Raw genomic sequence first — 144,179 nt, 5'->3', positions numbered from 1 at the left:
TAAATAGCACTCTGGCCTCAGAATCAGCCCTTAAGGCATTCGGATCTGGTTGAAGAGCCTATGAGAGTACTGTAAGCATGGGAAGCCAAGACACCCTGGAAAAAAAAAAGAAGACCTAAATGAAAGATCTCTGTGAGTGAGATCCCAGTCGAAAGAACAGGGCATTCAAAGAAGGAGGTACCTTTCTCTGAAGGGAGGAGAGAACTTCCCCTTTGACTATGACCCTATCGGAATAAGATCAAAGTCGGTGAACCCTAAAGTCTTCCATAGCCTTGGCAACTCATGACTAGAGCCTAGGGAGATTACTGACGCCATAAACAAGAGTGTTAAATTGTTAAGTCAACAACAGGAGTCACTGTGTACTTACATCCCATGTGGGATCTGTCCTTAATGTGTTGTCTAATGTGCAGTGATGCTATAACTAGTACTGAAACAGTATTTTTACACTTTGTGTTTCTGTGTGGGTGCAAACTGATGAAATCTTTACTGAGTATATACTGAATTGATCTTCTGTATATAAAGATAATTGAAAATGTAAAAAAAACTTGGTGTTAAATTGGAAATTGCATAGAAAATTAATTAATTTTTAAAAAATATCATGTAGGATCTCTGTCTTTAATGTGCTGTACACTGTGATTTAATGCTATAACTAGTACTCAAACAGTATTTTTCACTTTGTGTTGCTATGTGGGGGCAAACTGTTGAAATCTTTGCTTAATATACACTGAACTGATCTTCTGTATATAAAGAGAATTGAAAATGAATCTTGATGTGAATGGAAGGGGAGAGGGAGCGGGAAAGGGGAGGGTTGTGGGTGGGAGGGAAGTTATGGGGGGAAGCCATTGTAATCCATAACCTGTACTTTGGAAATTTATATTCATTAAATAAAAGTTTAAAAAAAAGTAAACTGCAAAAGAACTAAAGTTAGAGGGTTCTGTTCTTAAAAGGAGATCTAAGTTCTTGGAATTTGAACTTTTTTCTCTAATCACAAGCTATTTATTTTTATTGACATGCTAATATTCAAATATTTTCAAGATTAAAAATTTAATGTTTTATGCTATGAAAATTTTATAATTTTCAAAATATTTAAAACAACTTACCCTTAAATTTAAAATAACTCAAGGCCGGCGCAACGGCTCACTAGGCTAATCCTCCGCCTTGCGGCACTGGCACACCGGGTTCTAGTCCCGGTCGGGGTGCCGGTTCTGTCCTGGCTGCCCCTCTTCCAGGCCAGCTCTCTGCTGTGGCCAGGGAGTGCAGTGGAGGATGGCTCAAGTGCTTGGGCCCTGCACCCCATGGGAGACCAGGATAGGCACCTGGCTCCTTCCATCGGATCAGTGCGGTGTGCTGGCCGCAGCGCGCCAACTGCGGCGGACATTAGAGGGTGAACTAACGGCAAAAGGAAGACCTTTCTCTCTGTCTCTCTCTCTCTCACTGTCCACTCTGCCTGTCAAAAATTAAAAAATAAATAAATAAAATAAAATAACTCAAAGCAAAAAGAAACCATTCTTATTTAGAATAGTCTCAATGTTTTTCAAAACAAAATTTCACATTATGTGTATAGTAAGTGAACGTGATAAAATTACTCAAATAAGATAACAGTCAGATGGAATTCTAATTTAAATGCGGAATCCTGTAACTATAAATGTTATGTCTTCATTCTGTGAATTATAGCCTCATAAGACATATGAAATTGATTTTTACATCTGTAGCATCTACTGACTTCACTTGTGATTTTCTATGTTGCAAGGCTGAAAACAGAATTTTCCTTATTGTCATTGATCTCATCCTACAATATCTAACAACTCCCCTTTGGAGCACTCCTGGCCTCTGACAGAGCTGAGAAACACACACTGACCCAGCTGAGTCTCTGCAGGAAGCCCACAAAGGTGAGACGAATCTCCACCCATGTGGTTATAAGGAGATCTGCTATGAGCTCATCTCCCATCAGGCCCATGATTTTCTTGTTACCTGTGAAACAGGACAAGCTCTGGACTTGAGATTGGCACATGCAGGAGTCACCAGAGGGGAACATGGAAAAGCACAGGGCAAGAACATCTGAGCCTCACCTTCCCCACGTGTGAACACACCTTGTTATCCTACATCTGCCTGTGGGGACTGTGTGGTTACAGTCATTGTCAGCAACACAGGAGACTTGCAGTAGTTCCAACTTCAAAATGAGTCAGTGTCACAACACTGCCAATGGTTTCTGGCTTGTTCAGAACACTCTAGCAGCTTTCTCATGTATCACTAAGCTCTCAAAAATTCACATCTAGTCTAATTAGGGCCTTTATGGAAACGAGGAAATTTCCATTCCCAGCAGCACTATGGGGTTGGACACATTTTATCCTTCTAAAGAACATTATTTTGATTGGACTGTGTAGATTTTCATACTCCTAGACTCTCAGATTTCTTTGATACCTTGGTCATATGAGTAATTCTGGCTTTAATTATATACATTTTACCTTGCTTCCTGTAATTTTGTACAATGCTTACAACTTTATTTTCCAATCTGTGGTCATGCAGATATACCTCTATATTTAATTTTAATAGCTTTCAACTTTTAAGTCCTATAATTAGGTTTATTGTGTCTTTTTCCTTTTTGTTAATGAAAAAATTTACCACAAAAATTTTTCTTTAAGATATTTAAGTGAATACTACACATTAAACTGTAGATACTATGTAAAATAGATTTCTATAATTTACTTATTTTGCATAACTAAATTTAAACCCATTGAAAAATCTTAACTTCAGTAGCAGAATATATTTAATCATTCTACAATGTATGTTTATAACATTATTAACATTATGTAGTACATTATAAAAGCATAAAGTACACACATCAGTTATTTTTTTACAAAATGATTTCTTTTGTACTCAGAGGCTGTGAGAGAGGACATAAGCAATGTTATCTTTTATTTAAGGAGTACAAACTTCATGCATTTCATGAGTACAACTTTAGCAATGTAATGATTCTTCCCACTATACCCACATTCCCACCCCCCTCCTCCTCCTTCTCTCATTCCCAGTCCCATCTCCACTAAGATTAATTTTCAATTAACTTTATACAAAGAAGACCAACTCTATACTGAGTAGATTTCAACAATTTGCACATATACACAAAAAAACTGTTCCTCAACCATCGAGACGAGCGCTGTTCATATCTTCACTTAATACACTAAAATGAAATAAATATTTGAGAAAAATTTACAGATGTTATTTCTTAAGACTGCCCACATGACCATCACTGGAATCCTGTACTGAGAAATGCTTAGCTCGGCATTTCCTCTAAAGCTTCAATGTGCACATAAATCATTTGGGATTTAGTGCCACACTCTAAGACAGTGTGGTTCTGAAGGTTTGAATGGGCCTCATGTATTGGCTTCTCTAAGAAGTCCCCTGTTAGCTGATCTTCCTCCTCCTAGAATCAATATTTTTATCACTGAGCCAGAGAATCAAGCTCAGTTCATGCTTTCTCATACCCATGTATTCCATGGGATACCAGTGAAAATCGTGAATCACCATCCTGAAACACAGTTTCCCTATTGTCCCTTTAAAGGTCTGAGAAGGTAATGGAATATGAATAAGTTTGTGTTTTAGAAAACAACGTGTTTTTTTAGAAAACAATGCTTCCTGATCATGGGTTATATAATTATAAATGTTTAATGGAGCCCTGTGCTGGGAAACTTGAACATATTATGTTAGTAGTTTTCCATAATCCACTGTTAATGAACTACTAAAGGTCAATGATTGACTTGAAAATTTAGAGTTAGGAAGGATGCACATTTCTATTCCTTAGGTTTAATTATCAATGACTTTAAAACACAGAGGGCTGGCGCCACAGCTCAATAGACTAATCCTCCGCCTGTAGCGCTGGCACACAGGGTTCTAGTCCTGGTTGGGGTGCCAGATTCTGTCCGGGTTGCTCCTCTTCCTGTCCAGCTCTCTGCTGTGGCCCAGGAGTGCAGTGGAGGATGGCCCAAGTGCTTGGGCGCTGCACCCACATGGAGACCAGGAGAAGCACCTGGCTCCTGGCTTCGGATCAGCACGGTGCGTCGGCCACAGCCATTGGAGGGTGAACCAATGGTAAAGGAAGACCTTTCTCTCTGTCTCTCTCTCTCTCACTGCCCACTCTGCCTTTAAAAAAAAAGCACAGAGAATAAAAGCCAAGTAACCTGAATAAGGAGGACACAGAAGGAAAGGGTGAAATAGTCATTTAGGAGTATGTTTAGGGGGGCGGAGCCAAGATGGCGGATAGTGAGGACGTGTGCCTTAGTTTGGGAAAATAAACTTTCATAAAAGTGGAATTACTGCAGCCTCAGGAAAAGACTCAAGAAAAAAACTGCAGAGGAAACGCATCCGGATCTCGTGGATGAGACACAGAGGACTTACAGGGAACCCACTGCGTGGAAAACCAACCGAGACGAGCCGAGTGGCAGCGGCGGGAGAGGAGCCAGAGCCTCAGAATCTCGCCAGCGCGGGAACGGAGGAGGAGGGTAAGACAAAGACCTGAGAAGTCCGAGACATTGGGGGGAGGGGGAACAGAGGCCTCTCCCTTCACTCACCAAGCAAAACAAAGAGCACCGCGATTTTACATATGTAAAGCTCAGCCAAACTCAGTATCTTTAGCGAAACTGGAGAACACATTGAGGGCTGCATAATCTCTGTGTATGGTCCCAGGGGTAGATCAAATGAATACTCACAAAGGCCAGATTTCAACTACACTCAACTCCACTCCCAACTGAGTCAAAAAAAAAAAAAGAGAGAGAGAGAGAGAGCGAGCCAGCAAGGAGCAAGTGAGTGAGAAATCTGGGAGAGTTGCTCTTTACACAGCCTTAAACCTGAAGAAACAAGCATAGCTCTCTGGCCACACCCATCACAGCCCCTAAGGCTCCAACAAAGCAGACAGCTCACTTAGAGGCATAGTATAACCAGAGAAAAAAACAAAAACAAAAACACCACAAATTATCTCTAACATGCCAAGCAAGAAACATAGAAGCGGAGGTTCCAAGAACAGGGAAGGCACTGTGACGCCCCCAAGTGAACAAGACACGCCAATGCATATTATGAAGATTATGAGATAGAAGAAATGAAAGATACAGATTTCAAAAAATTTATGATAAGAACATTAAGAAGTTCTCAAAAACAAATTCTTGAACTACAGAAATCCTTAATGGACAAGATAGAAAATCTCTCCCGTGAAAATGAAATATTAAGGAGGAATCAAAATGAAATGAAAAAACTAGTGGAACAGGAAACTGCGATAGTGACAAAAAACCTCAATGAAATGAAGAACTCAATAGATCAAATGGCAAACACATTAGAGAGCCTTAAAAACAGAATGGGTGAAGCAGAAGAGAGAATATCGGAATTAGAAGACAGAGAACAGGAAAGGAAACAGTCAAATCAAAGAAAAGAAGAAGAAATCAGAAATCTAAAAAATACTGTCAGGAACCTACAGGATACTATTAAAAAACCTAACATTCGGGTTCTAGGAGTTCCTGAAGGCATGGAAAGGGAGAAAGGATTAGAAGGCCTTTTTAGTGAGATACTAGCAGAAAATTTCCCAAGTTTGGAGAAGGACAGAGACATCCTAGTACAGGAAGCTCAGAGAACCCCTAATAAACACGATCAAAAGAGATCCTCACCACGACACATCGTAATCAAACTCACCACAGTGAAACACAAAGAAAAGATCCTAAAATGTGCAAGAGAGAAACGCCAGATTACTCTCAGAGGATCTCCAATTAGACTCACAGCAGACTTCTCATCAGAAACCCTACAAGCCAGGAGAGAATGGCGAGATATAGCCCAGGTACTAAGAGAGAAAAACTGCCAGCCCAGAATATTATATCCTGCAAAGCTCTCATTTGTGAATGAAGGTGAAATTAAGACCTTTCACAGCAAACAGAAATTGAAAGAATTTGTCGCCACTCGTCCAGCCCTGCAAAAGATGCTTAAAGATGTGTTACATACAGAAACACAGAAACACGGTCACCAATATGAAAGAAGTTAAAGGAAGGAAACCTCACAGCAAAAGATCACAGGAATCTCAAACCAGATATTAGAAAACATCTTTGGCAAATGGCAGGGCAAAGTTACTCCTTCTCAATAGTCACATTGAATGTTAATGGCTTGAACTGTCCAGTTAAAAGACACCGATTGGCTGACTGGGTTAAGGAACAAAGACCATCCTTTTGCTGCTTACAAGAAACCCATCTATCCAACAATGATCCATACAAGCTGAGAGTGAAAGGCTGGAAAAAGATATACCACGCCAACAGAAATGAAAAGAGAGCGGGCGTAGCCATCTTAATATCGGACAACATAAACTTTACCACAAAAACTGTTAGGAGAGACAAAGAGGGGCACTATATAATGATTAAGGGATCCATTCAACAGGAAGATATAATGATTATCAACATATATGCACCTAATCATAGGGCACCAGCTTATTTAAAAGACTTGTTAAGGGACTTAAAGGGAGACTTAGACCCCAATACAATAGTACTGGGGGACTTCAATACTCCACTCTCAGAGATAGACAGATCAACAGGACAGAAGATCAACAAGGAGACAGTAGATTTAAATGACACTATAGCCCAAATGGATCTAACAGATATCTACAGAACATTTCATCCGACATCTAAGGACTTTACATTCTTCTCAGCAGTACATGGAACCCTCTCTAGGATTGACCACATACTAGGCCATAAAGCAAGTCTAAGCAAATTCAAAAGAATTAGAATCATACCATGCAGCTTCTCAGACCACAAAGGAATGAAATTGGAAATTGGCAACTCAGGAATCCCTAGAGCACGTGCAAACACATGGAGATTGAACAACATGCTCCTGAATGAACAATGGGTCATAGAAGAAATTAAAAGAGAAATCAAAAATTTTCTGGAAGTAAATGAAGATAACAGCACAACATACCAAAACCTATGGGATACAACAAAAGCAGTGTTAAGAGGAAAGTTTATATCAATAGGTGCCTACATCAAGAAATTGGAAAGGCACCAAATAGATGAGCTTTCAAGTCATCTCAAGGATCTAGAAAATCTGCAGCAAACCAAACCCAAACCCAGTAGGAGAAGAGAAATAATTAAAATCAGAGAAGAAATCAACAGGATTGAATCCAAAAAAACATTACAAAAAATCAGCCAAACGAGGAGCTGGTTTTTTGAAAAAATAAACAAAATTGACACCCCATTGGCCCAACTAACTAAAAAAAGAAGAGAAAAGACCCAAATCAATAGGATCAGAGATGAAATGGGAAACGTAACAACAGACGCCACAGAAATAAAAAGAATCATCAGAAATTACTACAAGGACTTGTATGCCAGCAAACAGGGAAATCTATCAGAAATGGACAGATTCTTGGACACATACAACCTCCCTAAATTGAGCCAGGAAGACATAGAAAACCTAAACAGACCAATAACTGACACAGAAATTGAAACAGTAATAAAGGCCCTCCCAACAAAGAAAAGCCCAGGGCCAGATGGATTCACTGCTGAGTTCTACCAGATATTTAGAGAAGAACTAACTCCAATCCTTCTCAAACTATTCAGAGCAATCGAAAAAGAGGGAATCCTCCCAAATTCTTTCTATGAAGCCACCATCACCTTAATTCCTAAGCCAGAAAGAGACGCAACATTGAAAGAGAATTACAGACCAATATCCCTGATGAACATAGATGCAAAAATCCTCAATAAAATTCTGGCCAATAGAATGCAACAACACATCAGAAAGATCATCCACCCAGACCAAGTGGGATTCATCCCCGGTATGCAGGGATGGTTCAACATTCGCAAAACAATCAACGTAATACACTACATTAACAGACTGCAGAAGAAAAACCATATGATTCTCTCAATAGATGCAGAGAAAGCATTTGATAAAATACAACACCCTTTCATGATGAAAACTCTAAGCAAACTGGGTATGGAAGGAACATTCCTTAATACAATCAAAGCAATATATGAAAAACCCACGGCCAACATCCTATTGAATGGGGAAAAGTTGGAAGCATTTCCACTGAAATCTGGTACCAGACAGGGATGCCCTCTCTCACCACTGCTATTCAATATAGTTCTGGAAGTTTTGGCCAGAGCTATTAGGCAAGAAAAAGAAATTAAAGGGATACAAATCGGGACGGACGAACTCAAACTATCCCTCTTTGCAGATGATATGATTCTTTATTTAGGGGACCCAAGGAACTCGACTAAGAGACTGCTGGAACTCATCGAAGAGTTTGGCAAAGTAGCAGGATATAAAATCAATGCACAAAAATCAACAGCCTTTGTATACACAGGCAATGCTTCGGCTGAGGAAGAACTTCTAAAATCAATCCCATTCACAATAGCTACAAAAACAATCAAATACCTTGGAATAAACTTAACCAAAGACGTTAAGGATCTCTACGATGAAAACTACAAAACCTTAAAGAAAGAAATAGAAGAGGATACCAAAAAATGGAGAAATCTTCCATGCTCATGGATTGGAAGAATCAATATCATCAAAATGTCTATTCTCCCAAAAGCAATTTATACATTCAATGCAATACCCATTAAGATCCCGAAGACCTTCTTCTCAGATCTAGAAAAAACGATGCTGAAATTCATATGGAGACACAGAAGACCTCGAATAGCCAAAGCAATCCTGTACAACAAAAACAAAGCCGGAGGCATCACAATACCTGATTTTAGGACATACTACAGGGCAGTTGTTATCAAAACAGCATGGTACTGGTACAGAAACAGATGGATAGACCAATGGAACAGAATAGAAACACCAGAAATCAATCCAAACATCTACAGCCAACTTATATTTGACCAAAGATCCAAATCTAATCCCTGGAATAAGGACAGTCTATTCAATAAATGGTGCTGGGAAAATTGGATTTCCACGTGCAGAAGCTTGAAGCAAGACCCATACCTATCACCTTACACAAAAATCCACTCAACATGGATTAAAGACTTAAATCTACGACCCGAAACCATCAAATTATTAGAGAGCATTGGAGAAACCCTGCAAGATATAGGCACAAGCAAAGACTTCCTGGAAAATACTCCAACAGCACAGGCAGTCAAAACCAAAATTAACATTTGGGATTGCATCAAATTGAGAAGTTTCTGTACTTCAAAAGAAACAGTCAGGAAAGTGAAGAGGCAACCAACAGAATGGGAAAAAATATTTGCAAACTATACTACAGATAAAGGATTGATAACCAGAATCTACAAAGAAATCAAGAAAATCCACAACAACAAAACAAACAACCCACTAAAGAGATGGGCCAAAGACCTCAATAGACATTTTTCGAAAGAGGAAATACAAATGGCCAACAGACACATGAAAAAATGTTCAAGATCACTAGCAATCAGAGAAATGCAAATCAAAACCACAATGAGGTTCCATCTCACCCCGGTGAGAATGGCTCACATTCAGAAATCTACCAACAACAGATGCTGGAGAGGATGTGGGGAAAAAGGGACACTAACCCACTGTTGGTGGGAATGCAAACTGGTTAAGCCACTATGGAAGTCTGTCTGGAGATTCCTCAGAAACCTGAACATAACCCTACCATACAACCCAGCCATCCCACTCCTTGGAATTTACCCAAAGGAAATTAATTTGGCTAATAAAAAAGCCATCTGCACGTTAATGTTTATTGCAGCTCAATTCACAATAGCTAAGACCTGGAACCAACCCAAATGCCCATCAACAGTAGACTGGATAAAGAAATTATGGGACATGTACTCCATAGAATACTATACAGCAGTAAGAAACAACGAAACCCAGTCATTTGCAACAAGATGGAGCAATCTGGAAAACATCATGCTGAGTGAATTAAGCCAGACCCAAAGAGAAAAATATCATTTGTTTTCCCTGATCGGTGACAACTGAGCACCAAAGGGGAAACCTGTTAAGTGAAATGGACACTATAAGCAACAATGAACTGATCAGCTCCTGTCCTGACTTTAGATGTACAATGTAATACTTTATCCATTTTAGTATTTGTTGTTATTGTTGTTGTTCTAGTACTATTGGTTGAACTCAGTAATTAACACACAATTATTCTTAGGTGTTTAAATTTTAACTGAAAAGTGATCCCTGTTAAATCTAAGAGTGGAAAAAGAGAGGGAGGAGATGAACAATTTGGAACATGCTCAATCGGTCTGGCCGCAAATGGTGGAGTTAGAAACGTGCCAGGGGATTCCAACACAATTCCATCAAGATGGCATGTACCAATGCCATCGCACTAGTCCAAGTGACCAATTTCAGCTCACAATTGATAGCTCTGATAGGTCTAAGACTCAAAGAGATCACACAAACAAGACAAGTATCTGCTAATACTAACTGATAGAATCAAAAAGGGAGAGAAAGATCCAACATGGGAAGTGGGATACACAGCAGACTCATAGGATGGCAGATGTCCTAAACAACACTCTGGCCTCAGAATCAGCCCTCAGGGCATTCGGATCTGGCTGAAGAGCCCATGGGAGTATAGCAGGCATGGAAAGCCAAGATATCATGGAAAAAAAAAAGACCTAAATGAATGATCTCTGTGAGTGAGATCCCAGTGGAAAGAACGGGGCCATCAAAGAAGGAGGTACCCTTCTCCGAAGGGAGGAGAGAACCTCCACTTTGACTATGACCCTATCGGAATAAGATCAAAGTCAGTGAACTCTAAAGGCTTCCATAGCCCTGGCAACTCATGACTAGAGCCTAGGGAGATTACTGACGCCATAAACAGGAGTGTCAAATTGTTAAATCAGCAACAGGAGTCACTGTGTACTTACACCCCATGAGGGATCTGTCCCTAATGTGTCGTCTAAAGCCAAGTGATGCTATGACTGGTACTGAAACGGTATTTTTATACTTTGCGTTTCTGTGTGGGCGCAGACTGATGAGGTCTTTGCTAATTATATACTGAAGTGATCTTCTGTATATAATGAGAATTGGAAATGAAAAAAAAATAACCTGGTGTTAAAATGGAAATGGCATAGAAAATTAATTAATTTGAAAAAAAAAATTCTGTTGGATCTCTGTCTTTAATGTGCTGTACATTGCTATTTAATGCTATAATTAGTAATCCAATGGTAGTTTTTTCACTTGATGTTGCTATATGGGCAAAAAGTTGAAATCTTTACCTAATATATACTAAACTGATCTTCTGTATACAAAGAGAATTGAAAATGAATCTTTACATGAATGGAAGGGGAAAGGGAGCGGGAAAGGGGAGGGTAGCGGGCGGGAGGGAAGTTATGGGAGGGGGGAAGCCATTGTAACCCATAAGCTATACTTTGGAAATTTATATTCATTAAATAAAAGTTTAATAAAAAAAAAAGGAGTATGTTTAGTTCCTGAGTTTACATTTAATTCTTTGTGATATATGAGCAGCTATTCAACTCCCACAAATGACAAACAAGGTAATGAGAGAAATGTTTTAGAAGCCAAGTTTTAATGACAAAGGCAGAATTAAGGCACCAAAAAATACTTTTGCAAAATTTTTCTGCTTTTGAACTTGTGGAAAATGTGGGCAGCAGCTCTGAAGAGGTGGGGAGCTGCCCCTGGGACTCTGATCTCTTTGCTCTGAGGGGAGATCCCATGGCAGGACAAGACTGAGGCAAGCTTCAGCAACGGGAAGAACTGAGCAGCGCCAGTACTGATGAGAGCCCTCAGCTTCTGATGACCATGTGGCTGGGATATTCCTGGCTACATCTTTCCTAAGCCTGCCTTACAGAAATTTGACTAGCATTTTATGATTTTAATTGTTTCAGTCATGTTACTATCTATTTAACAATAAAAATAACAGTAATTTATGTAAACCCTTAGAATTATTTGGAACAATTCTATTAAAAAGCTAAATTACTTTTATTCTTGACAAATGAAAAGCAATTAAAACAATAATAACAATAACCTTCCTGTCCAGAGTTTGATCTTTTGGGAACAATATCAGAGCAGAAACAACAACCAATCATTTGAACTGGACTAAATGAAGCTCAAGCCTCTTGGACACCACCTATTCTTTGAACTGACCACACAATGTTGACATAAAATTGATCCATTAGCTCTAGTCTGCAGATATTTGCATGATAGGAACCATGATTGTCTCATCTCTAATCTAGTGGCCTCATGAAATTATGCAATTGATTTATCTATCACTCAGCATCTCCAAACATCTTCCTAGTTCTTCACTGAAGTGCCAGAGAACTGGAAATAAAAACCTGTCAGAGGAAAAGACAAAACTATTACTTTGGTGAAGTGATGAAGGGACCTGAATGATTCACTGGTTATTCTCTTAGAGGAAAACTTCGTGCTATTTTTTTCCAGTCTGGCCAACATCTAACATCCTGTAAAATCTCAGAGATTCCCAGGGGCTGGTGAGATGTTCTCCGGTGAGCCTGGAACCTGTCTTGGGATCTGTCTTGGCAATTGGCTGGCCACATGCTTGCCTCTGCAAAACCAGAGGATTCCAGGCAGGAATATCTCCAGGATCCAGTACATGCCCCAGAGTGGACCTGTGAGGATGCCCCTCCTGGTGGGCTAGCATGGGAGAAATGCCCATTTGTTTGGATGAGGAGCACTTGCCACCTGTTTCAGAGTCACCATGGGGGAGCTGACCAAGGCCAGGGTACCACCCCTCTGCCAGATAAATTTATCAGCCTGTCTCTGTGCTCCTCACCCTGGACAGTACCCCTCAAGACTGTACTACCTAGAACTGGAGACACAGGGGCCTGGGTCTCTCTCAAGTATGACAAGGGCCCAACAACTTAAGCCATCTTCTAATGCTTTCTCATGCAATTGTCAGGAAGCTGAATTAGAAGACAGTCAGCTGGGACACAATTCAGATGGGATGTTTTATGTGGAAAAGGGGACTATCATTCCCTCCCTACATTTTGGTAGAAAGTGTATCCCCCATACAGAAGCAGTGGATGTGCTGTATATACAACCACATTGGATTGTTTATGAATATAGGCTACTTCTCTCACTTGTGTACTCTACCCAGTCATGCTCAGTGCTGTGGTTAAGAGAACACTTTGGCATGGACATCACAAATAACTAACTCTATTGCTATAATATTAACCATCTGAAAAGCTATAACAGATATATTGTCTCCACATGTCCATGTGGTTTTTATAGATGTTAAATATATTTCAGTGATTGACATGAGACTGAGAAAAGTGAATGCATGGTTGTCAAGTAATTAGTTCAGGCAATAACTTTTAAAAAGTTATTAGGAAATAGGATCAATAATTGGATATTGATGGTTGAAACAAAGATCTTAAAACAATGCTCTTGGAGGCTTGATAGACTGATTTGAGTCCCTGATTGTGTGCCAACATTGTAGGGTCCTAAAATCATCCTCTCTATCTAGTGTAGTTTGAAGAATTTCAAGCCCAGAAGAGGAAAAATGACAATAAGAAAACAGACATCAAATATCCAGGAGCAGCAGTCCCTGTTTTAGACAGATTGAAGATCCAAGAATGATCTGAGTGTCTCACACTCATCCCTGCCTGAGGGCTCAATGTATATACTAAATGGAAATATGTAGAATTGCCTTTGGCAATGGTTGGTAATTGTATTTTTGAAAGCCTTATTTGGTGTATTTTCTTGGGATGCAACTCATATCAGAGACCTGGTTCGAGACCCAACAACTCCATTTATGTTGCAGCTTTCTGCTAATGCATTCTAGGAGGTAGCATGAAATCCATGTTGAAGACCTGGATGGAGTTTCAGGTTTCTGCCTTTGGCTTGGCCTACACTGGCACCTACAGGCATTTCAATAGTAGACTAGTAGATAGGAGATTCTCTCTCTCTCTCTCTCTCTCTCTCTCTCTATTTGTCTCTCTCCCTCTCTGTCTCTCTCTTTTTCCCTCCTTCCCTGTCACTTTCCCTTCAATGTAGCAGAATATGTATAGCTTTTAAAAGTTGGGCTAAATTGATGAGAAAATTATTGAATTGAAATATTTTTCATAGTGAATCAAGATAAATACAGTAAATACACAAAATGATAGAAATGCAAAAATAGCTATGGGCAAATGAGGACAAAAATGAAAAGAAATAAGCATAACTTATAGTTTTTAGGAGAAAGCATTTAAAAAGAACAACAAAATTAAGCAAATTATGATTTATCCACATTGTGGTGAATTTTCTTAGGAATACATGTCACCTTCAGCCAGGCAGGATAATTTAGCAGATTTACTGATACAAGCTTTCCAAGTTCAACCATACCAATAATTAAAGTACTAATATCTCTTCATCATCCAGGTCATCTATTTTGTTTCAAAATGGCAACCTTTGGGCTAGTGATCAGGTTAGCTATGATCGTCATGTCAAAGTAGCAAATTGTTGAGTTTGATGTTCCATAGTTCTAGTGAAATAATAGACATCTAGCCCACCAAATCTCTTCATTAGATGGTACATGAGTACACTAAATTTTATGAGTACTAGTATAGAAACTTAAATTTTGTGATGCCTTCCTCTTCCCTTAGCTATGATGATTCTCTAAATTAGTTCCTTACAAGTAGCACTAGTAGTTGAACTTTCAAGACAGAGTATTTATTTTCTTCTCTTTTGTGTCTGCTTTAAGAACAAAGTAATTTGGAGAATCCATCTATTTATTTGGCACTTTCCCTTCCAATCATAGTCTATGTGACTCTAACTCCAGTATGTATAGTCAATGCTTTCATTTCAAGTTGTCATTTCAAGTTTATGTAACTTACATAAAATATAAATCTGGAAGTTATAGATTGTTACAATTTCAAAGATAAAAATTTCTGGAAGTTAAATTTTTTATTAAACTTTTATTTAATGAATATAAATTTCCAAAGTATAGCTTATGGGTTACAATGGCTTCCCCCCTCCCATAACTTCCCTCCCACCCGCAACCCTCCCCTTTCCCACTCCCTTTCCCCTTCCATTCATGTTAAGATTCATTTTCAATTCTCTTTATATACAGAAGATCAGTTTAGTATATATTAGGTAAAGATTTCAACATTTTCCCCATATAGCAACATAAAGTGACAAAACTACCATTGGATTACTAATTATAGCATTAAATAGCAATGTACAGCACATTAAAGACCGAGATCCTACATAATTTTTTTTCAAATTAATTAATTTTCTATGGCATTTCCATTTTAACACCAGGTTGTTTTTTTTTTCATTTCCAATTCTCTTTATATACAGAAGATCAATTCAGTATATAATTAGTAAAGACCTCATCAGTTTGTGCCCACGCAGAAACACAAAGTGTAAAAATACTGTTTCAGTACTACTTATAGCATCACTTCGCTTTAGACGACACATTAGGGACAGATCCCACATGGGGTCTAAGTACACAGTGACTCCTGTTGCTGATTTAACAATTTGACACTCCTGTTCATGGCGTCAGTAATCTCCCTAGGCTCTAGTCATGAGTTGCCAGGGCTATGGAAGCCTTTAGAGTTCGCTGACTTTGATCTTATTCCGATAGGGTCATAGTCAAAGTGGAAGTTATCTCCTCCCTTCAGAGAAGGGTACCTCCTTCTTTGATGGCCCCGTTCTTTCCACTGGGATCTCACTCACAGAGATCATTCATTTAGGTCTTTTTTTTTCCCATGATATCTTGGCTTTCCATGCCTGCTATACTCTCATGGGCTCTTCCGCCAGATCCGAATGCCTTGAGGGCTGATTCTGAGGCCAGAGTGTTGTTTAGGACATCTGCCATTCTATGAGTCTGCTGTGTATCCCGCTTCCCATGTTGGATCTTTCTCTCCCTTTTTAAATTATTTAATTGAGAAATAAAGAGAAGGTGAGCTGGAGATAGAGATAGGGATAGAGATGACAGAGATTGGGATTGAGATAGTGATAGAGATAGAAATGATAGAGATCAAGATACAGATTGAGATAAAACTTCCATTCACTGGTTTACTTTCCAAATGCTCACAATAAGTGAGGTTGGGCCAGGAGCTGTGAATTTGATCCAGGTGTTCCACATGCGTGGTAGGGACCCAAGTACTTAAGCCATCACTGCTGTCTCCCAGTGTTCAAAACAGGAAACTTGCATAAGCAGTAGAGCCAGGACTTGAATCCTGGTACTCCGATATGGGATGTAGGTGTTGTAACTGGTCTTACCAGGCCAAATATTTGGCCCCAGAAATACCAAGTTACTGAAAATATTAGGGAATTGTTTTTAAAATATGATCATTACATTTTATTAGGCATTTTCAACCACTAGAAATAAGTACTAACACATTCATAAAATAAAGGGTAAGACATATAATTTTTTTGCTTTAAAATAAAAAAATTAGGTAAAAAATTAGGGCAAGTGGTTGGCACTGTGGTATGGTAGGTTAAGGCTGTGCCTGTGACACCAGCATTTCATATGGGTACCAGTGTGAGTCTTTGCTGCTTGATTCCTGATCTAGCTCCTTGCTCATGGCATGGAAAAGCAGTGGAAGATGGTTCAAATGCTTGGGCCTCTGCACCCATTTGGGGATTCATACAAAGTTCTCTGTGTGTAAATATGACTCAAATAAAACTTCTAAAAAAGGCAAAAAATGACTATTATGGATACCTTTTGATAAACATTAGCCATATTTTATTATTTGATTATCTATAAAACTATAAAATTTTCATTTATCTAATGGTTTGAATTTTTACTCATCATTATAAAGTATGAGATGCATGGCACAACAGCACAAATTCTAATGAAAAATTGCAAATTTGTACATACATGTTGTAGAAGTGTATCAGTTACAGGTGCACAATTGCTGGGGAATTAGCGGATAACAGTACATCATTAGCACTGGGAAGAGAGCACTGTAAAAGTCCCTGCGTGTGTGGACAGAGATGCTGTCAAAGTGCTGTAGGCAACATTGATTCTTTGAGTTTTGAGAAGGGATCTTCTTATCTTGATACTATCATCACATGTTTCTTCCACTTCACTAACAGGTTATGAGTTATAACAGTGTATTTTTTTGACAGGTAGAGTTAGACAGTGAGAAAGAGAGAGAGAAAGGTCTTCCTTCTCCATTGGTTTACCCCCCACGTGGCCGCTACGGCCAGTGTGTTGCGGCTGGCGCACTGCGCCGATCGGAAGCCAGGAGCCAGGTGCTTCCTCCCGGTCTCCCATCAGGTGCAGGACCCAAGGACCTGGGCCATCCTCCACTGCCTTCCCAGGCCACAGCACAGAGCTGGACTGGAAGAGGAGAAATCAGGACAGAATCTGGTGCCCCAACCAGGACTAGAACCTAGAGTACCGGCACTGCAGGTGGAGGATTAGCCTAGTGAGCTGTGGCGCCAGCCTATAACAGTGTATTTTTATATGTTAATATTTACTTCAATTTTTATTGGCTGGTCAATTTAGCCACATGATTCATGTCCATTCATATTTTTGTGCCTTGTTCACCATCCTTTCCTTTCATATATCTTTAATAGACTTGACCTCAATCAAACTTTCTCTCCTCACTATTACATAATAAAAATATTAAGTAAATAAAAATTTTAAATAAAAATAAATAAAAATTAAATGTCTGCTATTCTATGCAGCAATTTATATGCCTCTTGAGACACTCACATCCAATGTCAGAGTGCCTGGGTTTGAGTCCAAGCTCTATTCCTGAGTCCAAGCTCTATTCCTGATTCCAAGTTCCTGTTAATGTGCCTCCTGGGAGGCAGCAGGTTATGGCTATGGTACTTATGCCTCCACCAACTATATGGACCTGGATTGAGTTCCTGGCTCCTGGTTTTAGTCTCGTCAAGTCCCTGGCTGTGGTAGGCATTTCGGGAGTGAACCAATGGTTGGGAGATCTCTCTGTCTCTGTCTCTCTTCTCCCAAATGAATAAAATAAATATATTTATATATTTTTAAATAAATGCCTTTTTCTAGTTCTTAAACTTGAGTTTATTTATTTAATCAGTTCAATTTTTTTTAGGATTTAGTTATTCATTTGAAAGGCAGAGTTACAGAGAGGCAGAAGCAGATGCCAGAAGTAAGTATGTATATATACATGTATATGTGTATGTGTATGTATACACACACACACACACAGAGACAGAGAGAGAGTGACAGAGAGAGAGAGACGAGAGAGGGATATCTTCCATCTTCTGGTTCACTCCCCAAATGGCTGCAATGGCAGGAGCTGGGCTGATCCAAAGCTAGGAGCCAGCAACTTCTTCCACATGTGGCAGACTTCTGGGCCTCCCAAGCAGGTGCCAGAAAAAGATTTGGGCCATCTTCTACTGATTTCCCAGGCAATGGCAGAGAGCTGGGCTGGAAGTGGAGCAGCCAGGACATGGACTGGAACCCATATTGGATGTCGGCAGTTTAGCGAACCAAGAGCTTAACCTGCTATACCACAGTGCAGGCCCCAGTTTAATATTTTGACATTAATTTGTTTCAAACACCTTGACACCATTCATAAAACAGTAGTCACATTATAAGTGCACATTTCATAAACTTTCATATTAATTTATTTCATATTAATGGGTTATATAATTACAATCATAGTCTAAACTAAACACTATTAGAAGAGGAACCCTGGGCCTGCGCCACGGCTCACTAGGCTAATCCTCCACCTGCGGTGACAGTACTCTGGGTTCTAGTCTGGGTTGGGGCGCCAGATTCTGTCCTGGTTTCTCCTCTTCCAGTCCAGCTCTGTGCTGTGGCCTGGGAAGGCAATGGAGGATGGCCCAAGTGCTTGGGCCCTGCACCCGCATGGGAGACCAGAAGGAAGCACCTGGCTCATGGCTTTGGATCGGCGCAGTGTGCCAGCCATATTGGCCATTTGAGGGGAGAATCAATGGAGGGAAGACCTTTCACTCTCTCTCTCTCTCACTGTCTAATTCTGCCTGTCCAAAAAAAAAAAAAAAAGAAAAAGAAAGAAAGAAAGAAAGAAAAGAAAAGAAAAGAAAAGAAAAATAAAATGCATGAAGGCCACTAACATAGACTGAGCTATCTCCAGTGACTACACAGAGAAGTCAAGGGTGTCCGCTGATTGTCTATAGTCATTTTGTGCTCACCAGGAAGGAGTGAACAATCATCATGATTATTTAGCTTCACTTTGTGCGTTATGCTTCTGGAAGAAAATTTACAAGTTCTATCTTTGCTTTCTGTCATTTCATTTCATCTGTTATATTTTAATTAATAAATAATATGCACATTTATTTATGGGGTACAATCCAATGTTAAGAAATAAGTAACATCACAGAATGATTCCATCATGTTAATTAACATCTACCTCACTTTTAAACCTATTCCATTAGCAATTTTGAATACCCAGCACATTATCCACAACAGAGTCACCAGACTCTGCAACAAATCTCTGAAGCACCTGTGTCTATTCAAACTTAATCTGTGTACATTACACGTCATTTAAAGACACCTAGCATGTCTGTTGAATTCATGCATTGCCATGACATTTAGCACTTTCAATAATGAAATTAAGTGGGAAATTCAAGTTATGAAAAATAAACAATTGAAACTTTAAAACAGTAAATGTACTAAAATTATAGGACTCTTATAAAAAGGAAAGCTAAATTATTTAAATTCTGAAAGTTACTTAGTCTCTAATCATAAAACAAATCTCAGCCACCTTAATATACAAAGTATTGAATACACATTTGGGTTTTTGTAGAAATCCTAAAAAGCTGATGGTGATTGTACGTTAGGGAAATCACTAATCCATGGTGAATGCACTAAGCTAGGCATTAACTTTACTGACAATTATTACCATAGAAGAAAAATAACCTTCATGGTGACCAGCTAAAATTTCAGTATTTTCTAGTATTAAATATCTGATACTTCATTCATAACAATTTAAACAGTTTTAAAATACTTAAATATCATAACATAATTAATAATTTAAATTTAACATGATCTTAAATTTAAGAAAGTAAAACCAGGATTGAGGCATTATAAATTAGGTTAGACTTGATGTTTTTCCAAACATAAAATTTGACATTATGAATATAGTAAAATGAAACAGAAAGATATTAAAACCAGTTGAAAACAATTCAAGTGAGATAAATATAATAAAATTGAAAATACCAACAAGATTAAAGTATGATGCAATAATTGAAATGAAATACCTATGCTAAAAAATAAAAATATTAAAGTACAATAAAAGGAGTTGAAATGAAATAAATTAGATGCTATGAATTCATCACCAAAATGAAACAAAATAAATATGTTTAAATCAATCCAATTTAAATAGAAAATCAAGTAACGATGAATGTTCTCTCTTGGATCTACAAATTATGGCCTCATAAGATAAGAAATCTAATTTCTTGTCTGCAAAAATTTATAGATATCACTCTTGATTTTGTGAGAAACAAAGCTAAACTTATGAGACTAGTCCTTTACTTCCATGTCCTTGAGATCACACTACATCTACCCACTCACTTTCCTGTGGAGCACTCACAACAAGGAGCCAGGAGCGAGGTGCTTCCCTCTTGTCTCCCACGTGGGTACAGGCGCCCAAGCACTTGGGCCATCCTCCATTGCCTTCCCGGGCCACAGCAGAGAGCTGGACTGGAAGAGGAGCAACTGGGACTAGAACTCAGCGCCCATATGAGATGCCAGCGCCACAGGTGGAGGATTAGCCAAGTAAGCCATGGCGCTGGCCCCATCAGGAGACAATTTTATAATTTGAAGCCAGGTGGCCACTGAAGCTGGGCATCCACTCTCCCACTGAATCTGTGAGATTGTGCCTGTCTTCATGGGTACTTCTGTTTCAAAGAGGTGCTAAGGACTGGAGAAAGATCTTAATCAGAAATATTGGTAAAATGCTTACATACCATTAAAAAGTATTTACACAGGCAGAGAAAGAACTTTCATATAAAAGTTTTTTCGATTAAATGCTCTAAAAAATAATGGGTGTGGCGACACTGTAGTGCAGTAGGTTAATGTTCCGCCTGTGGTGCCAGCATCTCATATGGGCATGGGTTCTAGTCCCAGCTGCTCCACTTCAGATGCAATTCTCTGCTGTGGCCTGGGAAAGCAGTGGAGGATGGCCCAAGTGATTGGGCTCCTGCACCTGTGCAGGAGACCTGGAGGAAGCTCCTGACTCCTGGCTTTGGATTGGCTCAGCTCTGTCCATTGAGGGCAATTGGTTAGTGAACCAGTGGATGGAAGACCTTTCTCTCTCTCCCTCTCACTGTCTGTAACTCTACTTCTCAAATAAATAAATAAATAAAATCTTTTAAAAAATAATAAAATAATGAGGGGGAATATTTTCCATTATTTTCAAGTGGAAGAGCTGATCTTATTTCTAATTTTGCATTTTTCCCTCCCAGCATTTATGTTCAAGCACCGGACATGATCCCATGGACACTTGCATCCCAGGTGGCTCTGGAGTCAAACACCTGAGAAATGATCCTGGGAACACTGTGTGCAGATGTAAGAGGGAAAGTAAAAAAGGGAGAAGCTGCTATCAAAGACATGTGAATGGTGGGCAGTGTAGTGTTGGTGCACTACTGGTTTGTACCATGATGTTGGCTCAGTGGGACTGGGCTGGGATTTATTCTTATGTGTCTTTTGGTGAAATTCATCTGGATGCAGTGGTCCAGAAGCCTAAGATGGTAGAACAGCAAGCTCACTGCTGCAGATTCAGTGTCTGCAAGTGGGGTGCAACAGGAGTCCTCCCACCACCTCTGTGCCATTTCAGCTGAGCCTCTAGGGGCAGTGGTGCTGTGGACTGCATTCCTGAGGGTGGAGCCTGGTCCTGGTGGGGGCATGAATGTTCATTGCTGTTATAGACACATGGTAATGGGAAGGCATCCAGGATGGTGACAGCAAAGTAGAGGACAGGAATCCATCTTCATAACTCACTCCTGTGTCCTTCATTCTTGCACCAATCCAAAGTATTGTTAGTGTCTTTGTGGTAGATAAAGGAAAAGGCAATGAAAGATCAAATTATACTCAAAAAAAGAAATGATACACTAGGATTTTGATTTTTAAAATTCATTTGGACTCATTTTTTGGCCTAATGCATCAACATTTACTTATTTATTTATTTATTTTTAATCTTGGTGACCCATCCATAGATGAAAGTGGAGTGTTAAAATCTTCCAGTTTTTTTCTTTCTTTTTTTTCAGTTTACAAAATGATAATGTTAATTTAAAGGGTGAGAAAAACCCACACACATCTGCATGGTTCAGGATTACAGTGGTCCAGGAAAGGGAAAGGATTGGAAAGTAATGAGATCCTGCCTCAGCACACAACCTTGTCTTCATTTGTGAAGAGAGGAAGGGGGGAAGGGAGAGGGGAAGAGGAAGGACAGGGGGAGAGGGTGGGAGAGGAGGGGAGGGGAATCCCAGCCAACCCCTTCCTCTTTCTCTTTCAGGTCTTCACACTCCACCAGAATTCCAGGTCGAAGCCCAGCAAGCTGGTTACCTGTCAATTGGCCCTTGTACACAAAGTGATGCTCCTCATGCCAGTGTCTTTGTCTTTTATGGATCTGATTGACTCACTGAATTTTTGGAATGAACTCATATGTAAGGCCTTGTTTTACACAAAGAAGGTGATGAGGGACCCCTCCATCTGCATCACCTGCCTCCTGAGCGAGTCCAGGCTGTCACCATCAGCTCCAGAACCTTCTATTTAATGAGATTAAACATATATTGGCAAATTACATTATTTACATTTTAATCTTTTTTGGTATTTCAATTTGTCTTTCAGTAGTAACATAATCCCTCATATTGTGAATAATTCCAATGTGACCCAAATTAACCTTCTCTGAAACAGTAAATGCTGCTCCTCATCTCCATTAAATCCCATGACAAGGAGGTGCTATTCCAATATGACAATATCCACATCCAGGGATGTCTTACTTGTAGGAGCCGTGCTGCTTTCAAATGTGCACATGGTGATTCTTTTGTCGAGACATCCAGCACCTCGGCAGCATGAGCCTCCCCTGCCCAACAACCTTCCCAGAGTAAAGGGCCACCCAGACCATCCTGCTGCTGGTGAGCGCCTTTGTGGTCACTACCACCTTAACCTCATTATCCTATCAGTCCATGTGTGGTGGACATACAACAAAGTCTGAGTATCCAGAAGTCCATATTTAATGCTTATGCCACAGTTAGCCCTTTGGTGCTGCTCAGTTCTGATAAAAAATAATCAATATTTTGATAAATATGCAGTGGAAGTATGTTTACTAGTATTGTGATGGGATATATTTCCTAAAAATGTGTTCTAACAGCAGTTAAACTATTCTATAGCATAAGATTATCTTTTGATTTCTATAAGAGGAACATTTCATATATTTCATATGTACAGTTTTAAGCACAAAATGATACTTTCCATCAGATTAAAATAAAATGTGCAATTATTTGATTGTCAATAAATAGATTTTAAATTTGATGCTTCAAGGATTATCACTTCTTTACTTCAATGTGAATCATAGTTTGATGCATATCATGTATCCTCTTACTTCATTTTCTATACTGTAGACAAACATTTCTTCTTGACATGTATGTTTAGAAAATTCCTATTGGTAGTCACATCTCTGTGTGTATTTTTGAAAATGTTTTATTCATCTTGGTGCATTAACTATGTTTTAACTAAGGATCCAACTCTAGCTCAGATAATTGCTTTTGGCATGGTTAATTTTATGTCTCTGTTTTACAGCACCATACAAGCTGCTAAAAGGATTATTTTAGTCACCTCTGAGGGTGATCTCTGTTTTTCTCTGTCTATAATTTTTTATCCCTTGATGTTATCAAGTTTGATTATATACACTTTTGAGTCTTGTTGACAATCCGCATTTTGTAATTCAAGAATTTGTAAACATAGAGTCTTTTAAATCACCCATTGTTTGAAAATTGCCTTTGTGTATTTTTCTAATGTTCTAGGGAAACAAGTGGATGTTTCAATTCGTGTCATGCTAACATTCATGTTTTGGTAACTGTGCACGTATTTGCTGTAGCTTTGTATTCAAGCACTGTATTTAACCAGATTCATTGTTCTCAATATCCCTGCTCACCAGCCCTCTCTCCATCCCTATGCAGTGTTCACCCATGTTTTATATTAGCTTTATTCATAATATTTTCACTTTTTCATTTTCTCATCAATAGTTTTCTATACATAGCTTACCAATCTTAAACTTTCTTGTTCTTTCCACATTATTTTGGTTTCCCATTTTCTCACTGTATTGACTTAAATATTTTAAGGATAAGTCTTATATGTAGAATTATGCAAAAGGAATCTTTTTTAGGGCCCAAATACTGGTACCTTATTTCCTGAGTGGAAACTAAACTGTATATATTTTTTTCAGATGCATGGGTATGTCAAAACTGAGATTCTTTAACCACTTCATTTCTATTTATTTCACTTACTTGTGGCAATAATGTACAAGGCACGTGGGTTTGACATATTTTTGTCACCCACATCTGGATGGAGTATTGGCTTCTTGGTTGGCTGTTTCTCTGGGTCATTCCCTGGATTCACTCTCATATCTTGGAAGTTCTCGCTTGTTCCTTCCAAGTCAATTTGCCATTTTATAGATTTTTGTTATTTTCCTGGCTTTAAGCCTATCTACATTAAGTTTTTAAATGGATAATATTTTGTCCAAAAAGCACAAATATAAACATTGAACATATGAATAAAATATGTGGCATGGTCATTTTGGAACGTAAAAAGTATTTCTTCATTTGGCTCTTAGTCCTGTCATTACGATCAATTTTGAACAGAAATTGATCACTTGGACTAGTGAGATGGCATTGGTACATGCCACCTTGATGGGATTGAATTGGAATCCCCTGGTATGTTTCTAACTCTACCGTTTGGGGCAAGTCCGATTGAGCATGTCCCAAATTGCACATCTCTTCCCTCTCTTATTCCCACTCTTATATTTAACAGCGATCACTTTTCAGTTAAGTTTCAACACTTAAGAATAACTGTGTATTGATTACAGTATTCAACCAAAAGTATTAAGTAGAACAAACAAAAAAAAATACTAAGAGTGATAACGTATTAAGTTATTCATCAAAAGACTAGTGTCTGCAAATACTAACTGATAGAATAAAAGGGAGAGAGCGATCCAACATGGGAAGCGAGATACACAGCAGACTCATAGAATGGCAGACTTCCTAAACAGCACTCTGGCCTCAGAATCAGCCCTTAAGGCATGCGGATCCGACTGAAAAGCCCATGAGAGTATCTCAGACATGGAAAGCCAAGACACTCTGGCAAAAAAAAAAAAAAAAGACCTAAATGAAAGATCTCCGCGAGTGAGATCCCAGTGGAAAGAACAGGTCATCAGAGAAGGAGGTACCTTTCTCTGAAGGGAGGAGAGAACTTCCACTCTGACTATGACCTTGTCTAAATATGATCAGAGTCAGTGAACTCAAAAGGCTTCCATAGCCTTGGCAACTCATGACAAGAGCCTAGGGTGATTACTGATGCCATAAACAAGAGTGTCAATTTGCTAAGTCAACAACAGGAGTCACTGTGCACTCACTCCTCATGTAGGATCTCTGTACATTGTGTTGTACATTGTGCTGTACATTGTGATTTAATGCTATAACTAGTACTCAAACAGTATTTTTCACTTTGTGTTTCTGTGTGGGTGCAAACTGTTGAAATCTTTACTTAATATATGCTAAACTGATTTTCTGTATATAAAGAGAATTGAAAATGAATCTTAATGTGAATGGAAGGGGAGAGGCAGCGGGAGAGGGGAGGGTTGGGGATGGGAGGGAAGTTATGGGGGGGAAGCCATTGTAATCCATAAGCTGTACTTTGGAAATTTATATTCATTAAATAAAAGTTAAAAAAAGTACTTATTCATTTGAAACAACCCAACATTCTTTTTTTTTATTAAACTTTTATTTAATGAATATAAATTTCCAAAGTACAGCTTATGGGTTACAATGGCTTCCCCCTCCCAAAACTTCCCTCCCACCCACAACCCTCCCCTTTCCCGCTCCCTCTCCCCTTCCAATCACATCATGATTCATTTTCAATTCTCTTTATATACAAAAGATCAGTTTAGTATATATTAGGTAACGATTTCAACAGTTTGCCCCCATATAGCAACACAAAGTGAAAAAAAAATACTGTTGGAATACTAGTTATAGCATTAAATAAGAGTGTACAGCACATTAAAGGCAGAGATCCTACATAAAATTTTTTAAAAATTAATTAATTTTCTATGCTGTTTCCAATTTAACACCAGGTTTTTTTTTTCATTTCCAATTATCTTTATATACAGAAGATCGATTCAGTATATAATTAGTAAAGATCTCATCAGTTTGTACCCACGCAGAAACACAAAGTGTAAAAATACTGTTTCAGTACTAGTTATAGCATCACTGCACATTAGACAACACATTAAGGACAGATCCCACATGGGATGTAAGTACACAGAGACTCCTGTTGCTGACTTAACAATTTGACACTCCTGTTCATGGCGTCAGTAATCTCCCTAGGCTCTAGTCATGAGTTGCCAGGGCTATGGAAGCCTTTAGGGTTCGCTGACTTTGATCTTATTCCGATAGGGTCACAAAGTGGAAGTTCTCTCCTCCCTTCAGAGAAAGGTACCTCCTTCTTTGATGGCCCCGTTCTTTCCACTGGGATCTCACTAACAGAGATCTTTCATTTAGGTCTTCTTCTTTTTTTTTCTTTTCCATGGTATCTTGGCTTTCCATGCCTACAATGCTCTCATGGGCTCTTCAGCCAGGTCTGAATGCCTTAAGGGCTGATTCTGAGGCCAGAGTGTTGTTTAGGACATCTGCCATTCTATGAGTCTGCTGTGTATCCCGCTTCCCATGCTGGATCTTTCTCTCCTTTTTTGATTCTATCAGTTAGTACTAGCAGACACTTGTCTTGTTTGTGTGATCCCTTTGTTTCTTAGACCTATCCAGGCCATCGAATGTGAACTGAAATTGATCATTTGGACTAGTGAGATGGCATTGGTACATGCCACCTTGATGGGATTGTATTGGAATCCCCTGGCACATTTCTAACTCCATCATTTGGGGCAAGACTGATTGTGCATGTCCCAAATTGTGCATCTCCTCCCTCTCTTTTTCCACTCTGAAATTTAACAGGGATCACTTTTCAGTTAAAATTTAAACACCTAAGAATAATTGTGTGTTAATTACAGAGTTCAACCACTAGTACTAGAACAACAACAACAACAACAAATACTAAAAAGGATAAAGTATTACATTGTACATCTAGAGTCAGGACAAAAGCTGATCAGGTCATTGTTTCTTATAGTGTCCATTTCACTTCAACAGGTTTCCCCTTTGGTGCTCAGTTGTCGCCAATCAGGGAAAACAAATGATATTTGTCTCTTTGGGACTGGCTTAATTCACTCAGCATGATGTTTTCCAGATCCTTCCATCTTGTTGCAAATGACTGGGTTTCATTGTTCCTTACTGCTGTATAGTATTCTATGGAGTACATGTCCCATAATTTCTTTATCCAGTCTACTGTTGATGGGCATTTGGGAAACAACCCAACATTCTATATTTTAAAATAACTTTTAGAAAATGCTTATATTAGTTGAATCTCATTTTATAATTTCTCATTTTTTGAAACGATAGCACTCAGTGCAGAGAATAGTAATTCCACATAGATATTTCTTTTTTTTTGACAGGCAGAGTTATAGACAGAGAGACAGAGAGAAAGGTCTTCCTTCCATTGGTTCACTCCCCAAATGGCCACCACAGCTGGCGTGCTGTGCTGATCCGAAGCCAGGAGCCAGGTGCTTCTTCCTGGTCTCCCATGCAGGTGCAGGGCCCAAGCACTTGGGCCATCCTCCACTGTCTTCTCGGGCCACAGCAGAGAGCTGGACTGGAAGAAGAGCAACCGGGACTAGAACCTGCTGCCCATATGGGATGCCGGTGCTGCAGGTGGAGGACTAACCAAGTGAACCAGGGCACTGGCCCCGACATTTCTTTTTTAAAAACAGTTAGCCCATATCGGTAAGATTATTTACTTGAGTTTAATTCTTTCCACATTCTTTTTTTATTTTTTAAATATTTATTTTATTTATTTGGAAGTATTATAGAGAGGTAGAGACAGAGAGGTCTTCAATCTTCTGGTTCATTCCCCAAATAGCTGCAACAGCATGAGCTGAGCCAATCTGAAGCCAGGAGCCAGGAGCTTCTTCTGGGTCTTACACATGGGTTCAGGGGCCATGGGTACTTGGTTCATCCTCCACTGCTTTCTCAGGCATGTTAGCAGGGAGCTGGATTGGAAGTAGAGTAACTGGGACTTGAACTGGCGCCCATATGTACCACAGCACATGCCCCTCTTTTAACCAACCTCACCTCAAGGCAGGCTGGGAGTGTGGAAGTCAGAGACTTCCCTGGAAGAATATCCCTTGGCTTCATCTGCTGTATGTTTGATTTATTAAAATGGTTTATCACACATAAAATGAGACAATTTTCTGCAGAAAGCATGGGTAGAGGACAGTGATCAAGGATGGATTCCCACAGGGACTGTTTGGACCCAAGTCCAAGAACAGGTTGCAGCCTGAATGGGTTTGGATGTAAGGAGGTTTTTTTCTTAGGAGAAAAGACCCAGGGACCAATCCCCTTCCCCTCCCAACAAAGCCCCTAAAGCACTCCAATTGCCACAGCCAAGAAGCAAGATGTCTGTCCCCCTGGCCCCAAGAGTAAAGTTCTTCAAAAGATCCAGCTACCATGAGTGGGAGCAAGGAAATACAAGTTTTAGCTTTAGGCATAATTTAGGTTTGGGTTTCCATCCATGGAGTGGTTCAGTGAGAACCAGAGGTGACGGCTGGACAGGAATCGTGTAAAGCCCATGGTGGAAGGAGAGGGGTGGAGGATCTCCATGGCATCTATCTGCAGAGAGCAGCATCTATGTCTCTCTGGTCAGCAGCAGATCCTGCTACATGGTGACCACTGAGACCCAGGATTACAGCTGCAGGGTAGGCCTTTGGGGGGTGTCTTAATTTGAATATTTTCATAGACTCATGCCTGCTGTTATAACTATATGCCTATCCTATAACTATCCTATGACAATATGCCTTCCATCCTGCTTTAGGACCTCTCCCAGCAGACCAGGAAAAACATCAAGGACATGAAGAACAAACTAACAAGAACCTCCAGTGAAAGAGTACTTGGGTTGAGGTTGTCTTCGTGGAGGAAGAGGGCTAGGTGTCTGTGGGCCCCTCATGCCTAGGAGAACGACTTGTGCTATCAAACTGCGTGCTGTGACTGAGATGTTTGCTCTGTGACCTACTTGCACTTCTCCCCACCATTAACATCCTGTTCTGTGAATGAGCCTATGGTTTTGACAACATCTTCATACAAGTCTCAATTTTCCACCGGGAATTAGCAGCAGGGGAGCTGAGTCCACCAAAGAGGAAGCTAGCTCTTAGCACCTCCCATTTGGGCTGTCACCAAAGACCCCCACTATCGCCATAAGCCCTGAGCCAATAAGCACACATTATGTGAAACTCCTATCTAATAGGTGCCACTGTAGGAGGATCCCATAAGAAATCAGCAAGACCTTAAAACCCCAGTGCACTTCCTGAAAACCAGTGTCCTGCTCTGGGCAATCAGTTGTGACTCTTCTCAGATGAGACATTTTACAGTGCCTTTGCAAACAGACAAAAAATAAAGTTTCTGCTTCTTTGCAAATTGTTTCCTGGCTTCTTATTTCTATAATAAGCTGAAGAAAAGAACCCACCAAACTGTCTCTGGCAACCACCCTCCCCTCAGCAACTGGTAACACATTTCCTTACCCTTTCTTTTTGCATTTGGAGCCTCTGTGTTTCTGTATTCCAGTTCTTCATAAAGTAGAGAAGCATTATTACAAAGTATATTTTATGACATCCCTATGCCAACTATAATACCTTGTATAATGTAAACACTTTTTAAAATAGTCCTTGTACTGTATTTTGTAGGGAATAATAAAAAGAAAACCAAGATGTATATCGTCAATATGGGCACAATATTTTTGGAATATTTTCAACTAGCAAGTAGCTGATTCTACAGGTATGAAAATCATGGATGTAAAGGACCAATTCTGAAATAGTTGTAAGTATATTGATACAAAATTGAAAGGTAGATTTTTATATATAAATATACATATGATCATTTTCATATAATTTAAATTTGATAATAGTACCTTTAATATTATGTATACTCACATATCATCTAATGAAGAAATTTACTGGACTAGTTGTCTGTTCTCTCACTAGAAATGTGTAAAACCAAACTCTTTAAAATTTGCTACTTTGAACCAAAGGCAATAGCTAGCTAACCTAATCACTAGCCCAAAGGTTGCTATTTTGAAACAAGATAGATGAACTGGAGGATGAAGAGATGAGTAATTTAATTAATGTTATGGTAGAAATTGGAATGCTTGCACTAATAAATCCTCTGTTCAATTATCCCAGAGCTGCCAGTGTGACCAAGTCAAAGGCAGGAGCCAGGAACACCATCCAGGTCTCCCTCACAGGTAGGCACTTGAACCATCAGTTGTCTTCCAGAATGCACTAAGAGTAAGCTACATAAGAAATGGAGTAACTGGGTCTTGAACCAGCTGTCTGATATGAGTTGCATCCTAAGCAGTGGCTTAACTGGCTACATCAACTAAAGCTTTCAAAAATATAAATTAGAAACAACTGTCCTGAGGCAATTCTACAGGTTTCCATTTAGTATGTTCAATGAGTACTGGTCAAAGTATGAATATTTGCTCTCTTTAACAAGATAGGTAGTAAACGTGTAACACAGTTAGACTCCAAATCCATTTCTGTAATACATTTATCTAAAAGAAGTGAACTCACTTACCATAAATTCCATTAAAACAGTCCAACATCCATTGAAATTTTCACTCTAATCCCATAAAATGCTTCATTGTCATCTTCTCATAGTCAAGATATAGCCACAGTTAGAACTTTATCAACACATTTATGATCACAGTACATGGTGATCCAATAGTCAGGGAGTGACATAAACATCTCATCTCCTTCCAGGGACATTAATACGGATATTTGCATTTGACATTGAGCCCTCAGGCAGGGATGAGGGTGAGACACCTAGGTCGTTCCTGGATCTTCATTCTGTTTAATACAGGGATTGCTCCTCCTAGATATTTGATGTTTATTTTCTGATTGTCATTTTTTATTCTGAGCTTAAAATTCTTTTAAACCATGGGAAATAGAAGGAATGATTTTAGGCCCCTTCAATGTTAGTGCACAGAGACTCAAATCAGTTCACCAAACATCCAAAATCATTGCTGTAAGATCTTGGTTTCAACCGCTAATATCCAAGTTGTTAATCTTATTTCGTAATAACTTTTAAAGGTTTATACATTGTCAGAACTAATCATTTGACAACCATATTTTCACTTTCCTCAGTCTCATGTCAATCGCTCAAATATATTTAGCACCTCTAAGAATCATATTGGCCGGCGCCGTGGCTCAACAGGCTAATCCTCCGCCTTGCGGCGCCGGCACACCGGGTTCTAGTCCCGGTCGGGGCACCGATCCTGTCCCAGTTGCCCCTCTTCCAGGCCAGCTCTCTGCTGTGGCCAGGGAGTGCAGTGGAGGATGGCCCAAGTGCTTGGGCTCTGCACCCCATGGGAGACCAGGAGAAGCACCTGGCTCCTGCCATCGGAACAGCGCGGTGCGCCGGCCGCAGCGTGCTACCGCGGCGGCCATTGGAGGGTGAACCAACGGCAAAAGGAAGACCTTTCTCTCTGTCTCTCTCTCACTGTCCACTCTGCCTGTCAAAAATTAAAAAAAAAAGAATCATATTGACATGTTGAGCAATAAATCAGTTACAGATTTTCAGATGACTAATTTAGCAATACAGGTAGATATTTGTGATGTCCTTGCAAAAGTATCCTCTCAACCACAGCATTTAGTATGACAACAAATGCAGACAGGATACAACAAATGCAAACAGGAATTTATATTCATAAAGCAATCTGGCATGCTTGTGTATGCAACATATCAGCTGCTTCAGTCTGGGAGATACACTTTCTACCAAGAGGTAGGAAGGGAATGATAGCTTGCTTTTCCACAGAAATATCCCATTTTGGTACTGGTTTGTGTCCTAGCTGCTCCACTTCTAATGCAGCTCCCTGAAAATGGCATAAGAAAGCATCAAAAGATGGCTCCCAAATTTTTGGTCTCCTGCCACACATGTAGAGACCCAGGCCCCTGTGTCTCCAATTCCACATAACAGAAGGCCACTGGGATGCTGGCCAGGGGGAGGAGAATAGAGCCAGGCTAATAAACTGATCTGGCAGAGAAGTGGCCCTGTGGCCATGGTCAGCTCTCCCATGGTGACTGTGGAATAGGTGGCAAGTGTTCCTCATCCAAACACATGGGGCATTTCTCCCACACCAGCCCCCAGGAGCTGCATCCTCCAGGCCCTCTCTGTGACACCTCCCATGTCCTGGGGACACCCCTGCCTAGATTCTGCTGGTTGTGCAGAGGCTCTGGGCTGCTGGGGCTGCTTTCTCTGCCTCTAGCCAGCTCTCCACTCCCGGAACAACCCAACTTCTACTTTTCCCTCTCAGGTGGACTTAACTTCCATACTGTGCATATGATTATGATTGAGAAATGATGCTAGACACAGGGACAGTATCATCATGGGTTGTTATCAGGAAGATTGCCTTTCATTTTTTAATGATTTGTTTATTTTAAAGGCAGAATTGCAGTGAGAGGTGGAGGAACAGAGAAATCTTCCATCTGCTGGTTCACTCCCAAAAAGGCTGCAAGAGCTCTGGTGATCCAGGCAAAAACTGGGAGCATGGCATTCCATTCTGGTCTCAAACGTGCGTGGCAGAGGCCCAAGTACTTGAGCCATCTTCTGGTTCTTACCATTAGCAGGTGGCTGGATTGGAAATGGAGCAGCTGGGACTTGCGCCAGCATTGCAGGCAGTGCCACAATGCCAACCCCATGAGAGAGCCAACTTTCAACACTTGCTCAGGAATGTCACTTATGACCAGAATACAAATTATTGCTATATACATTATAAACCAGCCCTGCCTCTCACTTGAGACTCATATTTAGCTATTTTTGCTTTTATGAAAATGACTTAGGAATTAAATCTCAGTTTGGGCTAATGCAGATGCTTAGCAGCATTTTGAAATAAAATTACTTATGGAAAAATAAATAAAAGTGAAAACATTGATAACTTCCATAATATGAACAAATAATCAGATGCCAATTCTGAGGGATAATTCTGGATTAAAGTGTGTGTCCTAATTGTGGAAGGGCTGTGTGTGTGAGTACATAGGGAGTAGAGCATTGAGTCTCTACCTGGTGACTGCTTCCAGCTTGTTACTTCAATGGAGTAATACTTTTGAATGCAAGTTCCTATTGTAAAATTATTCTTTTTAAATTTTATGAATAAAATAAGTGAATTCTTCAAGATTTTTTGGTTGTCTTCATATATAGTACATTTTATGTATAAATTTGTATTTGAAATAATTTTAAGGAAATAAAAATGAAAATGTACTAAAATTAGTCATTTACAACTTTATAGTAAACATTTGATAGCCATAAAAATATTTTTGAGGAAATAGCAATATTGTAATCTCACTGACAGTTATATCCCATCTAAACTACATAAATTTAAGAAAAGAAGACCAACTTGAAATCTCTTCATTCACATGCATCCTATAATTGCAGGCCTCACACATCTGCACAGAATTCTGTACCAACACTTACTTTTCACATTCTTTGAGATTGCAACAATTCAGAGGACATGTCCTGGACAGAATGTTTACCCAGCAAGGGCTCCTCCACTAATGAGCTGAGGCTAACTCCAGTCTTGGGTGTCTAAGGATAATGAACTTTGTATCCCAGTAGTCTGTGTAAATTTCTTCCTGTTTACTTGTAAGCTTTTGACTTGCTTCAGTCTACTTGAATAAACCCACAGTTGATTACAACATGGGTATTCCCTTTGCACTATTCTGCTGTTCCCAAATAAATATTATTCCTTAGAGATTCTGATTGTTATGTTATTGCACATCAGTGGAGGTTTTACAGGTCTTCATTCAGTCTCTAAAGTTTAACTGTTGTGCACTTTCCAGTCAGACAGAGTTCTGGATGCAAAAAATCTGGCCAGAGGACATAAATAAGGAGCTCACAATGGAAAACAATGTGTGCTCAATAGATATTTTTCTTAAAGGTATATTCCTAAAAATCATTGTTGTCTTTTATTTACTTCCAAGAATTTATAAAATAGTATTATATATATATATATATATATATATATATATATATGTTATGTAGTGTTTTTATTGTTTTGAATTGTAAAAGCCAAATGATTTGTTTTGTCAGATTTGCCAAAATTTTGTAACAACTATCACAGCATTACAGGTATATAATTGCATTTAATCAGTACATACTTTTGCTGCCCAAATTTCCTTAAAAGTGATCCCAGTAAAAGGGAAAATATTAGGTATGGGTCAAACATATAAAAGTTATTAATATAAAAGTTACAAATATTTTGATGTTGTTTTTAAGACATAATAAAATCCTTCAAAATGTTTATATATTAGAATTAATTGATCATCCCTGGGGAATCCTGGAACTATCATTTGGTGTAACTTCTAAGAAAATGTTGACTCAGATTTAGGCACCAAATCTTTTTTTTTAATTCATTTTTATTCGAGGGGCAGACATATCTCAACAGGAGAAGTCATTGCTTGGGATGCCTACATCCCATATTGGAGCACCAGTTTGAGTCCCTACTACCCACCACCCCCTGCTCCAATTCCTGCAGTTTTTCCATCCAGAGGACTTACTGTTGTCTGCTACCAGTAACAGTTATTTACAGGAAAGTCTTGTTTTCTCATTTACTGTGGCTTCTTAGCACAATGCTTGTACCTGGAAGGCTCTATAGAAACAAATCTGTAATGTTCTGAGTTGAATGAAATGGAATGAATTTATCTCATGATTCAATCATACCTTTCATAACCTTGAATACTATGATGTAGACTGTGAAATTTAATGTAGAATTTTCCATAATCATCCTACAAGCAAAGACTTTTTAGTTGTAGTATTTCCTGGATTTATTGCTATGATCAGTAAACTTAATGTAAATCAATGGCAGTTGTAAATATGAAGCAAAAATATTTTACATGTGTTGTCAAGTTGAATCCAGAATATATTATAGTCCATCATGTTGGAATGGACATATAGAAAACATTAGTTGATCTGTTAATTATCCTGAACAGGGCAAGTTAAAAATTTGATGATGAATCATAAGAGTAAGGTATTTGTTAGAAAGTATTGCTGGTTGCGGAGCCTGGAGGTGTGGCGCCGCTGTGCGGCCGCCGAACCGGACCGGAGCGCTGGTGAGGTGGCGAGGGTTCGACCCAGCCGCTCCTGCGCCCCGCGATGTCGCGGACAGGCCCGCGGCCCCGGCCTCTCTGATTAGGTCTCAGCACGCCAGGCGCTGAGGGAGCCCATGGCGGAGGCCTGCGAGCCCGGCCGGCGGGCGTCCGCGGGCGGCGGAGGAGGAGGATGAGGAGCAGAAGCCGCTACTGCCGCGGATCGCCTGGGCCCAGCCGCGGAAAGGCGGCCCGGGCAGCGCCGTGAGGCTGCCGGAGGCTGCGGGGGAGGCCCCCCGCGAGGCCGGCGAGGAGGAGGTGCTACTGCCTCCCGGGGACTCGCCCAGCTGCCCGCCCCGCCGGACGTCCCCCGCCGACCTGGACCGGTTCAGCAACTACTACTGGTGCTTCAGAGCTGAATGCATTCTCCGATGATCCAGAATTTGCTGATACTATATTGAAAGCAGAGCAAGCAATAGAACTTGGAATTTTCCCAGAAAGAATCTCTCAAGGTTCAAGTGGAAGTTACTTTGTGAAGGATCCTTAGAGGAAAACTATTGTTCAAACCCAAATCAGAAGAGCCTTATGGTCAACTGAATCCGAAATGGACCAAATATGTTCATAAGGTCTGCTGCCCCTGCTGCTTCGGCAGAGGCTGCCTGCTTCCCAACCAGGGCTATCTCTCCGAAGCTGGCGCCTACCTTGTGGATGAAAAGCTTCATTTGGGCATTGTCCCCAAAACAAAGGTGGTTTGGCTTCTCAGTGAGACATTTAACTACAGTGCAATTGACCATGCAAAATCAAGAGGCAGAAAGTGCCCTTTAGAAAAAGTGCCGAAAGTAGGCAGGAAGTTTCATCAGATCGGGCTCCCTCCTAAGATTGGTTCCTTTCAGTTATTTGTTGAAGGTTACAAGGAGGCTGAATATTGACTTAGGAAATTTGGAGCGGATCCTTGGCCTGAGAATATTAGGAAACAATTTTAGTCACAATTGGGAAAGGCTGGTGGTTTTGGATTACATCATCAGAAACACAGACAGGGGAAATGACAATTGGTTAATCAGATATGAAAAGGAGGAATGTGACAAGAAAACTGACCTTGAGGAATCAAACTGGATCAATGAGAAAGAATCACTTATTAAAATAGCTGCAATTGATAATGGTCTAGCATTTCCTTTTAAACATCCTGATGAATGGAGAGCATATCCATTTCACTGGGCGTGGCTTCCTCAAGCAAAAGTTCCTTTTTCTGAAGAAATAAGAAACTTGATTCTCCCGTATATTTCTGACATGAACTTTGTGCAAGATTTGTGTGAAGATCTTTATGAACTTTTTAAGACTGACAAAGGATTTGACAAATCCACTTTTGAAAGTCAGATGTCTGTGATGAGGGGTCAGATCTTGAACCTCACTCAGGCTTTGAAAGATGGGAAGAGCCCCGTGCAGCTGGTTCAGATGCCTTGCGTGACTGTGGAACGCAGCAGAGGGGGAAGCCAGGGTCGGATCGTTCACCTGAGCAGCTCCTTCACCCAGACTGTCCACTGCAGAAAGCCGTTTTAGAAAGCAGATTTAAGAGTAGGACAAACCAACTGGTACTGTTATGTCGTTAAAATATTACAGTAATATAAATCTAATGTTAAGATCTCCAGTTGCCAAAACCTCAAATAATTTAAGTCTTTTTAAAGGGTTACATTTTGAATGTATTCACAAATTTACAGTTTTTTGTCCAAATATTAAATTTCTATTTCAGGGAAAAAATGACGTATCTCCTAGATTGTATTTTTGCAGAAATTGTGTATATTCTCTTGTTAATTAAGGTAATTTCATGGTTTACACATCCTGGAATATAGAATTCTAAGTAGAAAAACAAGGTATTTGCTGAGTTGGAGTTGAGTAACTTTTTATACCCTTTTCACACACTGAGCACTGCTCACGTTCACTCGTCTTACTTACAAAGGCCTTGGAGGGTGCTCAGGTCTGAAGCTGCTCTAATAGTGGAGTACTGAATTCAAAAAGACGTAAGAATTGCCTTAATTTTAAAAGCTGCTATTTTTACAACTTGAAAGAGAGCCCCTAAAGTGGGCATTATTAGGGACCAGAAAATTATATCCTGGTTAAGCAACAGGTGAATTTTTTTTTCTAACTTCACAGGTTTTTTGGGTAAATTTTGCTGCAGTGAGGAAAGAAAATCTGTCAATGCTGCCCCTTTTCCAAAGAATGGAACACTCAGCTTAGATTTGAGGGGAATAATATGGAATTAAGTAGATCCCTAATATTTTGAAATTTTAAATACTCTTAAAAATTCCCTGGTTTCTGGCATGGGATCAAGTAGTCGATCAATTAGTACTTCGACATACTGTTGCTGTTCAGTTTAGTACTTCAGTTAGTATTAAACTTTACTGAAACATAATATGCCCCAAAATATATATGTTATTATATTTCAGGACCCTGGGTTATAAGTTTTTAAAATAATAGTGGTACTTGAAATTAGTAGATTTTTAAAAAATAATTATAGTCCATTTCAGATTATCAGCCCAGATTAAAGAGGAACAAGACAGCGATAACCATGAAATCACTGATGCTTGATTTTGAAGTTGAATGGTGTACTTTGAGTATGAAGATGTCTGGCGTTACTGGGACTGGTACCCTGTTCACTCGATAATGGTCTGAATGCAGATCTGCCCGACATTAAGATGTCACTCCAGGGAAGCAGAGGTTCCGTGTCATCACAAGCTCACAGCCAGGAACGTCACCATGAGGATGACACTGGCTGACTGGGGTTTTGGCCTTTTGTATGTTAAGCTTACTATCTTGTGATTTTGATTTTTTAATGAAGTATTTTTGGGTACAAAGTGTTTTGTGATGGTTAAATTGGGAAGTATGACAGATCTGCAGTTCTCTCCTCCATCACAGCTTTCTCTTGGTCTTCATGGTGGTGATAAACGAGAGCACTGCGACCCTAATGGGGGTGATTGGAAGTCTGTGTGCCCCTACCTCTCCCAATCCTCCCATTAGCTCAACTTTGAGATAATGGGAAATTAACTGGAACCTGAAAATGCAAACTATGGGTACTATTTTTAAATAAATATTGGTATGGAAAATATGCCTTTAGATAAATACTAGTAATCAAAGTGTGCTTTTTGAAGATGTGTTCTGAAAGAAATGTAACGACTCAGTGCGATGTGGGTGCAACTTTCATCAAATAGTTTTTACAGGATTTTGAGAGTTGCTATATTAATTTTTATAACAGAAAGCTACTGTTTTATACCCTAAAATTAAAATAGTGTGAAAATATTTTTACATGTCTGACATGCCAGTAAAGTTGGATTATTTAAGATATGCCTACAAGTCAAAATACACTAGCTGTATTTTGTAAGATGTCATGAACATAATTCTCATTGAAATATTGTATTTTTTCAATAAGTATATTTATATTGACAAACATGGTAGACTAAGGGCAATAAAAATCATTGTCTTAAGGCTAGATTTCTCCTGGATGTATGTATTTTGAATATTTAGAACGTTTGTGAACACATGTACATTTATCAATGATGCCAGACCATCATTTTCTTACATCATATAATAGTGCTATACTTTAATTTGTTATAATCCAACAAAAGACATTTATTTTATTTTTTTTATGCTGGAATGACCAAGTTTATTCTAGAGAAGATTCAATATTTTTTTTATTTTTAAACTTTTATTTAATGAATATAAATTTTCCAGTGTACAGCTTATGGATTACAATGGCTTCCCCCTCCCATAACTTCCCTCCCACCCGCAACCCTCCCCTCTCCCGCTCCCTCTCCCCGTCCATTCACATCAAGATTCATTTTCAATTCTCTTTATATACAGAAGATCAATTTAGTATATATTAAGTAAAGATTTCAATAGTTTGCACCCACATAGAAACACAAAGTGAAACATACTGTTTGAGTACTAGTTATAACATTAAATCAAAATGTACAGCACATTAAGGACAGAGATCCCACATGAGGAGCAAGTGCAGAGTGACTCCTGTTGTTGACCCAACAAATTGACACTCTAGTTTATGGCGCCAGTAACCACCCTAGCCTCTCGTCATGAGTTGCCAAGGCTATGGAAGCCTTCCAAGTTCGCCGACTCTGATCATATTTAGACAAGGTCATAAAAGACAGAGTGAGGATAGTAACCAATGATCCTAAGAGTGGCATTAACCAGGTCGGAACAATTATACAGCATTAAGTGGGGAAGAGGACCATCAGTACACACAGGTTGGGAGTAGAGCCATTGGAGGTAGAGTAGAGGTTATGATTACAAAGGAATGAGGCCCAAGTGCGCTAGACAGGGTCTAGAAAAAAGGACAGAGTCATTATTAGAGGAGCTAAGAAAGGTGCTGAGCTACAATTAAGTTTTCTGATTGAGAGGCAAATAGAACCTGACAGAAGGGGCTTGATAATAATCTGGTGGGCTTTAGGCCTTGTAAGTTAAGAGGCCCAGACCTATCTATCTCTTCACATGGGGTACATCCTAAGGGAGGTGTCAACCTCCTAGGGGAAGGCACTCTGTTGACTTTCATTACTTAGCTGTCCTGGGAGGAGAGCTGGCTAGGTAAAGGCGGGTGGCGTCTCTAACAAGCAATTTACAGTTCTGCCTTCAATGTTGCTGACCCTACGTGGCCGTCCCCTCAGCTGCAGGGGTCACTTTGGAAGCTGGGCTGAGTAAAGGGCTTTTCAGCTTAGAGCCAGTAAGATCTGTGGCTCTGACCTGGACATCCTTCAACTCCAGGGTAGGTCCATTTCCAGTGATCCAACTCTTGGCAGAGCTGCCAGGGCTCTTCACAAGCTGACTTCTGCTGAAGCCCAGGCTTACCACATTGAAAGCCACTGCAGTAGACTGGATTGTTGGGTCTCCTTGAGGGCAGATCACTGTACAGATCAGCCATCCATAGGCCTGCCACCCATTGCCTCTGATGCCTAGCTTTCTTCTCCTCCTGGTTTTTCCAACAAAAGACATTTAAACTGGAGCCTTTCTTTGTAAATAGAAACATTTTAATTTTTATTATATACTGCCTTATCACCCCCAAAATATGTCAAAAATTTAAAAATGTAATTTTTTTGCAGACTTGAAAATAATTTGATTTATGGAAAAAAAATTTAATGTAGAGTACTATGCTGGTATTAAAACCTTGTTCAAAATGGTAAAAAAAAGAAATTATTGCTGGTTGTTTATGAAATTTCACTATGGATAATATACTTGCTGGCAGATATAGATATCTTCAGTTTACTAGTAAAGCATCACTGATAGAAATATAAGTAAAATATATTAATTATCACCTTTATCACAAAATAATGCTCTGAAAGTTTCTTGTCATTGCAATAAGGACAAAAATAGTGGAATTGCTAAAAAAAGGAAATATTTTGTATACCTAAATATGTTGTATCGAATATACCTGTGAAATCAATATAGAAAATAAGGTATATAGGCCGGCGCCGTGGCTTAACAGGCTAATCCTCCGCCTTGCGGCGCCGGCACACCGGGTTCTAGTCCCGGTTGGGGCGCCGGATTCTATCCCGGTTGCCCCTCTTCCAGGCCAGCTCTCTGCTATGGCCTGGGAAGGCAGTGGAGGATGGCCCAAGTGCTTGGGCCCTGCACCCGCATGGGAGACCATGATAAGCACCTGGCTCCTGGCTTCGGATCAGCGCGATGCGCCAGCCGCAGCGGCCATTGGAGGGTGAACCAACGGCAAAAAGGAAGACCTTTCTCTCTGTCTCTCTCTCTCACTATCCACTCTGCCTGTCAGAAAAAAAAAAAAGAAAATAAGGTATATAGTCATTGAGATCCTTGAATAATTTTAATGTATTAGAAAATTTTAATTTGTATTACAGTAAAGGATAATAATAGAAATACTTATACTTAAAATATTACAGGTAAAATGAGAAAATGTGTTTGTATATAGTTATAGTGTTATTTTAAACATATTTTATAAGTATTTTAGAAAAAGAATACAAAATCCAAATTTTAAGTGACATGTATATATTATGTATTCAACATGTATATAAAATGTGCATGATCATAATAATATTAACATTCAAAACATGTTAAAGTTATTACTCTACTTGAGCTTGAGGATATTTTATTTGATTGTTTCATATTTTGGTATTTCTCAAATCCTCTTCATGAACCATTAATTAATTCTCATGATTAGCAATATAATTTGATTTTTAAACTTAATTATATGAAAGGACCACTGAATTTTTGTGTGAATAGCACATAGTTGTGAAAGTTGAGGATACCTGGATGGAATCATTCTTCTCAGAATCTGACAATGTTAGAGCCTGGGAGTCTGGAGGAGCATAACCCATGTCTGCCTGTCCAAGAGCCACAATTTCCCAAGCATTTTCTACAGGTCCACTTGAATTTTCTTTTCAGTTGCATGCATCTCATGCTTCACAGCTCTTAGAATTCTACACAGGGGCCAGCACTGTGGCGCAGCAGGTTAAAGCCCTGGCCTGAGGCACTGGCATCACTGGAGCCAGTTCGAGTCCCGGCTGCTCCTTTTCTGATCCAGCTCTCTGCTATGGCCTGGGAAAGCAGTAGAAGATGGTCCACAACCTTGGGCCCCTGCACCCATGTGGGAGATCTGAAGAAGCTCCTGGCTCCTGGCTTTGGATCAGCACACTCCATCGAGGGAGTGGATCAGTGGATGGAAGTTCTCTCTCTCTGTCTGTACCTCTCTCTGTAACTCTTTCAAATCAATAAAATAAATGTTTTAAAAAATAATTTTACACTGAATTCTTTAAGAAAGATTATCTTTAATATTCTTCAATACTGTAACAACTCACCTAAGATTTTCAGAACATTACTATTGTCCATCTAGGATCCCTCCACTAATGAGCTTAGACCAATTCTAGGTTTGGGTCTCCAATAGCTATGAATTTTGGATCTTAGTAGCTTGTGAAAATTTCTCCCTGATGGCCTTTAAAACTTCCCCTTTCTTCAACCTCTTGGGATATGTCCACTGTGTGTTATACTACAAGTATAAACAATGCTCTGTATAACATACTGTACTGTATAGTATAACATAAATACTGTTTCCAAATAGATATCATTATTCTTTGAAGAATAGCTCTCTGTTATGTTGTTTGTGGCAAATATGGTATATTTATCATGTATTCAATTTCAGAAGTACAGCTGCTTTCCTCATTTCAGCCATATAGTTTGTGTTGGGTAACAAAGCAATCTGCATGAAAACATTTATAATGAGCCCACAAAATATTGTATATTCTGTAGCTGTCTTTTTTTTTTGACAGGCAGAGTGGACAGTGAGAAAGAGAGACAGAGAGAAAGGTCTTCCTTTGCCATTGGTTCACCCTCCAATGGCCGCCGTGGCCGGCATGCTGCACTGGCGCACCGTGCTGATCCGAAGGCAGGAGCCAGGCGCTTATCATGGTCTCCCAAGGGATGCAGGGCCCAAGCACTTGGGCCATCCTCCACTACACTCCCAGGCCATAGCAGAGAGCTGGCCTGGAAGAGGGGCAACCAGGACAGAATCCGGCGCCCCAACCGGGACTAGAACCCGGTGTGCCGGCGCCGCAAGGCGGAGGATTAGCCTATTGAGCTGTGGTGCCGGCCCATAGCTGTCCTTTTAATCGATTCCTAAAAAGTCACTATGTTACTTCTTTTATTTGCTTAAAGATTTCTTTTACAAAATTAGTAATATTTTGGAAATCACAATTTTAACTTTGAGATTACTCATGTTGGATTCTTCTCAATTCTTGAAAATTGTATAAATATCATCACAACATTATAATTATATGATTATTTAATATATAATATATATATATATATTATATATATATATATATATATATATATATATATATATATATAAGCTTTCCTTAACTTAGTTGAGATGCATTTTTCAACAGAGCTTCCTAGTTCACAGCCAGGGGAATTTTTAGGCTATATTAGTGAGTAAACAAGGTCAGAATGGTACTCTTTGGGGCTTGGTGAACTGATTTGAATCCCTTCTGGTGCCCCAATATTAACAGACCTTAAAAATTCTTTCTAATTATTCTAGTTTGAAATAGCTTCAAACACAGCAGGAAAAATGAAAAATGGAAAGTTGACATCAAACATTTTGGAATAACAGTCCAGCACATAAAACAAAGTGGGGTTTAAGAAATGCCAGGGTCTCTCAGTCTAATTCTTGCTTGAGGAATGAAGATCAAATATAAATATGTGGATTAAATGTTGTTGGTGTGATGAGACATTTCCTGGAGGAAATGAGGTGGATATGTCAAGTAGCCAAAGAGCAGAAAGGCAGCATAGGTCTGTATAGAAGACAGTGTGGCTAAAATGTTCCATGACAAGAGAAGCTACTGGATATGGGAGCTGAGAAAGATGCAAATGATTCTGATTTCGAGAATGAGATATTATGCATAGTCTTGTCTTTAAGGACCACAGTGGGGGATAACACAATGAGCTTATAAAACGTTGGTATCCATTAAATTGTTTAACATCCTTTAAAACAATGCTACTCTGTGTTACAGCAATCTCACTACTGGGTGTATATGCACAGGAACTGGAATCAGTCTGTTGAAAAAATATCTTCACTTCCACAATATCTAATCAACCTAAGTATCCATCATCAGATGAATGAGTTACGATGTTGTGGTAGATATGCATAATGGAATACTATTCAGCCATGAAAATGCTCAAATGCTGTTATTTGCAACAACATAGATGGCATAAGGTTAGGTGAAATAATCTGGGCACATAAAGACAAATATTGCACTATTGTATTTGTATGTGTGCTCTAAAGCAGTTGATCTCATAGAAAGGAGAGAAGAACAGTGGTGCTAGAGTTAGGGAGTGGTCAGAGGCAGGAAGGATGGGGAGATGATAGTCAATGGGTACAATACTTCAGCGGCCCCCCAGCTACACCAAGTTTCTCGCCATGCCCTCATACCCTCTGGCCTTTGCGAATGCTTTCCCTTCTACCTGCAGTTCTCCATGTCCCCAGGGTCCTTTTGAACTTGACAAAGCCTCTCCTCCCGCAAGGTGCCCCTTCTCACCCCAAAAGCCCCTCAGAGGATCCTGTCACCTGCTTTGACACTTCTCTGTTATAGCACTCAGCACATGATTTTTACCTGTTTCCCTGGGGGCTGGACTGTGTCCTGTCATCTCAGGATCCCCCAGCACAGGGCAAGGCTCAGTGAGAAGCAGAAGTGCACAGCATGTGCCACTAGTGATGTATGCCGGCTCTCCTTTGAGTCCTTTGCTCCATTCTCAGAAGAGCACTAACAAAAGGCTGCAGAGTACAGTCAGCTCAGGAACCTGAGAATGGAAACCATGCTGGTGGAAGTCTCTGGGCATGATAGCTGAGGAGATAAACATGTAATTAGCATACCCCTAAGAGCAGCACCACAACACCTTCCCACTGGGAGGAGCAGCCCAGCTGATGGGATTACAATCCTCCAAGTTCAGAAGCCAGGTCAGGATGCCAGGAAGAAAGCCATAACCAATTAAGCGTCCACATAGAGAGGCAGCCACGTAAGCACCCTTTCCTCCGGAGTGGGGGTGTTCCATTCACACCCACAGCATCAGACACCTTCCTGGGCCCTCCCCTGAATCACTGCAGCTAATCCCAAGACCAGCTCTGCAGCTGCTGCCCTATCTGTGTTCCAGTTGTGAGCATTGACTCTCAGAGCTGTCCCAAAGCCTTACTAGATGGCACGTGGCCCGCAAAGCCAAGAACTCTGGACCCAAGCCTGCAGAATATGGTTTAGCTGAAAGGACATCTGGTACCTGAAGATTTCTTCCTCTTTTTGGATGACATACTGGTTAGCCACCAGCATCTGTGGCCTTGTGGGTCACTGTTCACTGTTAGTCTTTGTGGAGAGCATATGTGTGTTTTTGTATGTGGATGTCTATGCATATGTGTGTATGCCTGTGTGTACATGTGTGTGTGCATTTGTCTGTATGTAACTCTGTATGTGTACATGTCTGTGTGGGTCTCTCCATGTACATCTGTGTATACTTGTATGTAGCTGTCTGTGTGTATGTGTATCTGTATGTGTGCCTGTGTGAACGTGTGTGGTGCGTCTGTGTACAGCGTGCCTTTGGGAGTCTGTGTCCATGTGTTTGTGCACATGCACTGGTCACGGGGTACATCCCTCCCGTGCAGGTGTGTTCTGTAGGAAGATGACCAACTGCCTCCTTCTAATTGCCGGTGGTGTTGCAATGCCCTCCATTTGACCATCAGGGATCATTGCATGGTTTAAAGTCCTAGTCCCATGTCACGTCCACATGCTACCTGGCTTCCTCCAGCATGCAAATAAGTAAAATAAATTTTAATTAAAAATTGGCTGCAAATATTTTCACAGTAGCTTCTAAAAACTGCAGCTCCTGATTCAAATCTTGCACTCAGCAGTGTGGGCTTGTGAGTAACCAGGTGCCTTTCCTCCAGGAGCGGAGGATAGGAGTGGGTTGGGAGTGTAAGGGGTGCGGTGTGCGTGTTACGTGGTATGTGTGGTGTCAGCTAAGATTAGGTACAAATCCAATATGACCTTTAAGATTGCTGCCCCCTGCATCCACTTCAGTAAAATACCTTCCCCTTGAGTGTGGGTGGGACCTGGGAATCTAATGAGATTGTCCCCAGTGGTTAGGTACATTATGTGGCAAAGGGAACCGGATCCTCACTCCACAACTCTGGTCACTTCATGTCATGGCCAACTGGGGAGCAGTCTTCCACTGGCTCCAGAGATGGAAGCTGTGAGAGGCCCATGGCTGGGGCCTGAGAGTGGGCTCTGGGAGCTGAGTGTAACCCCCAAGTGGCAGCCTGTAAGAAACTGGAGATCCAGGTCACAAGCCCCCAAGGAAATAAATTTACTGGCAGTAGATTGAATTTGATGGAGGACCCTGAGCCTCAGCAATGACTGGAGTCCTGACTCTCACCTGGATTTCAGCCTAGTGGGACCCTGGACAGGGGAGCCAGTGAGTATGTGCCTGGGCCTTAGAGCCATAGTGATGGTGGAATCCTACACTTGTGTTAGTTTAAGCTGGTGAATGTGTGAAAGCACACTATGCAGAAATAGAAAGCCAGTCCATGTAACTTGGGGGAAATTAATGGGGACACTGGGTAAACTCAGGTGAGTCAGGTCCCAGTGCTCAAACTCAAGGCAATTATCTATGTCCTCATCCGACTGCCTGTGCCTCCCACATTCCCCACTACCCAAGCCTCATGAGGTGTTGCTGGGGCAAGGAGAGCAGCCCCCATGGGGCCTGGGCTGTGTTACAGGGAGGGAGGTGAGCAGTCCTCCTGGGTCATGCTGGTTTCCCCTTCAATAGTTGGATTTATGAAAAGGATTAGTGACTCGTTGGCAAGGGTAGTGGGAATTCAGTGCTCCTGTATGCTGTTTGAGAGGCTATAAATTGGACCAGCTTTCAACAGGACAATTGGCAAGCTCTATTAAATTGCAAAATACACATATCCTTTAATCTAGCAATTCTCCTTTTAAGAGTTTACCCTACAAAACATTAGCATGGGCCAAATTATATATGTACAGAGAATATTCATCACTGCATTGTTTACAACAAGAAAAATTGGCAATACCTATCAATAAATGATATCAAATGGTGGCCCATCCAGACTGCACTGCTGTTCAGTTGCTGGAAAGACGAGATTCATTTGTACATGCAGACATTTCCATGTCACGTCTGTGATGTACTGAGAAGTACAGTATATCATGTTTGTTCAAAGGAATTACATATTTATATGTAAAATATGCATAGAAAAAATGGAAATGTATAAGCCAAATTTTTAGGAACAGTGATTTCTTGACTTATTGTGAGGTTTCTATGTTATATGCACTTCTGGATTATGTTGTATGAAGGGGAACTTTCTTTAGACCACATTTCTATATTAAAAAAATTTTACAGGCTACGTTTGTTAATTTTATAATCAATAAAACAGTAAATGCATTTTTAAAAGTTGAAGTAAGCACCCTTAGAGCCTTCATCTACCATCTGAGGAACGGGTCCCAACCAGCAGGCTTGGAGCTCACTGTCTAAGATGGCTTCCCATGGGTCTGCAAGGCTGTTGGCAGACACCCTTGGGTTCTCCACCACTAAGAGCCAGGGGGAGAGCAGAACTCTAATTCGGGCGGAGTGGGGGAGAGAGAGAGAGAGAAATCTTCTAACTGCTGGTTCACTCTAGGTGGAAAGAAGGATCCTAGGACTCCATCCAGGTCTCCCACATGGGTGCAGGGACCCAAGTGCCAGGGCCATCTTCTGCTGATTTCCCAGGAACATTAGCAGGGAACTGGATGGGAAACAGAACAGTAAGGAGGTGAACTTAAGGTTCATAAGGGATGCTAGATTTGCAGGTGATAGCTTAACCTGCTGTGACATGTCACTGGCCCTCGGAACTCATTGGACTCAAAGAGAACATTTGTCTTTGTCCTCAGCTCCTGTGAGGTGGTTCTGGGTACTTGGAAAGTTGTGTTTCATAGCAGTGGTTTAGTTTGCCTGGGGGCTCTGGCCAACCATGTGAATAACCAGGGAAGATCCAGGCCATGTGGTTCTACCTGCAGAGGGGCTGGAGAGTCAGCCACAGGGCCAGGGTGTCATGCAGCCCAGTATGAACTGGACACCCGTGGCTCTGGTCAGTGGCCCTGGTAATGCCCCATCCAAACTGCTGTGGCTCAGTGGGTGATAAGTAAGCCTGCCCTTGACTTCACAGGGAGTTTTCCTTGATCCCTGATTTATCCCCATTCAAATGTAGCCCTCTGACCATTTGTCCCCACCTTCACTGCCAGGGAGGGGTCCACTAGTGAGAGACAAATGAAGTGTGCAGGGCACAAAGCTTCAGCAGGTGCTCATTATCAGGGCTGTTGCTCCGTCCACATGACCCTCCCCGTGGCCACCTCCATATAGTTGTGTCCTCAGGGCCTGACTGCCTCACACTAGTCCCAGCCCTCATTCAAGCTGGGTCATTCTCTATGCCCCTTCTCTCCTTTCTCCTTGATCCACAGCTTGCCATTTAGAACAGGCTCCACCAGGGAATGGCACAGGTGCACAACTGGTAAAGCTGCTGTCTGCAGCACCCATATCCCATAAGGGTGCCAGTTTGAGTTCCCACTCATCTACTTCTGGCCTAGCTCCCAGCTAATGTGTCTGGGAGCACAGCAAAATATGTCTTAAGGGCTTGGGCCCCTGTACACACATGGGAACCTGGAAGAGCTCCTGGTTCCTGGTTTCAGCCTGGCTCTGCCTTGGATGTTGTGGTCACCCAGGGAATGAACCAGCAGAGGATGGAACCAGTGGATGGAAGATTCTCTCTCTCTCTCTCTCTCTCTCTCTCTCTCTCTCTCTCCCCTCTCCCTACCCCTCTCTCTTTTTCTCCCTCTCTTTCTCTGTAACTCTGTCTTTCAAATAAATAAATGACTCTTTAAAAAGCAAAGAAACAGCTCCATTCACACTGGTGCCAATCTTCTTCCCAAGAACAAAGTTCCTTCCAACCTCCAGGGCTTCAACATGTTACTCCCTGCCTGGAAAACTGTCCCAGCCCTGCCCATCTATAATTCTTACTGTTGATTCTCCCTCAGCTCTCTGGAGGCTGCATCCACTGCATCTCTGCAGGGAACTCTTTCCTGGTCCCCCAGGTACCCTGATAGACACACTCCTAGAGCATCACACTCATCTTGGGAATGCACACAACCATTGCAACTACGTTCTGTGCAAGTAATTACTTAATAGTTTCCAGGCTATAGGTTATTATGAAGTTAGGGGAGCAAATAGGTGCCCTTCTAGGCAAAAGATGGTATATTTTGAGAGTTTGAGATACCCCAAAAGTCACTAGGGTATGGAGATATTGTTTCTCCTAGTTCTGAAGGGGCAAGAGGAGAGAGTAGATGCCAGAGGCTGAAGAGAGTCATAGCTGTACAAGGAGATATAGGTCTGGGACCTTGGGCAGAGAAATGAGGACCCTGGCAGCCTACAAATCAGCAGGAAGGAAAGTCGGGGAATAGTTGTCTCAGTGTATGTCGCCTCTCACTTTCAATCCTCTGTTTCCCATTGGTCAAGCCCTACTGGATGTGAGAGGACAGGACACCCAGGTGATGGGGTTAGTACAGGTCAGGCTGCAAGGTGCAGGACAGGGTGGCTGAAGATGAGGCATGCGCTAGGAGGGAGAAATTGAGATGTTCAGCACAGCAGGGACCATGTTTGTCTTGTTCACCCTGATTCCCTGCTGTGTAGCCCAGGTCCCAGCAAGGAGTAGATCCTGAAGGAATATTGATGTTAATGGTTCCCTCCCTAACTGCTATGGTTGAACGTCCTCTACAAAATCCATGTTAAAATTTAATTGCTATTATAACAGTATTAAGATGTGGAGCTTTTAAGAGGAGATTAGCCCATGGCTCTGCTATGAAAGCCACTTTGGCTAAGTCTTTTTTTTTAAGATTTATTTATTTATTTGAATGTCAGAGTTACACAGAGAGAGGAAAGGCAGAGAGAGAGAGAGAAAGAGAGGTCTTCCATCTGCTGGTTTACTCCCCATTTGGCCGTAACAGTCAGAACTGCACTGATCTGAAGCCAGGAGCCAGGAGCTAAGAAGCCAGGCAGGTCTTTCACACAGGTGCCAGGGCCCAATCACTTAGGCCATCTTTTACTGCTTTCCCAGGCCATAGCAGAGAGCTGGATTGGAAGTGGAGCAGCCAGGACTTGAACTGGTACCCCTATGGGATGCCAGCACTGCAGGCAGCAGCTTTACCTGCTATGCCACAGCGCTGACCCCTGGCTAAGTCTCTTAAACACTCCAGCCAGAGGCTAACAGGATCTGCAGTACTTGTTAACAGGCCATACAAAGTGAATTGGTAAATATAGCTTTAGTATGCAAAAAGTTAATCCCCTACCCACTTTATCTCTTCCCCTCATTTTTTCTTATTTAAAAAATATTTATTTTATGTATTTGAAAGGCAGAATGAAAGATAGAGAGGGAGAGACAGAGAAAGAAAAGAGAGCTTCTATCTGCTTGTTCACTTCCCAAATGGCCACAATGGCCAAGGCTGGGCCAGTCTGAAGTCAAGAGCCAAGTGCAGGAGCCCAGGGATTTGGGCCATCTTCTGATGCTTTCTTAGGTGCATTAGAAGGGAGCTGGACTGGAAGCAGAGCATCCAGGTCTCGGATTGGTATTCATATTGGATGCCGGTGCTGCAAGAGGCAGCTTAACTCGCTGTGCCACAGTGCCAGCCCCAACCCACCCCATTATTTTCACTTGCCCAGGCAGGAAGACTTCGATGCCCCCCACCCCAGAAGCCTTCATGTAAGAGAGATGGACAGCTTCACCTTGAGAGTGAGTTCCTTCACGTCCCACTTGGCCTGTCAACTCTCTATGCACTGCTCATTCCCCACCCTAGCTCTACCAATTGGCTCTTCCTTCCCAGCCTCCAAGCAGTCTTATTGGATCTCTCCTGCAATTTCCCACAGATTTTGCAGGTAGGAGTGAAGAAAAGGGATTATGCACTGTGGCTCCTGCACGGCCTCACCAGCTTTGAAAGCAGCTGAGAGGACAATGCCCTACACCTCCACACCCTACTTCCACAATCCCCCAGGAACCCATCTTTTCCTACTGTTTCTGATTGGAAAAAATACCACCTTCAAAGCCAGTTGACAGAACAGCAAATTATGATTAAAAATAAAATAGAGACACACAAAAATGGCAAACAATATAAACCACCCTTGATGGTGCAGATACAAATGGCTACACAAAGAGCTTGTGCTTGGGGCTCATGCTTAGCCTAGAACTGGCTAATACGAAATCACTAATGGTTATTTATGGAGTGCCTGGGTTTAACTACTAGCTCTGTCTCCTGACTCTAGCTTCCTGATAATGCAGAGCCTAGGAGTCAGCAGGTGACAGCACAAGCAATGCGGTCCCTGCCACTCACATGGGAAACCTGGACTGAGTTCCCAGCTTCTTCATTTCTCCCCAAGCCAGCCCAGGCTGTTGCAAGCATTTGCAAAGCAAACCAATGGGTGGGAGCTGTCTGTCTCCCCTCCTTTGTCTTTTGGCCTCTCAAATAATTGAGAGATTGTGCCAAAATCCAGCTCTGTCCCTCACTCTCTTTGACCATATGTCTTTTACAAGAAGAAAAGCAAACATGACTCACTTCTCTGCACATTTTACTTCACTTTCATAGAAACCTAAGAAAGCTACTCCACATGCCTGGAGGCAGCTAGGGTATCCTGGCCCATCTGCCCCTGACAAAGGCTGTGAGAGATCAGTTTCCTTCTGCCCCCAAAAGGTGGAGAATGAATCTGGTTTTAGGTGAGCAGGGAGCCTAGGTTAGAAGACTCAACTTCATGAGTAGACTATCAGCTAACAGCTGGAAGGACTTTCACTAAAAAAGGTGGACAGGGGCCTTAAGAGTCTTCCAACTTTGTTTAAGTGGCTTCTGCATCTAAGGAGAAAGAGTAGATTTGGCTAACTTGTGACATCATTAAGTTCATGGAGAATAGAATTAAAAGATAACAATTTTGGTGCGAAAAAATTGAAATCCATGCGTAGGTTTTTCATACTACTCATTTTATTTTTTTAACTTTTAATAAATATAAATTTTGAAAGTACAGCTTTTGGATTACACTGGCTTTTCCCCCCATAACCTCCTTCCCACCCGCAACCATCCCATCTCCCACTCCCTATCCCATCCCATTCACATCAAGATTCATTTTCAATTATCTTTATATACAGAAGATCAACTTAGTATATACTAAGTAAAGATTTCAAGAGTTTGAACCCACACAGAAACACAAAGTGTAAAGTACTGTTTGAGTACTAGTTATACCATTTTCATGAATTTTCTGAAGACTCCCTTACATGCATTGATTTCAAAATCACTTTGCACAAAAATAAAGTTGCCTTTTAATTCCAGTTTTCCATGTACTTTTTGCTGTTCCCTGTGTGTGGGTCCAGCTCTCCTGAATATGCAGCAACAGTGTGCAGACTTGGAGACAGGCAGACCTGGATTTGAATTCTGGCTCCATCCCTTGCAGTGTGACTGTTTTAGGTGGAATTTTCCAGAGGTAGACTGTGACTCAGGGTTTGAGGATTCCCAGGGATAGTCCTAGGGAGAACCATTGCAGGGTGGGAAGCTGAAAGAAGGGAGGGAGGAAGCCAACATGAGGTGGGTTGAGGATCAGGTTGGTCCTGTGGGCACTGAGCTCACACAGGTGTCTCTGAGGAGTCTGTAGGTGGTGCCTCAGAACCACCTTCCAAGAGGTAAAGACTCTGTGGAGTGTCTCCACCAATCTCCATCCCTTACTGGCTGAGAGCTACCCTCCTGTCACTTGTGCCTGGGTCAAGGAGGTAAAGGAAGGGCCACATCACCTCTGATGCACCTTCACATAACTTACAAAGCTGATACGTCTGCATAAATCAGAAAAAAGAGGCCATGATAAGCCATATTCTGGATGGGTGATCCTGGAGCTTGATGAAGAATTCCTTGAAAGAGAACAGGCTTCAGGATCTGGTTTCCAAAACTCACAAAACTTTCTGGGTCACAACCTACAGCTTGAGCATCCTTTGGGTCCTCTCAAGTCCCTGATCCTGACACAGACTCTGGACTTACTAGGAGATTTCGTCTCAGCAGCCCCATCATGCAAACTCAGTGCTCAGCCTTATCATTCCTCTTCCCAAGATATCACATGTGCTTTGAGTAGAGACAGAGCAAGGCAGGGCTGCACCTGGCTTTACCAGCTGACCCAATAGCTATGTGGCCTTCAGGGTGCCATTGAATCTCTCTGGACCTTGGTGTCCACATTGAAAATCCTGCAATAATTCAACCACACTAGTAGGAAGTGAAGCTTCACATGAGGAGGCTATCTAAGTGGATGTGCAGAGCATGGAGCCAGAAGAAGGAAGATCAGCCTGTCTTCCCTCCCTGCCCCTCACACTCAGCCCAGGCTCTTGGATTACCTTCAACACACATATTGGTTTGTGGTATTCTCACGGTAGGGACATTGTGGCCTTGGCTCTGGGCTAAGGGACATCACTATCATCCAGAGCTGGCATCTCCTTCTCCCTGTGGAGCTAAGAGGCGGTGCCTAGACAAACAGAGGGTAGCCAACTTCAGTGAGCAGGTGCAGGGGGTGTGTTGGTGAGGCCCTTGGGCACTTGGGCTGGCACTTGTTGCCTCAGTCTGTAATCCGGCCCTGTCATGCCTCCTGTGAGGAGGCATGAAACCGCCTCTGAAGTGCTGAGGGTCTTGGGATGAGACAGAACATAGCAAATTCACAATGCCCAGGAGCAGCAAATATCCTGTAAAGGAATTAAAATTTCAAGCTCTTTGGGGGTGGCAGGGGAGGGTGGATAGGCCTTTTGGCTCTTACCCTGCACTTCCCTGGACCCTAACAAGAATTCTTTTCTGCAGATGTCAAGGAAAGAACACATAGTGACTCAGTAAGTCATTTTCTCACGGGTCCTTAGAACATTACCCTGTCCTGAACAACATTCCTTGACATGGACCCCTTTTCTGACTCTGCTCAGAAAGGCAACTTTCCCATTTGAGATGGTCACAATGAAAAGTAGAGGTGTAGGTGTGGAGCCTAGTGGTTGAAGCTCCTACATTCCACATCGGGCAACTTGGTTTCAATTCTTGACTCCAGCTTCCTGTTACTACAGACCATGTGAAGCAGAATTGATCGCTCAAGTAGTTGTCGTTCTGGCCACCCTCATGGGAGACCTGTACTGGGTTCCTGGTTCCTGACTTTGGCCCAGGAAATAAAATATTTTCAATTTTCCAGTAAAATTCAATTTTTTTTCAAGTAGATGAGAGAAGGAGCAGTGGGCAAGTGCAGACAATGACATGGATTAGGGTTTCAGGAGGCAAAGGGCATCTGGAATATTGCTCATAAGACACCTGAGCACATCCAGATTGCCCCAACTGGGGCATCATGGTCTGAACAGTTCCTTTGATTGCTGTCCAGAGAGGGCCTTCCTTGAAACAAATGCCTTCTTTCCCCCATGCTTCCTGGAGCACCCCAGTGAGACTCACTGCACTCCAGCTAGGGGAGAAGCTTCCCAAAGGAAAGCAGAAACAGAGGATAGCAAGCTGGCCTTTAATCATCTTCCAGTCTATAGGCAGTGACAGTTCTAGTTGGAAACAACCAGCCCCATTAGAGAGCAAAGTGTTTTGGTTTCTCATATGGAGGAGATGCCACCTGTTTTCCATTTCTGATCAATGGCACTATAAGGGCAAGCAAGTCTCATGAGTCAGGAAACAGGTAGCCAAAACTGTTGCTCAACCAGAGGGTCAAACCATAACACAGAGAATGTTGTGTACCCCCACCCTGTACCAGGCCCTGTGCTAGATATTTTAAGGAGCAGCCCTGTGTTCATTATGCTGCCAGCAGATCATGGAGGGTATCAACACGGGAAAGACATGATGCCTGCCTTTGAAGATCTTCTTATCTAGTGCATTCATTCAACAAACATAATCTGAGTACATGCTGCATTAAGTGCTGGACCAGACCCTGGGAATCACAGCTAAATTACCTCTGCTGGTTCCTGGGTGGCAATGTTGTGTCTTGGAACCCTAGCAGCCACCTTATCCACCTTGCACTCAACATGGATCTAGGAAGGACTGTGGATCTCTTCTGGCCAATGAAATGAAATTGGAGGTTGTTGGGTGGTACTTCTGTGAAAGCCTCTACTGGTATAAAAGACTCAGGCTCTGTAGGCATGCCGCCGGTCTGGATTTAGATGTTCTTCTTGATTACAATGCAGATGTGACATCCAGATATGCAGCAGTCATCTTGTAACCATGAGGATGAAACCCTCGCACTAAATAGGAGGAAGGCAAAGACCACCAATGGGGCCTGAATGATGGCAATGCTGAGGCACAGGGAGCCACCATGCAAGCTCTTGCTGGTTCTTTATTAGGCATCTAGTGATGCCCCAAACCTAGTAGTTTAAGTCAGTAAACACCTGTTTTTAATGGTTTCTGTGGTTCAGAATATGTGTATGGTGTAGCCGGTGCCTCTGGCTCAGTGTCTCTCACAAGGCGGCAGACAGTTGCAGTTGATGGTGGCAGTCACATCCATGCTTGACTGGATGTCAAGCACCTGCTTCCAGATGCACTCATGTAGCTTCTTTTCAGCAGTCTCTGTCTCCCAAGGCCCAGGCTTCCCACAGGTTGCCTGTGCCTCTTTACAACACAGCAGCCAGTGATCTAAGAGAGAACTGGAGAGCACAGCCAAAATGGAAGCCACAGACTTTTCTGATCTAATCTGGAGAATGGTGTCTTGGGGTGAGCCAGAGCAGCAGGGTCTTAGAGGTTGCCCGCCACAGCCCCCAGCTCCATTTCTTGTGGTGAAGCACCAATGAAACTTTCTGTCATTTTAATCACTATTGAGTTCTGCGTTATTCAGTCTCATACATTCCTGATGCAGTTGCAATAATAGTATTTTACATGAATCTAGCATTTACCACGCACCAGGCACTCCCCTAAATGCATTACAGAGTTGGCACTCCATGTGCATAGATCCTGCATCTGTGAATTCTGCCACCCACAAGTAGAAAATATTTGGGAAAAAGAAAGGTGTCTGTACTGAACATATACTGACTTTTTCTTGTCATCATTTCCTGTACAATATGTGTAATGATGGCTTACATAGCATTGACATTGTTTTAAATGTTATCATCCATCTAGAGATGATAGAAAGTGTAGGAAAGCATACATGCATAGATTATGTGCAACTATTACCCTGTTTTATGTGAGGGAATCTAGCATCCACAGACTTTGGGATTGCTGTGTGGTGTGCCCAGTCCTCTATGGATATCAAGGGATGGCTATTATATATAAGCACCTACAGTCACAATAACCCTGCAATGGAAGTACAATTGTGATGCCCACTTTTCAGATGAAAAAACAGAGGTATAAAAGGTTATACATGGTAGGGAGCCAGCATGAAGCACATACTCCAAAGTCCATGGTTGTAATCATGCATACTGTAATAACTGTGCTGGCTCCTCACTGCCCCTCCTGTGGGTTGTAAAGTGGTTTCTGGTTATTCTGAGCAGTTCCTTGGAATTAATGAGCTAGCACTCTCTAGAACAAGTGAACCATTTAAAGGCATCTGCATCTTGACCCCACACACACACACCTGGGCCAGGAAGAGGCTGTTATGGCCCCACCCCTTGCCAGAGATTCAATTACTGAATGCAGGGAACCAGCCTTGTCCCTCTCTGACTTCTGAGCATCCCCTCAGCAGCAGCATGGCTGTAGGGTACTGGCCACAGCCCTCCACCTCTGTGTTTATGTGCTGGGCCGGTAGGGGCATGTGAGGAGGGGTAGCCCACTTCAGGGCATGAAACTACAGGCAGAGGCCCCCTGGGCTGAAACAGCTGCAGGGTAAGAGGGGAGGGGCAAGGAAGCCTGTCAGTCCTGCCCCTGCAGCATACAGGGCTTCAGAGCCACAGCTCCGGAGCAGGCTGGGGACAGATGATCTGTGCCTCTCAAGAGGCCCTCAGAATGCAGAAACGTTTCGAAGCCTGGAATAAATCCCTGCCTCATTCCCACCAGCTCCCACCTGCAGTTGGAGCTCCAGCCAGAGTCTGCAATGAGCAGGTCAGACTTCTCCTGCCACAGATCCTCCATGGGCCCCAAGGGACACACTGCATGACCAGTAGCTGTGACTCGAGCTTGTCTGCCTCTCTTCACTGCCTCGGTAGCCTTGCTGCACAGAGCTCTCTGCCCCTAACTCAGCGTGGCTCTGGCTGCCTCCCCAGCCCTCCCTACCCATCCACAGGTGTTGAAGAAGGAATGTGCCACTCTCAGGAAAGCTTGGCTACCAGAAGAGTCCTGAGGGGTAGCCTGCCATTGTTCTGGTGCTCATTCCCTTCCGCTCATGGGGTGCTCTCACCCTCATTCATCTCCCTCAGGCCCAGGATCTCTCCTGAATCCTTGAGGATATGGCTGCCCACACAGGACCCCATCCCTCCAATCCCAGCCTGATCCTTGCACCTCCTCAGCTTCATGGCTCTCCTATTCCACCTGTGTCAGGGGCACTGAGGGTCCCCATCCCACACAAGGCTCTCCCTGGATCCCCAGAGCCCCCAGTTTCATTTCACTCTGGTCTCTCCTCAAACATCACCTCCTCAGAGAAGTCCCCAGCCACTCACAGCTCCCCAGCCTCATCAGTTTTGCATACATTGCATTTTTAATTGGGTACTCTGTAGTTACTATATATAATATGCATGGGCACAATGTGTCTATTTTGTTTTTGTCCCTCTATATTACTAAAATATAAAAGAACTTAAAAATTGGTGAAAAAACAAAATTTAAAAGATGAGTTGATTTTGGAGCAAAAATACTTTGAAATCCATAATACATATTTACCATAATTCTTTGAAGACTCCTCATGTGTATGATTTGCAACTTTTTTGGTCCATGCAAACCTGTCTTTGTTTTTCCATGTTTTTTTTTAAAGATCTATTTACTTACCTATTTATTCATTTGAAAGACAAAGCATTAGAGAAAGACTTAGAGACAGCTAGTTCACTCACCAAATGGCTACAACAGCTGAGGCTGGACAAGGCTGAAACCAGAGCCTAGAACTCCATCTGGGTTTCCCATGCAGGTGCAGGGGCCCAAGCACTTGAGCCATCCTTTACTGCTTTCCCAGGCACATTAGCAAGGAGCTGGATCAGAAGCAGAAGAGCTGGGGTTCAAACCTGCTCTAATATGGAATGCCAGAGTTGCAAGTGGCAGCTTCATCTGCTCTGTCACAACACTGGCCCCTCTGTGGATTTTGTTTTGTTTGTTTGTTTTTAAAGATTTATTCATTTATTTGAAAGCAGAATTACAGAGAGAGAAAGAGAGTCAGAGAGAGAGAGAGAGAAGTCTTCCATCTGCTGGTTCACTCCCCAGATGGCTGCAATGGCCAGAGCTGAGCTGATCCAAAGCCAGGAGCCAGGAGATTCTTCCAGGTCTCCCACATGGGTACAGGGGCCCAAGGGCTTGGGCCATCTTCTAGTGCTTTCCCAGGCCACAGCAGAGAGCTTGATCAGAAGTGGAGCACCCAGGACTTGAACTGGCGCCCATATGGGATGTCGGCATTGCAGGCAGCAGCTTTACCCACTACGCCATATCACCAGGCCCTGGATTTTGTTTTAAACATCTTCATATCACCCACTTATGGACATGGACGCTTGTACATCCTAAGCTCCCAGAGTAGTGCCCAGGCACACAGAATGTGGTTGCTAAATGGACCCGTGGATAAAGGGCAGGTTGATTGCAAGTGTGAGTTAACCCCATAAAATTCAGTGTCATGAGAAGAAGATCTGCCAAGGGACTGGCTTGGGTTTGGAGTTGGGACTCAGAAGCCAAGTGGTCTCATTTTGGGATTATGGCTGAGTGATTGGGCTACACTGTGCCTCAGCCTCCTCAGGCATATGGAGAGGCAAGATCCACCTCCAGGTTTAGGATGCAGGTGCAGTGATGGGATGCATGTAAGGTGATTGCCACAAGGCAGCCAGCATAAGGAAGGGCTCTGCTCACATTCGGTGCACAGCAGAGACTTGCCCAAACTAGGAAAGGGAGCCCAGTGAACAGCAGCTTGGTCCAAGGTGGGCCATGGGGGGTCAGCTTTGCAGCAAGCTTCATACTCTGATGGTTAATGGCCAGGGAGGAACCAGACTCCCAGAGTCTCAGGGCAGAGGGCCAGCCCCAGGTAGAGAAGATGGCCTAGGGCTCTGAGGGAACCAAGCTGGGCTACCCCCAGGAATCTGAGAGTCTGGGAGAGAGAAGCAAGAGCAAGGGGGACACTAGGCCAGGGCTGAGCCAGAAGAGAGTGCACTGACTGAATGGGAGCTGGAACCAAGACAGGACCAAGCACGTGTGCCACTGCAGTGAGAAAGATGAAGAGCCATGAGGCCAGCACTGTGGCATAGCAAGTAAAGCCTCCACCTATGATGCTGGCATCCCATACGGATGCTGGTTTGAGCCTAGCTGTTCCACTTTAGATCCAGCTCTCTGCCAATGGCTTGGGAAATCAGTGGAACATGCTTGAATCCTTGGGCTCCTGCACCCATGTGGGAGATATGGAAGAAGCTCCTAGCTCCTGGCTTTGGATTGGCCCAGTTCAGGCTGTTTAGCCATTTGGGGAGTAAACCAGCAGACGGAAAATCTGTTTTTCCATTTCTCTGTTGCTCCTTCTCTCTGTGTGTAACTCTGCCTCTCAAATAGATAAATAAATATAAAAAAAAACTTTAAAATAGAATGAGGGCCAGATGCCTGCATCTGGGGTGTGGGGGTGGAGAGAAGAGTAAGGAGAGTGACCTGCCACCACCACCACCCAGAGAGGCACACAGGGATTGCTGAACAGAGACTGGAGACTGGTGTGTCTTGGAGTAACCAGGTGGGTGGGAAGGATGATGCCAGCCCTGGTAGTGTGCAAATGTTTGTGGATGACACAGCGCCCAGCCCATCAAGTAAAGTGAAGTAGGAGCCAGTTGCCTGGGGCTCCCCTCCTAGCCAGTCTCTGCTACCTCTAGGGGGTGATGACATCAAATCAAGTATAGCAGATCACCCCAGGGTTAACAAATCAACCCACATGTCCTGACTATATGGGTGCAGGAGTTTGCTCTGGCACTGGGAATAAGTAGGAAACAGGGTAGGCAGGAGCCACACAGGCACTGGTGCAACTTGTAGGGAGCTGCACAAGTCCCTCTGTCCTTGGAATCCAAGCAGACAGCAGAGATCTGTGTTCCTGGGGAGAAGGCATGGGTGGTGGTTGCAGGGCACCATTGAGTCCCGTGTCTATGCTTTGATATGGCATGAAGGGGAGGATTGTATATCTTTGGCTTCCTGGGTAGAATTCCTGGGGCATGGAGATGGGGAGGTGGGGAGATGGGGAGCTGAACCAATTTGGGCAAAGCCCAGTGGAGTCAAATGAACTGCAGGTTGATATCCAGGCACTGGTAGCAAGGGAGAGTGGCCTTGGAGATGGTAGGCTGCCCAGGCAGGACACATTGGCTTAAGAGATCATACGTGATTCCAACTACACTGTCCCCTATTCCTTCCCTCTCTCCCTCATCCCTTCAGAGAATTTGCAGAGGGGAAGAGCATGAGACCAAAGGTCATGAGAGCACTGATCTGTCTCTGAAGGTGTACCCCACCACCCCAACCTGCCAGCGACCAGGAGGCAGGTGTGTGTGTGCACCAGGGAAGTGAAGGGCAGGTGAGTATGCACACCAAAGAGGTGACAGGTGGGTGAGTGTACGCAACAGGGAGCTGACGGGCAGGTGAGTGTGTGCTTGGGGAGAAGATGAGAAGATGAGAGGAACACAGTTCCCTAGGCCACAGCACATTGCATGGAGATCCCCATTAGGGCAGAGACCATCACGGGGGCACTAGGGATACACAGGGTGCTTTCCTATGTCAGTTGTTGATGGGAGCTGGTGGGTTTGGAGGACCTTGAGAAGAAAGTACAGCTACAGATGAAGATGAACCAAGATTTATCCGGGGTTGAAGATGAAGTAGAAAGCCCTGAAAATGACTGAATTATTTGCAAAGCTGGTAAGAGGCTCACTGGCAAGTGGAGAAAGACATGAAGACTAAAGGACAGAAGCATCTGACTGCTGTACCCTACCTGTGGGGCAGTGGCTAATAAGGGAAATTAGGAGGGCCCCTGATTTGTGGAGCCTTTGCACAAGGGTAGCCCCTGGAAGCCTCGAGTGTCCCACTGAGCAAAGTTATGAAAAGACTGGGGCATGAGCCACCCACTTGGGGGAGACAGGGAAAGTTTGAAACAAAAGGTGACCAATGGACTATGCCTCCCAGGAGAGGTACATGGGGTGGAGATGGTTTCCCTGGGAAGGGCTAGGTCAAATAACATTGGCCTGAAGTGGAGAAGTGAGATAAGGAAGGTAAACAGTCAACACAGTACACGAGATAAACACAGGCCCTAGTGCACATCTAGAAAGTTCGGGTCTGCTAGAGGTCTATGGAAGTCAGTGGGGACAGAGGCCTCTGGGTTTTCCTGAAAGGGGCAGGTGTTTTAGTGCTTGTCCATCAACTCCTGCAAATCACTAGATAGTGAGTTCTTCCCCAGGTAGCAATTTGGGAACCAATGGCTTGTGCAAGAGCCAATGGGCCAAGAGCTGCAAAGGTTCACAGTGAGCACTGGGCTTCTGTGAGTGCACAGGGGAGGGTGGAAGGGAGGCACCAGCAACTTCTGCTATGGAATCCACAGAGCAAAAAAGGGCAGGTGCTACATGTGAGAACAATGTCAAGGGAGCATAGTGAAGAATGATGTGGAATAGTCCAAAGATAAAAGCTGCAACAGCGAAAAATCAAAGAAGAAACCAACAAGTATTCCCACAAAAGTTGAATAACAAACACATCAATCCAAGAAACAAGAATAAGGAAGACAAAATGACATACCCAAAAGAACACAACACCTCAATACTAGATTGTGAAGATGATGAGACTGAAGAAATGCCAGAAATGGAATTCAAAAAATGGATCATAGAATTACATATAAGTAACCAGAACTAAATGCCCAAACTAAAGAAATCCATAATCGACATGAAAGAAAATTTCTCCCACAAAATTGAGATCTTAAAGAGAAATCACAGCTCTCTGCTGTGGCCAGGGAGTGCAGTGGAGGATGGCCCAAGTACTTGGGCCCTGCACCCCATGGGAGACCAGGATAAGCACCTGGCTCCTGCTATCAGATCAGCGTGGTGCGCCGGCCACAGTGCGCCGGCCGTGGCGGCCATTGGAGGGTGAACCAACGGCAAAAGGAAGACCTTTCTCTCTATCTCTCTCTCTCACTGTCCACTCTGCCTGTCAAAAATAAAAAAAGAGAGAAATCAAAATAAAATCTTGGAAATGAAAAATTCAATAGAACAAATAAAAAACACAGTGGAAAGCCTTAGCAACAGAATTGCTGAAGAAGAAGAAAGAATATCTGACTTAGAAGACAAAACACAAGCAATTATACAGTCAGAACAAACACAAGAAGAAGAAATTAGATAACTGAAAAATACTGTTGGGAATACACAGGATACTATCAAATGATCCAACATACACGTTCTAAGAGTTCCTGGACGCATGGAAAGAGAGAAAGGATTAGAAGGCCTTTTTAATGAAATAATAACAGAAAATTTCCCCAATTTGGAGAAAGAAAGGGGCATCCAAACACAAGAAATGCATAGAGCTCATAATAGACATGACTCGCAATATCTTCACTATGACACATTGTAATCAAACTCATCACGGTAAAACATAAAGAAAATATTCTAAAATGTGCACGAGAGAAATGCCAAATTACTTTCAGAGGATCTCCAATTAGACTCACAGTGGACTTCTCATCAGAAACCCTACAGACTAAGAGAAAATGGCAAGATATAGTCCAAGTCTTAAGAGAAGATAACTGTCAACCCAGAATACTATACCATGCAGAGCTCTCATTTATGAACAATGGTGAAATAAAGACCTTCCATGATAAACAGAGACTGAAAGAATTTATCACCACCCAGCCATCCCTGCAAAAGACTTTTAATGATATTCTACAAACAGAAACACAGAAACATAGTCATCACTATGGAAGAAGATAAAGGAAGAAAAGCTCCCAGTAGAAGCACAAAGGAAGTCCAAAATAAAAATAGGAATGTTTATAGAAAAAGTGCAGGGGAAAGTCGTTGCTTGTCAATAGTCACTTTGAAGGTAAATGGTCTTAACTCTCCAATTAAAAGACACAGACTGGCTGAATGGGTTAAAAAACAAAATGCATCTACTTGCTGCCTGCAAGAAATACATCTCACTAACAAAGATACACACAAACTAAAAGTGAAAGAATGCAAAAAGATATTCCATGATAACAGAAACCAAAAAAGACCTGGGATAGCCATCCTAATATAAAACAAAATAGATTTTAACATAATAGCTGTTAAAAGAGACAAGGAAGGACAGTATGTAATGATTAAGGGATCAATTCAACAGGAAGATGTGACTATTATAAACATATATGCACCTATTCACAGGGCACCTGGCTATTTAAAATAAATGGTAAGCCATTTAAAGGGAGACATAGACTCAAATACAGTAGTAATTGGGGATTTCAATACCCCACTTTCAGCGATGGACAGATCAATTGGACAAAAAACAAGCAATAAAACAGCAGAGCTGATTAACACTATAGACCAAATGGACCTAACAGATATCTACAGAACTTTTCACCCTACACTTGAAAAATACACATTTTCTCACCTGTGCATGGAATCTTTTCTAGGATTGACTATATCCTAGGTCATAAAACAAGTTTTGGAAAATAAAAAAAATGAAATCATACCATGCATCTTCTTGGATCACATGCAATGAAGCTGGAAAGCAGCAAATCAGGAATCTCTAAAACATATGCAAACACATGGGGACTGAACAACAAGTTCATGAATGAACAGTGGGTCATAGAAGAAATCAAATGAGAAATCAAAAAAGTTCTGGAAACAAATGAAAATGACAATACAATATGTCAAAGCTTATGGGATACAACAAAATCAGTGTTAAGAGGAAAGTTCATGGCAATTGGTGCCTACTCAAGTAATCTGAAAGGCATCAGATAAATGAGCTATCAATGCACCTCAAGGATATCAAAAAACAACAGCAAACCAAACTCAAAACTAGTAGGAGTAAAGAAATAATTAAATTGGAGAATAAATCAACAAAATTGAAACAAAAAAAAAACAATATAGGAGATCAGCAAAATGAAGAGTTGGTTATTTGAAAACATAAACAAAATTGACACACCATTGGCCCAACTAACCCAAAAATGGAGAGAAAAGACCCAAATCAATAAAACTAGAAATGAAAAAGGAAATGTAACAACAGACACCACAGAAATAAAGAGTCATCAGAAATTACTACAAAGAGCTGTTTGCCGAAAAACTGGGAAACCTAGAAGAAATGGATAGATTCCTGGAAACATATAACCTTCCTAAACTGAACATGAAGAAATAGAAAACCTAAACAGACCCATTACCAATATGGAAATTGAATCAGTAATAGAGACACTCCCAAAAAAGAAAAGCCCATGATCAGATGGCTTCACCACTGAATTCTACCAGACATTTAAAGAAGAACGAATACTAACTCTTCTCAAGTTATTGAAAATGATTAAAAGAGAGGGAATCCTCCCAAATTCCTTCTATGAAGCCAACATTGGCTTAATTCCTAAACCTGAAAAAGATGCCAACAAAGAAAGATAACTACAGACTAATTTCCCTGATGAACTTAGGTGCAAAAATCCTCAACAAAATTCTGTTCAGTTGAATCCAACAACACATCAGAAAGATCATTCACCTGGAACAAGTGGAATTTATCCCTGGTATACAAGTATGTTTCAAAATTTTCAAATCAATCAATGGGATACATCACATTAACAAGCTACTGAACCAAAACCATGTGATTATCTCAATAGATGCAGAGAAAGCCTTTATTAAAATATAACACCCTTTTATGAAGAAAATTCTAAGCAAATTTGGTATAGAAGGAACATTCCTCAACACAATCATGGCAATTCATGACAAACCCATGGCCAGTGTCCTATTGAATGGGGAAAAGTTGGAAACATTCCCACTGAGATCCAGAACCAGACAAGGATGGCCACTTTTGCCATTGCTATTCAATATAGTACTGGAAATTTTAGCAAGAGCCATTAAACAAGAAAAAGAAATTAAAGAGATTCAAATTTGGAATGAGGAAGTCAAACTACCCCCATTTGCAGAGAACATGATTCTATAAATAGGAGATCCAATAGACTCCATCAAGAGACTATTCAAACTCATAGAAGAGTTTTGTAAAGCAGCAGGATATAAAATAAGTATACAAAATCAACAACCTTTGTATACACAGACAATGACACGACTGAAAAAGAACACTAAAGATTGATCTCATTCACAATAGCTACAAAACCATCAAATACTTTGGAATAAATTTACCAAAGGATTTCAAAGGTGTCTATCATGAGAATTATAAAACATTAAATAAACAAATAGGAGAAGATACTACAAAATGGAAAACTCTTCCATATTCTCTTCCATGTTCATGGATTGGAAGAATCAATGTCATCAAAATGTCCATTCTTCCAAAAGCAATCTACAGATTCCATGTGATACCAATGAAAATACCAAAGACATTCTTCCTAGAACTAGAAAAAATGATTATGAAATTCATATGGAAATACAGGAGACCTTGAATAGCTAAAGCAATCTTATACAACAAAAACAAAGTCTGAGGCATCACAATACCAGATTTCAAGACACACTAAAAGGCATTTATAATCAAAACAGCCTGGTACTTGTACAAAAACAGATGGATAGACCAATGGAACAGAATAGAAACACCAGAAATCAATCCAAGCATTTACAATCAACTTATATTTGACCATGGAGCTAAAATCAATCCCTGGAGCAGGGACAGTCTCTTCAACAAATGGTGCTGGAAAAACTGGATTTCCACATTCAGGAGCATAAAGCAGGAACCCTACCTCAGACCTTACACAAAAATCCATTCAAAATGGATTGAAGACCTAATATATGACCTGATACCATGAAATTACCTGAGAACATTAGGTAAACCCTGCAAGACATTGGCATAGGCAAAGATTTCTTGAAAAGAACCCAGAGGCACAGGCAATTAAAGCCAAAATCAACAATTGGTTTTACCTCAAATTGAAAATCTTCTCTACTGTCAAAGAAACAATCAGGAAACTCAAGGGGCAACCAACAGTATGGGAGAAATTATTTGCAAACTATGCTACTCATAAGGGGTTAATAATTAGAATCTACAAAGAGATCAAGAAACTCCACTACAACAAAACAAGCAATCCAGGGGTGGGAGAGGGAGTAGGAGATGGGATGGTTGTCAATGGGAGGAAGGTTATGGGGGCAAAAGCTGCTATAACCCAAAAGTTGTACTTTGGAAATTTATATTTATTAAATAAAAGTTGAACAAAATAAAATCTATTTTAAAGAAAAAAAGAAATGGGTCAAGGACTTCAACAGATATTTTTCAAAAGAGTAAATTATAATGGCCAACAGACACATGAAAAAATGTTCAGGATCATTAGGCATCAGGGAAATTCAAATCGAAACCACAATGAGGTTTTTCACATCACTCCAGTAAGAATAGCTTTCATTCGGGGGCTGGTGCTGTGGCATAGCAGGTAAAACCACTGCCTGCAGTGCTGACCTCCCATATGGGCGCCGGTTCGAGTCCTGCCACTCCACTTCCTATCCAGCTCTCTGCTGTGGCCTGGGAAAGCAGTAGAAGATGGCCCAAGTCCTTGGGCCCCTACACCCACCTGGGAGTCCAGGAAGAAGTTCCTGGCTCCTGGCTTCCGATTGCCATAGCTTGGACCATTGTGGCCAACTGGGAAGTGAACCAGTGGATGGAATACCTCTCTCTCTCTCTCTCTCTCTCTCTCTCTCTCTCTCTCTCTCTCTCCCTCTCCCTCTCCCTCTCTCCCTCTCTCCCTCTCTCCCCTCCTTCTCTCTGTGTGAAACTCTGACTTTCAAGTAAAATAAATAAATCTTAAAAAAAGAATGATTTTCATTCAGAAGTCAACAAACAACAAATGGTGGCAAAGATATGGGGAAAAAGGTACCCTAATCTACTGTTGGTGGGAGTGTGAAATGGTAAAGCCACTATGGAAATCAGTTTGGAGATACCTTAGAAATATGAGTATAGTCTTATCATCCAACCCAGCCATCCCACTCCTTGGAATTTACCCAAAGGAAATAAAATCAGCAAATAAAAGAGTTATCTGCACCCTCACGTTTATTGCAGCTCAACTCACAATAGCTAAGACATAGAATCAACCTAATGCCTGTCAACTGAAGACAGGAGGAATTATGGGATATGTACCCTATGGAATACTACACAGTGGTAAAAAATGACATCTGGTCATTTGCAACAAAATGGGTGAACCTGGAAAACACCATACTTAATGAAATAAGCCGGTCTTATGGGAACAAATACCATATGTCCTCTCTGATCTGTGATAACTAACAAAGCACCTAAAGGGAAATCTGTAGAAGTGAAATTGACACTTTGAGAAGCAATGACTTGAATATCCCTTGTCTTGACTGTTGCGGAACATTTTTTTTTCATTAATGGAGAATGGGACTGTGAGTAGAGGTGGGAGTGGGAATGGGAGGGCAGCTATGATGAGATGAATTACTATATTCCTAAAACTGTACTTATGAAATTTGTACTCATTAAATAAGCATTTTGTTTGGGAAAAATAACAGTATGTGAATACACTCTACATTACGAGAGATAGAGATAGAGATAGAGAGAGAGAGAGAGATATGGTGAGAGGTTTTAATGGAAAAGTTTGGGCTCAGAGGACATGATGACACATGCAGGATCATAGGACCACCCCACATCTAGTTTGTGTTCCAACCTGTTCAAGGCTGGATTCCATAGTGACAATGGAACTATAGATTCAGAAACTTTTACAGCCCCAAATCCCTTGAGAAATGCAGAAACTAAGACCCAGAGAGAGAACGTGATTTGCCAAAAGCCACATAGCTGAGCCAGGATTAGAACTCAGGGCTTTTACTCTCTAAAATTTGAGTGGTCTTGCCTACCAACTGTCCTTGGATAAACCTGTCATGATTTGACCTTCCTGGAGAGAGTGTAGTCCCTACAGGCAGTCCCAGATACCCCAGCAAAGAAGGATGGCTTCCCAATGTTGGGAACTTCCATGCCTATAATAAGAAAGGGGAAACCTCATTCCTAGAAGGAATGGGCAGGCATGAGATTATTGATGGCCTAGCCCTGCTCTAGCCAAGGCTCCATCTCAATGAGTAACTTCACATCATCCACCACCATCTGCACCAGCTCCACCTCTGAGTAGCCAAGGCAATCAGCACTGGAGACATCAGAGACCCTGCCCATGGTGCCCATGTCCCCAGTGAACACGGCAGAAGCAATGCTGGGACCAGCCTTGTGTGGCTTGTGCAGCTCATTCCCATGATCTGGGCTCTTTTCCAAGAGGTTAGGGCATGGATATAGCCTGGAGACCTGGGGTGTGTGAGAAAGTTGGGGGCCAGGCAGCTGTGCCCTCTAAGAAGAACAAATCAACAGCCACTTACAAGGCTGAAGGCATTAGTGTTGTCCCATCAAAGCAAGCTCCTGGCTGACCAGCCAGCACACATGAAAGAAACCAAGGCAGTGCAAAAGCTACCCTCTTACAGTTCTGGGGAAGGCCCTAGGAGGGGTGCTGGTGTGACCCAAGGGACCCCGGCTACCAGGATGCTCTGAAATTTCTAAGGCAAGGCAATGACTTCTCTGTAAGGGCTTTTGTGTCTGGCCTCTGCCAAGGTGCTCAGGGATTAGGAGAACAAGGGGGAAATGTGGGCCTTGAATAGACAAAACCCAGGATGCCTAACTGAGTGTGAATTTTACACAAACAACACATAAGGATGTGGAGCATAACAAGTGTTATTTGTTTACTTGAAATTCAGATTTAACTGAACATTCTATATCATTATTGGTTAAGCCAGGCATCCTGAGGTCCAAGCACCCAGTGTACTCTAAGAACCAGGGCAGTGCAGAGACCACTCTCATCACAGCGAGGGTGAGAACTCCAAGGCAATACAGTGGCTTTGCTCTAAGTTTTTCTTTCTGAGCAATGCATGCTTTGCAACAGAGCTGTGAAATATGCTTTGTTCTCATAGCATCAGAAGCAACCATTCTCTGTTCTCCTGAAGGTGGGAGGGAGAGAAGAAAGGAATAGCCAGAGAGGTTTCAGCTGTGTGCGGTGATGGACGTGTGACCCAGAAAAGCCTTGGATTCAACAAGAAGCACAAACAACCCAGAAAAAGACAGCGGAAACCCAGACAGCAGGTAGCTCTTACACAGATGGCCATAGCTGCTTCTCAGAAGCAGCAGAGTCCATCATCCATGGCGTGCATGGACGTGCAGAATTCACAGCTTTCACACCCCAAACTTTCTCTTGCCCTTTACCTCAGAAATATTTTTCAGAGAAACGCACTGGTTCTTACGATGGAAAATGGAGAGAAAAGTTGTGTGCACAATTTTCAGTGTGAAGTAGAAGTGACTGAGCCAGAAGTCAAAGGGGAAGAAATGTGGATTCATCATACCATGTAAATGTACTTCTTTAATTACTACAAAATCCAGTACCTCCATGCACATCTCTAAGTTTGCTGTAAAATGCTCATGGGTACAGGTTGCTGTGCTCTCTATACATTTGATTTCTTTTGGAATTTAGAGACACCAAACTTAGGATCCAAACAACTATAAAATACAACTGCTGACTCCATCTCCCCACTCTCTTTCTTAAACATGAGGTTTTTAGTGTAGCTTCTGCCATCTGTGTAAGAGCTACTTGCTATCTGGGTTTCCATTGCCTTTCTGTGGGTTGTTCCTGCTTCTTAGAAACCTTGTGATCGCGAAGAATCTGTTAATGGTTGTCAGATAGGCCTGATTAAGCTGTATTGATGATTTATTGTCTGTATTTATAAGGTTTGTTTTCATTAAAACTCCCAGGCATGGTATAAGTTCTTCCTGTGAGTAAAAACTTCTACTCAAATAGGCTTGCTTTTATTTCACACTCGTGTTCGAGGAGCACTGCCACCATAGCTGCATCTTTTAGCCGTTATGAGTCTCCTGAAGTATGTGTGGCTCAGAGTTTCCTACATTCTGATGATCTGGCTTTCCTTTCAGGGTCAAATCACACAATGGTCTAGTACTCACGAAATGAAGAGCAATTCTTCTAATATCCCACACTAATCCCAGGAAAGGTTGCCCTGCTTGTTGGTTAATAAAGTGGGCCTTCGCTTTCATTATGGAAATTTTACTCCAGGAGACAATAATGCATCTTTTGTGGCTCAAATATTTAACCTGCACTATCCCAAGACAATAATTGACTGAGCTTTACAGAGCTGCAAGTCATTGATGATGGTCTAAGCAGCCTTGAAAGTTGTGGTTACAGTTGCTGTGCTGGGGACATTGGGGATGTGAATGATGTCGTGGCTCAGCTAATGACCGATTTCCTAATACCCATGCCCTTCAAGTCAGGCAGTGTTTAGTTTTTTTCTAGTTTTGTTTTTTTTTTTTGACAGGCAGAGTGGACAGTGAGAGAGAGAGAGACAGAGAGAAAGGTCTTCCTTTTGCCGTTGGTTCATCCTCCAATGGCCGCCGCGGTAGCGCGCTACGGCCGGCGCACCACGCTGTTCCGATGGCAGGAGCCAGGTGCTTCTCCTGGTCTCCCATGGGGTGCAGGACCCAAGGACTTGGGCCATCCTCCACTGCACTCCCGGGCCACAGCAGAGAGCTGGCCTGGAAGAGGGGCAACCGGGACAGGATCGGTGCCCCGACCGGGACTAGAACCCGGTGTGCCGGCGCCGCAAGGCGGAGGATTAGCCTAGTGAGCCGCGGCGCCGGCCATCAAGTCAGGCAGTGTTTAAACACTCTAGCGTGGGATCAGAGGAAAGCTGCCACCTGCAGTGCCAGCATCTCCCCCCCAACACCCACACAGGGGCCGGTGCTGTGGCACAGCGAGTAAAGCTGCCACATGCAGTCCTGGCATCCTCTGTGGGCACAGAGCAAGAACCGGCTGCTCCACTTCTGATCCAGCTCTCTGCTATGGCCTGGGAAAGCAGAAGATGATCCAAGTGCTTGGGCCCCTGCACGCATCTGGGAGACTTAAAAGAAACTCCTGTCTCCTGGCTTCAGATCGGCCCAGCTCCAGCCATTGCTGCCATTTTGAGAGCAAACCAGCAGATGGAAGACCTCTCTCTCTCTTTGCCTCTGCCTCTCTATAACTCTGCCTTTCAAATAAATAAATAAATCTTTAAAAATAAATAAACAGTCTAGAGCATTCTTTAAGATGAGGAATCTGGGGACCAAGTTAAACAGATTGCCTGTTGATGCGTGTGAGCTCCATGTAAACGAATATGTACTTTAAAAAGTTCATGGAAATGGAATTAAAATGTATGTTTCTTTTCATGCAAAAACATTTTGAGACCCATACATAGTTTTTTTTAAATAATTATTTATTCATTTGAAAGTCAGAGTCACACACAGAGAGAAGGAGAGGCAGAGAGAGAGAGAGAGAGAGAGAGAGAGAGAGGTCTTCCATCCGCTGGTTCATTCCCCAATTGGCTGCAATGGCCAAAGCTGTGCCAATCCAAAGCCAGGAGCCAGGAGTTTCTTCCAGGTCTCCCACTGGGGTACTGGGACCCAAGGACTTGGGCTGTCTTCTGCTTTCCCAGGTCACAGCAGAGAGCTGGATCACAGAGCAGCCGGCACTCGAACCAGCGCCCACAGAGAATGCTAGCACTGTATTACTCGCTATGCCACAGTGCAGCTTTACTCGCTATACCACAGAGCCAGCCCTTGGATGTGTGTGTATGTATGTGTGTGTGTTGTCGTTGTTGTTTTTAATGATGTGCATTTTCTGTGAACGTTACAGTGCATGACAGTAAATAGCCTATAGATGTATCAAATACAAGTGAATGCAGTGTTAAAATAAATACTACATAGAGAAATCATATTAATATACAAGTGCCTTTCTGTTATGACATAGTAGAGCCCAGTGCCGTGGCTCACTAGGCTAATCCTCCGCCTGAGGTGCCTGCACTCTGGGTTCTAGTCCCTGTTGGGGCACCGGTTCTGTCCCGGTTGCCCTTCTTCCAGTCCAGCTCTCTGCTGTGGCCTGGGAGTGCAGTGGAGGATGGCCCAAGTGCTTGGGCCCTGCACCTGAATGGGAGACCAGGAGGAAGCACCTGGCTCCTGGCTTCAGATCAGCACAGAGTGCCGGCCATAGCAGCCATTTTGGGGGTGAACCAACAGAAGGAATACCTTTCTCTCTGTCTCTCTCTTTCACTGTCCCACTCTGCCTGTTAAAAAAATTACAAAAAAAGACCTAGTAGAAAAATTGGGAATTAACACTTGACACCCATCTGCTAACAAGAATAATTGAATATAAGGGATTGGGTGACAGATACTGCAGAGCTGAAAAGGCATGGGGGAGTGCTCGGCAGGGATCCCTTTGCGCTGGGAGAGTTGTGGGGAGACACTCGGGGAAGGGCATGGCTCTCTCAGCCGCTTGGCTCCTGTGGGGCCTGGATGGGGCCTCAGACTTCTGAGGAACAGGCGCTGGCCGGCTGGGCTGGTGCCTCCGACAGAGTACTGTGGAGCTAGTTCTAGACTACGGAAAGAACTGGTCCCAACTGCATCCAGCTGGGGTGAACAGCAGCTGCGCTGATGAGGATAGAAAGCAGATTTTTCAGTCTAGCGCCCCCTAGTGACAGAATCTAAGAAGGTGCTTGCGGGCAAAGGGAAATCTAGTGGTGAGAGAGGGCACCTGATAAACAAGATGTGCATGCGGTTTATAATCCAAACTACAGGCGGGGTGGGGAGGAGGTGCAGCACTTACTGGCTTCTGTTTATCATCCCTGCTTAAATGTTGAATGCCCCTAGGGGCTTCCTTAAATCAAGGGATTAAATTGGTTTTTCCCATCTAGCTTGAAACTTTATGAGCCCTAAATCAATAAAGTAAAATCATCACTCTGGGTCTAGGGAAAGCGTGAGCAGACTCGAGCTCATACATTCTGCACAGATCCTCACCTTGCCTTTTGGGAGAGGTGGTTCTACATTGAAAATGACAACCAGCAAAGGCCCAGGCACTGAAAATGAGCCCGAATCGCTCTCTCGGATTATCTTTCCTGCCATCTCCTGGTACTTTACTGCTTACCTAAAAGGAGACAAAATAATAGGCTCTTTTGTTTCCAGTAGCTATAATGTGCATTCCAGATTTGTTCTGGGGGCACAGCTGTGAAATCTTTCAGCGCTGACATAATTCTCTTCCTTCCAATTGTGAAGCATTCTCTGAGCAATGTAATTGTTGCCCGCTGCAGTTCTTACAGTGTGTCCACATGCCAATCACTTCTTCTCTTTCCAGTTTTGGTTGTTTCCTGCTGTGTTAACACACAGAATGACCCTTCCAGCTGTTGAAAGATGTCAGTGTGTTTATAATGACTTCCCATTTCCTAGGGCTGAAAGCAAAGAGATCTGGGTGAGCATGGCTGATTCTGCAGATACAACTGGGCTTGGATTTATCTCATCTTTGGGGTGAGTAATAGTATATTTAAAGTGGCATAGAGAAGTAGACATTGTCACTTTATTCTAAGAACTCTTTGGTAATTCTACTGTACATATCATATCATATCTACTGTGCATATCACGCCCACATCTCTTCTGGAAGGGAGAAACTTTGTCTCATGGTAGGTTCTTCCAGGAGCTCTGACCGTGTTATTTATTGCAGTGTTCACAGCTAGTGCAAACTCACCAGATTTTTTCTGATGTTTCAAATTTCTTTGTCTAGAGTATGCAGGTCTGGTTCACTAAGAGCTCTCTATGTTCCAATGATCTGAGCTACAATGTGCGTTTCCTTCAATGGAAAGAGGAGCCCTAGGAGACCCTTGCATAGAATTATTCAATTTCCTGTTGTAGCTTGAAGGGTGTGCTCCCTCCACCCACCCCCCAAAAAAAGGTGTGTTGAAATCCTAACCTCTCGTATCTGTGACCATGACCATACTTAGAAATCATTGGCACGGGTGTGAAGATAAAGTCACCCTGGAGTAGGACGGCCCTTAATCCAACATGACTGATGTCCTTATACAACGAGACTCAGAGGGAAGGTTGAAGTGAACAGCCATGAGCCTGGGACTACCAGCAGCTGGAGGAACCAAGGAGACACTCTTCTTCCCCTAGAGACTCCAGAGAGACTGCAGCTCTGCAAACTCCTTAACTTGCACTTGGCCTCCTAAGCCATGAAAATATAAGGGCTGCTTTAAGCCTCCCAGGTCACAGTTGTATGTGACAGCAGCTCCGGGGAACTAACCCATCTCCCACATCCACCAGCCAGGGTTCTGGCACATTCCGTTTCCTTTTTCTTGTTTCCACAGCTCTGTCTCTGAGTTCTTCTGTTTAGTGCCTCCTGCACAGGTGACAGCTCCCAGCCCCCTCTGTGCTGCCTGGACACAGGGACAGAGGACTGGCACACAACCCCTCACAGACACTCCCACTGGATGCCTGTGCTGGCACCATCGGGTGAGTGCGGTGCTTCCTGGGATCCGATGCAGCCTGGCTGACATTCCACTGGAGGTGCAATTCACTCACTTAGCTGCTCCCTGTTGTTACTAAAGATAAAAGCCCAGAAGCAAATGATAGAATTCCCAGCATCTTCACCCACTTCAATAGGCATGTTGTATAGTCCCTCTGGATTTATAATCTTGGTTTCAGTGCTCCTGAGCTTGTTGCTAACAAGCAGAGATGTGGGGTTGCTATGGATACCTCTCTCTGATGTAGTTGCAGAACCTGCTTCAGCTCTTGATGGATGCGCCCCCAAGCTCACTCTCTCTTATGTATGTGGCCTAATTTCCCTGAATTATGATTACTCTGGTTGTGCAGCCATGTTTTACCATACTAGAGGCCTCTCACCAGATGATTCCTTATGCTCCCACCCACATCAGCAGTCATGTCTCAGGATCTCGTAATGCTAACTATGCCTGTGACTTCAAAGTTAGCAGTACTGCATAGGGGAAGTGCAAACACAGGGGGACAGATGCTGGAGGTCAGGACTGCGGAAGTTCTTTTCCAATTCCTTCTATTTTCTTGGTGAAAGGAAGCAAAGTCAGTTGCTGGTCATTAAGAAGAGAAATGGGGCATCGAAAGCCTGAGCACAAGAGAGAAATAACAGACTGCAAAGCTTTTGACTCGCTAAAAATTTCTGATTTTTTAATATCTTATAATAAAAAATCAAATAAATATTTTCATTAAAAAATTAAGTTTTTTGAGGCATGATCATGTAATTTCATGTCCAAACCACGACAGGTTTTTTTAAGAAGAGGAAAATGTTTTCAAAAAATTAAAATTCTATAACTTTTGGAAATATATATTAACGAATATTGATTTTTATAAAAGATGGCTCTATTTAAGTTTCTTTTTTTTGTTTGACAGGTAGAGTTACAGACAGTGAGAGAGAGACAAAGAGAAAGGTATTCTTTCCATTGGTTCACTCCCCAGATGGCTGCAATGGCTGCAGCTATGCCAATCCGAAGCCAGGAGCTAAGTGCTTCCTCCTGGTCTCCCATGTGGGTGCAGGGGCCCAAGCACCTGAGCCATCCTCCACTGCCTTCCCAGGCCACAGCAGAGAGCTGGACCAGAAGAGGAGCAGCCGGGACTAGTACCAGTGCCAATATGGGATGCCAGCACTGCAGGCACAGGATTAACCACCTGTACAATAGCACTGGTCCCCATAGTAGTTTTACTTGTGAAAAGCAACTCTCTAGGCTGGCGCTGCAGCTCACTTGGCTAATCCTCCACCTGCAGTGCCGGTTCCTGGTTCTAGTCCCAGTCGGGGCACCAGATTCTGTCCCAGTTGCTCCTCTTCCAGTTAAGCTCTCTGCTGTGGCCTGGAAGTGCAGTGGAGGATGGCCCAAGTCCTTGGGCCCTGCACCTGCATGGGAGACCAGGAGAAGCACCTGACTCCTGGCTTCGGATCGGCGCAGCGCGCCAGCCATAACAGCCACTTGGGGGGTGAACCAACGGAAAAGGAAGAACTTTCTCTCTGTCTCTCTCTCTCGCTCTTTCTCACTGTCTATCTCTGCCTGTCAAAAAAAAAAAAAGAAACTCTCTATAGGAACTGAAGTACCTTGGGAGGCCACAGCACATCTGCAATATATATTCCAAGTTTTAGGTTTTGAAATTAAAATATATAAATATTATTGCAAACATTTTCAAACATGCTTTCATTTTATTTTCATTGGGTACTTTTCTTCAGCGAGTATGTTTCCAAGATAAAACTAAATGAATAAATAATAGTCTCTGAACACTTCATTTAATTTTTTTGATATGCAGAAGTTTTAAATTGTACAGCAGATCTTTCAACCATTTCCTTTTGGTTTCTTTCTTTTTTTTGACAGTCAGAATTAGACAGTAAGAGAGACAGAGAGAAATGTCTTCCTTCCATTGGTCCACCCCCTATATGGCCTCTATGGCTGGCGCACTGCACCGATCCAAAGCCAGGAGCCAGGTGCTTCCTCCTAGCTCAAAACCTTAGACTTTCCTGATTGGTGTCCTTTCTTATTCAGGATATAAATGTGTCCAATTAAAAACAAGAGTCTCGGGACTGGTGCTGTGGCACAGAGGATTAAAGCCCTGGCCTGAAGCATCAGCATCCCATATGGGCACTGGTTCTAGTCTCAGCTGCTCCTCTTCCAATCCAACTCTTTGCTATGGCCTGGGAAAACAGTAGAAGATAGTCCAAGTCCTTGGTCCCCTACACCAATGTGGGAGACCTGAAAGAAGCTCCTGGCTCCTAGCTTTGGGTCAGTGCAGCGCCAGCCATTGTGGCCATCTGGAGAGTGAACCAGCAGATGGAAGGCCTCTCTCTGTCTCTACCTCTTTCTGTAACTCTGTCAAATAAATAAAATAAATCATTTTTTTAAAAAGCAAGAGTTCCATTAAACAAGTCTTCAAACAAATCAACATCCGCCCAAACACAACTCTAGAACTTAAAAATCACATCTTGACTAAGAAATAAAAGATATATATGTTGGAGTGGAAGAAGTAAATCATTCCCATATACAGTTGACATGGTTGTCTACACAGACAATCCAAAGGTCTCTGTTAGAAAAAGTGATAAAGTTCCTAGAGCCAGTGCATTCAGCAAGACTGCAGGTATAAAGTGAATATATAAAAATCAATCACATTTCTATTTACGAACAGCAAGCATTTGGAAGTCAAAAAATAAAATTTAAAAAAAGCTACAAAACTGTTTTTTGTAATTGCTCCGAAGAAAATGAAATATTTTTGTATAAATCTTACAAATCATCTACACACTGGGAATCACACAAAAAGCTGGTAACAGAAATCAAAGACGACTTATGCAAATGGGGAGATATGCTATGTTCAGGGATTGGATACTTAGAGTACAGATGTCAGTTCTATCTGAACTGATCTATAGGCTAATGTAATTCTCCTCAAATCCCCAGTAAGAGTTTTATAGACATATACAAGCTTATTTTAAATGTATGTGGAAAACCAAGGAACCAACAATAATGAGAACAATTTGAAGAAGAAAAAATGAATAGATGGGCTGGCACTATGGTGTAGCAGGTAAAGCTGCAGCCTGCAGTGATGGCATCCTTTATGGATGCTGGTTCAAGTCCCATCTGTGCCACTTCCAATCCAGTTCTCTGTTATGGCTTGGGAAAAGCAATAGAACATAGTTGAAGTCCTTGGGCGCCTGCATCCATGTGGGAGACCCAGAAGAAGCTCCTGGCTCCTCACTTCAGTTTGTCGGAGCTCTGGCCATTGAGGCCATCTGGGGAGTGAACCAGCACATGAAAGATATCTCTCCCTCCCCGCCCCCCTGCCTGTGCTTCTCTGTAATACTGCCTTTCAAATAAATAAATAAATATAAAAAAATTAATAGAGGAATCCCTGTGCCCGATACTGGACCTTACTCTAGAATGACTGTAGTCAGTCTGCTGGGACTGATGGCCAGCCAGACACAGAGACCAATAAAGCAGAGCAGAGAATGCAGAAATAGACCCAAGAAAATATACCCAAAGATGTAAAAGCAATTAAATGAAATTAAGATCATCTTTTTCAAATATTTATTTGAAAGGCAGGGGGGTAGACAGAGATCTTTCATCTGCTGGTTCACTCCCCAAATGCCTTAAAAAGTAGGAGCTGGGTCGAGGTGAGTCAGAAAGCCCAGAACTGAATTCAGGTCTCCCATGTAGGTGGCAGGAAATTAACTACTTTAGCATCACTGTCACCTGCTGCTTCCCAAAGTGCACACTAGCAGGAAGCTAGAAGCAGAAGCAGAACCAGGACTTGAACCAAGCACTGTGGTATGGGATGAAGGCATCCAAGTGATGTCTTAACCACTATGCAAAATACCCACCCAGAGGCTAGTCTTTTCAGTAGGGCTAGATTTAAAAAAAAGTACTTGACCTAAACTTCACATCTTTTTATTTATTTGTTTTTTGACAGGCAGGGATAGACAGTGAGAGAGAGAGACAGAGAAAAAGGTCTTCCTTCCATTGGTTCACCCCCAAATGGCCACCACGGCTGGTGTGCTGCACCGATCTGAAGCCAGCAGCCAGGAGCTTCCTCCTGGTCTCCCACAAGGCCCAAGCACCTGAGCCATCCTCCACTGCCTTCCCAGGCCACAACAGAGAGCTGGACTGTTGAAATCTTTACTTAGTATATACTAAGTTGGTCTTCTGTATATAAAGATAATTAAAAATGAATTTTAATGAAGAATGGGATGGAGAGGGAGTAGAAGATAGGATGATTTGGGGATGAGAGGATGGTTATGGGGGAAAAACCGCTATAATCCAAAAGTTGTACTTATGAAATTTATATTTATTAAATAAAAGTTTTTAAAAAATTAAAATCTTTTTTTTTGACAGGCAGAGTGGACAGTGAGAGAGACAGAGAGAAAGGTCTTCCTTTTTGCCATTGGTTCACTCTCCAATGGCTGCCATGGCTGGCGCGCTGCAGCCGGCGCACCATTCTGATCCGATGGCAGGAGCCAGGTGCTTCCTCCTGGTCTCCCATGGGGTGCAGGGCCCAAGCACTTGGACCATCCTCCACTGCACTACCTGGCCACAGCAGAGAGCTGGCCTGGAAGAGGGGCAACCGGGAGAGAATCAGTGCCCCGACCGGGACTAGAACCCGGTGTGCTGGCGCTGCAAGGCGGAGGATTAGCCTGTTGAGCTGCGGCACTGGCCTAACCTTTGTTCTGCCAAAGATCCTTTCAAGGGGATGAAAAGATAAACTACAGGCTGGAGAGAAAATCTGTAGACCACACATCCAACAACAGTTTTGAAGCAAGCGTATACAAATAAACCTGTATTCAACCCCAAAGAGAAAAGTCCAGTTAGAAAATGAGAGAAAGACATCAATAGGTATTTCACTGTAGAGGATATACACACAGTGAGTAAGCCATGAAAGATACTCAAGATCACTGACAAGTAAGTATATTTACATGAAAACCATGAGGAGGGGTGGGTGTTTGGTGTAGTGGTTAACACACTAGTTGCAACACCCATGTCTCATATCTGGGTTTCAGCCCCAGCTCCACTTCTGATTCCAGCTTCCTGCTAACACACACCCTGGCAGGCTGAAGATGATAGCTCAAGTACTTGGATTCCTGGCACGCATGCAGAAGATGCAGATGGAGTTTCTGGCTCCAGCCTAGCCCAGCCCCAGATGTTGTGGGCATTTAAGGAATGAACCAGCAGACAGGAGCTCTGTTTTTGTTAGATCTTTAGTTTACAGCTATTTTACCCTGGTCTTTTCAGTCTCTCCCCTGACACCTGCCCCCTCCCACGCCACTGTTTCTTCTCTCAGCCTCTCACATAATAATAATAATAATAATAATAATAAATTAAAATTTAAACCAAAAGGAGCTATCACCACGTACCCATCAGAATGGCCAAAATAAACACCAGAAACAACAGCAAATGATGGCAAGAGTGAAAAGAACCTGGGTAGTCATAAAACCAATTGGAAATTAGTTTGGAAATTTATTCCAGGCCTAAACATGTAGTTATCAAATGACTGAGCAATCATACTCTTAAGAGTTTATCTCAGAGAAATGCAAGCCATGTTCCCACAGAAACCTGTTCATGCATGTTCATAGTCATTTCATTCTTACTTGCCAAACACTGGCACAACCCAGATATCTGTAAATGGATAAAAAATTAAGCAACCTGTAATATTTGCAGCACAGCTACCCTGTAGTAAAAAGGAACAAAAGCAACAAACTATTCATATAAGCAAGCATTGAATGGATCATTAAAGAATCACATTAATCTCACTGTCCACTCTGCCTGTCAAAAAATAAAAATAAATAAAAAGAATCACATTAAGCAGGGATTTTTTTATAGACAGTGAGAGAGAGAGAGACAGAGAGAGAGACAGAGAGAAAGGTCTTCCTTCCATTGGTTCACCCCCTAAATGGTCACCATGGCTGGAGCTACGCTGATCCAAAGCCAGGAGCCAGGTGCCTCTTCCTGGTCTCCCATGTGGGTGCAGGTGTCCAAGGACTTGGGCCATCCTCCACTGCCCTCCTGGGCCACAGCAGAGAGCTGGACTGGAAGAGGAGCAACCGGGACCAGAACCTGGCACCCATATGGGATGCTGGTGCCGTAGGCAGAGGATTAACCAAGTGAACCATGGCTCCAGCCCCAGGGAAATTTTTTTAAAAGGTCACATGATATAATTGTCATACACCGTTCTATAATATTCTTGAAATGACAAAATGATAAAACTTACCAGAGGGCAGGAAAGGGGGTGAGAGATTGGGCATGGTTACAAAGGAGTAGCACAGGAGAACCCTTGGTGATGGAATAGCTCAGTATCTTGAGTGTGGTGTGGTTACATATGTAATATGGTGAAGTTACATATGTGATAAGGTTACATAAAAGTAGACACACACACACAAATCGGCAGGAGTAAACCTGGAAAAATCCAGATCAGCTCTATGGCATGTGGTGTTGTGGGCAATGGGGCACCTGGCTGCCCCAGGTCTATGCTGTCTCCTCCACACAGGCAAGAATTCGGGGTAGGGGCATAAAGGTACAGGGAAGCGGGATTTGTTTAAGGCGGAATGAAAGTGTGCGTTCAATAACTAAGTGCGGCCGGCGCCGCAGCTCCATAGGCTAATCCTCCACCTGCGGCGCTGGCACACGGTGTTCTAGTTCCAGTTGGAGCGCTGGATTCTGTCTCGGTTGCCCCTCTTCCAGGCAAGCTCTTTGCTGAGGCCCAGAGTGCAGTGGAGGATGGTCCAAGTGCTTGGGCCCTGCACCCAATGGGAGACCAGGAGAAGCACCTGGCTCCTGCCTTCGGATCAGCGTGGTGCATTGGCCACAGCATGCTGGAGGGTGAACCAACGGCAAAAGGGAGACTTTTCTCTCTGTCTCTCTCACTGTCCACTCTGCCTGTCCAAAAAAAAAACACAAAAAACAAAAAACAAAAAACCCAAACCAAACCAAACCAAACCAAACAAAACAAAAAAAACTAAGTGCAAGCAAGCTCAAAAAAAAAAAAAGAAAAGAAAAGAAAAGAAAACCACATAAAAGTCCTTAACAATGTTCAGGTTATCTTCCTATTCTATTAGGCATAGTAGGTTGTTCCAGAATGGGGTTTAATTTAATATTCATAAGAGGTGGGCTTTCTGGCAGGGCTCACATGCCACCCATTCCCAAGCCCTCTTTTGGAAAGCATCATGGTGTCAGGTGTGTGACAGAATGAGAGTGTTAGCCATGGTAACTTTATTACAGTGATGTTTTAATGACCGAAAAGTCACTGTATGGACACACCCTATAGCCATATTGGATAGTTGTTAGCAGCCTTTTTATAAAAATCAGAAATATTTATTGTTTCTCACTTGGATGTCTTGTTTGGGAAAAAGAAGAAGTGGGCAGATGCAAAGTCAGTAGCCTGGAGCTTTCCCGTGTCTCCCACATGGGTGAAGATGCCCAAGGACTTGGGCCACTATATACTGCTTTTCTAGGCCATATCAGAAAGCTGGATCAGAAGTGGAGCAATGGTGACTAGAACTTGCTCCCATATGGGATGCCAGTACTGCAGGCAGAGGTTTTGCCCACTACGCCACAGCACTGGCTCTGATCCACTTCCTTTGTGGCCATCTGGAGAGCAAACCAGCAGATAGAAGATTCTCTCTCTCTATCTATCTCTGTATCTCTTTCTCTCTCTGTAACTCTGACTTTCAAATCAAATAAATAAATAAATATATAAATTTTAAAAAATTTAAAATTTTTTTAAAAAATGCTTGGCACACTGGTTAAATCCCCACTTGGGATGCCTAGAGCTCATATCAGTCCTGCTGATCTGCTTCTGATTCAGCTTCCTGCTGATGAGGTGATGACTCAAGTATTGGCTCCCTAGCAACATATGAAAGACTCAGATCCAGTTTCAGGTTCTTGACTTCAACCCAGTCCAGCCCTGGTTGTTACTGACATTTGAGGAGTGAGCCACTCAGTGGAAAATCTCTCTCCATCTGCTTCTCTGCCTTTCCAATACAATAAATAAATAAAAATTTTAAGAATTAGAATCACCCAATAAGGAATATCCAAAGAAGCAAGATTGGATCCCGATTAGCAATGGATGAAATTCAATGATCAGTGCACGGGAATTTATGTTATTCTTTTTCCTTCTCCATATAATGAAGAGTTTTCATAACAGAACTGTCTTACAGCTTCCCAGGACATGTTTTCTAAAAGTTATTTTGTCAGTGGCCTCCTGGATTCTGAGGGACTGCCACAATCCCAGAAAGGGAGTCTAGAACTCCTTCTCAGAGGAAAGGCACTGGTGTAGTGTGCAGAATCTGAAAGATGAGCTAGTCTTGTTGACTACTGCCTGTGTGCTTCAAGGAATATCCTCCTAATGACAGTCAGTGGGGAATTGGTAAAGGCACAGTAAAAGTACAGCTGCATATACTTTGTGTGAGGAGTGTGCTTGCCTGTGATTTAAATGCCTAGAACATTTCTCGGAGGAGTCACTGACAAATTGGTGAGCTTTGCTGCCAGATGGGGAATCCAGTTATCCTAGGTAAGGAATTAAAATTCAACATTTTTAAACATGAAAATTAAAAGGTGAAACAAACAAGTCTATATTATCAGGATAGGATCAGATGTGTCACTACCCGGGATGCTGTCCAGGGTGAAAGTGACCTAGACAGAATGTCAACAACAGAGCAATGGAAGCTCGTGGGCCTAACCCTGTTGTTTGACAGCTGGGTCACAGGCTCCATGTGATGAATCAGCGCGTTAAGGCAGAGTGAGTGCCACATCAATTCCACTGTTTGACCCTAGCGCTGGGAGCACCATGGAGACAACAGCTTTGCTCACACCCTGAAGTGTCACAGAGATGTGTCCACAGCATATGGGAAGTGCAAATTTCCTGAAGCTCATTGTGGATGCCTACACCCATACAAGGAGGTTTAAGATAATGACTTCAGAGGGTGTAAAAATACGTGAGCCGTGCCAAGTGAATGAAACAAATAGCGTCCCTGCAGTGAGCAAGCATAACCCCTGCCTTCACAGCCTGCTGTGATGCAAAACTCTTGTGTGTGGATCAGTCTCATCTTCCCTTGAATCAAACTCTATTGGCTGTTTGATTTTTGGCAAGGTAGTTTCCTCCTTGGAAAAGTACCTATCCTGGAGCCTAGCTGGAAGAATTCAGTCAGAGCAGGAATGTGGAAAGCAGGAGGTACCTCAGGTGGCCTGCTCTCCCCAAGTCAGATCTAGCTGCCAAAGGGAGAGCATGGCAAGAAGCTCTGTGAAGATAAGAACAGCATCTGAAGAAGCTTGGCTCCAGAAAGTCCCATGCTGGTCACTGCCCTGCTAATGGCTGCCTGCAGCATTTGGATCCATCTCTCTCTTTTGTCCCATAATCTTACCACATCTTAACATTTTTATGTTAAATTAGTTTCATAATAAATACCCTGTGTGTGCATATTCCTTGTTGTATTTTATGTGCTTGTCTTTCTATCAAAGTGTAAGTAGAGTCATTCCTAGCAGGACTAGAGGAGCCTGAGAAATGATTCCACAGTTTTCTTAGAGGTTAAATATGGCTTGGAAACAGAAGATACTTTGATCAAGGGAGCCTGAACTGTACATAGCAGAAAAGCAATTATTTGGCAAATTTTGGAAGAAGAGGACAATACAAACGTGTAATAAGCTTGAGCAGATACAAGGGTGCAGCGTGTAGCCTGCTGGGTTTTTGACCCCTCCCCTCTATGATGTGGGGAACAAGAATATGCAAAGCCCTTACCATCACTCACGCTTACTTTTCTTGGCATGGTTCTGGCAGTAAGATCTTGGGAGTGAGGGATGGCAGCCTCTGGAGCTGGAGAGACAGCTGGGTCTCATGAGTTACGTGCATATCAAGTGCCACCTACAGAAGACATTCATGAAGGCACAGTTCATTTTCCATAAAATTCCTAAAATATATCAGTGCCAGTGTTGTGGTGCAGCTGGTTAAGCCATTGCCTGAGATGGTGGCATCCTATATGAGCATGACTGATTTGAGCTCAGGCTGCCCCCACCTCTGTTCCAACTCCTTGCTTATATACTTGAGAAGGCAAGGGAAGATAGCCTTGGGCCCCTGCCACCCATGATGGAGATCTGGATGGATCTCCAAGCTCCTGGCTTTAACCTGGCCCAGCCCCAATCATTGCAGCCATCTGGGGAATGAGCCAGTGGATGAAAAATCCCCCCCCTCCCAATTCTGCCTTTCAAGTAAATACAATAGATAAATGTTTTCAAAATTTTCTAGTATGTTTTTCATTGGATATAAAAACAATACTTCATGTTTGAAAGAGTAGGGGATTATTCAGTAAGTGAAAGAGCGAAGGGTTTGTAATTGTGCCTATTTGAGGTGGATTTCAGGTCTTTCTATTCTGAACTAGATGACTTAGATCAAATTAGTTAACCATTCTGACAGTTTGAGACAAATGAGTTTAATTGAGGCCTAACTTGAGAGGTTGTTGAAAGAATTAGATATAATCTATGAAAGTGCTTAGTTCATGCTTGACATGTAGGAAATTCTCATTGGTACCCATTGAATTAATAACTTTGCAAGCAGTACACATCAATTATATTGATGACCTATTGTCACACTGACACAAGCCAGTTTCTTGTAGCCTGTGGACAAAATCCTGTATATGTGTCTTGTGTCCTATAGCCTGTGCCCTGTGCTCTGCAGCCTATGTCCTGTAGCCTGTGGCCTTTGACCTGTGGCCTCTGTCCTGTGTTGTGTAGCCTGTGTCCTGTAGTCTGTGGCTTATATCCTGTAGCCTGTGTCTTGTGTCCTGAAGACTTTGTCCTATGTCCTGTAGCCTGTGTCCTTTAGCCTGTGTTCTGTTGTGTAGCCTGTATCTTGTAGCCTGGGTGCTGTGTTGTAGCCTGTTTCCTGTGGCCTATGTCCTGTGTTCTGCAGCCTGTGTCCTGTAGCCTGTGTTCTATGTTGTGTAGCCCATATCTTGTAGCCTGTGTGCTGTGTTGTAGCCTATGTACTGTGGCCTCTGTCCTGTATCCAGTGGCATATGTCCTGTGCCTTGTTTCCCTAAGGCTGTGTCCTATGTCTTGTATTCTGTGTCCCGTAGCATGGGTCTTATGTCTGGTAGTCTGTTTCCTTTGTCCTTTGTCCTGTAGCCTATGGGCTTTCGCCTGTGTCTTATGTCCTGTATCCTATGTTCTGTAGCTATGTCCTGTGTCCCATAGGCTTTGCCCTGTAGCCTCTGTCCTGTGTCCTGTGTCCTGAATCCTATGTTGTGTAGCCTGTGTCCTGTGTCTTGTAGCGTGTGGCCTATGTATGTATCAAACAGCTTGGAGTTTACTCACTGAGTTACATCCTGTGCATGTCTGTGCATGTGTGTGCACATGTGTGTGTGTTCCAGGTGGGCACTCATGCCCGTGTGCTTGTGTGTGTCTGAATGCGAACCTGTGCCTGTCTCAGCATGGCTGTGTGTGTCGTGAGTCTGAACATATGTATTAGCAGGGAGTGGGGGCAGACTTTCCTGCTCCTGTCTCTGCACAGTTCCCAGGTGCGGTGAGGAGAGGATGCCCCCCTCTTTGGGACCTGATGGCTCATTCATCTTCTCTACTCCAGCACCCATTACCATGGAAGAGAGCATGGGTCTGGGGAATCCCACAACAAGCAAGTTCCTGAGCCCTCTGTAGCCTCCAGTAGCCTCATCAAGGCCCCCTCACAAGACCCCAGGATGCACAGCGAGCAGAGGGAGAAAGTGCTGAAAGTTCTAGCTCCCCTCCCTCCCTTACTGACATCCAACATATCACAGCAGTATGGACTGAGAGATGAGAGCAACAGCTGGTCACTACCCCACTCCAGATGTGAGAGAAATGGTTTCTGCCCAAAGTACTCTCATTGCAAATCAGGAGCCAGTGGGTACAAGCAAAATGCACTTCTTGAGGATGAGGTGGTCAGCTCATGTGGCCGCCTGTTTGCACCTGATTCCGGGAGCTCACCAGGCCCCATGGGCCCTCCTGACACCCTGATTCATGTCACTTCTGTTAAAACATGAATCCACGGGGCGGACATTTGACCCACACTTAAAATGATGCTTGGGACACCTGTATTGATGTTGGAACAGAGCCCTGTGTTTTGGTCCCAGTCGTGTTCCTGATCCCAGCTCTGTGCTAATCTGTGCCTGGGGAAGTAGCAGGTGATGGCTCAAGGACTTGGGTCCCTGCCATCCATGTGGGAGACCTCGATTGAATTCCAGTCTTGTGGCTTCAGCCTGGCCCAGCTCTGTCCATTGCAGGCTTTTTGGGGGAATAAACAGTGGATGAATGATCTCTTTTTCTCTGTAGCTCAGCCTTTCAAATTACAACAAATAATGAAATAAACATTTTGGGAGAAAAAACATAGAAGATCCCTTGGACTGACCTCTGTCCCTTGTCCTCCAGCTGATCCAGGCTCCCTGAGAGAGGACAAAGCTGTGAACCAATTCCCATGAACAAGGAGAGGATTAGACTCACTGGCTGAGCAACGCCCCAGGCAGGGTGAAGACTCAGGGTGGAATTTGAGCTCAGCCCCACTGCAGAGCCAGGCTTCTAACTCCCCCCTCCCCAATCAGGAAGCTGGACCTGGCTGCAGCCAGAGGCAAAATCAGGTGCTTCCGTGTGCTTGGAAATGCTCTCATTGGTGGGTTTCCATCCAAGGAACCAAAGGGTTTCCAACAGACGGAAGATAGGAGCAGTTTCAACTCCCAAAGGCCTGAATGAGGTCAGAAGTCAGATTCAGATGAGGGCGTTGAGCCAGGGTCACCTGGGCAACCACAGACAACAGCCTCATAAACAGGACAGGGAAGGAGGAGACAGGCAGGCATAGGGGATGGCTCCCAGCTCCAGGCCTGGGGGAAGGGGACACCTGCTCTGAAGAACCTGACAGATTTGAGGAGCCAGAAACCCAAGTGATGCAGTCTTAGGAGCAAGGAAGCTGAAGCCATCAAGTTGGGGTGGTTCCATCGGATGGGATCCTGCCCAGCACCCAGCCCATAGCCAGGGACACCTGGAGCTGGAAGGGGCCTTAACAGTCCCCAGGATCAACCCTCTCATGGATGCCTGGAACCCCATCAAGGAGTTATCTTGTGTCTGCTTGCATGCCTCCAGCAACATGGAGCTCACTCCCCACATCAGGGGCAGGCTAAGGCACTAAAGGGCTCACTCATCCCCACTCATTCATCTGCCCCTTGGACCTCAGCAACCAGAAAAATGCCCAGATCTCATTCATAAATTTCATACCTGTTGATGGCTTTTGTAGAAACATTAATTTCATGAGCACCATCTGAGTGTTTTTGTTGCTATTTGCCAATTCCTAACAGTGCCTGGGGCATGGTAGCACCTCAACACATGCATATGGAGTGAATGAATCAAGGAATGAATGGATGAGCTGGGCTGAATGTACAGCCAGCATTCTTTCCTTAGCTGTTTAAGCCAAAGTTCCCAGGCTAGGCTGGTTGAGGGCAGCCAAAGGCAAGTAGAAGGTTGAAACAAGGGCAAAAACAAGAGCTTACACTGTGAATACAGTGTGTAAACAGGCGGAGGTGAGGAGGGGTGAGCACACAGGCCTGGAGAAAGATTAGGAGTGAAACGGGGAGTCAGGGCCTTGAATGTACCACCTAGCTTGTTGTGGATGGGACTCCAGGAGCTTCCTGGGTCAGATGCACAGCCCTGAAAGCAGGAGAGACCCTGTGGCTTGAGGGGAACTGTCTTTCCAAAGAATTCAGCTCCCTGTAGGTTCCTCATGATGTGCTTTCCAGGAAGCTAAAACCTAGTCTGCTGATGAGAGTGCTGAGGGTGGGTGCTAGCAGAGCAGAACCAGGAGTACATCTCCCTCCACGGCCACCTCTGCCCCCACTACAGGGAAGGCTTGGCCTTTTCAGGGAAGGTGTCTTGGGGCTGCTGAGTAGGCAGGCAGAGGCCAGAAGGGGAAAGGTAGGGGTGCCAGCTCCCTCTGTGGGAGTGGAAAGGCCCTGCCCAGGCCTCTGAGAAGGAGCCAAGAGTAGCAGATGAAAGCATCTACTGGGGCTGGATCAGCTCCTGCCTGCCTCACTGTGTGGCTAATCCATCCATCCATCTATCCATCCATGCATGCATCCATCCATCCAATCATTTATCTATCTATCCATCCATCAATCCATCCATCCATCAATCCATCGATCCATCTATCCATTCATCCATTCAACCATCCATCCATCCATCCATCCAACCATTCATCCACCAATCCAACCATTCATCTGTCCATCCATCCATCCATCCATCCATTCATCCATCCCTTCATCCATTCATATATTCGTATATCAATCCATCCATTGATCCATCCATCCATCCATCCATCCACCCACCAACTCTGTAGTAGACTGTATGACAGGTACTGGAGGGCACTGGGGAGGACTAGACAGATAAGACTCTACCCTCAGAAAGCTCAGTCGGGGGCAGGGGCAAGGGGTAGAGAATATGGACATCAATAAATTATCAACAGGCTAAGGGCATCTCGCCCTCCAATGCATTCCCAACTCTGAAGCCAGAGAGAGCCTTGGAAAAACCCAAATGGCTTACTCTGCTTGGGCTGGAAGCAATATCCCACACTGGGCTTGGAAGCAAGCTCACTCTCTGAGTCACTGCTGCAAGACTTGTAAAGTGTCAGGGCCTTTTACAAAAGCAATCTTGTGGGGCTGGCACTGTGATGCGGCAGGTTAAGCTGCTGCCTGAGCGGCCAGCATCCCACATGGGTGCTGGTTCAAGTCCCAGCTGCTCCACTTCTGATCTTACTCTCTGCTAATGTGCCTGAGAAAGCATCGGAGGATGGTCTAAGTGCTTGGGCGCCTGTACTTGTGTGTGAGACCCAGATGAAGCTCCTTGATCCTGGCTTCGGTCTGGCCCAGCCTCAGCATTGTGGCCAACTGGAGAGTGAACCAGCAGATGGAAGATCACTCTCTCTCTGTGTGTGTGTGTCTGTATCTCTCTGTCTCCCTCTCTATCTCTCTGCCTTTCAAATAAATAAATACATTTTAAAAAAGGGAGTAAAGCCTTTATGAAGTGTGAGCTCCCGGGTGGATTAAGGCTGCTTCCGCAGGTGCTGATCATCCAGTGAGCCTGGCCCCTGTTCACTCTTGCATGGTCTTCCTGCCTCTCAGCCATGCTCTGATGCATCACAGTGAACCTCACCATGGGCTGGCGCCACACTCTCGAACTTCATGGCCTCCAGATTCATGCACAAAACAGACCTGATTACCTCTAACTGACCTATGCCTCAGGATGGGACTGGCAGAAGCTTAAGGGAAAGGAAATGAGAAAATAAAACTGTCAGCACTGAGGAAGTATGCAGGGGACGTGACATTCATGCATGCATATAAAACTGCATGCATGCAAAGAGCATAAAGGAAATAAACAGAAAATGTAAGAGAAAGGACAATTTAGACTGGTCACATCTCCCCCTGTGTCTCTGGCATCCTCAGCATCACACCCTGCCTCTCCTGCTTATCCCCCAGAACATGTTACAGTTTCCTATCTGAGCCATGTTTCTGTCCCACCCCTGGGCCTTTTCACATGCTGTACCCTCTGCCATCAGTGCCCTACTTTGCTGCTGTATATCTCATGGAGTCCTCAGGAGTCCTGAGGAAGGTTTCTCAAGACTTAAGGCCTTGCACAAGCTGACACTTAGTGCCAGGCAGGGGTGGGCTTTGAGAGTGAGCTTGCAGGCATCACCCTCACCCTGCCCCAGGTCACTGGTCCCTGCTCTTTTAAAAAGGCTTGCACCAAGGACGAGGCCTCCTGAGATCAAGCCCAGCTCTTCTTCTGGAAGCTCAGCTGAACTTGTTGTAATTCCATTTTACAGTGGCAGCGACTGAGGTTCTGAGAAGTGGGGCCACAGTGCTGGTGTCATGGAGCTGCTTAGTGAGCACTGGGAGGTAAGGCTCTGCTCCCCACACCTGGCCACCTCCCTTCCCACTTCACTCTGCTCCTGGAAAGAGACAAGATATGAATTTGGTTCAGGTGATGCAGGTAGAGGTTGGTCCCTCCTCTGCCTGAAAGGTTCATTCCTCAGAGGGTTGATTCGAATTACAGCAGCAGTCTCAGGTCCCCAGGCCTCAGCATTTGCAGCTGGGAAAACCTTCAGCCCAGCTCCCAGTGAAGAGCCAGCACTGCCACTCACCTAAGGTTTACCCACCTCATTAAACACCTTCTCCCCAGGCCTCTCTTGGCCTCCCTGCCTCCCATGCTGAGCAAAGGCAAACATCACAGCCTCAGGGTGGTACATAAATCACCCAGCTTTGGCAGAAGACCTACAATGTCCCTCTTGCTCCCTGTAGGACAGTGGCCCAGCCCTGCCAAATGGCCCAGCCCTGCCAGGTTTTGGTCAGGTGCTCCTAGTGTTGGGCTGTGCCTGGATATTTACACCAGAAGATCCCCCAGGATTTGAGGGTAGAATCTGCCTCAGTTACAGCTTATCATTCAGAGCCTCAGGAAAATGGTCAGGCCAGGAACCATACTGTAAGGTATTGCAGTCCACTGACATCTCCAAGTGGATTGGATTGGATCAGAGCCAGAGCCAGAGACTTTGTCTGAGACCACACAGTGATTTAATCAAATGTATTTGCATTACAAAGTTACAATGTAACAACAAAAATGATCACCACTATCACCATAATCACCATCACCACCAAAATCAACGCCACCATCATCATCACCACCACCATCACCATCATCATCACCACCATCACTACCATCAGCATCATCATCACCATCATCACCCTCACCTTCATCATCACCATCACCATCATAACCACTATCATCATCATCATCATCATCATCATCATCATTACCATCATCATTATGTACATTAGCATCACCATCATCACCATCACCACCATCATCAAAGCCATCACCATTATCACCATCACCATCATTGTCACCATCACCACCATCATCATCATCGCCATCATCCTCATCATGATGATCCACATCACCTAATCTTCCATAACACTGAGGGATGAACTTCACATGACACCCTTTGGAAATATGGGGAAAATGAGGCCCAGAGGATAAACTCATCTACCCTAAACCGCACAGCTAAAAAGGGGCAGAGCCAGGATTCAAACCAGCTATACGTGTATGCTCACCTGCTGGCCAGTTGTGGAGATCCACAGCCCAGGTGCAGGGCAGTGTTAGTGGCATGAGGTTGTGGGTATGTGAGCATGCGCACGTATCACAGTGCCATTCACATGTGTGCATGAGACCTCAGGAGTGTGTGTGTGGCCTGGCTGTGTGTGCACAAGCATGTATGAAAATATCGCATTTCTGGGGATGTGTGGTGTGACCATAGAGACATATGTCTGCATGCCTGCTGTGTGTGCTAATATGTGTGCTTATAAACATGCCCTTGCACTAAGGCTAGGCACTGGTAGGGATACTCATGAGTGTGACTGGGTACCTCCCTGCCCACATGTGTATGTGTATTCATGCGCACATGCATGCCCACGTGAGCATGAGAGCAGCACATATACCCCTGCACTGTGGCTGTTTGCATTCCTCCCATACAGCTGGGCAATCATGCAGAGGTATATGGCCATGCCCAAAGCATGTGTATATCTCCTGCCATCCTCACATAGTCCTGGCCACAACCCCCACTCAGAAGCCAAATGTAAGCGTCCCCTTCTATCCAAAGGCCTCTCAAACCATTGGCTTGACTCCACAAATGCCAGGAGGGCCAGAAGATTTCCAGGTGGTGATTTTCATATAAAAACAGCAGCTTCATACATCAGGCTGGGGCTGTAGCCATCACAGCTCAGGGGATCCGGCATGCACTGCAACTGTGTCAGGACAGACCACACACATCTGGTTGGGGCTGGACTGGGCAGAGCTATGTATGCTATGTGACTGCAGCCTGTGGGTGGTCACTGCATTGTAGTACCCTAAGAGGCAGGCACTGAGTGTGAACAAGTGATGACTGAACCACTTCCAGAGGTGGAGGGTGAAGGCAGGAAGAGAACCAGGTTGCTGTGTTAGCCCTGCTGCTTCCTGCTGTGCAACTTTGGGAGGGTCATTCACCCTCTTTGAGCCTCAGTCTGTTTATTCTGTAAAATGGGCGCATTGATCACATGTCACTGGGGCATAAGAGGATTGAATGGGATAAGTAGGCCAGGGTCAGGACAGCCAGCCCCAGCAGTCATATCTGCCTTCATGTGTTCCCAAACCCATCACAGCTGGAGGAAGGCCTTTTGCAGTACGGAATACAGTGCAAGTGAAGCAGAATTCCCATCTCTTTTTTAATCTCAGTTTCCCCATCTTTAAAATGGATGTGATAAAAGCACCCACCTCTTAGGAGTGCTGTCTGGACTTTATTTTCAGTTTATTGGAAAGGCAGATAGACAGAGACCTCTCACCTGCTGGTTCACTCCTCAAATGTCTGTGCAGCCAGGGCTAAACCACAGAGAAGCTGGGAGCCAGGAACTACATCCAGGCTTCCCACATGGCTGGCAGGGACCCAAGTAATTGAGCCATCATTGCTGCCTCCCAGGGGGTACACCAACAGGAAGCTGGCATCAGATGTAGAGCCAGACCTGGACTTGAATCTGGGCACTCCGACAAGGGATGCAGGTGCTCCAGACACCCAGCTTAGCTCACTGCACCCAACAGCCACTCTGCCTCCCTGTGTTCCTTCCCTTCTTAGCCAGAACCTCCTGAGTATTTCGTGAATCTCAATCAAGGCAGCCAAAATGTGCCTCAGTTCCCTCTCTTCTTCCTCCTCTCCTTCTCTCTCACCTTTTCCCTTGTTCACATTCCTGGCCACAGATTATGAGCAGGCTTTGCGCAAACCCAAAACTTGTCAACTTATCAAGAAATTTAAGGTGAGAGCCCCCACAGGCACTTAGTGCATGTGTGCCCACTAGGCACACTAGTCATGTTCACAGCTATGGCCTCTACAGCTGGGGTAGGAAGAGTCAGGAAAAAGTGGGGCCAGTGCTGTGGCACAGCAGGTAAAGCTACCACATGTGACACTGTCATGCCACATTAGAGGGTCAGTTCAACTCCCAGCTGCTCCGCTTCTGATCCAGCTCCCTGCTGATGTGCCTGGAAAAGCAGCAGAGGACAGAGTACCCCTGCACCCACATGGAAGACCTCGGTCCAGAAAGCTCCCACAAAGGTGTCTGGGAAAATGCTCCTGGCTCCTGGCTTTTGTCTGGTCTAGCCCCAGCCATTATGGCCATTGGAGGAGTGAACCAGTGGATGGAAAATCTCTCTCTTTCTGTCTCTTCCTCTGTCTCTCACTCTGCCTTTCGAATCAATAGAATAAATGTTCAAACAAAATCTGGAGAAAGTTTGCAAACAAAACCAGAGAAGCATTTGCCTGTAGTACAATGCAATCAGGATCACAGGGCTGGACTTGGGGGGAGGGGCTCTTGGGGAAAAAATGGCAAGGCTCTTGGAGCTGGTACGAATTTCTGATCTCTCCTTAGCTTCAGATGAGGTCCCCAATGGGCCAGGGAAAGCTTGCTTTCTCCTTGGAACCAGGGCCAGTGCCCATAAATCATGCAGGGAAATGGAGTCGGCTGACCACCCATGTCTTCCCCACCCACCACATGTCCACCTGCCACCTCCCAGGCCCCTCCTTAAAATAGCACTTGGATTTTAGCACTGGGAATGGCTGGACCCAGCTAGCTCTAGAATGCGGGCCATGGGACCTGAGATTCCTCAACAGCCGAAGGTCTGCTCCTCTCACTTTTTCCTCAAAGACTCAGAGGCTCCAGCACAGCCACCCTGAGAGATGTGGTTCCCACCCTCAGTCTGCCTTGTTCCCAACAACCAGCACTGCTTGGGCCCAGGGGCCTAAGGCCTGCCAGCTCCCACCCAGCTCCTCATGACCACCCTCCCATGGCCTTGGGACTACCACCTCCAGCCACCCTAGGGCATCTAGGCCTCCCCAGATGCCTTCCAGTCTTCTCCACCTCTAGTCCATGTGTACCTGCTGCTCCCTCTGCCTGGAAGTGCACGAATTACATCCTTCTCTCTGGAAGACCTCTACTAGGCCTGCAAAGTCCACTCTGAAGGGCACCTTCATGGTGAAATTGGACGCAACTCAGCACAGGCACCTAGGGCATGAATGCACGCATGTGCACATCCCTCCACCCTCATCCAGAGCCCCTGGGAGTGGCAGGTATTTGACCTAGTAGCTAAGATGCCAGTTGGGACACCTACACCCAGACATATCAGAGTGCACGGGCTCAAGTTCTGTCTCCAATCCGCATTCCAGCTTCCTGCTCATGCACCTGGGAAGCAGCAGTGATGGCTCAAGTACACATGTCCCTGCCACCATCCTGTGAGACTATGGCAGAGTTCCTGGCTTCTGGGCATGGCCTCTGCCTCTGCCCAAAGGCAGGAATTTGGAAAGTGAGTAGGAGTTTCTCTCTCTCTCTCTCTCTCTCTCTCTCTCTCTCTCTCTCTCGCAAAAAAAAAGTAGTTTAAGAGCCCTGAGGAATCATCTAGAACAAGTCCTGCTCAGCTGCCCCACCAAAGGCAGAGCCTCGGCCCAGAAAGCTCCCACAAAGGTGTCTGGGAAAATGCTCATCAGTGCATCAGCCTGGAGTAATGTGACTTCTCCAAGCCCATCAGGCAGCCAGGGCAAAGTGCTGCTCTCCTGCAACAACCCTGAATCACGTGCCACTCACAGGGGCCAGACCACCAGCACCCAAGACAGCGAGGGAAACAGGCTGACGAACAGCACAATCAGGCTACTGGCACCCAGCACAGCAAAGCAATCCAAGCAGGGCCCCCCAAAACCTCCTCTCTCTGCCTCTCTGGTACTCCCACAACAGCTCCTGAGCCCCACATTCAAAAACAAAAGGCCAGCCTCCTCTCCAGCCCCACAGCCCAACCCACTCCCAGAGCTCCATGCTGCCTGGCCCCTACCCTGCCTCTTAAACCAGCCCACCTCCCCGCTGGTTCCCTGGAGTCTTTCATCATCAGGGTGGGCTAGAAGAATGGGTCAGTTGTCGGCTTGCTTGTCTTACGAAATTAATGTTTCACATTTGTCTTCCAGTTAACAAACTATTTAAAATTAATCCCATCATTTCAACAAGTGTAACAACTAAATTATCATCTTTATGTGGCCACATCTCTCTTAGCAAACACTGCATGCATATAATTTTGGTAAATGTAATGAACCAACCATAGAACTATTAAATTTGCCATGGAATTCATAACAATTAGAAATACATGAACCTTAAAATGATGAAAACCGAGTGGAATACTGGAATTGGAGGAAATCCCTGTTCCTTCTGCTGTAGGCTGGGCATGGTGTCACGGTGCCTATGTGTGGTGTGTGCAGGGCACAAACAAGGTTTACTTCAAACAGTTTTGCAGAACTTGTCAGAAGTCTTACAACCCTTACCGCGTGGAGGACATCACCTGCCAAAGTTGCAAACGTATGAGATGTTCCTGCCCGGTGAAACTTCGCCACGTGGACCCTAAGCGGCCCCATCGTCAGGACTTGTGTGGGCGATGCAAAGGCAAACGCCTATCCTGTGACAGCACGTTCAGCTTCAAGTACATCATCTGAGACAGTGCAGAGCAGGCCCAGCTGTGGCGTGCTGTGGGGCAGGCCTGGGGTGTCCTCCCGGGTGGGTGGAGGTCAATGGACAGATCGGATGTCATTTGTTCCTTAGCTCTGTTGCTGCAGACCTGCAATGAGACAGAGCTGAGTGGGAGCACTTGGAGAATTCGGTGAAACTCTTCCCCACATCCAGAGCTTGATGAGAGATGAGGAATCATGATAAAAAGTCCCTGCACGTTTGGGCCTTGAATAGCCTCTAACAGTGTCTACTCTGGCAGAGCAAATACAAATAAAGGAGCCACCATCCATTTGCCAGAGAGGAGGATGGGGCTGAGTGGGTAGGGCCTGGAGGGAGCGAAGGAGGGCCAATGCCACCCATTGGGTGGCAGCAGTAGGGGTTGGGTGAGTGGTTGGATCCAAGAGAGATTTGGGGGGAAGATTCTCAAAGCCTGGGAGGTGGTTTTGTCTGGGTTGAGGGGGAAACAGAGTGGAAGAGTGCTCCAGCAAAGACCCAGGAGGAAGCAGCAGCCCCATGGGATAGCCGGGTAGGGAATGGGATTGCTGAGTTGGACACAGAAGGGATGGGAATTGGGGCCAGGGGTGAAGATACAACTTGGGACACCTGCATCTCTTATGGGGTACCTGAATCCAAGTCTGGCTCTCTTCTCATTCCAGTTTCCTGCAGATGTGCACCTGGGAAGCAGCAGATTATGGCTCAAGTGCTTGGTCCCTGCTACTCAACATGGGAGGCCAGGATGGAGTTCTAGGCTTCTGACTTCGGCCTGGCTCAGACTTGGCTGTTAAAGCATTTGGAGACTGAACCAGCAGATGGAAGAGCTGAATTTCTTTTCAGAAGACTGGTCAGGATGCCCTCACACACCCTGGGACTACTCCTATTCAGAAGGTTCTGGAGAAAGACAACCGGCAGAGCTGAGCCTGCTGCAGACTGATGGTGTTGCCTTGGGCAGGTCCCTTGAGCTCTCCAAGCCTTGTGGTTGCCCTGGAGATCAGGAAACAAGGCTGTGAGTGTGTCAGAGACAGAGGCAAAAGCAGGCAGCCCGGGAAAGGATGATCCCCAGGGAATCACATCAGGTGTGGAGACTGAGTTTGCCCTGTAGACTCAGACCTTCCCAAACAAGCCGCCACCCAGAAGCCAGCCAAGTCTCTCTGCTTCCAGCCTGGGTGGTGTCTGGGTCTCCATCGGCTCAGGAACTGGAGGAAAATCAATGCAAACAATGAGCAAACACGGCCAGGACTGAACTTTGCCTCTTATCAAGTGGTTTGCTCTCCAAGTGGGCGCTAGCTGCACTGTGAACCCAGGAAGTCCTTCAGTTTGGCACAAAACTCTGCATTTTTCCTCTTTCGAGAAATGGCACCAATGTTCCTCTGTTTTGTTACTCTCAATGGTGGGTTCTTCATTTGTGGGGAGGTTGCTGGGGGAGGGAGGCTGCTTGGATCCACTGCCCTGCCCAGATTGGCCTCCACTGCCTGTGTCCCCAGGCTGCATGTGGCTGTACTGTGATGCTTTTCCTGAGCTGGCACCAGCCTAGCTCACACCCTACAGCAACTCCTGCCTCCTCTGGGCAGGACTGCCTGGAGCCCCCAAGGCCAACTGGACATCAGCTGTCCCTCCACCAGGCCCAGTCCAGGTCTTACCATACTGCCTGTGTCCCCCAGCATCTCTGTATCAGCCTTTTAGGTCTCTCTCTCTCCTTCACATAAACACAAACACTTATTGAGTATCTACTCTGTGCCAAGTCCTGTGCTTGAAGCTGGAGCTACAGCACTGAAAAAAAAACAAGGTCCCGGGGAAATTTTTTTAAGACTTATTTATTTATTGGAAAGGCAGAGTTACAGAGAGAAGGAGATACAGAAAGATCTTCCATCCACTAGTTTAGTCCCTAAATGGTCACAACAGCCAGGACTATGTGAGGCCCATCTGGGTCTACCACATGAGAGGCAGGGATCCAGGCACTTGTGCTATGTTCCACTGCCTTTCCAGGCTCTTTAGCAGGGAGCTGGATCATAAGTGGAGCAGCCAGGACTTGAACTAGGGTTCTTATTGGATTCCGGCATCACAGGTGGTGGATTAGCCTATTGGGCTATGATGCTGGCTACATCCCTGTGCTTGTGAGTCAGATAAAAAAATAAAGAAACAAAAAGACAATCATATTGGCCAAAGACGGACACACCAGCACCTCCTGTGTCTCATGCCCAAGAGGTGGAGCCCTTGGCCATGGTTCCTTGAACCTGAGCAGGCCTTTGCAGAACCCAGCTGGGGAGTCACCTCCAAGCCTGTGTGCCTCCACCTTACTCTCCACCCCAGGAATGGGCAGCCTTTCTTCTGCCCAGGGACATTTGAATATTTTTAACATCAACCACAAGCCATACCAAATGATCAATTTCTTTCTTTCTTTCTTTTTTTTTTTTTTTGAGAGGCAGAGTGGATAGTGAGAGAGACAGAGAGAAAGGTCTTCCTTTTTGCCGTTGGTTCACCCTCCAATGGCCGCTGCGGCCGGCGCATCTTGCTGATCTGAAGCCAGGAGTCAGTTGCTTCTCCTGGTCTCCCATGCAGGTGCAGGGCCCAAGGACTTGGGCCATCCTCCACTGCCTTCCCGGGCCATAGCAGAGAGCTGGTGTGGAAGAGGGGCAACTGGGATAGAATCCGGCACCCCAACCGGAACTAGAACCCAGTGTGCCAGCGCCGCAAGGCGGAGGATTAGCCTGTTAAGCCACGGTGCTGGCCATGATCAATTTCAACACAAGCTGTGGGTTTATTGAGTTGCAAGTCCTGCCTGAAATTGCCATGGCAACCACAAACCAAATGATTTCCCTGGGCATTGTGACTCATGGAAGGCAGCCTCCATGGTAGCAGGAAGCCCAAGCAGCTGTGAGGAGGCGCAGGTGCAAAGGAAGAGAAGCTCCTGCCAGCAACCCATCTCCAGTCAAGGGAGGGAGCCATCTTGAAAGTGTTTCAGTTGGGGTCAGCACTCTTTCCAGTCCTGGCTGCTCTTTTTCTGGTCCAGCTCTCTGCTTTGGCCTGGGAAAGCAGTAGAGGATGGCTCTAGTACTTGGGCCCCTGCACCCACGTAGGAGACCCAGAAGAAGCTTCTGGATCCTGCCTTGGGCCATTATTGCCATTTGAGTGAACCAGTGGATGGAAGATTCTCTCTCTCTCTCAGTCTCTCCCGCTCTTTATAACTCTTTCAAATAAATAAATAAAATCTTTACCAAAATAGTGTTCCACTCAAGGTCACTTGGGAGCCCCATTCACATTCTGGATCTGTGAGTCACACAAATGACTGTGGCTGCTTTAAGTCACACACTCAATGGATAACAGGAATAGCATGCAAAATAATGAAGAGTGCTGGGAAGAAAAATCAAGCCAGGTGCGGAGGTCAAGGGCAGCCAAGGTGGGAGCAGTGCAAGTAGAGAGAGCCTAGCACAGATAGGCCTCCCTCCCTGCCCAGCTTCTTTCTGCTGCCTAAGCTGTGTTCCCTAGTTCTGAGCATGCTGATAATCAGGTCAGGAAATGCCAACCATGAGGCTTATGCTCACTACCTCCCATGATGAGGATCTTTCTCCCTGCTGGTAGCTTTGACTTCCACTGAGGGAAGCCTGTTGCCCTGGACATCACCTCCATCCCCTCCCACACCTATGGTGGTACTTATAGAAAGGAACCAGCCAGGCGCTTGGGGCATGTAACCAGGAGAGAGGTGGAGTGAGTCCAAGGTGGGTGGGGAGTGCCTGTCTTTATGTAAGAGTAGGGACTGTGGGGACACAGGGGCACAGGAAGCAGAAGCGGATGCTGAGCCCTTGTCATCATCTGTCAGGGAGAAGGTCCCCATTGTGGGAGGTATGTAAAGATAAGCCTTGTAGTTGATATTTCCTGAAGCCTGACCTGAAAGTTCTCAGCATGCTCACAGAGTTAAGGAACACAGCTCAGGCAGCAGGACAGAGCCAGGCAGGGTGGGGGGCCCATCTGTGCCAGGCTCTCTGCCTCTGAAACTCTGGCCAGATGAACACCTGTGGCTCACATGCTTTTTCAGGAGACAGCTCACCCAAGGTATATCCATGCCACCCCAGCCCAGCCAAAAACATTAACAACCCCTTGAATAAAAGCACAGGTTTCAGAGCCACCAAGAGCTGACGTTCCATCAGGCCACCAATTTGCTTTGTGACCCTGGGCAAGCTGCCAACCCTCTTGAGCCCCAACGTCAAATCAACATGGTTGTACTGGCACCCTGCCAGTGCCTCTGCCAAGCTTTGGGCTTCTGGGTAAGGTCAGCTACATGGGGTTCTTCTCTATACCAGCCCCCTCTTTTCACTTTTACACACTTAGTTTTTGCAGAAAGAAAAAGCACATTCGTTGAAAAACATTTTCTCATCAGTTTCCAAGGGAAACTGGCTGCATCTGCCATAAACAAAAGGAAAACATAAAAATGTGGCACAGCAGGTTAAGCTGTCACCTTCAGCCCCCACATTCCATATGGGCGCTGGATTGAGTGCTGGCTGCTTCACTTCCAATCCAGTTTCCTGCTAGTGCACCTGGGAAAGCAGTGGAAGATGGCCCAGGTACTTGGATTCCTGTATCTACGTGGGAGACCCAGAAAAAGCTCCCAACTCTGCTATGGTCTGGCCCAACCCTGGCCTTTGCAACCATCTAGGGAGTGAGCCAGAGGATGGAAGACCTCTTGTATGTCTGTCTGTTGTCTCTCCCTCTGCACCTCTGACTTTCAAATAAATAAATAAGTCTTAAAAAGAAAAAAAAAGAATAAAGAACCACACTGCCAGCAGCCAACAGTTTCCAGCTTCCTCTGAAATGAAGGCTTTATGGCAGTGGGTTAGTGTGCATGGAGACAAGTGTCTGGGACACATTAGCGCCCGCTGAGACACTCTCCTTGGTGTTGCAGGAAGGGTGAGGGGCAGCAGCAGGGGCCCATTTGACACTTTATGCTCTGGGATGTCCAGTGCTCTGGGCCAGCAGCAGTATCTGTCCTCCCCAGAGCATGAGCTCCAGCTTTCAGGGGCTCTGAAATCCTGGCCTGCAGGGCCATGGGAGGGAGGGGACTCTCGATGACCAGGTCCCTGTGGCTCAGACACCCAGTTATGGCTTTTGGCTCCAGACTCCCACAAAACAGGGAAGGCGATGAGCTGCTCAGAATGCAGAGATGGAGGGTATGAGACCTCCGAGCCCCCTTCAAGGGGCAGAAGGAGGGTCTCAACACGTGGAGCACCATGGGTGAGGGAGGGCTTTGGGGAACATCTGGTGAGCTCCACACACCCACCTTGGGCCACATCAACAAAATCAGCTCCCACCCTCTGCCTCAGTTTCCCCTCTGTCCAGAGCTGACTTAGCCACCAAGCATGAACACACTTGCAAACACTCAAACACACACACACACAGACACACACAGCCTAGGACCCAATGTGTTTTCAGGGCCTTTTAAAAATGCTTCCGTTTCTTTTAGAATCAGAATGAGGGGAAAGAACACCTAGAAAATGTTTGCATAAATCAAATCATCTTTGCACTCCCCACTTGGGGGCCATGTTACCTCTCACTCATTCTGTGTAGGCATGGAGATAATGACAGTGTCCACGTGGAGAGTCTGGAGCTCAGGATCCCACACCCAATCTGGGCTGAGGAGTTGCAGTCCTGGTCATTCCTCTGGGCTAAAGCAACAGTGGGCTTGGAGTCAGCGTTCTGGACGGTGGTAAAGATGCTGCTTGGGATGTCTGTATCCTTGCTTCAAGTCCCAGCTCCACCCCTGATTCCAGTTTCCCGCTCCTATGCACCCTCGGAGGCAGCAACTGGTGGCTCATAGACTTGGGTCCCTAACACCCACCTGAGAAACCCAGATGGAGCTCCCAGCTCCTGGCTTTGGCTGGCCCAGCTCTGCCTGTTGTGACCTCTGCAGTGTGAATCAGCAGACGGAGAATCTCTGTCTGTCTCCTTCTCTCTACCTTTCAAACAAATAGTAAGAAACATTTTCAAAAATTGTTTAAAGAAATTGTTCTGTGTTCTGTCCCTACATTGGCCTCAGTGTCCCCTGCTGTGCAGTGGGGGAACTGAAGTTGGGGCCCCCTTCCTGCTCTGCCTATACTCACCTAGACAGGGAACATCTGGACTGCTACACCTGGAAGCAGAGTGGCAGGCAGTGGCTCTGAAAACACATCTACTTGCAAGTCACCAAACAGAATGGAGTAGATGAGAACTGTGCTCCCTTTTGTTGTTTATTATGACAACAACGATGATGATGATGATGATGATGATGATGATGATGACGATGATGATTTGGAAAGGAAAGACAAGAAAGTGCACACTCCCATCTGCTGGTTCACTCCCACAATGGGCGGGGCTAGACTTGGGGCCAGAACCAGGAACCAGCACCTCAATCCAGGTCTCCCACATGGGCAGCTGCTTCCTTCCAAGGTCTGCCTTAGCAGGAAACTAAAGTCAGGAGCCAGAGCTGGGACTTGAACCCGGGTCCTCTGGTGTGAGGGCTTCTGAACCAGAACCTTAACCACTAGGTTGGATGCCCGTCCTTGTTTAATGACTCAGTCCCCAGCCAGCACCAGCTCACACTGCTGCTGCTGCTTGGCCATTTCTGATATGCACACAAACACACACAGCCTGGGGCAGAGATGGAGACAGTTTGCAGCTACCACTTCCATGGCCTCCGTTGTGTGCCTCACACTGTTTCAGGCCCTTGGATGAAGTAGATTAAGTAAATGCATGGTGGTTAGTGGGAGGTAATGAGTAACAGGAGGGGAGCTGGGAAAGACTGGGGAGGGGGCAAGGAAACTGCTCTGAAGATTAGGTTCAGAGGGGTCATCAAAATCACCCCCTAAAAATAAGGGATGTCTCAGCAGAGCACAGATAAATGAGGACTAGGAGTGGAGGGGAGGAAAGGGTGCCCTAGCAGGTGGAATAGAATGTGCGATGGCTCAGATGTTTCCAACCCCAAGAGGGAAACCATCCCCATTGTACAGGTTGGAAAACTGAGACTCAGAGTAGCCACATGGCTGATAAGCAACAGAACCAGGCCTGCCTGGCTCCCAAGTCTGTTCATGGCACCAGGCTCTGCCCCAACCTCCATCCTTCCTCTGGAAGAAAAGATCAGGACCCAGGTCACTGAGTAGGTGGGATTTTAGGGTCTCCATGGAGCTGTCACTCAGACTCCAGTGGCAGATCTGGGATGTCCAGGGCTATCACCCACACACATGCCTCTCCCACAAGGCTGGGAAGAAACCAAGGCTGGTTCTGCTGCCAGGCTTTGCCCAAGATTACTGAATGACCAGGAATTTGGAGCAGCTCCCACAGGGCAGCTCAGAACTTCAGCGTGGTCTCCAGTGGGAAGCCACTTGGCGGTCATTCTGCCCTTCCTCCTGGACAGTGAGGCCTTTAAGGACAAAGGAGAATGTTTGTAAGTTGAGAATTCTGCTCCTACCATGGAGAGGTGGATAGGCCAGGGCCACCGCCACACCACAGACCCCACTGCTGTGTATGAATTCAAGTGAGACACTACACAATTTGATTTTCCACATAAAAGATTAAATAATACTTCAGTTACAGTTAATTACACACCCCAAAAGCACTTCAAAGTGTCGTCAGTGGCCGCATGGCCCTTGATCAGCACTCTACCCTTCCCAGCACTAAGACCCAGAGAGGGAGTGTGCTCTGCCCAAGATCATGCACCTGGCACGGCTGAGTGTCCCTGATGCCAGGCCCCAGGCAGAGCTGCCTGCAACCCTCTCACTTCCTCCCTGGCACTTCACGTGGTGGTGGGAAGAGAAGGAATGTCTAGGGCTGCAGGTCTAAGGCCAGGGTTCCCAAGAAAGGAAAAGTCGGTACCTGCTCAGATGCCTGCTTCCCTGGAGGGAGACCCCCAATGGCTGCTGCTTCTTCTTTCACCACCAGATCCTGCAGCATCCTTGGGCCAGCAGCTGGAAGAGGGATTTTGACCAAGGGTCACTGTATCCCTGCAGGGTCATGCTGCACCCACCACTTCCCCTCTGAGTCCCCCCTTTTCCTTCTATGGGTTCAGGAGCCCAGTGGCTCAGAGGAAGCAGCTGCCAGTGGTGGGGGGTGGGGGTCACAGCTGTGAGTTCTGGGAAGGAAGGGTCAGCTGCAGATAGGTTGGCAGGGGGTGGGCAGGGTCAGGGCCCAGGGAGGGTGAGCAGCCTTTATGGACCCCTCTTCCGCTCCACACCTGTGCACCCAGGGCTTGGGCAGCAAATGACCATCCTGTTTGCCAGGCAAAGATGTTTCCTGTGCAGGCTACAGCCAGACAAAGCTTGCCTGGGGACAGCCACAAGCCCTTCCCAGAAATCTCCGCTCATTGGACGCCTGGGGATAGGGCCCCACACACCCCACCTGGCTCCTGCCGCACCCCACAGCTACCCTATGCCACCAACCCCAGTTCTGTATTTCTAAGCAAGACTCAAAATACTCCAATCTCACCAGACTGAGATGCTCCATACATTAGTTCAACTGGGTAAAGCCCAGCGCATAGTATGTTTTGGTGGTGATTTCTGAGATGACACATCTCATGGTGTGTGTCTCACTATGAGCCCCACAAGATATAGGGCACCAGGAGTACGTGAAGGTGAGGATCGCTGTCCTGTCACTGTTTATGCTTGGTTCCCCAGTATCCTCCATGCTGGGCACACAGGGAGGGACTGCAACGTAGAGGCTAAGACTGATCTCCCTCAGGATTACCACTATCTGTTGGGTCCCAATGATAGCTGCATTTCATTTGCCTCTTATAGGTCTGCATTCGATTGTCTGAGTCTCACAAATGTGCATTGAGTGGGGGGGGTCGGTGGGTGGTTAGGAGAGTGGATGGATGGGAAAATGGATGGGTGGGATGGGCGGATGCATGGGAGGGTGGAATGATGGATAGCTGGCTGGCTGGTGGATCAGTGGATAAGTGGGTGGATTAGTGGATGGATGGATGGATGGTAGATGGAAGAATGGATGGATGGATGGATGGATGGATGGATGGATTCATGGGTGGATTGATGGGTGGGTGGATGGATTAATGGATGGGAGGGTGAATGGGTGGGTATGTGGATAGGTGAGTAGAAAGAACGACAGGTAGAAGAGGAAATTGGTGAGTTAACACTTTTTTTTAAAAAAAAAGAAAGGTAAAGGATAAAAATGCATTCTTTTACTTTAAGACTAGTAGTCCTAGATTCAATTTTGCCAGCTCAATACGACCTGCTGTGCAAGCTTGGGCAACCAGCTCACCCTCTCTGATCATCTACTCATTAGTCAAATGAGCATGGCAACTTGGTCTTGCCAGATCCCAGGGAGGTCTGGAAAGTTCCTGGAAAGCCAGTGGGAATGACATCCTAAATGTTGAAGTGCTCTGCTCTGGGCAGATGGTACCAGTCCTGAGGATCATGGGGAAGTAGGCAGAGCAGAGGAGCCTTGGAATGGAATAGCCTGGCAGGTGAAGGAGGTGCTGAGAGCCACCACCCTGCCTCACTCTAATTCGGCAAGGTTGCCCTGATGAGTAGCAGTGCTTGTTATAGTAAAATTTTATGGCCTCTGAAAGAAGGCAGCAAACTGCCAAGATCAAGTGCTGGAGGTTTACAGCTGGCCGGCACCTTACTTCCCCGGCCCAGGTCACTAAGTTTGGCCACAGAGACCTGAGCCCCTCTGAAGATGGAGGGGCTCTATTGAGACTTCACAGTGGGAGTCAGAGTAGAGGTGGAGCTGGAGCTTGCACAGCCCTTGTTTGCTAAGATTGTAGAAGGGACTGAGTGCAATAAGGATCTGAAATTGCACGTTTTCTGCAGGAAAGCCAGGGAGTGTGGCCCAAGCAGCCACAGTTGACTTTTTCATTCCCTGAGCTCACTTATGCTCTCCTGCCACAGAGCCTTTGCACACACTGCCTGCTATATCAGGTGCACCTTCTGCCCAAGCTGTAACGGCGTGGCCAACCCTGATGCACACGTGCACCTGACTCTTGCAGACACGTGTTGCGTGTTGCATATATGAGCACGTGAATTTTCAAGTACAGGTAAACTAGGTGGTCGCTGTGAACAGGTTAAGGATTGTGTGTGGCCACAGGTGGGTGGGATAAGGGGTAGAGCTTGAGTTACTGGGAGAGCCAGAGAAAGGAGGAGCCAGTGAGTGGGACCAAGAGAGCCATGGGTGCCCTCAAATGACTTGGGCAGGCTGTGGCCTGTATGCAGCAGCCACCGCCGGGCTGACTTATGGGGCTCGCTGTTGCCATTCGCTGACCATCTGCCGTGGCTGGCCAGATGGATTGTCGATGAACTTCACGAGACTCACTAATTAACTGCATGCACCAACTCTGGGGGCTCTGGCAATAGTGGCTGAATTACAGCCTGCGGTGCCCAGCCCATGCCCTTGCATGGCCCAAGGGCATGGGCGACACTCTAGTTGAGACACCCAGCAGTTCCGTGTGACCTGAGCCAAGTTTGCTTCACCCCTTCAGGCCTCACCAGATGGCTGACCAGCCTGGGTACAAGGGCACCATACCCAAAGCCTGTACATCATCCTTGGGACCCTCCTGAGGGTCAGGCCCCCTGCTGCAATCCATTTGCTGCCTACAAGCAGGTTTGACCTCTGGGACCCTGGGAGGTGGGGCTGAGAGGAGCTCTGGGGTGAGACTTCCTGCTTCCTTACATGGTGTCATGCCCGGATGCTCTTTTTCTGGGTTGAGACCAAACCTCAGGGGCTTGCAGCAACTTTGAATCCAGGCTCTTTGCTGAGCACCTGCTGCCACAACTGCAGCAAACACAGCTGAGAGTCAGCCAAAGGTTAGGAAGACCTTGATTTCAATAAGAAGTCCAGGAAGGCTTCCTGGAAGTAGCAGGAGCAGAGATGGGCCGTATTAGGCAAAGTATGTCAGGTGTCTGTTCCGGGAGAAGGTATAAGGCTCTGCTGTGGGAAAGGCAGTGGGCAGAATGTGAAAAGCCAGCATATAGGTGGGACCCTCCCCCTTGAGGGGTGCAAGCAGGAGGTGAGACTTATAGGTGGGCCAAGGGTTTGAATGCAGCATCAGGGCCATGGGGAGATGTGTCCAGAGCTGCCTGCTTCCAGCCCATGCACCAGCCTGGCCAGGATGATTCCACAGCCACCTCCTATTCTGGGGCTTCTCTCCACACCTGAAACCACAAACATGATTGTCCTCCCTCCCTGCTCCCACCCCCACCAGGTACTGAAGAGGATGGGTAAACCCTGAGTGGCAAGACCTCAAGCTGTCAGCTCAGAGAGGGCAAGTACCTACGCAAGGCCATACAGCTGCAATCACCCTTGGGCACCGACCCTGGCAAAGGTTCAGGGTAAAGGATACACCCCTCCCTCGAAGGGCCTTCTCCTGGACTTCCTGCCCTCTGACCCCCTGGCAGGTGGTTGGGTGGTCTTCCCGCTCCTGGCATAAGAAGCTGGGCTCAGAGAAGCAGCTCAGCTCAGAGAAACCAGAGGAGGGATGGATAAAAATCAAACTGGGAATCTGATCGAGAAACACAGGAGAACAGAGCATCAGTTTGTTTTAAAGCTGTCTGATTTAAACCCCAAGAGGTTTCCTTCTTTCACTCAGTGCATACAACGTTTATATTGTGTGTTCAAACCAGAATATTGGAGTAGGAGCTGCTTGTATGCTTGTCCCAGCTATTTTCTCAGATGGGAAGCAAAGTGAAACAAAGAAACAGAGACAGGAAGAGTAAGACAGAACAAGAAATAGAGAGAGGGAGATGGGCTTAACCAGCCCGGACAGGGCAGGGGCAGGCAGAGAGCAAGGGGGAAAGAGGGGTACAAGGTAGAGCTGAAAGCTGAGAAGGGGGGGTGACTGCCACCCTGGGTTCTGCAGGCCGTGGCTTTGGAGAACCCCAGGATTGCATCAAATGCCCCCCACCTCTTCCCTAGAGTGTCTTCTGGGACAGAGGAGAATTGGTGGCAGTGACCTTGGCAAAGACCCCCTTGCTGTCCCCAAATCAAGCCCTGTGGCATCTGAGAAAACAGTAGGAGCAGGAAGGTTGTGCTTTCCTCCCCCACCCTGCCCTGGTTCCCTGAAGTGGATCCCAAAACTCTCAGCACATAGGTGGTGTTCTCCTTATCCTTGTGCAAAGACTTTTGTCCCCATCTCTGAAGACTCAGAGGTGCAGAGATTAATCTGCACACATGAGTGGGACTCAGGTAGCCTCCCGTCATGGGATCAAAGCTCCTTGTCTGGTCATTCTTCTGGTCTACCCACCCTTCTCAGCCTTACTGTAAAAATACATAGGCCCATGGCCAATGCTAGGCTATGCCACCACCTGCAATGCAGGCATCCCATATGGGCTTCTCCACTTCTGATCCAGCTCCCTGCTAATGCATCTGGGAAAGCAACAGCAGATGAACAAGTACCTGGGTCCCTGCCACCCACAGGAGAGTCTCTGATAGAGCTTCTGGGTTTGGCCTTGTTGTAGCCCTTTGGGGAGTGAACCAGCAGCTTGAAGATGCCCCTCTCTGTCACTCTGCCTTTCAAATATATAAAATCCTCTTTAAAAAACAGAAAAAGGAATGCTCTGGCTTCCCCACTTCATTTCCTTCCAAAACCTTCAGTGAATCCATCTCTGTGTTGTCTCATGTGAATCTGTCTTTTGGTCCAGGGGCCTCAGCCACAAACCTTGCTCGGGTGGGAAACAGAAATCTTTTCTCTCCTGCAGTTAGGATCTTGCCCCCAGCTCCTCCTACTTCCTGGGGGTCTTTCAGCCATGGGGTGGGCAGGGGGCTGGGAAACTTAGTTCACTGAGGCCCTAGGTGCTTGAACCATTCCCTGGCCCCTTTGCCAGTCTTTCTGGGGTCAGGGGTGCAGGTCCCTGCTGACCTGGGTGCAACTCACTGGAAGAGGCCCAGAGAGCCAGGGGTCCAGGACAAAAATGGCTTATACAGAATTGATGGGGTGACCCTGGATGCTGTGTGGCATTGGAGGAGTTGCTGGTGTCTCTGGGCTTCCTCTTGTGCTCCTGAAGTCAGGCAGAGCTCTCCACAGGAGAGGAGTAGGGTGAGTACTGCACACAGCAGTGCTGCTGTTTGCCAAGAAGGCTGAACACTAGCTAGGTGGTTAAGATCACAGTCTGGGAGCCAATACAGACATGAGTTCCAATCTCGACCCTGCCCCTTCCCAGCCCCATGGCCTGCAGCAGATGCCTTGTGGCCCCAGGTCTGTTTCCCCATCTGTAAAATGACTGGCTCAGGGTTGGTGGATGGCAGCTGGTGCACAAATAAGTACACAGTGGGCACTTACACATACTGCATTGCTCTGCACTCCTTCCTGAAAAGCAGGTTCATCTGGCCTCCTGCTGATGAAAGCTTCCCAGGGGGCACCCCACTCCCCCTCCTCTCTCCAGAAAACATCTGTGCAGACCTCTTTCTGGCCTCCTGGAATAAAAGTCACTCAGAAGCTCCTGCTTTCCCTTTGCAGACAAAAACCCCTAAGAGGAAGAAATATGTCATAGTGCCTCAGGAGGCAGCCAAAGGCTCCAGTGAGGCTGAGGCAGGAGAACCTCCCCTGTGCCTGAGAGACTGGCCATCTAGATCCAGGCCCTGCTCTTGGCTGCCTGGGAGTCCAAAAAGTCAGCACCCCATTTGCCAGAGAGGAAAACTGAGGCCCACTGGGGTGCGAAGCTGAGAAAGAGCTGAGCATGTTGCTTGGAATCCTCCAGGTGCAGGCAGGAGTCTGGAGCCATGGAGGGAGCCATGTGTGCTCACAGCCATGGGGCAAACATCACTGACCATCTGAATTTTGTAGCCGGAGGAAGCCATCAGGGCCCCCAGGGCAGCCATCTGGACTGTCAGGACACTTGGTTTTCCCATGCAGCAGTGAATTTTCATGGCTGGCCAGCTTTTCATTCCAAATACCAGTAGGAAATTGTGTGTGGGAATAAGGTGGTCCCTTTAAATACACATGCAGTCACCAGACATAGGGCTAGTGAGGTGTGGGTTAAGGGAAAGCAGTTTGAGAAGCATGGTACTTTCCCATCTCCATAGATGGGAGGTTTTCAGGCCCCCTGGGGCACCCAAGGGTGCCCCACACATGCCCATCCCCCAACATCTGCTTCCCTTTGTTGGGGACCAGCCCAGGGACCAGTGCTGGGCTGGCTGCTTGTAATCCAACAGCAGCAGCTGTGCTCCGTGGAACTTGCATGCTAGCAGAGAAACCAACATGGGAGAGCCTCATGGATTCACATTCTGAAGACCCCAAATTAGGCCGAAGAAAATCACAGGATGACGTAGAACTGGGCCAGTCAGTGGGCAGGGAGAGTACACAGGGATGGCCTCCCAGAGGTGGTGCCCTATTCAAGTTGGGCCCAGGGGAAGGGGAAGTACCAACCATGTCCAGAGTAGGGCAAGAGAAGATGCAAAGGTCCTGAGACAGGAAAAGACTGCCCTGTGGGAGAACTACAGGGAGAAGAAGGAGCCAGGCAGCAGTGAATGAGGCAAGAACTTGAAAGTCCCGGGGAGCAGAGAGGAGTGCTGTTCTGGATGCACCAAGGAACCGATTGTCTTTATTCTGTTTCTCCTTGGTTTATTTATTTAATCAGCAGAGTGGCTTCCTCTCCCTAGGGCTGCCCTACCACCCAGCACAGCCTCCTGGCCTGGCTGATGCCCATCCCCACCGCCAGACCCCTGAGCAAGCCATGCCCTCTGCCTGGAGTGCCCGCCCTTGCCTTCTGTGTCTCTACACTGCCTTCCAAGGCACCAAGAAGGAGAACTCCCATGGCCCAGGCAGGAAGGTGGTGGGGGCTGGTTTAGAGCTTTGTAGCCCTTTCCCCTTCCCATGTAGTTTGCACATGGGAAGTCACCATGTCACCCTGAGGCGGCACGGAAGGAATCCCAGCCCAGCCAGGCCAGACCAGCACTGGCCTGGCATGGAGGGAGCCTCTTTCTCTGGTCCTCAGTGTTAGCAGCAGCCTGAGTGTGATGTCAGTATCTACAGTGATCAAATGACAGGACCTCAAACACGCAAGCTCCCCTAAACCCTCACCCTAAGAAGATTCCAGAAACTGCTGGAACATTCTGGAGCAGGAGAGGCAGTGGCCAACAGCTCTGCATCTCCAGGGCTAAGAGAATGGCCTCCAACCCATCTAAAGTGCACCTCTCTTAGCCCCTGGAATCGCACCCTCCTTCTGACAACAGGGGCTTGGCCTAAGTTCTAGTAGGCGCTTTGTAATGAGTGGTGCTGCCCTCTGTTACCGAGGACCCACTGTTGGACCTCTCAGTTGCAGAGATGCCCACTTGCTCGGAAGGACGCCCAAAGATCCAGACTCCAGACCAGTTGATGCAAAAAGCACAAGGTTTTTATTGAACGTTTGCGCAAACAGGCCCCCACCTCAGGTGGTGGGGAGCCCTGAGTGGCAGTTTCACACAGATTATATAGGCAATGAATTAGCATATTCCTAATGCGCATGCGTAGGATTGGTCAGTTCAGAGGGACCATTAGCATATGGGAGAATGCTGGCGAAGAATGCTGGTGGAGAGTGCTGGTGGAGAATGCAGAGGTGGCACGGGATTGGCTGGTTCAGAGGGACAATTAGCATACCGGAGAATGCTGAGGGAGAGTGCTGAGGGAGAGTGCTGAGGTGTTACAGGATTGGCCGGTTGCAGTGACATCATAAGTGCGCGCCTAGAGACTCTCCGAAGGGGGGGGCAGCTCTGCTCTGGGCGCGCCCAGAGGTTTCCCGGAGGGGAGGGGCAGTTCTGCTCTGGGCGTGCCTAGAGGTTCTCTGAAGGGGACTGACTTTTCCTTCCCAGAGAACGTCCTGCCCACTAGACTCTGGGGAACATCTAACCTCTTAAGAAGCCCCTGATATTTGCCCAGGCCTAGTTTCTTGTCCCTTCTCCCGTAAGGGTCCTTCACCACAGGCTAATGAGGATCGACCCTGCTGCTTGTTATCTGTTCACCTTGAAGGTGAGAGAGGCCAGAGACATTCCTGCAGCTCCAGTCCCTCCCTAAGCTGGCTCCTGACATCCCTGTGTATGTCACTAAGGACCCTTGAGGAGGGCGCCATGAGGAGTGGCAGAGTCTAGCATGAGTCTGTGTTGATCTCCATGTCCTCATCTCCTGAGTTGGGAGGAACAGCTGTAGACAGAAGAATCAGGCAATCATGGGAGCAGTCCATTTCTATTTTTTAAAGATTTAATTATTTATTTGAAAGTCAGAGTGAGAGAGAGCGATGGAGAGAGAGAGAGAGAGAGAGGTCCTCCATCTACTAGTTCACTCCCCAAATGGCCAGAACAACAAGTGTTGGGCCATGTTTTCTGCCTCTGAGGTATGCACCCATTGAATCCCAGCTAACTCTTTGTGCCTGAGCCAATGGCTGTTGTCAGTGGATGAAGCCACAGAGCTCTGTCTTCTATAGAGGAAGACAAATAATACATTATTTGTAACCATGTCACACTGTTATTCATGTCAAGATTTCAATAGAATAATACTCCTTTAATTAAGACCCTGGAATGCACCTGACAGTTAAAGATTTGTTTATCAAATTTGTAAATAACACAATCTCACAAGAAGGGATAGATTATGAAATTACAATGAATGATTTTTTTTTACTTTAATGAGATATTACCATGTCGTGCTCTGACCAAGCCTAAGCTAGCTTCCAGTGACCATGGATAATTTTCTGGGTATTTATGGGCCATCAAATTAATCTCTTACACATTTATTTTCTGGAGATCTTTTGTTTGTTTGTTTGTTTGCTTTGACAGGCAGGGTGGACAGTGAGAGAGAGAGAGAGAGAGAGACAGAGAGAAAGGTCTTTCTTTTCCATTGGTTCACCCTCCAATGGCTGCTTTGGCCAGCGCACCGTCCTGATCCAAAGGCAGGAGCCAGGTGCTTCTCGTGGTCTCCCATGTGGGAGCAGGGCCCAAGGACTTGGGCCATCCTCCACTGCACTCCCGGACCACAGCAGAGAGCTGGACTGGAAGAGGGGCAACTGGGACAGAATCTGGCACCCCGACCGGGACTAGAACCCAGGGTGCCAATGCCGCAGGCGGAGGATTAGCCTATCGAGCCATGGCGCCGGCCCCTGGAGATCTTTAATAAGTCTACCTGACCACTGGTTCCTGAACTGACTGCCACTTATTGCTCCACTTTAAACAAAAATAGTATTTTTCCTTACTTTTCTTATTTTCCAGAATTTTTAAACTGTTGTTTGCGCAGAATGGCTACAGGATCATATCTCCAAATTGTTGCAGTATCATGGAAGATTACTTTCGCTAGACCTAGTAAACAGGTTTGTATTAAACGTTATCATCATCATCATCATCATCATCATCATCGTGTTACTGGCTTCTTCTGTCAGATTGTAAGTATTTTGCTTGCAGCATATTTTTTAAAGCTACACAACAAACGAATGACATACCTATTCCTGTTATCTCTTTTTTACAGAAGGGGAAACTGAGCCAGCTGAGCTTATCCATGGCACAGGTTATTACTACCTGGTGGAACTTGCACTTCTTCCTGATGTGAGAGATTCTAAACAATCAGCTATGCAATCTCTCACATTACACACTCTATGTCAGATTTTAATTCTTCTCAACCAAGCTTATCCCACCCTTGAATATGAAATACATTGTGGAAAGTTAAATATCAAAAGAAAAGCAGAAGACAACTCTTGGCAACTGATTCATACCATGCTGTGCTCTTTAAAGAGAGGTCCATTTGTGTTCTTCCTCTCTCTTGGATCATGAAGGTCTCTGTGATGTTATTTGTCATTGTTCTCTTTTCCTTTTCACCTGTTCTGCAAGCTTCAGCTCCTCTTCTGTCTTAACCTCTTGCTGGGGCCCTTCCTGCTGTCCTTTGTTTACATCTTTGTAGAACACAGTGTCTGGGAGCGTTGCCTGTGTGATGCTTTATCTGAAAAAACCAGTTTCCCTTCTGCATCAGGATAATTGGTATGGTACCATTAAAGGCAGTGTTATTTTTCAAAATTTATGTGTTTTAAAAATTATTTACTAATTGGAGAGGCAGAAAGAGACACAGACAGAGCTGTCATCCCCTGATGCATTCCCCAAATGCCCAAAATAATAAGGCCTGTGCAGGACCCAAGTTGGAGGCTGGGAACTCAACCCAGATATCCCAAATAGTGATGGGGACTTGACCACTTCAGCCATCAAGTATTTCCTCCCAGAGTGCATGTTAGCAGAAAGCTAGACTCAAAAGCAGAACTGGGACCTATGATATGGGATACAGGCCTTGTAACAGCTAGGAAAAGTGTCTGTCCAACTTGTATCTTGCTTGAACCCTTCATTTTATATCATATTTCTGATGGCTTTGAGATCATCCTAATGCCTAGGGCAGGTGTCTGACAATGTCTGGTGTCCTGTATTTATTATAAATTCCTAGGGTAAGTATCCATCTTCTTTCAACATTCACATTTCACTCATTCGATCATTCCTGCATTCTTCCAACACATATATATTTTGATCCTTATTATGTGCCTATCTGCTTCACCAAAAGGTTTTTGCCTTGTTGGCACAAGGCCTGACACCTATTGGATATTTGATAAATATTTTTTAAGTGAAAATTAGTTAGAATTGAGCACAGAATAGCAGAGTCCCTCATTGATCCCCCCACCCAACCTTTGGAATGAGCAAGTTGCCCAAAAGGCAATTAAAAATAAGCCAAGAACTCTGTTTTAGCAAGGACTAGTTTTATGGCCAAGTCTGTAAGAGCTAAAGTCCTAAGGGCTGAAGTCCCTACCCTGGTTGTCAGTGACTTCCATGCCTGCTTTATACTCTGGCTTAGGAAAAAGCACCATATCCCACATAGACAATCACCTCCAACTTCTTTATACCTTGTGTCTTCACTCAGTTTCTACCAGCCATGCTTCCACTGTCTGGAGCACAGATTCCATATGACTGCACCTCCTTGATGCCCAGTCTAGTGACAGTCACTTCTTGCAATAATACAGCCCACTCAAAAGTGCCTTCCTCCAAGCCTACAGCACCAGGTCCAGGAGATAACAGCATTTTGGAATGTTACACTTTCTCATACTATCTTAATGTATAACTCACTGTGAACAGGGAATAAATTACATGATTCTTGCATTATAGCTTCTGCCCCTCTTTAATAGAGTTTGTGCAAAGTCTGCTGTGGATTTCTTCTTGCAAACATTCCTGCTGTCCTGTCTGATGTCCTCTAAGGTGAATGTGCTCTTCCTCCTCCATTCTCTGCACCTTCAGGTGTGTAATCTCTGTAGCTAGCAGGCCCTCTTTCCTTTGGTCCTCCCTGGCCTTTCCAGCAGTCTCACACAGGTGATTGCACTCCTGTTTCACAGATGTTTCACATCCCTGGGACAGGAAGCTCCCTGACTTCTGGTTTCGTGCACAGGACACTAAACCCCTGGTGCCACCAATGGCCTCTGTGCTCCTTATTCTGAGGCTCCCATGAGGGCTGCATTCTCTCATGCTTCCAGCCACATGTGCTGCTTATGTACCCTTACACAAATATATCCCCGGCCAATTTTCTTATCTGACTTCAACTGCAACTTTGCTTCATGGTGGATGCCCTCTTGGAGAACTCTCCCCACAAGGTGGGCTGAGCATCCCTGCTGTCTGCGCCCACCCCCCATCACTCTGTGCAGTTCTCCCTAAGTCTGCACCTTTCTGTGCCTTGCTGCTTACTTTCTTACCTGGCTTCCTTTCTCTGCCATTTCTCCTGGAGCCATCAGGTATACTGGCTTGCTGGTAAGTTTGGCAAACTTTCCAGTATACTACGAAAACACCAGGGGGGCTTCCAGAGGTGGAGGAAGTGATTTCAAGGGGGTAGTTGGCAAACGCCCAGTTGTCAAACAAAACCCAATTCCCCAAACACAGTCAGAAGCAAAAACTCCCAGCAAGCAGTGATTAAAGACTGCAAGTCCAAACTCACCCAGCACAAAAGACCCATCTATAACCATTATTTATCATACAGCAACACTCTCTTTTCATTCCATTGACCACATCTGCCTTTGGGCAGAGAGGAAATAGAGAAAGGGAGAGTGAAATGAATATAAATGAGTATGAGTTCCATTTTATTTGTTTATTTTCCATATAAGTCAGCTAATCTGTTTAACATTCTTATTAAAGGTGCAATCACTTTGCCACATTAAAATACAAACTAGCACAAGTAATAGGCCTTAAGAACAACATTGCAATAGCTATTAACATAGAACAGCTACCTTGCCAACTTACAACATCCCTATAAAATAACAACTGCATCCAAGTTTGATTTGCAGTTAATTTATTTTCCTGGAGCACTGAAGCCTGACTTGGAGTCTGAGGAAGGCGAGAATCTGGCTATCCTTTGGTGATTCAGAGAGGCTGGCCGTGTTGGGGAAGTGGAGAGAAAGTGATGTAGGCAGAGATTCCAGCTGGAATTTTGATTCTATTGTCCCCCAGAGAGATGGCCTCAGGTTAATTTATTTATTTATTTTTTAATTTTTTTTGACAGGCAGAGTGGATAGTGAGAGAGAGAGACAGAGAGAAAGGTCTTCCTTTTGCTGTTGGTTCACCCTCCAATGGCCGCCGCGGTAGGCGCTGCGACCTGCGCATCGCACTGATCCGATGGCAGGAGCCAGGTGCTTCTCCTGGTGTCCCATGGGGTGCAGGGCCCAAGGACTTGGGCCATCCTCCACTGCACTCCCTGGCCACGCAGAGAGCTGGCCTGGAAGAGGGGCAACCGGGACAGGATCGGTGCCCCGACCGGGACTAGAACCCGGTGTGCCGGCGCTGCAAGGCGGAGGATTAGCCTAGTGAGCCGCGGCGCTGGCAGGGTTAATTTATTTTTTAAGCTTTATTTATTTACTTGAAAGTCAGAGTTACACACAGAGAGAAAGAAGGGCAGAGAGAGAGAGAGAGAGAGAGAGAGAGAGAGAGATCTTTCATTCTGTGGTTCACTCCCCAGTTGGCTGCAACGGCCAGAGCTGTGCTGATTTGAAGCCAGGAGCCAGGAGCTTCTTTCAGGTCTCCACGTGGGTGCAGAGACCCAAGAACTTGATCCATCTTCTACTGTTTTCCGAGGCCATAGCAGAGAGTTGGATCAGAAATGGAGCAGCTGGAAAAAAAAAAGAAGACCTAAATGAAAGATCTCTGTGAGTGAGATCCCAGTGGAAAGAATGGAGCCATCAAAGATGGAGGTACCTTTCTCTGAAGGGAGGAGACAACTTCCACTTTGACTGTGACCCTGTCGGAATAAGATCGAAGTTGGTGAACTCAAAAGGCTTCCATAGCCTTGGCAACTCATGACTAGAGCCTAGGGAGATTACTGACACCATAAACAAGAGTGTCAAATTGTTAAGTCAACAACAGGAGTCACTGTGTACTTACTTCTCATGTGGGATCTGTCCTTAATGTGTTGTCCAATGTGAAGTAATGCTATAACTAGTACTGAAACAGTATTTTACACTTTGTGTTTCTGTGTGGGTGCAAACTGATGCAATCTTTACTTAATATATACTAAATTAATCTTCTGTATATAAAGATAATTAAAAATGAATCTTGATGTGAATGGAATGGGAGAGGGAGCTGGAGATGGGAGGGGTGCGAGTGGGAGGGAAGTTATGGGGGGGAGAAGCCAATGTAATCCATAAACTGTACTTTGGAAATTTATATTTACTAAATAAAAGTTAAAAAATTTTTAAAAATGATGTAATGAAAATATATAAGCATAATTTACATTTAGAAATATCCAGACTATATCGGTAAGGTCCAGATCAAAGTATTTCCATTTGTCCCTTTCTATGTCTGTGTGTGGGTATGTACATTTGTGTGTGTGTGCGCGTTTGTGTGTGTGTATGGGGGGGTGGTGGTGGGTGTGGTTTGTGTCTAGAGAACAAAAAATCAAATCAGAATTTATAAGAAAAAAAAAGAAGTGGAGCAGCTGGGACTCGAACGCATGCCCATATGGAATGTCAGCACAGCAGGTGGTGGCTTTATGCTGTATGCCACAGTGCTGGTCCTAGGCAAATTTCTTAACCTCACTAAAACTCAGTTTCCTCATATACCAAATGAAATAGGATTTTCATTATGGCATTTTTGTGAAGTATTATACCAGATAATGGAAAAGAATCTGGCAGATGGAGCAGGTTCTTAAGAAATGTCCATGTCTTTTCAACACAGCAGATGCTAGAGGAGCAGGAGTTGACAGGAAGGGTGCTGCTGTAGCCTGGAGGAGTCATAACCAAAGCTGTATCTTTGCCTCTATTTTGTTCACTCACTTATGAGTCATTTGATGAGATGATACAAAAATGTGCTCAAACAGAGTTTCTCTCCTTGTGGGATTCATAGTGGAATTGGAGCTGTATCTAGGGCACACGCAGAAGGACAGAATTGCATACATGATGCAATAGAATAAACCTACCATGTAGGGTGAGGGAGTACACATCCCTTGCAAGCAGGAGTTAGGACACACCTTGAAGGAAGAGAGGACATCCAAGCTAAGCACTCATTTTCGAAGATTACTTCAGTAAACACTGATTAGGCTGAAAATACAGCATCTACCAAGGTCCAGGGCATGGCATACCCAGGGAATAGCAAATGTTTTTTAAGCTGAACAGCAGGGAGCAAGGCATGACCTAGAGGAAAATGGCACTGGAGAGAAAGCTGGTGCAGGATGGAGGAGCAGCTTCAGGGCAGAGCAAAGACATTGACTTTCATTTCATAGGGGGAAATAGAGAGGCTGGCAGATGGACAAAACTTCCCATCTACTGGTTCATTCCCCATATAACTGGGGCTGGACCACACTGAAACTAGGAGCCAGAAACTTAAGGGAGAGCTCCCAGGTGGGTGGCAGGAACCTAAGCAGTTGAGTCATCACCACTGCCTTCCAGGGTCTGCATTAGCAGAAAGCTGGAGTCAGGAGTCAGAGCTGGGCCATGAACACTGGCACCTGGAAGTAGGATGCATGTCTTCTAACTACGAAGCCAAACACTTACCCCAGGCTTTTGTTAAACTTGGAAAATGTTGTATCTTTTATGGTGTTATGACAACTACATGTCTGAAAGGAAGCCTTAAGCCATACATGCTCAGGGGGACTTTTGTCAGTGTGTGCCCTCAGTAGAGTAGGCTGCAGGCTTTGTATCTGGGGACCTGGGGGAAGCCTTCCTCTGCACCTTGGAGGGTACCTCTCCTGAGGGTGCCCTCCAGCTCTGGCCTTTGTGGCCTCTGGTGGCACTGCCTGGAGGACATCTCTGACTCTGTGCAAAGCACAGTCCCTTGCTGCGGGACTCTGCCAGAAACAGTAGCCTTCAACTGCCTAATTAATATTCAAATGTATTCAAATCATTTCAATTTGAATCATATGCATATTATCAGAAGAAAGTGCAAATATATGCAAATTCATACATATGAAGAAATAAATATGGAAGCTCTGCATAATGGGATTATAATCATTCTCAGGGCATGGCTCTATCCTTTAATTCCCCAGAGCTCTGTGGCCCAGCAGCAGGCTCTTTCTCTGAGCTGAACATTTGACAAGCCTTTTTGCAGGTTTTCATTGTTGAAGGGTGTTTTTCTCCCTGGGCTGTTCAGGTAGAGCCGGGGCAGGTTGTGGTGGTTGTGGGAGTGTGGTAGACTCAGTCTTGCCTTTGACTGCTCTGGAGCCAGAGTCACCATCTCCAGTCCTCAGATGTGTACAGTGGTCCTCAGACTCCCAGGGGAGGGCCTCGCAGCTCCATGTCTTCAACGGTGTCTTAAGAACCTATTGTGTATATTGGGGGGAGTCAATGCGAAGGGAATAAACTCCCAATCATCTTAAATCATCTCTAACCTGAAGGAGACTTCCTAAGACCTTAGAAGTACACTGACTCTCCAGACCTAACACTCTGAAGAGGCCTCTCATTCTCATTCTGCACTGCTTTGCCTCATGGTAAGACAAGTGACAAATGCATTGTCCAGTGGCCACCTCCCCTTCCATGCACCCATAGTTTCTATCCACTTCCTCTTCCTGCCGGGACTCTTTCTTCACCAATCCAAAGTTAGCAGCAAGAAATTCAACCATGTATGGAGGAAAGGAGAGAACAATCAAAATGGAGGGCAGTAACTGTCCTACACTCCAGCCAAGCAAATGTAGAAAAGCTCAGTGCCCATTTGTCCTTCCTGTGCACTGGAGCTGTTGTTTATCTCTGCTGCATTCCAGTTTTTCCAATGGCAGGAGGAGGCCAGGTTATATGGTAAGGAGGGTCCTCATACTCTGTGTTAATGGAGTCAAAGGACATTGCTGACAAGTACCAGTGAGTAAGGGTTAACTACAGAATCTAACAAATGCACCCTGATTTCTACCTTGCAGAACCCAATGTTAGTTGCATCTGCTGGTAGCTCCATTGATGAATGTATGCACAATCTCTGCCAAGTTGTTATATAATAACCATTTCTTACTGTGCACCTTTATCTGATAGGTGCTTTAGGGTTATAAGTGGGTTGGAGCAGAGGAGGTCATTCTCTCTGACTCACAGGGAGACTGAGGCATGGATTTCTTAGACAGGTAGGATAAGAATATCTACATTTTTCCTAAAAGAGAGAGGCCTTCCAGCTTTTGTCTTGGGTACCTGCGGTAGAATAACAGCTCCTTACAATGTGAATGTTCCAATATCTGAAAACAGTGGCTTCCATGGCAAAAGGGATTCTGAAGATGGGATTAAATGAAGGCTCTTAAGAGGGTGATATTGTCCTGAATTACTCCACTGGGCTTGGTGCAATCACTAGGTTCCTTGCAAGAGGAGGGCAGGAGGAGCAGAGTCAGTGTGAGGCGATGTGAGGATGGAAGCAACTGGCTGAAATGAAGGAAGAAAGGAGCCACTAGCCAAGGAGTGCAGGCAGCCGCCATAAATTGGGAAATTGATTTTCTTCCATGACCTCCAGAAAGAACCATCCCTGTGAACACCTGGACTTCAGCCCTGTGAGATCCATCCTAGATTTCTTAATTCTAGATCTGTAATACATTTGTGTTGTTTTTGGGTAAAAAGTGTGTCATAAGTTGTTACCGCACCAGCAATATGATTTACTATGTTAGACTTTTTAAAAATTTTTTAAAATTTATTTCTCAGGTAGCATTATATTCAGTGAGAGAGGGAGAGACAGAGAGAAAGGTCTTCCTTCTGTTGGTTCACTCCCCAAATGGCTGCTACGGCTGGTGCCAGGTGCTTCTTCCTGGTCTCCCATGCAGGTGCAGGGCCCAAGTACTTGGGCCATCCTCCACTGCCCTCCCGGGCCACAGCAGAGAGCTGGACTGAAAGAAGAGCAACCGAGATTAGAACCTGGCACCCATATGGGATGCCGGTGCCATAGGCAGAGGATTAACCAAGTGAGCCACAGCACTGGCTCAACTATGATAGACTTTTACAGTACTTTCCAACCAGGGAACTCAGAAAATAATACAAGCACATTTTTAAAAAATTTTTCTGTTCCATGGTATATTTTAGATGCATAGGGAAAAATTGAATACACTATCACAATGATGCCTTTTGGGACATTTAGAGGTTACTTCTCCCAATGAACCCCACAAACAGGGTGTTATGGCCCCACCTCTCTCTATCCCCCAGAAAAGCACACCATCACTTACCTTGAAACTGAGAATATTGAGCAAATCTACTCTGATGCTGGGCCCCAACTTGAGAAGGCTGGAATCACCAAACCAGAGTGTGACAAATACAGCAATTCTGAATAGCACCCTTTACAGTATCCCAATGCTCAGCCTGACAACTGCTCTCTCTGGGGATATCCTAATGGCTTTGTGAGGCAGGCCCAAGAGAAAACCTCTCCAAGGGTCATGCCCAGAGCTACATACCAGGTGTGTGGCAGAGCTGGTGGCCTCCTGGTCTCTGATGTCAGGCCTGCCACATTGTTTGGAAGACAAGCAGTTGTGTTGGGTGCTGTAGACCCACTGCAAGTTCCTCCTTGATTGACAGGCTACAGACTGACGTGTCACAGTAGGAGTTGTATGAGGGCCTTCACAGCCAGCTGCCCTGGGAGTGCTTCCAGGCCACTTTTGCTTGCTGCTGCTGTTAAGACGGACCCACTATGTCCTCTTTATCATGCCTCATTTACAAGGCAGACCCTCAGTCCAGGAGAGTTTTTTTCCCAGCCTGTGCCGTGTTGGAATCAGCCACCATTCTTTTGATAGAAACTTGCCCAGGCTCCTGGCCTAAGTTTCCCTCTGTCCTCAGCATTCAGTGTGAAGGTGCAGGGCCTACTCTACTGAGTTCCCTCTAAGTACACAATCAGGGACAGGAGCACTTGGAGGAGCCCTGGAGGAGAAGGGGTAGAAAAACCACTGGGCTGGGATTTGAAACTCTTGGATTTTCATTTTAACTTTCATACCAACTAGCTGTGTGACCTTGGGCAGGCCACACAACACAGCTTGGGTTCACTAGCCTTGTTTCTAAAGTGAAGATGGAAAATTGATTTGGGCAAGAAGGCCCTAATAAATGTGAGAGTGTTTGGGAAACTGTAAAGTACTCCATAAATGCAAGCAGGGTTTAAATTATTATCACCTTTTCCCTAAGGAGTACTTTGTGATCACAGGTATAGCAGTTGGAGAAAGCAATAATAATGATGAGTAGAGCATATTCTCTGATAAAGTGCTTTCATGGCGTGGTAAGTGAAATTCCGGCATGGAGAGATAGCAGGGAGCTAGAATCTCTGACGTGTGATGTGCTATCTCTGTAGGAGACACACTGGCTGTGTGCTAATTCTGCACTCAAGTGTGACACAGGCAGTGCCCACCTGGTTCGTTAGCGTCCAGCCCTGGCCTTCTGGAAACACACAGTCTATAAGGGAAGGCATGCAGGAAAAAAGCCACTTGAATATAGGGTACATGGAGCACAAGACCTTCCCATAGATGACTCTAGACAGAAAAAAGAAGGGCACTTCAATTAGCATATAGCAGGGAGGTAAAGGAAAAGTCCACCAAGAGGCAGGGCAAGCTGAGTCCTTAGGGTAGCAGTTGTCTACAACAATGTGGGGAGAGAGCATGGTTGGTCACGCCAGAGGGGAAGAAATCAGAGGGTGTGGAACACATTTAGAGAACTCAGCAGCTTGGCATAGCTGAGGGAAAAAAGGGTGTGAAAGTGGGTGGAGGAGTGAGCTGTTCTCTCTCTTGAAGGTCTGTACCATGCAGGTGTAGGGGAACCACCAGAAGACCCATGTGCCTCCACGGCTGGCACACTGATCTGTGGTCATGGACATGCTAGTGAAGTATGTCACTCATAAGTGGAAACTTGGAAGCCTCCTTGAACTTAAGGAGTGGAGCCCCATGTTTCATCGCTCCTGTCTGGACTAACGGGTGCCAAAGCTGTGGCCTTTGCATCCCAGTGTCTTGTGGTCTCCCAGACACTAACCTGTGTGTCTCACATACATTAGCTCTCTAGCGTTTCTCTCTGTTGTGTCTCCTCTCCAGCCTGTATGCCTGTCTCTCTGCCTTTCCTCTGCCACCTCTATATTACTTGGACACCTGGAGAAATGTGCAGGGCATTATAAGCAGCTGCTGTGGGATCATGAGATCTGTGAACCTGCTACAGGCACCCATCTCTGTTCTCTCAATCGCTGGGCTCTGTAGCTTGTATATTCAGCTTCCCTTTGGTGATTTTGGTTGAAGAAAAAGGCCCAGAGGCATGGCAATGAAAACACCATTGTTTCATGAATTGGAAAGTAGAATGACCGTAAGCAGCTAGCAGATCCCAGTTCACAATGAAGTGAGTATCAATGTTTGTGGCTGTATTGATCTTGAAGATTAAAAAAAAATTCTTGGGATGCATGATGATATACATTATATCTCTCTTGTGCAAATCAGAAAATCTATGCTCTATGGACATCAGCATCTCTGGTTTACCACACTCACTTTGAAGCAAGATTCTAAATGCAGGTATGCCGCTGCTTGTAAAGGGGCACTTCTCTCAGCCAAAGGGGAGGAGGAGGACCGAGAGATCTGAAAGGGGTCACACTGCCTCAGCTTGAACAAGTGGAAAAGGAAAGGTGAGGGCAGCTCCGTGCCGCTTAGCTTTGCATGCGATGGTCTGGACTATATTCTGGGAGCCCTGGAGTCTGGGGAAAGTAGCGGCTTGTAGGAAAGCAGCGAGGAGGGGGAGGAGGAGGTGGAGGACACCGTGGAGACACCCCCGAGAGGGATCTAGAGAGTGACTCCAAGGAGGAAAGTGAGGATGAGGGGGAAGATGTAGAAGAGGAAAAGAAAGCTCAGGAAGCAGGTGAGGGGTCGCAGAGCGAGCATGAGGGTGTGCAACAGGAAGAGGAAGAAGCAGAAAGGGAGACTCAGGAGAGAAGGGGGAGAGAGTCCCCTTCACAGAAGATGAAGGCAAGAGTGACAGATCTTCAGAGGATGGTGATACAGAGGATCAGAGTCTTTATGAAAGTGCCGAAAAGTACATCCCACCTCATGTGAGGCGAGCTGAGGAAACAGTAGATACCCAGAAAAAGGAGGAACTAGAAAGGCTGAAGAAACATGTGAAGGGTCTAATTAACAGTGTGTATTTATGCCTCACCGCAGGTTGAGTGAACCAAACAGGCATCCACAAGTGGACAGCTGGAGGAGCTGGACATGGCCCACAGCAGGAAGGACATGAGTGACACCCTGACTGCCGCCCTCATGGGTGCCTGTGTCACTGCTGCAGCTATGCCTAGCAGACTGTGATGGAGCACATTCTCTTGGTCAGTGTTCTTCACCACACTGTTGGAACTGAGGTTGGTGCTCACTTTCTGGAGGCTGTGGTGAGGAAGTTCAATGACATGTATAAATATGGAAGGGAAGGGAAGGAATTTGATAACCTGTTTACCATTATGGCCCATCTGTACAACTTCTACGTGGTGCAGTCTCTACTCATTTTTTGACATTTTAAAAAAAACTAGCTGGAAATTTCACAGAAAAAAATATTGAACTGATACTCTTAATGCTGAATAACATGGGCTTTTCATTGAGAAAAGATGATGCTTTGTCACTGAAGGAGCTGATTGCTGAAGCACAGACCAAAGCCAGTGGAGCAAGTGGCAAGTTTCAGGACAAAAACAGGGTTCAGTTTATGCTAGAAACCATGCTGGCACTGAAGAACAATGACATTTGCAAAATTCCAGCCTATGATCTCGAGCCAGTGGAGAAACAGGAAACTACAGAGAGCTCTGGTACACAACGCTGGCTCAGGTACAGAGACTCAACTTCACATATCCTGGGTCAGTGTCTTGAATGCCAAGCAGACAGGTCACTGGTGGATTGTGGGGTCTGCAAGGAGTGGGGCCCCAATGATTAACAACAGTCATCATTCACACCCACAGAAAGAACTTCTGGGGATGGTTAGCTCAAAGACACTGGAACTTGCCGGAAAACAGAGGATGAACACTGACATCAGGAGAAACATAATCTGTACAATAATGACCAGTGAGGATTTTTTGGATGCTTTTGAAAAGCTTCTAAAGCTTGGACTGAAGGATCAGAAGGGGAAATAGTCCATGTTCTTTTGGATTGCTGCCTTCAAGAAAAAACTTACAATCCTTTCTATGCATTCTTGGCCAGCAAATTTTGTGAATACGAAAGCAGATTTCAGATGACTTTCTAGTTCAGCATTTGGGACAAGTTTCAGGACTTAGAAAATATGCCAGCCATTAATTTCTCCAATTTGGCTCACCTGGTGGCCCACTTGTTGAAGACAAAATCACTCCCACTTTCCATTTTAAAGGTAGTTGAATTCAGTGAATTGTACAAACCCAGAGTTCACTTTTTGAGAAAAATGTTGAATATTTTGTTAATGGAAACAGAAGCTGAAGACCTTGGCTTAATTTTGGCAAGAGTATCTGACAATCCAAAGCTGGGGATGTTGTGAGAACACTTGAAGTGTTTCATTAGCAACTTCTTGCTAAGGAATGCACAGGCCACACAAGTGTTGAGGAAGCTAACCTGCTGTGAGAGAGAGAGCTGATCTTGCAACCAAGTCTCTACAGGGAAAAGCTTCCCTGTGAATGTAGTCAGAGGAAAGGAGTGGAGGGTCTGCTTTGACTATGAAATGTCCTTTGTGAGCCCAGAGAGCTTCTTAAGTGATATCATCATCTATTGTAGTTTTTATTTATTTATTTGCATTTTGTTTGAAAGGTGGAGACAGATCTTCCATCCACTGGTTCACTTCTCAGGAGCCTGCAGTGGCCAGGGCTGGGCAGGCCAAAGCCATATACCCAGAACTTAATTCAAGTCTCTTCTGGGGATGTCAAGGACCCCAGAACTCAATTTGGGTCTCCTATGTGAATGTCAGGGACCCAAGAACTTGAGCCATCATCTGTTGCCTCCCAAGATACACACTAGCTGGACTCCAGTATGGGATGCAGGCATCCCAAGTCAGGACTTAACCACTGTACCAGATACCTGCCCTGTTATATTTACAGGGCGCATATCTTGGGGCAGTTTTTTAATCCGAGGTTATGTTGTGCTTGTGTTTTTAAATAACTGCATATTTGTGTTATATACACACACACACATATGGGGTGCAAGATGAAGAAGGGAGGAGCAGGCATACTGGATAGAGTATTCTGTAAACAGTGAAGATGGAATATATTGCTGGATTTTTTTTTAAAAAATAGGTGAAATAGGCCACCAGAGGGTGCAGTCATCATAAATTGATGTTTTTATATTTTGTATTCATCAAAAGTTCAGAAACCATGAATTGGGGCCAGTGCAGTGGTGCAGTAGGTTAATCATCTGCCTGCGGCACTGGCATCCCATGTGGGTGCTGGTTCTGGTCCCAGCTGCTTCTCTTACAGTTTAGCTCTCTGCTGTGGCCTGGGAAAGCAGTGGAGGATGGCCCGAGTGCTTGGGCTCCTGTGCCCGCGTAGGGGATCAGGAGGAGGCTTCTGGCTCCTGGCTTCGGATTGGCACAGCTCCAGTCATTGTGGCCATTTGGGGAGTGAGTCTCTGTCTCTTCCTCTCACTGCCTGTAACTCTCACAAGTAAATAAATAAAATCTTTTGGCTCTGTAAACAGATGAAGCCAATAATGTATTAACAGTACCAACTGAGAGAAAGTATGGTTAACTGAGGTTACTAAAAACAAAAAGCAATTCAAATCAATTGGCAATCTACAAAAAGAGTTAAAGATTATAAAAGCTATTATTAAAATTGCTATATTGGTCTATTATGCTATGTTATATGTGTGTACATATTGTATGTCCACATAGGGAAATTTTATTAAGAGTTTTATTTTAAATGGCTTATAGATAAGATTGTCCATAAATTTAAGCTGCTAAAATCAATCAATGATACATTTTAATTTGTGTGACCTGAATCTGTGTATCATATGTTCTAAACGTGTTGGTAGAAAGAAACTAAAAACATTTTAGATGGTTGTGCTTAAGTTTACTGGCTAAACAAACTGCACCATGTTAGATATTTAAGAGGTGTTTTCAAATACATGATTCTTAAAATTTATAGAAGGCATTGGACCTTCTGGTAAATGTTTTCTTAAGTTGTTATCTAATGGTTGAAACGGTTTGCTAAGTATTCATGTAATATTGCTATTGTCAGCAAGCGATCTAGGACTTGCTCCCTCATTTCTCTATTCTAAGCCCAACTTGTTCTTTCATTTCTCTATTCTCTTCAAGGTAGGAAACTAATTCTATTATGAAGGAATCTGTAGGATGCACAATTTAATCTTTAGACCTTATAAAAGAGATGGCTAACATTTTTCTGTAATAGCATAGCCAAAATAAGAACTTAAATAATAATCTCATAGCTAGATTCACTTCGCCATCAGCGAAGTAAGCAGTAAGTAGAAAAAACCTCCCTTTCAGACCAAAGGGAAAGAAAGTTTTAAAGTGAGAATATAATTTTCCTCATGGGCATTGTCTACCTTAGAAAAACTACTACAGAACATGCCTGTGACCATAGACTTGTAGTTCAGGCCACCGAAGATTAGAGATGGGACATGGGCACTCCCTTGACTTGCATCCTCTGGTCTGCTTTAACACAAACCAGGAGGAAAAGAAAGCTAGGCATCAGAAGCAATGGGTGGCAAGCCTATAGATGGCTGATCTGTACAGTGATCTGCCCTCAAGGAGACCCAACAGGCCAGTCCACTGCAGTGGCTTTCAATGTGGTAAGCCTGGGCTTCAGCAGAAGTCAGCTTGTGAAGAGCCCTGGGAGCTCTGCCAAGAGTTGGATCACTGGAAATGGACCTGCCCTGGAGTCGAAGGATGCCCAGGTCAGAGCCACAGATGTTATTGGCTCTAAGCTGAAAAGCCCTTCACTCAGCCCAACTTCCAAAGTGACCACTGCAGCTGAGGGTATGGTCAAGTAGGGTCAGCAACATTGCAGGCAGAACTGTAAATTTCTTGTTAGAGATGCCCCCTGCCTTTACCTGGCCAGCTCTCCTCCCAGGCCAGCCAAGTAATGAAAGTCAACAGAGTGCCTTCCCCTAGGAGGTTCACACCTCCCTTAGGATATACCCCATGTGAAGAGATAGATAGGTCTGGGCCTCTGAATTTACAAGGTCTAAAGCCCACCAGATTATTATCAAGCCCTTTTTATCAGGTTCTATTTGCCTCTCAATCAGAAAAATTACTTGTAGCTTAGACAGCACCTTTCCTAGCTCCTCTAATAATGACTCTGTCCTTTGTTCTCGACCCTGTCTAGCACACTTGGGCCTCATTCCTTTGTAATCATAACCTCTACTCTACCTCCAATGGCTCTACTCCCAACCTGTGTGTACTGATGGTCCTCTTCCCCACTTAATGCTGTATAATTGTTCAAACCTGGTAAATGCCACTCTTAGGATCATTGGTTACTATCCTCACCCTGTCTTTTATGACCTTGTCTAAATATGATCAGAGTCGGTAAACTTGGAAGGCTTCCATAGCCTTGGCAACTCATGAAGACAGCCTAGGATGGTTACTTGCGCCATAAACTAGAGTGTCAATTTGTTGGTTCAACCACAGGAGCCACTGTGCACTTGCTCCTCATGTGGGATCTCTGTCCTTAATGTGCTGTACATTTTGATTTAATGCTATAACTAGTACTCAAACAGTATGTTTCACTTTGTGTTTCTATGTGGGTGCAAACTGTTGAAATCTTTATACTAAATTGATCTTCTGTATATAAAGAGAACTGAAAATGAATCTTGATGCAAATGGAAGAGGAGAGGGAGCGGGAGAGGGGAGGGTTGCGGGTGGGAGTGAAGTTATGGGAGGGAGAAGCCATTGTAATCCATAAGCTGTACACTGGAAATTTATATTCATTAAATAAAAGTTAAAAAAGATCTTTAAAAAAAAGAAACCATGAATTAAATGTGATTTCATTACTTTAATAATCAGAACACAGTCGGATTTTGGAAAAGTCAGTTGATGAAAGCCCCTTGTGTATCATCTTATGCACAATATGGTATGAGTATGTTTTTCATCATCACTCATCTAATGTTTTGACATAATGGAGAATATTATTTATAATTTTTGAAGATTTATTTATCTATTTGAAAGAGTTGCAAAGAGGGAGGAGAGAGGGGGGGGGGAGGCCTTCCATCTGATGGTTCACCCCCCGGTTGGACGCAATGGCCGGAGCTGTGCCAGTCCGAGGCCGGGAGCCTGGAGCTTCCTCTGAGTCTCCTGCATGGGTGCAGGGGCCTAAGGACTTAGACCACCTTGTGCTGCTTTCCCAGGCTATAGCGGAGAGCTGGATCGGAGGTGGAGCGGCTGGGTCTTGAGCTGGTGCCAGTGTCAGATGCCAGCACTTCAGGCTGGGGTGTTTACCTGCTGCACCATAGCACCAGCCCCAATCTTTATAATTTTTATATATCACATCTACTCATCAATTCCGCATTGCACACGTAGTTTCTTAAACAACTCTGAAGTCAACAAACAGATTGAACATTTAAATGGGTGCAGCTTATCTGCTGTTTTTTGGTTTTACACATGAAGAAGACATAATGACTGCTTGCAAGAAGTTAGCACTTAGTGAGAGAGACAAACACATATGCACTTACTAAATATGGAAAACTGATTCTGTGAGGAAGTAGAGATGTCTGGATACCCAGCATCTACCACAGATACACAAGTGTTTATTGTTTTCTCAGGTAAAAATTATCTTCTGTCTCTCAAATGCCATATTTAAACCTTACCTTCACTTGTTGAAAAAAATGTCTAAGATGTGAGTGTAGAATAGTATTTTAGAACTTTTGTGTCAGAAACCCATGTACCCTTCTGAGCACTGTCCAGAGCAGTCACCTGGGGCAGATGGTCTCAGGCTCTGAAAATGTGACTCCCTGTGCCAAACATCCCTTTTGTCACATTTCCAAATATTTCCTTGATGTGGCACAATAGCAGTTTGTGTTTAGAAATCACAGTGTGAAGTCATAATTATCTGTCCCTGAATTAATGCAATAAACTTTGAAATGAGCAAGTAATGAAAAAAATTGTTAGTGCTAAGAATAACTGCAAAAATATTAACTAATGGCCTTTCACATGCTTGTTAACCATATATTCAGAAAAAAATTCATTTGACCTAAGATCAAATTAAAACCCAGTGGGTCTGAATGAAAAGTGAAATCTCCACTTCATTGAGGGGCTGTTTAACAAAGAATGTTTTTGCTGGGTGGTTATTGAGGTATGACAGATCAGTTCTACTCAAATATATGTAACACAGCTGGATACACAAACAGTAAACCTTGTTTGAGGTACAGATGAGTTCACACTCACTTTTCTGCAAAAGATACATTCCTATAAACAGTCTCATTTTTCTTATATAGTCCTTTATTAAAATAAAAAGATGGAGGCAGGCGCCATGGCTCACTAGGCTAAGCTAATCCTCCACCTGTGGTGCCAGCACCCCGGGTTCTAGTCCTGATTGGGGCGCCAGATTCGTTCCGGTTGCTCCTCTTCCAGTCCAGCTCTCTACTGTGGCCCAGGAAAGAAGTGGAGGATGGTCCAAGTGCTTGGGCCCTGCACCCACATGGGAGACCAGGAGGAAGCACCTGGCTCCTGGCTTCGGATCAGCATGGCACTGGCCATAGTGGCTATTTGTGGGGTGAACCAATGGAAGGAAGACCTTTCTCTCTGCCTCTCTCTCTCTCACTGTCTAAATCTGCCTGTCAAAAATAAATAAATAAATAAATGGATGGATGTTTGGCATAGCTGTTAAGATACCACTTAGAATACCTGCATCCCATGTCATTGGCTGGGTGCCAGTCCCAGCTCCAGTTCCTGACTGAAGCCTCTGCTGGTACAGACCCTGGGAAACAGCAGTGGTGGCTCAGGTAGGGTTCCTGCCACCCATATGGGTCACAGGGTCTGAGTTGGGTTCCTGGCTACCGGCTGGCCTGGCCCAGCCCTGGCTATTGGGGGCATTTGGGAGGTGAACCAATGGATGGGAGATTGTTGTGTGTGTCTGCCTTTCAAATAAAAGTTTAAAATAAAAATGTTTGTGCTACAGAATATATCTGTGACTTAATTCATTACCTGTGTTTTGATTCATTACATGACAAGTTACTAATAAGTCTGTAGTTTAAAAACTATTGAGAGGATCCTCTCTCTCTCTGTCTACCTCTCTCTGTAACTCTGTCTTTGAAATAAATAAAATAAATCTTTAAAAAAAAAACTATTGAGAGGGGAAGGGGAGAGAGCTCCATTTGCTTTTTCACTTCCCAAATACAACAACTAGGACTGGCCAGGCTGAAGCTAGGAATCAGGAAGGTTTCCCTTGGTATTCCCATAGGTATTAGGGACCATGCACTTGAGTCAGCACCGCTGCCACCCAGGGACTGCATTGGCAGTAAGCTAGAGTCAGCTGGGAATCAAATCCAGGCCTTTTGACATGGGATGCAGGTGTCTTCACCACTAGGCTGAACACCTGTTTCGGTGTGCGTAGTGTTTAACAAAATATGGGTTACCATCTGATGGTAGTACTTTAGTATAAATGAAACTACATCTTGACCAAAAAGTGGGACTCCTTATTGCTTTTAAATATGTATGTTCATCTTCTGTATATAAAGATAATTGAAAATGAAAAAAAACCCTGGTGTTAAATTGGAAATTGCATAGAAAATTAAACTATCCCTCTTTGCAGATGATATGATTCTTTATTTAGGGGACCCAAAGAACTCTACTAAGAGACTACTGGAACTCATCGAAGAGTTTGGAAAAGTAGCAGGATATAAAATCAATGCACAAAAATCAAAAGCCTTTGTATACACAGGCAATGCCACGGCTGAGGAAGAACTTCTAAGATCAATCCCATTCACAATAGCTACAAAAACAATCAAATACCTTGGAATAAACTTAACCAAGGACGTTAAAGATCTCTACGATGAAAACTACAAAACCTTAAAAAAAGAAATATACGAGGATACCAAAAAATGGAGAAATCTTCCATGCTCATGGATTGGAAGAATCAATATCATCAAAATGTCTATTCTCCCAAGAGCAATTTATACATTCAATGCAATACCAATCAAGATACCGAAGACATTCTTCTCAGATCTGGAAAAAATGATTCTGAAATTCATATGGAGACACAGAAGACCTCGAATAGCCAAAGCAATCTTGTACAACAAAAACAAAGCCGGAGGCATCACAATCCCAGATTTCAGGGCATACTACAGGGCAGTTGTCATCAAAACAGCATGGTACTGATACAGAAACAGATGGATAGACCAATGGAACAGAATAGAAACACCAGAAATCAATCCAAACATCTACAGCCAACTTATATTTGATCAAAGATCCAAAACTAATCCCTGGAATAAGGACAGTCTATTGAATAAATGGTGCTGGGAAAATTGGATTTCCATGTGCAGAAGCTTGAAGCAAGACCCATACCTATCACCTTACACAAAAATTCACTCAACGTGGATTAAAGACTTAAATCTACAACCCGACACCATCAAATTATTAGAGAGCATTGGAGAAACCCTTCAAGATATAGGTACAGGCAAAGACTTCTTGGAAAAGACCCCAGGAGCACAGGCAGTCAAAACCAAAATTTACATTTGGGATTGCATCAAATTGAGAAGTTTCTGTACTTCAAAAGAAACAGTCAGGAAAGTGAAGAGGCAACCGACAGAATGGGAAAAAATATTTGCAAACTATACTACAGATAAAGGGTTGATAACCAGAATCTACATAGAAATCAAGAAAATCCACAACAACAGAACAAACAACCCACTGAAGAGATGGGCCAAGGACCTCAATAGTCATTTTTCGAAAGAGGAAATCCAAATGGCCAACAGACACATGAAAAAATGTTCAAGATCACTAGCCATCAGAGAAATGCAAATCAAAACCACAATGAGGTTTCACCTCACCCCGGTGAGAATGGCTCACATTCAGAAATCTACCAACAACAGATGCTGGAGAGGATGTGGGGGAAAAGGGACACTAACCCACTGTTGGTGGGAATGCAAACTGGTTAGGCCACTATGGAAGTCAGTCTGGAGATTCCTCAGAAACCTGAACATAACCCTACCATACAACCCAGCCATCCCACTCCTTGGAATTTACCCAAAGGAAATTAATTTGGCTAATAAAAAAGCCATCTGCACATTAATGTTTATTGCAGCCCAATTCACAATAGCTAAGACCTGGAACCAACCCAAATGCCCATCAACAGTAGACTGGATAAAGAAATTATGGGACATGTACTCCATAGAATACTATACAGCAGTAAGAAAAAATGAAACCCGGTCTTTGCAACAAGATGGAGGGATCTGGAAAGCATCATGCTGAGTGAATTAAGCCAGTCCCAAAGAGACAAATATCATTTGTTTTCCCTGATCGGTGACAATTGAGCACCAAAGGGGAAACCTGTTGAAGTGAAATGGACACTATAAGAAACAATGACCTGATCAGCTCTTGTCCTTGCTCTAGATGTACAATGTAATACTTTATCCTTTTTAGTATTTGTTGTTGTTGTTGTTGTTCTAGTACTAGTGGTTGAACTCTGTAATTAACACACAATTATTCTTAGGTGTTTAAATTTTAACTGAAAAGTGATCCCTGTTAAATTTAAGAGTGGGAAAAGAGAGGGAGGAGATGCACAGTTTGGGACATGCACAATCAGTCTTGCCCCAAATGATGGAGTTAGTAATGTGCCAGGGGATTCCAATACAATCCCATCAAGGTGGCATGTACCAATGCCATCTCACTAGTCCAAATGATCAATTTCAGTTCACATTCGATGGCTTGGATAGGTCTAAGAAACAAAGGGATCACACAAACAAGACTACTGTCTGCTAATACTAACTGATAGAATCAAAAAGGGAGAGAAAGATCCAGCATGGGAAGTGGGATACACAGCAGACTCATAGAATGGCAGATGTCCTAAACAACACTCTGGCCTCAGAATCAGCCCTTAAGGCTTTCGGATCTGGCTGAAGAGCCCATGAGAGCATTGTAGGCATGGAAAGCCAAGATACCATGGAAAAGAAAAAAAAGAAGAAGACCTAAATGAAAGATCTCTGTGAGTGAGATCCCAGTGGAAAGAACGGGGCCAGCAAAGAAGGAGGTACCTTTCTCTGAAGGGAGGAGAGAAATTCCACTTTGTGACCCTATCGGAATAAGATCAAAGTCAGCGAACCCTAAAGGCTTCCATAGCCTCGGCAACTCATGACTAGAGCCTAGGGAGATTACTGACGCCATAAACAAGAGTGTCAAATTGTTAAGTCAGCAACAGGAGTCACTGTGTACTTACATCCCATGTGGGATCTGTGCTTAATGTGTTGTCTAATGTGCAGTGATGCTATAACTAGAACTGAAACAGTATTTTTACACTTTGTGTTTCTGCGTGGGTACAAACTGATGAGATCTTTACTAATTATATACTGAATCGATCTCCTGTATATAAAGATAATTGGAAATGAAAAAAAAACCTGGTGTTAAATTGGAAATGGCATAGAAAATTAATTAATTTTTAAAAAATACTATGTAGGATCTCTGCCTTTAATGTGCTGTACACTCTTATTTAATGCTATAACTAGTAGTCCAACAGTATTTTTTTTTCTCACTTTGTGTTGCTATATGGGGGCAAACTGTTGAAATCGTTACCTAATTTATACTAAACTGATCTTTTGTATATAAAGAGAATTGAAAATGAATCATGATGTGATTGGAAGGGGAGAGGGAGCGGGAAAGGGGAGGGTTGTGGGTGGGAGGGAAGTTTTGGGAGGGGGAAGCCATTGTAACCCATGAGCTGTACTTTGGAAATTCATATTCATTAAATAAACGTTAAAAAAATATATCATGTAAGATCTCTGTCTTTAATGTGCTGTACACTGTTATTTAATGCTATGACTAGTACTCCAACAGTGTTTTTTCACTTTGTGTTGCTGTGTTGGGGTAAACTGTTGAAATCTTTGCTTGATATGTGCTAAACTGATCTTCTGTATATAAAGAGAATTGAAAATGAATCTTGATGTGACTGGAAGGGGAGAGGGAGTGGGAAAGGGGAGGGTTGTGGGTGGGATGGAATTTTTGGGAGGGGGAAGCCATTTTAACCCATAAACTGTACTTTGGAAATTTATATTCATTAAATAAAAGTTAAAAAAAAGAAAAATAGCAAATCTTAGACAATTAATATTTGGTGTGTGTGTGTGTGTGTGTATAATTTTGTGGACTTCTTGAAATGCTAATTGAGTGCTACTAATGTATAGAATTGCTAAAAGGACTTTTAAGGGGTTTAGAAAATATTCATAAAGGCATAAGGAACAAAGTTTTTAAAGTATTGAATATGTAAATAAAATTTAATTTTAAAATTAAAAAAAAGAAAACACATTTGGAAAGCCACATTTCTAGCCAAGGATTAAATGCCATTTACTCTAACATTGATCTGATATGATTCATTTCCCAACTAATGAGAAATGTGATGGTGGTAGAGTTGGCAATAAAGAATAAATACCCAATGGTTATATATTAGGTAGGGGAAAGCAGAGCAAGTAGAAAACTTTCAAGTAAATTCAAGCTGTTTTCATTTATATTGTGCAGCAATTAAGTCATTTAAATGGTGAACATCTTTGTACTGTTGTGAGACATGAAATGTGCCAAATCTGATGGAAAATGTTTGCATGGAATGACAGCATTACTGTAAGTTTTCATTTTCTTCTAAATATACTTTCTGTGTTGCAGATCTCACTTGTGGAATTATAATGTGGCATTATTCTATTCAAGCAATTAGCATTACCCTAAGGCTTATGTCATTGCTTTCCTTATTAACTTATTTTGTATTGCGAATCTTGTGTTAGCTGTGAATCCAGGTACATTTTTTTCCCCTTAAGCAGTATAAGCTTTTTAAAATGAGTTATAATTCAGGCTGCTTATTGTATTTTGAATGCTTGCAGTCTTAGACTTTCAACAGATCAAAAAACACATTTCATTTGTTTATACTCACTTTATGAGAACAAACAAGCCTGTGGCCTTTAAACAGCATTCTCAAATTTAGACAATTTGTCATCAGTACTTGCATTATTACTGTCAGGGAAATAGGTTTGTGTTTTAAAAAGGCAACTTTCTCAATTGTAAGATATTGCTCAAACAAAATGTCCTCCTCACTTGAAATTTGGTTGATGACACTGTCAGATCATATTAATAGAGATTCGTTGGGGCTCTATCAATGATTCTCATTTATCCTTTAACATTTTTCAAACTCAGTATAAGGTAACTTACTAATAGGGTGGCAAGAATCTGTTTTAATTTTTTAACAGCAGCAATCTGAATTCATCGGATTGAAGGCTTATTTTTTTTTTATTTGCTTGAAAGGAGGAGTCAGAGAGAGAGAGAGAGAGAATCTTTCATCTCCTGGTTTACTCCGTAAATGATCACAACAGCCAGTGCTAGGCCTGGCTTCAGTCTGAAATGCCATCCAGATGTTCTACATAGGTGCAGGGGACCAAGTACTTGGACCATCTCTCACTGCTTTTGCAGGCACATTAGCAGGGAGCTGAATTAGAAGTGGAGCAGCCTGGGTTCAAATTGGCAGTGCATGGTGGTACACCACTGGTATGGAATTTTTTTTGACAGGCAGAGTAGACAGTGAGAGAGAGAAACAGAGAGAAAGGTCTTCCTTTTCCATTGGTTCACCCCTCAATGGCCACTGCGGCCAGCATGCTATGGCCGGTGCACAGCGCTGACCCAAAGCCAAGAGCCAGGTGCTTCTCCTGGTCTCCCTTGCTGGTGCAGGGCCCAAGGACTTGGGCCATCCTCCACTGCACTCCTAGGCCACAGCAGAGAGCTGGACAGGAAGAGGAGTGACTGGGACAGAATCTGGTGCCCCGACCAGGACTAGAACCTGGGTGCTGGCGCCGCAGGCGGAGGATTAGCCTATTGAGCCATGGTGCTGGCCCACCGGTATGGAATTTTTAAGGATATGTTAATGAATTGAATTTTGAAAGATTCTCACAGAGCAAATGGGAGATTGAGGATTAGGGAATCTAAAATTGTATAAAATATTATTTGAAATTAAATATAAATATACTCGTGTTATTAGATTTGGTATTATTCATGGTAGTCATGTAAACTTACTTTTGACAAATTTGTGTATGTGAGCAGGGAACTAAAATACAGAGGAGTATAATTAGTTTTTCTTTAATAGCCTTCAGAAAGATAAATGAAGTATTTTAGTTAAGAGAAGATGGCCATTTGTTTGTGCTGTTGTTGAAACCAGAACCATATTTCTACATCTTTGTGTTCCCTCAATCTGTGTAGTTGAAGAATTTTAAATTATCTAAATTATATATTTTTAATTTTTTTGACAGGCAGAGTGAATAGTGAGAGAGAGAGAGAGAGAGAAAAGTCTTCCTTTTTGCCGTTGTTTCACCCTCCAATGGCCACTGTGGCCGGTGCATCGTGCTGATCTGAAGCCAGCAGCCAGGTGCTTCTCCTGGTCTCCTATGCAGGTGCAGGGCCCAAGGACTTGGGCCATCCTCCACTGCCTTCCTGGGCCATAGCAGAGAGCTGGCTTGGAAGAGGGGCAACTGGGATAGAATCCAGCACCCCAACCGGGACTAGAACCTGGTGTGCTGGCGCTGCAAGGCGGAGGATTAGCCTGTTAAGCCACGGCGCCGGCCTAAATTATATATTAATATTGATTTTTAACATTCCTTTTCTGATTTTTAGAGTTCCTATGGATAAAAATCTTACCAAATAGTTTTTTTGCTTTAATGTCATATTTGATACTTTATTCTTTGAGCTTTGAAGTTACTTAACAAAAATCAACAGATATTCTTTTTAAGGAAAAATAATAAGCTTTCAGAAAATGTGGTGGCTAGAAAAATTTAGTGAATAGAAAAGATTTATAATACTAGAAGACCATTATGTAACTTCTTCACTTCTGTTTATTTACCCTGTCTCCATATAGAAAGTATACATGTACAGACACACCATATAATGTATGGATACATACATGCATGTATTTGTGTGTGTGTGCATGTGTGTGTATGAGAAAGAGATCTCCTATCTGATGGTCCAATCCCCAAATGACTAAAGTAGCTGATACCAGGATAGGCTAAAGTTCCAGGCTGGGACCTCAATTCAGGTCTCCCATATGGGTGGCAGGGACCCAACAACTTGAGCCATCACCACTGCTTCCCATGGTCTGCATTAGCAGGAAACTGGAACCAGGAGATAAACCTGAGGATTGAACCCAGGCACACAGATGTGAAATGAGAGCTTCTTACTTCCAGGTTTGAGGTCCACACCTATGTATTTTAAGTTCTAGTTTTCATGATGGAGAGGTTGAAGTCTATGTATTGTATCTATATATTTCCTTTACATATTTTATGGAATTAAAAAAACTGCTTATATAAATTATGAATATACAAACATAAATCAAAACATATAAAAATCAATATTGAGAATTGTGTATAAAGGCTCATAGAGCTGGATGAGAGCAAAATAAAATGTAAAATCAATTATGCTAATGTGAGTAGTATATATGTAAATATATAAAATTATTAGACAATGGCATTTCTGATTTTTTAAAAGATTTATTTTATTTATTTGAAAGACAGAGTTACAGAAAGACGTAGAAACACAGAGAGAGAAGTCTTCCATCCACCAGTTCATTCCCCAAATGTCCACAATGGCCTGAAATTTATATGAGTGCTTATTTGACATACAACAATCCTTGCCCAACTAGTAAGTAAATTTACTTATTTGCTTATTTATTTATTTAGTTATTCTCTTTACTTGTTACTGGTTGACTACTCTCATTTGATATTCAAACAGTGGCATGCTCTGTAAAAAAGAAATTTTACTTTAGCTTCTATAAATAAACATTCTTTATCCACAGTTAACTTCAGTAAAAATAAATAAGCTTTATTTTTAATAAAAAGCATATTTTTCCTACAAATCAAAAAAATCATCTTAGAAGAAAGCATAGCTAATTATCATCATTTAGAAACTTCACAGTAAATTCAGATGTTCTGTAATGTTAAATTTATTATGAAATCTAAAGTTACTGCAATCTTTTTTTTTCAGTTTCTTTAAATAAATTTGTTAAAATAATTTAGTTCCAAATACAACTGTTGAATTTGCATTGAGTTATAACTACAATTCATGTTTTAATTGAAATGTCAAGATTTAACAACTGACACTATTGCAAAACAATAAGTTGTTGTTCCATTTTAAATGGTCAGTTGTATTAGAGCTTAACAATTAACTGTGAACTATATCTCTGGGAAACCCCAAATCAATAATGTTATGTTTGTTTCCAAAACCCACTGCATTCTTGAAACCTTGATCAAGATTTAACAGATGCACAATGACATGTTTTAAAAAAAGATCCCCATAGTCTTAAACATTTTGTTGGCTGAGGAGACAATTAAACTTAACCAGTTCTAACACAAAACTACTAAGAACAAAAAACGTAAAAACAAGACAAACAAAAGCTTAACAGCAACATACAAAACAATTAACTTCATATGGACACTGAGAACACTCAAACTGGAAAACTGAAAGTAAATGCCAACCTTAGGTAACATTTGCTCATATAGGAAAGCCAATATCAATAGTTTTAAACACAGAAAAGTGATGGCAACTATAGTGATCAGAGGTGAAACTTCAGTCCTAACTACAAACTAAAGGAGAAAAATCATTGAAGCACCCTCCAATAGTTTAAGAAAAGTTTTTATGTAACACTTTTGATCAGATGCCGGCTGGTTTTCTTTTTAAGTTCAGCAAAATGAAAGGCAGAGTTACCATCAGTATCACAGCTGAAAAAAAAAGTTGCAACATTAAAAGAAAACAACTTTAAAAATGCTGCTTTTGTATAAAAATGAAAAACAAAAGAAAAGCTTATCACAATAGCTAAAGAAAAAGCGGGTCTTCGGATCAAAGCATAATATTTTTAAGGCATGTTAGAAATTCAAACTCACCAATCTAGCTGCTAGTTTGATCAGGGCATAGAATAGTGACCCAAAGTCATCAACTTTTCTCTGTAGCCACTAGTATTTCTTGTGCCAACAAATGCAATCTTCCCATTGTTAAGCTTTTTATTACCACTTCAACAGACACATTCATTCAAATTGAATTATGTTCATACCAAATGAATACCAATAATAAGAGCACAGGTGGACCGATGCCCAGGTTTTGGACATCTTTGATGTCATGTCACAAAATGTGTAGGGCTATATGGGAACACTGATCAGGTAGTCAAATCAGTTATTACTAACATCTGTACAGTAAAAGCCCACCTTAGTATCTGATAGAAATATTTTTAACTAAAACCCAAAATTTAAGATAATCTTTTCCAGCTTACATTTTGCCAAGTCTTTCACATTTTAACCTATTTTTTCACATCTGCATAGCAACCCAAAATGTAAAACTGCGGAATTTTCATGGTTGCTTCTAATATGCAATCTTAGTTGTCATAAATTGTTATTATAGATATCTAAAACACCAGAATCATTCTGGGAAGTTAGAAGCTTCAAAGCCCCAACAATTCACTAATGCATATTTCCTATTTCAGTAAACTATACTTCTTGAATCTTTGATTTCCCTGCATTTGAGTCAAATCAACTTTTATATAGTCAAATATATTTTCAATAAATTTGGTTAAAACTTTCTGTCTGTTACACAAGGAGCTTCACAAATGAGGAGTATAAAAAATACACCAAAGCAGGAAAATATTCACAAACATTCTTGGTAGCCATGGCCTGAGTTTAATTTATCTTTTCTTATTTCTTAAAAATACTATCCAGTATTTTTCCCTATCCTCTAACCTTAATGCCTGTTATTAAGCACTTTGGGGAGTGGGCTATCAATGATTTCAATAATGTATAAAAGACACTCAAATAACTTAAAAGAAAAAAGACTTTGATACACTATATTCTGCAGTATAGATTCTCAGTATAGGCAATTATTTCCAACTTGTGCCAAATTCTTAGGAACCATAAACATACATGTACACATAACATATACTCTTCTCTCAGTTACACATGTAAGACAAAAGGTTACTTGCACAAGACTATGAAACCAAGAATATTTGGGGTGGTACATAGATTTCAGGCTCAGTGATATAGCAGTTCTGAAGGCCAAATTTATCTCCAGCGACCCAGCTCAAGATAATCTCGTCAGCATTTAAAAACTCCAAAGTTAGTTGAAAACCCTTCTACTTGGGCCAGTGCCATGGCTCACTTGGTTAATCCTTCTGACTGTGGTGCCGGCATCCCATATGGGTGCCGCGTTCTAGTCCTAGTTGCTCCTCTTCCAATCCAGCTCTCTGCTGTGGCCTGGGAGGTCAGTGGAGGATGGCCCAAGTCCTTGGGCCCCTGCAACCACATGGGAGATGAGGAGGAAGCACTTGGCTCTTGGCTTCGGATTGGCATAGCTCCGGCCATAGCAGTCATTTAGGGAGTGAACCAACAGAAGGAAGACCTTTCTCTGTCCCTCTCTCTCACTGTCCCTCTCTCTCTAACCCTACTACATTTGGTTGTAAAACTTATGAATAGGTTTTTCCTGTGTTATTAGTCATGCAAATTATAAATACATCACAGCCCTTAAAACCAAAAATACCAGAGCTTGGGCACCTTTTCAAAACAAAATATTCACTCTAGTTTTACTTGCTACTTCAGTAATCAGGGCAAAACTGTTAAACAAAAACTTTTATATAATTCTCTAGGAAAATTAAAGATAAAAGGCTTTCTGTCCCTTACCTTCTACTATGTAATTTATGTTCTATTTTTAAGCCAGAATTATTTCACATGGTTATTTAATTTTTTTAAATGCCTGTTAGCAAGCTCTGCTACAGCAAACTGGATTTTTACAGCCTTGTAGCCAAGGGTCACTCCATAACCATAACCCTTAAAGGCAAGGAGGAAATTGCTGCTTTAATGAAGGTAAAAGTGCAAGGAATTTGTACTGTCCTGTGAGGTTTCTGCAGACGGGAACATGTGGATACAACATGGCTTCATTTTCCTTACATGATGGTACTAGTTAATTGACTAGAATGCTTGTTAGTAAGGCGAAGTAATCTCTTCCCATTACAGTTGCTTCCATCTTGTTCAGTAAGGTAATTGTGGAGAATCCCACAGGAAGTCTCAAAAATAGAGTCACAGGTCACCACTTACCTGAGTAGCAAAAGGAGGTGAACTGTGGAAACTCCACAGTAAAATAGTGCGTCAAAAATTACCACTAGCCACAGAATGAAAGTAGAATGGAGTCACTCATGATAAGCCAGGAGCTGATGTTAGGCCTAGTGCCCACTGGGGAGATGCTCTTATCATACCAAACAGATATCTCTGGGCAGTCAGATAACAGTGTGATATGGACAAATACCCTTCTGCCCACACTGGCTGGACTGTTCAAACATAAGCAAGGCAGGAGCAGTATTGATTGGACTATTCAACCGTGCAACAAGTACCACCATGTTTATTGCAGCTCAATTCATAATAGCTAAGATATGGAATCAACTAAATGTCCATCAACTGATGACTGGGGAAATAAAACGTGGTAAATGTACACTATGGAATACTACAAGGCTGTAAAAAGAATGAAAACCTGTGTTTCACAACAGAATGGGTGCAACTGGAAACCATTATACTTAAATAAGCCAGTCCTCAAAAGACAGATACCATGTTTTCTCTGATATGTGGCAATTAATATAGAATACAAAAAATTTACAGGGATGAAAGGGAATCTTGTGATATGATTGCTTATATACCTGTGGAACTGTAGTCTTCCTACTTTCTATTTGTTGAATGTTGTAGTTAGTTAATTAGTTAGTTAATTAAGCATTTGATTATAGAGTGGCTTAAAATTATGTCATTGCAAAAAATTCACTATTTAAAAGGTTAAAAAAAGAATTATTTTATCATCCTCCACTTCATATACCTGTTTCAACTACTTTTTTTACTTCCTGTATCCTCTATATTTCTTACTCTTATTTCCTCTTTTTCACTTCCGTGTGTCTTTATTTTCCTTAGATAAAAAATTTCCTTTAAATGGAACTAAAATTCAGTTTCTTCAGTGGCACTCACAATTTAAGCTGTTCTTGATGGCTGGTAAAATGCAAAACTTATCAGCATTTTACTTACCTTTTCCTTACTATGCATATAATAGGTTAGTTCCTCTCATTAGATAAATTCTATCTGTGCTCATATTTTAGACATTCTGTCAAATGACTTTTTAAAAAATATAGATCTTACCCGGTAGTTGTCTATTTATGTCTTTCCTTCTTTGATCAGCAGGCCCATATTTGCCAATATATTTCTGAAGAGAACATTTAGAAATATGCTGTCACAATTAGTGTCAACAATAAGTTATATAAATACTTCACAGGTTCTAAGCAAATAAACAAATTTTAAATTTGAAAAGCAGTTCAGCTTACAAGTAAGAGAAGCAGCATGTATTGATACTAAAGTCAGTTTTTCCCAGTAAATATCTTCAAAAAGTTATAGCAATATTTAAGAGCAATATTTATTTCCTTAGCTTTCCAAATATACCAGGCCCATATTTAAACATTTTCTTTTCACATGTAATATAAAAATGACAAGAAATATGATTATTCCATTTCATGTATCCTGGCCATTCTCCAATGCTACAAACAAAATGATATTTGAATGAGATGCGCTGTTCCAGGACTCGGTCCATTCTTTCCTCCTCCTAGACTATCACAGGGATGGTGCATTCTTACCCTTCAGTCAACAACTTCAGTATCAAACTCAGAAGGATCTTCTCTGACTATGAAATTCCCCACCCATTCCCATGCCCAGGGCAAGCCCACAGTGGCTGCACT

General features: G+C 43.9%; 2 pseudogenes; both read left to right on the top strand.

Moving 5' to 3' along the window:
* Window positions 1–35,410: 35,410 nt before the first annotated feature.
* Window positions 35,411–36,830, top strand: LOC133754301 (phosphatidylinositol 4-kinase type 2-beta-like; annotated as a pseudogene).
* A 36,546-nt stretch (window positions 36,831–73,376) lies between these two features.
* On the top strand, window positions 73,377–125,945 carry LOC133754300 (nucleolar MIF4G domain-containing protein 1-like; annotated as a pseudogene).
* The last annotated feature ends 18,234 nt before the right edge of the window (window positions 125,946–144,179 follow it).

Source organism: Lepus europaeus (assembly GCF_033115175.1).
Source record: "Lepus europaeus isolate LE1 chromosome 21 unlocalized genomic scaffold, mLepTim1.pri SUPER_21_unloc_1, whole genome shotgun sequence".
Taxonomy (NCBI): Eukaryota; Metazoa; Chordata; class Mammalia; order Lagomorpha; family Leporidae; genus Lepus; species Lepus europaeus.
Note: the sequence above shows the minus strand (reverse complement) of the source record. Positions and strands in the feature narration are given on the sequence as shown.